Here is a 144179-nt window from a genome sequence, read left to right as displayed (position 1 = left end):
TACTCATACACATAAAACATTATCCGTATTCGGCCACGTAGGGCTTGACAATATCCGTATTCGGCCACGTAGGGGCTCGACAATATCACATGCACAATATTCGTATTCGGCCACGTAGTGGCTCGACAGTATCCGTATTCGGCCACATAGTGGCTCGACCATATCACATACATCATAACAAGGATCATTTTATCTCATCATCATCGTTGCCATCACATACATCTTATAAGCGTATCGTAACCATTCATTAATGCACACATTTAAATTTAGAGACAATTTATGAAAATCACATCATATTCCTAGAATGGACTTCGTATGAATATCGTAGGATAGACTTCAAAATCTCTAGGTTTAAGCTCAAGATTACCACTATCGTTTATATAGCATATCTCTTACCTTTTGTGTCATATGAAATCCTCTATAAACATAGACTCGCAAGTTTGCGGAACATTGGTCATAATACGTGCATTAAGGCTTATGGACAATCTATAACGATGTCGGGGTGACATAAGGTTGAGAACCCCCGAGTCCATTATGGAGCATTCATAAGCATTATGCCTCACCTTGAAGGAAATAGTATATAAGGTGAGTGGTTACAATAAATGACACCATTAACGTCATAGGAACATCATATCATAAATTCTAGAATCGTTATACTAAACTCTTCATCATCATTAGTGAACTCATACTGTGTCTCATGTGGTTATCCATGAACATGACTATTAATTTTCCGGAATGTAGGAAATTCATGAAGAGGAAGGAAAAGTCATGCTATAAGATTCATGTCATAGAAAGAAAGGACTAACCTCACATACCTTTGTCGCTTAGCTATGTTATCGTTCACTTGCTCTCCCCCAATGTCACGTCGTTATCTTCACGGGAGAATTCGTATTAACATTAGTTAATCGATTATAAGAACGCGTCGTAAATTCTAGAGAAAATTGGGCAGCATTTCCCCTATAAACTTAACAATCCTCGAAATTCCAACTTAGCCAAACATCAATCAAAATACCAACAACAACAATACCAACAATTTCATATCAAACTAGGATTAAATCCATTCTTAAATTACTCCCAAAACAGCCCAACATGCATTCGGATGCCAATGCTTGTATACACTTCTTTATTTCCGTATATCCATAATATAACAACAACAACTACAGCCAATACCCCGATATTCCAGCCCACAAAACAGTCCCCAAAATATCATCGCAAAACAACCACAAATATTATACCAAATAGCTCCAAAATATATTCACAAAATAGCCACGAAAATTACATAAAACAACCCCAAAATATTGTCACAAAACAACCCGGTATACGCTTTGTATACAATATCTTTATACACTTTATTCTCCCAAATTCAAGAACAACAACTTATCAACAACATCAACAACAATATCAACAACCTCATATAGCAATATAAGCACTTAGAAATCTCTCAAAGTTCCAATAAAAAACAACCCTCAAGGCAACCATATCAACCAACTAATCTATGACTTCATAACATAATTCCCTTCACTTTAAACTAGGGAATTCTCCCATGAATAACTTAATTAACAAGAATAGAGTATATTACATGCCTTATTGCCCAGAAAACTCAACTTAAATCCTAGCTCCAAGCTTCAATAATCAGCCACACATCAAGCACCAAATACTATAATCCTTTCCTAACTAGTTTCCAATTTCCTAAGATGAAATCTTGATTTGATTTGGAGGAATTCAACTTGAAATATTTAGAGAGCTTTTAGGAGAGTTTGAGAGGGTTTAGAGAGAGTTTAGAGTGAGAGAGAGGGGTAGAAAATGAAAAAAAAAATAGATTTTTTTCAGTTTTTAGTTTCTGATTTTTACTGTTCACTGGGTACTGTTTATCCGCGTCTACCGTTCACCCGCAGAATTATTTCATGGACTCAATTTTTTTGAAACCGGAACCGGTTAAATCGGTGGATTTTTTTTTTATTTTATAGCCGTTGCGGATTTGGGCCCAACTTAAACATACATACATATATATATGTATTAAGAATATATTAAGAATATACTTATAATATACATGATACATTTATTTAAATTAAAAACTAGAAAGTTATATACTTGAAAAATAACTAAAATATACTAAGAATATACTTATAATATATATTATACATATAACTTATAACTTATATATATATAAGTTATATAACCTAAGTATATTGATATATATAAGTATATTCTTACTATATTTTAAGTATATGTAGTATAACTTAAGCAATATATAATAAATATTATAATATATATATACTATACAAAAAACAAAAACAAAAACAAAAAGAGGTTTTGGACGTTTTGAACCGGACCGGTTCCGGTTTGGGGTTTCAAACCGGTAAATCAAAACCGGTTAAACCAGAACCGGTTTCAGGTTCCAGTTTTAGACCGAAAACCGGTGTCAGGTTCCGGTTTTTGGACCAAAAACTGGCCGGTTTTATAACCGATTGCTGGTCCGGTTCCAGTTCAAACCAATTAACACCCTTAGGTAATAGGATCCCTGAAAAGGTAAGGTGTGTCGTAACAACTTTAGTCAAAGTTCAGGGGGGTAACAGTGCCTTATCCCAGTTATTTATTTAAAAAAAAAATTCAATTGTCTTTAAAAAAATTCTATTTTTTATTTTTTAAACTATTTTTTATTTTTTTAATTATTTTTTCAAATTTTAAAAATTATATTTTTTATTTTATTAAAAAAATTAATTTTTTTCGCTCAAAACTTAAATCGCTCAAAATTTGGTGTATGAAAGTTATATGAAACTGTATGAAATGTGTATGTCTTGCTCGAGGCTTAAACAATTCGGCCAAAATTTTGTGTATGAAAAATGTATGAAATGTGTATATATCTCGATCAAAGCTTAAAAGGTTCGCTCAAAATTTAGTGTGTGAAAACGCTATGAAATTTATATATCTCGTTCAAGGCTTAAAAAATCCGCTCAAAATTTTTGTGTATGAAAACAGTATGAAATTTGTATCCCACTCAAGGCTTAGAATTTCATTCACATTTTAGTGTATAAAGTCCATGTTAGGTTTTTGTAAAATTAATACAACTACAACAATATTGTATACAACTTTCGTACAACATTCAAACAAGACTTGAAATAATCGCTCAAAATTTTGTGTATGAAATGTGTATATCTTGCTCAAGGCTTAAAAAGTTCGCTCTATTTTGTGTGTGAAAAATATATGAAATGTGTATATCTCGATCAAGGCTTAAACATTACGCTCAAAATTTATGTATGAAAATGGTATGAAATGTGTATATCTCGCTCAAGTCTAAAACTTTCACTCACATTTTCGCGTATAAAGTTCATATTTGGTTTCTGAAAAATTAATACAACTACAATAACATTGTATACAACTTTCATACAATATTCAATGCTTCAAAGTTTCGCTCACAACTTTGTGTATGTAAACTATATTAAAAATTTCGCTCACATATACACATTTCATACATTTTTCATACACAAAAAATTGAGTTAATTTTTAAAGCCTTGAGCAACAAAAATTATTTTTTAAAAAAAATTAAATAAAAAAAATATTTTTTAAAAAAACTATAAATTAAAAAAAACGAAAAAAATATGAAAATCCGTCATGTTTCGTAAAATATCGTTATGTTTTGTAAATAAGAAAAACTATCTATATATTTTGTAACAAAGAGTCTTAAGTAGGCACTCTATGTCATTTTCCCTATATTCATTATCTTGGTATAAACACCATCTGGAGTAATTTTTGGGTTACATTCATAACCCAATAATTTTTAGCTTATGTTCTTGTATCTCTTTTTGTGCTGTCACTTTTTCTATTATGTCACTCCTATTTAGAAATAGTTGTATGATTTTTTTTTAGACAAATTTAGCTTCGATGAACTAACAAGGGACATAATTTAAATAATAGCCTCAAGAAGAGTCGTTTGTGCAAATGTCTATTATTTTCATTCTTTAGAGACTTTTAGGGGTCATTTGCACTTTTGTCCCTATTTTGTGCTGGTCTTTAATATCTGCTCTTCGAGACTTGGATTGATGTCCTTTCAGTATCTGTAGGCTAATCTTGTTTTTATTTGTATCAAGTCCTCTTTGAAAAGGACAACCAAATCCCTTTATAACGACTCGGGGGCGAGTCTTCTTCAACTTGACGGGGAGAACTAGAAATAAAAGAAGTTGTTTTGGTGGTAAATTTCTTTAACGAAGGATGAATGAGTTTTTGGCTATAGTTCAACTTATTTCATTGCTACAAAATTTATTTACAGGCTACCTTTTTGTTTTAATTAATCTGTGACTCGTTTAGAAATCTAATAAAGAAAAAAACTTCTGGAACTTATGATTTTATCATTTTTTTCGTGGCACACAACTCTCGTGTTATTGAAATAGTCAATTCGTATTTCTGTAATTTATTTCCTCTTTTGACATTTCGACTTGTACTATTTTGACATTCGATTAGTCGCTACATCCAGCCCCATGGAAACAAACTTCTGAAATGGGCCAAAAGTCTAAATCTACTAAAGATTTGGGCCAAGTTTTCCATGTCAAATTGATAGAAAACTATGTAACACGTAGTGCATGTGATTGGTATCCTTTAAAACATAGTCAACTCTTTATAAACTATTTAAAGTTTAACCACTTTATAACAAATTAAATTCATGAACTTAATACGGAAATCTTCATACCATCGGGTCTTAAGTTAAACTCCGCCAAAAGCAAACTTTAGACCTTCAAATTTGATAGGCTCGATCTGCGAGAGCCAAACTTCAAATCTTAACTTTAAAGTTTCGAGATTGAAGTTGGCTTCTGTTTAGATTATCAGATTTGAAGTTTGACTTTTGCAGTTAAATTTCAAATTCGTCGGTATGAAGTTTGAAGAGGCAGTTCAATTTTTAATTTGCTTTGTAAACTTCAAGTATTCTTTAAATTGTGATGCTAAAGACAACTATTTGTGCATTGCATATAAAGCTTAAAAAAAAAAAATATAAACTCAAAACCCAAATGAAAAATGAAATCAGAGCTAAAACAAAAAGGAGCGACGGTGGTGGTGATGGTGATTATTCAAGAAGAGAAACTCTTTTTTTTTTCTTCTTCTTCTTTTCTGACCAGAAATTGAGCTTCTTCATGGCTAGACTTAGTTTTTTCCTCTCAAAATTGAGAGCGTGTCAAAAATGATTGTTGTGGAGCATGTGTAAACAAAGTGGCATAAATTTAGGGAAAAGAGCCTCAGATCTACAGTGTTTGCACTCTTTTGGCGTTGCTCCATCGTAGCAGTTGAAGCAGCGTCATTAGCATCACCACTGCTCCGCCTCATCTTTTCCGGCAAACTAGGCCTCTTGATTTTATGTTGGTATTATGCTTTTTTTAGTCACAACGTGAAACTCTTTCTTAGTCACCGAACTTGAGGCAAATTGTGGAAGAGGGGCTCAAACTCTTCAGGCGAAAGTCGAGGATCTACCTTTCACCACATTCAAACTACACCCTTGACCATTCTTCAATCCAGTATAACTTCCTAGTCCATACTGGAGCACTTTCACTCTTTTTCAAATCCAAGCGACAATGCGCTTGAGATGTATGGTTCTTATTCATGGATGTGAAAACGCGACACATTCAGAAGTAGGTGTTTGCAAGCCTCTTTTATGTACTCAAAAATTCGAAGTCATCTATCTAAGACAAAAGGCTATTTCCACATAAGGAAATATCTTTTTCTACGGACCGAGTCAAACTACATACGACTTGATTCTCGAGACCGGGGATATGTAGACGAACTTGATGCCAGAGCTCAACCGTAATCCGAACTCCCCCTGATCCAGTTTTGTACTCCTCAGTCTCTCAATAATCCTCCAACTTCATGTCATTTTCAAAGGAGATGAATTGGTGGTCAGATAAAATCGGGTTTGTCAAAGTTCCTTGCTCAGAATTTACTTTCGTCATCCCTGAACAACGAATGAACAATTGTTGACATCTAATTTTGGCCCTCCATATTTTTAATTAACCAGTCAAGCTTCTTGAAGTACAAACAGAGTGAAATATGAATTCATAAAAGTGAAAGATATTTTCTTAACTAGTTTTGACATTATTTTGCCATTTTATTTGGCAAAATATCCTAATATATATTTTTAAATATTAATTATGTTCGAAATAAGTGTTCAATTTAGTATTTATTTAAAATTGTGAAATTAAAGTCATTTACGACTTAATTATAGTGTAATTAATCCGCATTTCTTGCAAGATGGGTATTTTAGTTTGTTAAGTGAAGCAATAATTAGTTCATCTTAATCGGGTTTAATTTGGTGGGGTGTCCCTAGTTTTAAAATCCTAGTCCCTCCCTTCAACTCAGCAACAAAATCCATGCGAACCCAGCTGTGCGCGTCTTCACCCTTGAAGCTTTTATTGAAATAAATTTGTCATCTTCAAACGGTAAACCCTCTTCCTTTTCTTTTCTTTTTTTCTTTCAAAATTCAAGTTGAATTGTTCAAAACTCAGCCATTTAGTTCTAGTAATTTCTCTCTGTTTACTTGTGTCATTTTGTATAGAGTTAAAATGTGTTTGAAATTGAATAATAACAGTTTCTGTTTCTGATTCTGTTTTAGTTTCATATGGATTAGATTTAGATGATCTTGTGCATTTGCTTAAGTTGTGATGGACGGACTCATGAGTTTAGTTATTTTTCAGCTTTTTCTGTCCAGGTGTGACTTAGTTTAGTAGTTTTCTTTTCCTTTTTGTTTCTTCTGCAATTATCTATTGTTCTGCTAAAAACTTGAGTAGTTGCACACAGATTGTTCATTTTAAGTGAACCAACTTGAACTTCTGTCCAACTCTAAGTATGGGTAGTGCATTACATGTTTGTTTCAAGTTTAGATTTGTTCAAACCTCAAGGAGTTAGTTATTCAGTCCCTGTCCCTTTTCAAAATAAAAATCGTTTCTTTTTGTTCCTGTGGGCTGTGGCTATCTGCCAAGGAGTTATTTTAGTGTTACTTCTTGTTCTTGTTTTTTGCCAAGAGTCTCAAACAAGTTAAAGTTAGTTTGGAAACACTTCTCTTAAGTTTATATGATTTTCCAGAAAAAATTTGGCTTCCTTCTTGAGACATTAATGTGAGTATTGTTTAAGCAGTTAGTTCTGGTTGATTAGGTGATCATGGGTAGATCATGTAGAATCACTTCAGTTCTTGCTATTCAGATTCCAGCTTTTAGTTTATTATAAGTACAAACTCAGCTAGATACCATCCTAGCTTGTGGTTCAACTTAGTTTCCTTCTTATTTTGTTAATGAAATACTGTATGTGATTTCCCATCCTCATTTTTGTTTTCATTTCTAAGTGTTTAAGCTCTCTCAAGCAATAGACTTTAATAGGATAACATTAGACTTTAATAGGATAAGCATGATTCATTTGTACACTGCTCTTTTCCTATTCAACAAGCTGATTAATAAACTCGCTTATGATATTTCCTACTTATTTTTGAAAAGGATAAAAGCAGTAGCTAACATGCTCTGTCTCATCACTTTGCATTAAGGGGTAGCTTTTCTTTTAGTGATTGTTAGCTAGTGTTCAGATTCAATCCATTTACAAGTAATGACTGCTGGTTTTTTGTCCAGACTTCAATCCATTAACATGCTCTGTCTCATCACTTTGCACTAGTGTTTATTCAGCTTCATTGCTTAGACAAATTACTTTTCTTTTGTGTCTTCTTTAACAGTTGAGTATTTTGGAAATTTAAAGTAGTGTTGTCAAACGCGCGCTTGAAGAGTGCTTAAGCCCCGAAGCAAGGCTCAAAATATGTTGAGCGCTTCGCCTCGCTTTATGTGCGCTTTGGTGTCATCATCAAGGCTTTAAGACATATTTTTCCTTGCTAATGAGCCTCTTTTGAAGAGATGACATTAGATAATTGATATTTCACTTTATCGTAATATTTTTACAATTTCTTTGTCTATATATTTGTTTTCCATGCTTATTATTATTAGTCAGGGACTAAGCACACACACATACATATATTTGTATTTTTGTACCATTGCGCATTTTTCATTAAAGCTCACGCTTTATTTGTGCTTTGTGCTTAAAGCCCCAGCTAACCTTAGAGTTTTTTTTGCGCTTTTGGCTTTTGATAACACTGATTTAAAGAGCTTCTTTCAAGTTGGTGCTTTTTGTGTAAGTCCTTGCAATATACATAAGGCAGTAACTTTAGCTTAAAGTCCATGTTTTGAGTGTGTTTTTATTAGAAATTATATTTTAAGGTACCATTTGTCTAAGGGCTACTATGTCTTAAGCTAAGACCAATCTTGTTCATTCATTTTGATACGAGTTGTATGAGGTTTTAGGTCATTTAGAGACCATGCTTGCTTATAAGATTTTAAATGCTTCATGTTTTAACTAGTTTCTAGTTTAATCAAAGAACTTTAATAACTGCATAAGTAGTCCATAACTCAGTATTTCTTTTTTACTGAAATCTGGAAATTTAGCTTTGGTATCGCTGGCTCTGAGATTTTGTGATTATTAGTGTAAATATGTGCTAATTGGATAGTTGTGACTTACTTGATAATCTTTATGTGTTAATTAAGGATTTAATTTCTTCGATCTAGCACTAATCCTCATCAATTCCTTGCTATACATGTGAAATCCCAAAATGAGTTCACTGGACTCTTATCTCCATCGTATTCGTTGTTGGGCCAGGCCCAACATAATATTCCTCTGTCAAGTCAATCCCGTAGCCTGGCCCATTGATATCAGCAGCAGCAGACGACGGAAATCAGATAATGGGCTAAGCCCAACTAGCTAATCTTCTCTTACTTTATTTCATTTTTTTTAATGTATTTGCGTTGTAAAAATTGAGTACATTTTACTTTGTTTTTACTTTCTTATCCTAGATGAATCCTACGGTAGAAGTGTGAACTCCCCGTTGCCACTCACTAATTCCAGGAAATTGATTTTCGTAATGAATTGTGGTTTCCACTCATTTGAGACATGTGGTGGTTGATTTTCAGTTCTGCATAAGAAAAGGCTCAAAACCCTTGTCAAAGTCAAAGATCTCTTGGGGTTTAAACTGTCTTAGACTGTAACATTTGGAAAAGCAAAAGACGTTTTTATCAAATGAAATCTCGGCGAAATGGTCTTCTCAGAATTAGTTGGATATTCATATAAAACGTTTTTTTAGAAATGGATCAACGGTCTTAGCATTTATTGTTAAAATAAATTCAAGATTGTTATATCTCTGAGTTCATTAGCAGATTAAGAAGTTGAGTTATAATTATAATTTAAAGTCTTAATAAACCGTATGCAAAGAAGAGATTTGTTCCTTCATAATTAGCCCAATTATAGAGTTAATTCATTAATTGAATTGAAGATATAATTGAAATGCTAAAAGTTATTTTCAATAGTAAAAGTAAAGCTCATTTTCCAAATAAAACATACTTCCTCTTCTAATTAATCAGCCGTGAATGAGCTTCTTTTAAAATTTATACATATAACTCTTTTAAACACATTTTACAAACAAGTTAAACTCTTTTAGTCATAAAAATGTTAGATCCGTAGGTCAACCGCATTGTGCGGATTCTTATACCAAGGTGCCTAACACCTTTCTCGGGGAATCACCTAAACCCTTACCCTTTCTCTGGTACAAAAAGGTTTTCAAAAATCTCTTAAAATAGTTTCCTAATTTCCCTACAATTAATTAGGTGGCGACTCTGTTTATTCAACCAAAATTATGAGAAGCTTTTATGCACGAGTGTAAGAGCGGACCGTAACAGATGTCGACTTCGCTGGGGATTCATCTAAGTGCTAACCATAAGGATTTTTCTAACAATTGTGGCTAACTTTATTTGTATTATTAGTTTAATTTTATTATGTGTTTAAATTCGGAAAAAGGTCCAAAAATGCTGGACTATCCCCAACGATTTAAAAATACCTTCATCCATCTATTGGTCTAAATATACCCTTCATCTATCTATTATGACTCACTTCTACCCTTAAACTTAACAACCGTCTCCTTTTTATTATTTATTATGTTTTTTTACCACATGGCACCTCCTTATTGGTCGAAAATAAAGTCTAACCCCACCAGATCTTTTCCTTCGGCTGGACCCGTGATCCTCGACTAGGCCTGTTCATCGGTCGGATCGGACTGGGTATAGTATATTTTGGATTATAATTTCGGTTTTCGAATTTCGCAACATATAATTGGAATCTGGTCCAAATACCTTAGGATTGGATCGAATTTTTTAAGTTCGGTTTTGGATAAATCGATTTGGATAATTCAGATTTTCGGTTCGGCCTATAAATTGAATTGCTTCTTCTTCTTCTTCTTACAAAATGAACAATCAAATAATATATTCATACCAAATTGCCTTAATATATAGTTTTCGTTGCTATAACAATCATATAAATAAAGTATTCATACGAACAACTTAGTAATATTTTTTAATAGATGGGTTGATGTATAATGAGTAGGGTATATTTGACTTATTAGTTTGGACATATAGGTAGTGCGCTAATATCTAATTGATAGACAGTAAGCGCATTTTTATCTAAGACGGCTTACAAACATGGAGAGTATTTGATTCCATTAGAAGACCAACTTTGTGTAAATGGTCCACGACCTAAAGACGCCGCATCCAACTATGTGTTTAAATTGAAGGATGTCTATGCCAAATTGTATGAACCATTGTCCCTCGGGGTGGGGAATTTTTATTTTCCTTATTTTGTCGAAGGATGATTACCATCCGAAAGGTGTTCAGAGATGCCACAAAGTTCAAGAACAAAGGACCTTCCATTGCTGCCTCGTCTAGGATTATACCCCTTCCCTTATTATGTATCCCCCTTTGATATGTTCATAAAGTTTGTATAGATTATGGGGGCAATGGAATGTTTTACAAACGACATATACATCCTTCAAATGTTAGGCTTACCTTTGGCTTAAAAAGGTCACATGCATGTTAAGATATGCTATATATTTGTTTATGTGCTAAGTGCTACATAAATTGCTTTTTTTCCGTGCTTATTTGAGTTATGTGTTTAAATACCCATGTTTTTCTCTAAACATGATTAGTCTATTATTTTATTTTGAAGGCATTAGAACACCTTTAGGCATATAAAACTCAGAAATTCAAGCTTTCATAAAAAAAGGCTTTTCAAAGTCCACCGTCAAGCCCAGTCCTCAAAACTTTACATCTTCAAAGTTTCCCGCACCCAATTATTGCCGGAATTGCACCTGCCTTGAAATTTTTTAAATATCAACCAATTTAGAATCTATCCTAGTCTTAAAATTACGTTACTTTCAAAGAACTTTTCAAATACACAATTTAATATTTCTCTTAGAAGAACGAATTGTGACAATTCAAATCATATAGTTCACTTTGTTCAAACTCCTTTATCAAAACCTCAAAATTAGTCAGTGGTCAAAACTATGTCCATCCAATTCACACCTTAGATCCCCCTTTATAGTCTGTCATTTTGATCGGATTTTGGACTACTCTATTTTAAGTAGCACAAGTGTTACTTGCTTTATCTATTATTTTTATTTACTATTATGACTGATGAACTAATACTTTTAGCTTTTGAGTTTTTCTTTTCTTAAAGAGGCTGATTTGTGTTGGTAATCAAATTTGCTCCCTTCAACAGATCGAAGAGAAGCAATTTCAAGTACTCGAAAAATGCTGACATGTGCTAGAAAGGGAACTAGCAGAACATTCATATTTTACCCGGTTTCGAGCAAAAAGAGTAGCTACAGACACATCTTTTCCTACTTGGGATATCACAAAGACCAGCTCCAGTATGGACACTAGTTTGATCAACACAGTTTCTTCATCCGAGCCAACTCTCACTTTGATTGACGTAATTGAACGTAGCACCTTGACAGTACCAAAAACACATTAAAAGGTCTTTGCCCGTCTGGAGCAATGTATTGCAAACTAACCCACATAGAGATGCAAAACAGAGCTGCTTCTCAGACCCCACCAAACCTGACCCCATGTAACAACCCGTTTAGTCGTTTTAGACATTTTCACTCCTTTTACCCCTGTTGACTCTTTCCCCAAGCTTCATTAGAGTATATTTGACTTGTGGAGATGGGTAGCGCGTGTTACGCTTCACTTTTACGTAGGTGCATAAAAGCTACTAAAAGGTTGTTGGTGCTCTAATTAGATTTTAGTATCTTTAGAATCGCCACCTAATTAATTAAGGTAAGGATTCTGATGATCCCCTAGGGAAGGTTTTAAGCACCCTAGTATCAATGATCCGGAGAATAAGGTTGACCTACGAGCTTCAATGTGTGATTAATTTAATTTATTTGCTTAAGTGTTTAAATCTCCGCAAAAATGTCATTCATCTTTTTATCATAAAACTCAAAATTTCGGCAAAAAGTCCCCTTATGAAAATGGGGTTTTGGGTTTGAAAATCTGTATAAGTGTTCAACTAGCTTTATTCTAGGACTAAGACACACCCGGGATTTCTCCCAAGTAGAGTCGCTACAATTTTAGTCCTAATAAAATGAGTTTAGTACTTATAGGTCTTATACATATATATGGAAAATATGGAGTATATCTCCTATTTTTGATAACTATATATATAGGAATTAGGAAATTTTCATTAAGTCCATTTTAGCTCATTGAAGCTCAATAAGTCAACTTAATCCACACCAAAGCTGTCTTATCTCAGAAATTGTTCTAAGTATATCTCTTCTTATCTTTATCCCTTTAAGTTAGGCTTTTGGCCCAAAATAATTTTCTTTTCTGAAAATTTTCTTAAGTCCAAGCAGTTTTAAAAATGGATCCAATTTACTTGCCCAAAATCCAAGTTTTATCAATTCTGGATTTATATCTCAAGTCCAATAAATACTGCACTTACATTATTTCTTAGTCCATTTTTTATCAAAAAGAAGTTCCAAGGTTTACCAAGTTTATTATAAAAAATTAGTCCAAAAGCTTAGATTGGGCCTGTGGCCCAAAAACGAACTTGTTATTTTTTTTTCCAGATTTCTTCAAGGGGCAGAAGACCCAAAAAATGTAACTTATATAGCCATTTTTTCAGAATTTGTTTCAACTTGACCAAATCCAAACCAAGCTTTCAAACTTAAAGCAACTTAGAAAAATATTAGACTGGTTTCGTGCATACGTTGGGAAATAGTCAAGTTTGAAAATTGTTCAGGCGACTTTCCTAATAATACCACCGTATTTCCTAAGTTCTAAGCATGTAAAGGGTTTCAATATTTACAAGTGTTGTTTACATATACAACTATATTACAAACAAATACATGAAACATATAAAGAGAGAGTTAGGCTAGTGGGCCTACCTAAGCCCACCAGTTAACTATTTTCACTCATAGTTAGGCCTTCAAGTGCAAATAATAGCTTCCCTTATTTCCATCGAACTCGATCAAGGACGGTGAAGTTGGGCCTCAGGCCCAATAGGTTTAAATGCAGAGGCAGGGACCCAAATGGCCACGAGGTTTCACATGCGAACACACACAAAGAGGAAAAGAAAATTAAGGATTAGAGATCATCTAATTATCTTGTGAGACTTAATACTGAAATTAAAAGACTAAGTACAAAAAAACCTTAAGACAAATATGAATACATGTACGGCCCAGATATATCCCAACAAATAGACCCAACACTTAAAGAAAGCCCAATGTATAGGCAAACGAGATCAAGTCCAATATCAATTAAACTAAACAAGTGCAAGCTTACCACAGGCCCATACGGCATCACTTAAAAGGGGTAGAGATGCCCCAACACTTAACATGAGTAAAGCAGGTCTTAGAGCCCGTTTGGATTGGCTTATAAGTTGCCTATTGATACGCTTAAATTATATCCATTAATGGTATAACGCGAACGTTGTCAATATAGTAACCCAACAAGGTTGGGGTCGAATCCCACAGAGAACAATATATAGGCAATTTAAGCAGATTAGAAATTATCACTAACAATAGCTAGACCGAACGCATCAATGGTGGTTTTTGATAAGGTTTTGATAAAATACGGAAATATAAATTCTAATCTAGAAAGAAAGTAAATTGATCAATGGCCACAAGAATGGAATAAAGGAAACTATATCTCAAGTAACGATCCAATATATTTCACGAATTATAAATAATAGCAAATTTATGTTATTTAACCTCGTATAATGACTCTAAATTAACTTCTCCTGAAGATTAACTAGACTACCCAATTGAAGGTCCCTCAAGAAATTAGGAGCATTAAGAACACTCGAATATAGCTGCAAGTGGTATCGCCTATTCCTAAGTCAATTTCCATTAGATGAGGGTTAACGCCCCAAATTCATGTTAATTATTCTATCCCAACCCCGTTCTTTCTCTTCCGAGTTTCAAACAAAGTAAATGGACAAGTCCTAGGGTTAGCTACTCCCTTGAGAAACGTTGAAGAATAAGAATAATTAAAATAACAAGAACTTACTTGTTTAAAAATAATGTCGATGAATAAATAATCAAAACAAGAGTATCAATCTCAATTGTCACAAAAAAATTTCTATAAACAATGTTCAAATAAAAGAAAGAATATTTACGTAGGAACCCTAGCCTCCAAACTTGAGTTTTATGCCAAAGATGTCTAAGAATTGTGGCTGATGAAATATTTATAGTTATAGAAAAAGTCCAAACAAAATAGCTGAGTCCAAAATAAATTGGAAAAATTTCTGATCTGAAATAATTTATACTCGTCGCACTGTGTAAAAAATCAAAGTTGGACGCTCCAGGAAACGCGTCGCTGCTCTCAATCAAATTATGCATTTTTTCTTGTTTTGCTGGCTTTGACCAAACATCCTTCCTTGCAAATTTTAATACTCCTACGTCCACTCAATCATTACCAAATCAGCAGGTTTACACTTTTACTTATTGAGATGCCACGTAGACAAACTTGTTTTCTATTCCATTTTCATGTCTTCAATGATCACCCTTTTGTTTATTTAAAACCCATTTTTCCTTCTTTTTCAATCTCAACGAGTTTTTTTTTTTTTGCTTCTTTTTTTGCTTTCTTTTTCTTCAGCTCTCTTTTTCTCATTTTTCACTCGTTTTCCACAAATAGGCTCTCGGGGCCTTGTAATACCTGAAACACAATAAAAATCACGTAAAGTCACATAAACTTGCTTAAAAACAAGTAAAACTTATAGCCGAAAAGCATCGATTGTGGCGTAAAATCACGCCACATCAACACCCCCAACTTGAAGTATTTGTTTGTCCTCAAGCAAGCCATACAAAACAGCGACTCAATCTAACACCTAGATATCATAGAATAATAATGTCTACATTGGTTTTGACTCTCAACTACCGGCATGCACGTTTTTCTTCAAAGGACCACTGGAATTTAACTAACTTCTATGTTAGCTTAGTTAATGGTGCTGCTAATGTGGCGTGATTTTACGCCACAATCGATGCTTTTCGACTATAAATTTTATTTGTTTTTAAGCAAATTTATGTGATTTTACGTGATTTTTATTGTGTTTCAGGTATTACAAGGCCCCGAGAGCCTATTTGTGGAAAACGAGTGAAAAATGAGAAAAAGAGAGCTGAAGAAAAAGAAAGGAAAAAAAGAAGCAAAAAAAAAAAAAAAACTCGTTGAGATTGAAAAAGAAGGAAAAATGGGTTTTAAATAAACAAAAGGCTGATCATTGAAGACATGAATATGGAATAGAAAACAAGTTTGTCTACGTGGCATCTCAATAAGTAAAAGTGTGGACGCTGATTTGGTAATGATTGAGTGGACATAGGAGTATTAAAATTTGCAAGGAAGGATGTTTGGTCAAAGCCACCAAAACAAGGAAAAGTGCATAATTTGATTGAGAGCAGCGACGCGTTTCCTGGAGCGTCCAACTTTGATTTTTTACACAGTGCGACGAGTATAAATTATTTCAGACATGAACTTTTTCCAATTTATTTTGGACTCAGTTATTTTGTTTGGACTTTTTCTATATCTATAAATATTTCATCAGCCACAATTTTTAGACATCTTTGGCATAAAATTCAAGTTTGGAGGTTAGGGTTCCTACGTAAATATTCTTTCTTTTATTTGAACATTGTTTATGGAAATTTCTTTGTGACAATTGAGATTGATACTCTTGTTTTGATTATTTATTCATCGACATTATTTTTAAACAAGTAAGTTCTTGTTATTTTAATTATTCTTATTCTTCAACGTTTCTCAAGGGAGTAGCTAACCATAGGACTTGTCCATTTACTTTGTTTGAAACTCGGAAGAGGAAGAACGGGGTTGAGATAGAATAATTAACATGAATTTGGGCGCGTTAACCCTCATCTAATGGAAATTGACCTAGGAATAGGCGATACCACTTGTAACCATATTTGGGTGTTCTTAATGCTCCTAATTGCTTGAGGGATCTTCAATTGGGTAGTCTAGTTAATCTTCGGGAGAAGTTAAATTATAGTCATTATCCGAGGCTAAATAAAATAAACTTGCTATTATTTATAATTCGTGAAATATATTGGATCGTTACTTGAGAAGTAGTTTCCGTGCACTTCTTTAATGTTAACGTGCAGCAGTTAGTAGAAGGGATAATAGGGATTTTTGGGGGTTTCTTTCAAGGAGAAGCATTAGTAGAAAAGATTTCATAAGGCCACGCTACTGCTATAAGAACTATTACAAAGGAATATTTTTTATTTCTCTTGATCAAGAAAGACAAATATTCAGGTACGTTGTTACTGTTTTTAGCATCAAAATATAGAATTGGTATTGCAGAGATATGTAGTGGTGTATAAGATTGGATGATATGAATTATAATAGGACGTAATCATGATCTAATGATTAGGGGGAAACAATTCATTATAGTAATGATGGTGAGTTGTGGGGTAGAGATATAATTGGTTTAAAAGGATGAAATTTGCTATGGATTCTGTCCAAATTTCGTGCACTGCTACAGTGCCTACTTTTGGGTTTTTTTTTTTTCTTTCTTTTCCTTTCTTTCTTTATGCTTTATTAGTATTATTATTAATGCTGTTATCATCATTAGTAGTATTTTGGGATTCTAGGACTAGAAACACGCACATATATACTTAGGTACATATATTTATTATATAATTGTTTCTTAATGGTATTGAGAATTTTCACTTTTTAACAAGAATTATGGAATGAAGGTATAGAATGTTGAGATTTAGTTCTAACCCTAAAATTATAGGATTAGTTTTCATAGGCTAATTTGGATTATTTGTTTATAGTATTGAATAGATTGAGGCTATTGAAGATACTATTTATGTAAATGTAAAGTTTAGAAGTGGTATTGAATGGATGTATGTTCCACTTATCATATCTTCAGAGGGGCATATTTCCACAGGTCCCATTGATGTTCGGTGAGAGATAGATGCTAAGAATTTAAGTAACCCGGGTAAGATGGGGGTAAATAATGTCCTCTTCGGAAAACGGGGTAAGACATAGACAAATACGTACTATGTCCCGTGAGCATACATTCAGAGTCAGTGTATTTCATGTATTGCTCATCCGGGTAAGATGGGGGTAAATAATGCCCTCTCCGAAAAACGGGGTAAGACATAGATAAATACGTACTATGTCTCGTGAGCATAGATTCAGATTTAGAGTATTTCATGTTTTGCTTGGTTGTGCTTCATGATTTTAGCTTTAGCTTCAGTGTTTGTATATATTTAATATACTTGTACTGTGTAATTGCTTTTATGCATTATCAGGGATTTCAAAGACTTGCCCCAGGGGTAAGCTGAGAGTGTCGATGATCTTGTGGGGTCTTTTAGACTCACACTTGTTGTTGTTGTATGTGTGCAGGTGTGGTTAACGATGACCAGGCAGCCGATACTTGATTCATTCCAGCTTTGTTCAGTCCAGTTCAGTAGAGGTGAGCCACCATTAGATCATGGCGGCCTCTTCTTCTTTAGTTGACTTAGTAGTATTCCGAGCTTCGTCTCGTACTTTTCTATTCAGACTAGTAGTTCCATGACTTAGACATTTTATGGGGTTTATGGGCAAGACTCAGTATTTGTAATTCGCTTCCGCACTTTTCGTTATATTATGAGACTTCGCGTATTATTCATTTTATTCGTTAATTTTCGCATGATTTGCTTAGAGGGTTCGCCTTATGGGTAGAAGCTCGTCAGGTGCCCGGTCACGGCCTGAGTGTCAGATTTGGGTCGTGACATTCGGTCTAGCTATTGTTAGTGATAATTCCTAATCTGCTTAAATTGCTTACATATTATTTTCTGTGGGATTCGACCCCAACCTTGTTGGGTTACTATATTGACAACGTTCGCGTTATACCATTAATAGGTATAATTTGAGCGTATCAAATTTTGGCGCCGTTGCCGGGGAACAATTGACATATTTTGGCTAATTTAGGAAATAAGCTAACTTGCTTTAAACCGAACTTGTGAATATTTGTATAGTGGTTCTCTATGTTTTATTTTATTTTGAAAAAAAAATGGCATCTTTCCATGAAAACTTGTTTAGTAGTGATTTTTATTGTGAGCATGACCAAATTGGTGAGTTTAAACTCATGATGGAGTGCTTGCTAGGTGAGGGTTTTATTGTGAGCATGACCAAATTGGTGAGTTCAAACTCATGATGGAGTGCTTGCTAGGTGAGGGTAACGAAAATAAAAAAGCCTTGGAAGAATACTTGGAAACTAGTCTCCAACTTGATTTGATGACAGACGAAGAAAATTCTCCAAGGGCAAATCATTATGAACTCCCTAATGCTCAAGATGAAAGGGTAAATTATGAAGATGAGTTTATTGGGAATGCCAAAGAAAAAAATAAATTGGAGTCAACCATTGTTCTAGAAAATCTAGTTGGTATTGACTCCAATCCGGGGGAAAAAGAGGATGTCGTAATTCAAAAAGTTCAAGAGCCTTGTATTTTGCAATTTGAAAATTCAAGAAGGCAAAACGACATTCCTCACTTGAAAGCCAAGAAGTGTAAGATGAAAAATATTTTACTTGGCGTGGTCATCTATTTACTACCCCCAGCTGCTCGTGGTCACAAACTTAAATCAATGTTGGGTGCCCAGTTTATAAGCTCCAAATGGCGAGAAAAGCGGTAAAAGTTAGTGCTAGCAGGTATGCCTAATCCCTTTTTATGCTTATGTGATACAGTGGGGACACTGCAAATTTTTTGGTTGGGGGTGGGCTATCTAGAAAGTATTATATATATGTGTTTAGGAACCCTCTCGGCTTTTCTTTGCCAAAGTTCTTTTCCTGAGGGGTTTTATTTTTGTTGAAACTAGCATGTTTATGATGTTGCTTAGGTTGAATAGAGTAGTTTTGACTTATTTGGTGTTACTCTGTAACTGATGGCATGTTGTTATGGTTTGTTGGAAATTTTCGACCCCTCGAAAATTTAAAAAATGCATATTTAGAATAGTTATGGGTTGACATGATTGATTCTTTATATGACATTATGATTATTGGGTAATTGTGTGTGATGAATAACTATTTAGGAGGTCACAAGTGTAAAAATAATTGTCCTTATACCAATGTGTGTGTGAGTTGTTAGTTTGGTTCTGTATGCATGTATAATCTAGAACTTGCCCGGTTGGTCTTGTTTGAAATCCGAAAGTTAGTTTGATTGTGAGATGATGTTAGGCTTTCTTTGTGTAAATAGTCACTTTGCCTAAATAAGCCTTATCAAAATTCCACATATCCCTAGTTTCCCTCTGTAAACCTTTTGACCTTTTTTCTTGGCTAGCCAATTATGAAACCTTACCCTTTTGAACAATTAATCCATCTTCGCACCTGTTCCCTCCTTAATGCTACTAGATAGATGAGGCAAAATGCCTAAAGTGGGAGTGAATTAAATGTGGAGTAGATGTTAAAAACATAAGTTGGGGGTGGTGGAGTTTGCTAGTGGGAATTCGATGTGGCAGCTGCATATAAAAAATAAAAAAAAAATCATAAAATTATAACACAAAAAGATTTGCAAGTTGGATAGTAATAAAACCACATCGAGGTCGAAAACTTGAAAGAAAATAAAAGGGGTTGGAAAGAAAATGGGTGAATTAAGGTGAAGAGATGTTGTAGTGTTCAAGGAGGGAGAAGTCACTGATATCCAAAAAGTATCCTACCCGTCCCTAAGCCTACAATACAAGCCGAAACAAGTCCTAATATGATCACAGCCGAACAAGCCTAGGATGAAAACTTAGAAAATAAGGGCAAGCCTATGGTATTTGCATGTGTAGATATGAATTTCTTTGTGAGTGTGAGTGGTTTTTCTTTTCTCTTTCGTCTTCGTCCCATTCTTGTTATATATATCTGTGTTGGGACATTCTTTGGTCTATGTGAGGGCATAAGGATGGAAATTGAGCAAAATAAAGTGACCGCCTAAAGTAGCGTTTTTGTGCATCATAATATGTTCGATAATGTAATGTCATGCATTGAAGCTTCATTGTTAGTCATAGCATTCTTGAGTTATGTATATTGCTTTAAAATAGAAAATTGGGTGGTCCTTTGAAGAAAAACGTGCATGCTGGTAGTTGAGAGTCAAAACTAATGTAGACATTATTACTCTATGATATCTAGGTGTTAGATTGAGTCGTTGTTTTGTATGGCTTGCTTGAGGACAAGCAAATACTTTAAGTTGGGGGTGTCACGCCACATCACCTATAAGTTGTTTTTCAGTTTTTTTGAGTGTTTGGCGGGCCAGCTTAAAGTCATTTTATGCATAAAATAAGCCCAAAAAAATAATTGGGCCCTTTTGACTTAGCTTATCTAAAACAGCTTATAAGCTGAAAACAACTTATAAGCCAAAAAAAATAAGTTAGCCTACCTCAACTTATTTTTTTTGGCTTATAAGCTGTTTCCAGCTTATAAGTTGCTTATTTTAAGCCCATCCAAACAGGCTCTTAGACTTGTCCAGGGGTATACAAAATATAGTATATACAAGTCATGTATACTTTGTATAACCAAATATACAACACAAATGTTAACAACATATAAAGGGAAAAGTACAGGGCTTTCATGAAAATCAACTGAGTAAGGTAAAACACTAAACACATTTCAAACACAAATTTCTGCACTCTTGAAGTACCATGTATACATTATGTTATATATTGTGAAGTGCCATGTATGCATTATCTTATTTATTGTGAAGTACCATGTATACATTATGATATATAATGTGAAGTACCACGTATACATAATAATTATTATACTATTAAACAATGTATATTTATTATGTATAAAAAGGGTAAAAATATCAAACTATGCATTAAACATGCAGAACTATAACCTTCAAGTATACCTTCCGAAATTCAATGTGGAAGAAGAATACTGTGTAAATTAATGTTTTCAAATTATTTATTTGAATACCCCTTAATATCAAACTCTCAACTTTTTAAGTATATAATAATTGGGTACTAACCTAATTAATATAGTATAGCATGATATTAAGGAAGAAGATATTTCTTCCCCTATTTTAGGATACAATATAACGTGAATAAGGAAAAAAGCCCCGTCCCTGATAGTATAACGGGGGGTAAATATGAACCTTTTTCCAAAGTAGAGGGGTAAATCAGACCCTTTTTCCTATAATTGCCGATTCTTCTATTTTTAGATAATGTTGCAGGTTTCCTAACTAGTTCTGATTTACTAAAAGAACAATATACACAGTAATTTTATGCAAAAGTAAGACATTGCTTCATCCAAAAGAAGGTTTTATAATGGACATATTATAACAACAATTTATCCAAAAGAGGGCATTACATTACATTCATCCAAACAAAGGCATTTAAAACAATTTCATGATAATATTTTTCAAGTTACACCAAAAACATAAATACTAGTCTTCCAAAGTTGACACTTTTTCTTGAGAATGACTTATAGCCTCCAATTTGGCTACTTCTTTCCTCAAATTGGATGAATGTAATGTAATGCCCTCGTTTGGATAAATTGTTGTTATAATATGTTCATTGTAAAACCTTCTTTTGGATGAAGCAATGTCTTACTTTTGCATAAAAATATTGTGTATATTGTTCTTTTAGCAAATCAGAACTAGTTAGAAAACCTGCAACGTTATCTAAAAATAGAAGAATCGGCAATTAAAGGGAAAAGGGCCTGATTTACCCCTCTACTTTGGGAAAAGGTTCATATTTACCCCCCGTTATACTATCAGGGATGGGGGGTTAAAAATAGGGGCAAATATTTCAATTATTGTAACGGTAGGGGTATAAATGGGCTGATAGTATAACGGAGGATAAATATGAACTTTTTTCCAAAGTAGAGGGGTAAATCAGGCCCTTTTCCCAATTTATTTTTTACATGATCATGATGGTGAAAATTTGGTTGATTTTCAAATTCAGCCCAAAAACTATGATTATGTACACTAGCATATGTATACAAAATCAACAGATGTATACAAATTCGGTCGATTTCCAAATTCAGCTCAAAACCTATGATTATTTACATATGCTTATGTATACAAAATCAGTATGTGTATACAAATCAGGAGGTGTATACATTACATGTATGCAAAACCGACTAAAAAATCAACTGCATTTTTTTTTAGCAACTAACATTTTTATTAATCACCTATTGAATAATTATTTATCATCCGTATCTAATAATTCCTCCATTGAGAAGCACTTGTCGCTCTTTATAAGAGCTTTTCCCCTACTTTCACCAGGACTTCCATGTTACCGGGGGCGGTTGTTGTCATTGTTCCTATTTGATGTCATGTAGTAGCAATGTATCCCCCAATCTGTGAACAAACCCTAGAACTATTTTTAGCAACTAGACGATACCAATAGAAAAGTATGTTGCTAGGGCTAAATTTTGCAAACATTTACAATTCAAATCAGAGAAATTTTAGGAAAAGAGATGGGGGGGTGGGGGGTGGGGAATATGAGAGAGATTGAAAAAGAATGCATTATGAAGAGAAATTTTAGGAGAAGAGATGTGAGAGGGGACAAAAGCGTATGAGAGAGATTGAAAAAGAACATTATGTAGAGGCTAAAAAATAGGATAAGTTTATGGGCCATGTGATTCAAAAAAATGGCCCAAACCGTTGGTTTTGGCTACTTACTGCCAGCATTTGAAATGATTGTTATTTTATGCCACTTCTATATAGGGCTGATATATCATGCCATTTTCCCCCAAAAAAATTATGACATGGTACGTTTAGAGAAAAAGAAAGACGTGTTAGGTTTACATATTATTTGACCCAGTGTTTTAAAAGGCGGCGGCGTAAGGCGAGGCATTTTACATACGCCTCGATGAGGCGTAAGCCTCGAGGCACGGGATGTAAGCTCCATGGGTATTTAATTTTTAATATTTCTTAAAATAATATAATTACAATAAATATTTTTAAATAGGTAAAATTACATAAAAAAATAAAAGAAAACTGTAAATTATATATGTGTGTGTGAGCGCGCGCACGCTCTTGATCCTCACAAAAAAATGATCAAAGCCCATTATACACCGCTTATAACTTGTAATTATATATAACATAATTTTACAAGTATAAACAATACAATGAAATAAAAGCTATTATGAAATGCAAAACAATTCTAACATTTTAACTTTCAAACACGAAAAAAAAAACACAGTTTCTTAAAACACTATTACTATCATACTATTCATTTTATCTCCCTATAAGCAAATAATCAATAAAATTTATCAATATTACAATTAAAACATAACTTCTTCATGAACAAAAAATAAAATTATATGATAATTTTGATACATAGGACTTATGACCAATGACAAGTGAAAATGTACAATTCCGCTATGTTTTTTTTTTTTTTAAAGTAAGTGATATTCACCCTCACGACGTTCTCAAATAGTAAATATCCAATACTACGACTTGTTATATGAGTTACACCCAATCTTCTATTTCTATAGATGAAAAATTATTAAGTATCATTATTTTGTTAAACAATTATGAGGGTGAAAGATTTTAATTAAGGAATTTAAATTATAATTTGTGTAAGAACTGTTAGGCGAGCCTTGGGCGTTGGGCGTTAGGCGTGTTTCGGGCGTACGGTTGGGCGCTTAGGGCGTAAGCCTCATAGGAACTAAGTGTTATATCCCGCATTTTGTACATTTGGATAATTCAAGACAATTGTAAGAAATAAAGGGCAAGGCTATATTTTGATTTTGTTTAGCACGCAAGTTGTTCATGAAAGTTTTTGAAGTGGAATTATTAAGAAAGGCTAGGGATAAAAAGGGAAACTCACAAGTGGTTGATGGTAGTATTGAGAAAGGCTAAGGGCAAAATTGAAAATTGAAAGAAATAATTTTTCATGAATTACAAGACTAAATACGAAAAAAAGAAGAAGAAGTGGGCTTGAATAGAAAGGGCCATGTTGGCCGTGCACTTGGGTTGGGCTTGGCCCAATTGAATTAATTATCCATGTGTATAGTTAGATGACCAAGTGGTCATATTTGTTTATTTTAAGAAATTTCAAGAAAAAGGGAGAAAACTCATGTGTCCATAACTTTTATTTGAGGGACTTAAATATAAATAAGGATAAATGGTGGAAAAAGAAGGATAAATAAGACATATTTCTCATCTTTCATCCTTAAGAAATTTCAAGAAGTTTGGAGAGAAAGAAATATAAGGCCATATTCGGCCATGACCATGAAAAAGTGAGCTCTCAATTTTGATCACAAAAAAATTATTTCTCCTAGCATTCCTACCAATTAGAAGGTCCTCTTTAACACGGTATAATTGTTGAAGCAAGAATCCCTCTCCTTGTTGCAAGTTCACAACCCTAGCTAAGTGAGGAGTTGAAGGAAAAAAGGTAAGATTTAATCTTCTTTTTATATGTTATGGATGGTTGTGTATGTTGTAGTATGAAGAAATGAATGAAATTCATGAAAATATGGAAGTTGTGTTGTGGCCGTGTGAATGTAGTGTGTGGCCGTGTATGTTTGGTATTGTGTAGGGGTGATGGACTAATTATTTTATCTAGTGTTTTGGTTGTTGTTGTTGTGAATTCTATGTTGATAATGAGAGTTTAATGATTCAAGTTGAAGTTGTAAGTATTGGAGAGTTGTTTTAGAAGTTAATATGATTTGAATATAGTCTTCTTGTATTTATGGAAGATAATGTTGTTAGTGTGAATTGTTGGTGTAATTTATGAAGTTGAAAGAAAGAAATGTGTTGTCATTGTTCTTGTTGAGTTTGGAGGATTTTGGGTAGTATGTTGGTTTGGCCGTTTGAAATGTTGTGCGGGTTGTTGGAGTGCTCATGAATATTGTTGAATAGTTTCGGATTAGTATTTGAATATGTGAACAATTATGAATTGAATATAAAGGAAGTGTTATTGAATTATGTAAAGGAGCTACTAATGTTGGAATGTATTTTGAATAAATTGTTGAAGTTGGAAGATATAATTGTTGGTATTATTATTGATAATTTGGCCGAGTTGCATTCTCGGGTTTGTTGTTGTTAAATTGGACGAGTTAGATTCTCGGGGATGGTGAATTTACAGGGGAAGTGCTGCCGAAATTTCGGTAGAATATAAGTGAATTCATTTGAAAGTCTAAGGCAAGTGAATGACAATGAATCTAATGATTATGTGAATTCTTTTGTATGTAGACTAGCAAGCTTGGATAAATAAGCGTAGCTATTAAGGCGTGGCACAGGTATGTAAGGCTTACCCTTTCTTTCTTTGGCATGTCCTAGAGCCAAGTAAGGTATGATGTCGATATGCACATTGTGGTTACTCTATTCTTTGATTCTGACCTTGTTTATGCTTCGTATGCACTTTTGGTATGTCCTTAAAGAGTTCTGTAAGAATTAGTGTGCTCGACTTTTGAAAACAGTCCGCTATGTTTTGGTACGTATGTATGGTTCCAAAAGACCTATCTGATTTGATCTATAATGAGATTCGAAAAGCTCATGATATGACTATTGTTTTGATTCTCCAAAGAAAGCTTCTGAAGCGTTCAAAGAGTCTCCGTTCCTAAAAGAATTCCGTAAGTATCAATGTCCCTAACTTGGGTATATGGTCTCGGACCGGTTTGATATATGACTATGATCCCTACGGCTCTTTGATGTGCTTATGATGTTTGATATGTTTCCGAATGACATTCGAAAGATAATTAATGTGACTAAAGTTGGATCTTCAAATGCTAGCACGTTCGATTATTCCGTTGCGTCTTTGACATATTTTGATATGTACATATGATTCCAAAAGCTATATTTGCTTTGATCCATAACGATATTCGAGAGGTACCTGATATGATTATTGCTTCGGTTTTCCAAAAACGGCTTCTGAAACACTTGTAGAAGGTTCTGTACTTCAAACGCTCGTAACTTTCTCATACTAAATCGGATTGACCCAAAACTTGTTTCTGAGCCTTCAGTTGTCGGTGAGTATTCGTATCTATCGAGTATGGATATGTGTGCATATGGTTTCTCACTGCTCTGTTCGTGCAAGCCTCAGTATGTTATTCACTGCGCCCAGACCAGGTTCTGTTATGTTATGGTGCATCTTCCTCTGCATTGTTCACCGCGTCCCTCTCCCTTGCGAGTCGGGTTCTGTTATATGTATGTTATGATGATATGGGGCGGCGGCCAGGATGGCATATGATGATTCTGTCACCACGTCCGGCAATAGAGGGCTGGGATCTGTTACATGTATATCTGATATGTGATTCTGTCCACCGCGTCCCTCACTAAAGGGCCGGGATTTGTTGCATGCATATCTGTTATATGATTTTGTTTACCGCGACCCTTACTAGAGGGCCGAGATCTGTTATATGATTCTGTTCACCGCGTCCCTCACGAAAGGGCCGGGATCTGTTATATGCATATATACGATATATAACTATGACATGCATGGTCTGTGTTTGGAAAGTAAGCATTCTGGAATTCTGTACCTTCTGTACTTTTCTGACATATTATATCGGCATACATGATCTGTGTCTGGAAAACAAACATTCTGATATTCTGGATCCGTACTCCTTCTGATATATGACTTCGGCACATATGATCTGTGTTTGGGATACAAACATTCTGATGTTCTGGGTCTGCACTCTTTCTGACATATGACTTCTGCATATACGATTTGTGATTGGAAAATAAGCGCTTTGGTAATCTGGATAATGTACTCGCTCTTGTACTAATTGTTTCGGCTATGGTTCTGTTTTCTGTACTTCATGCTTTACATACTCAGTACATATTCCGTACTGACCCCCTTTCTTCGGGGGCTGCGTTTCATGCCGCGCAGGTACACCCAGATGATGTGAAGTTACTATAGAAGATGTTCCAGCAGAGTTGGCAAGCTCCATTTGCTCCTGGAGTGCTGCCGAGTCAGAGTATATGTGTTATGGTTTCTGATCAGTGCTAGAGACTTTGCAGACAGAGTCGTGGGTATAGTATGTCAGCTTTGTAAGCGGCTCTATCAGCCGATATGTCATTATGTATTATGTGTTAAACTCTATATGATTATAGATTTTGTCTAATTCGAAAACATCGATAAAGGAAAGATTTTGAAAGCTCACTACATATTTTATTTTATTTGGTTTCAGAGTCCGAACAGATTATGTCTGTATTAAGAGTCTGTGAGTTCGCTACGCTCCGGATGTGGGGTCGGGTGCCCATCACACCCTAGGGAGATTAGGGTGTGACAAACTAAGTCCCGCACGTTAGCCCTAGGGCGTTTTGCCACTGCCTTGCCTCGAGGCGAGCCTGAGGCGAGTCCTGACACTGCCTTTTAAAACAATGATTTGACCTATTGCATTAGTATCTTTCCATTTTATTTTATGTAATTTATTTGATTTGGCATAAAATTTAATAAATAAATGGAGAAATTTGACATTTATAATTTGGGAAAATATTATGTATACCCCCTCAAACTAAAATAATTACGCGCCCATATTCCATTACTTTTGTACCCCCAGAAACAATTAAAAATAGTTACTCGAAATGCCCCCAGTTAACCCTAGTTATGATACCAAAATAGTATATAAATATACTCGCAGGGATTTAGTAGCTCAGTTGGTTGACTACCTGAACTCTCACCTTGTTGGTGAGGGTTCGAATCCTCACATTGTAATCTCCTTCCCCTACCCCTATGTAATTAAAAAAAATGGTTAAAAAAAGTATATAAATATACTGAGATGGTATCATGAAAGATGCTTCAGTCCTTCTCTTAGTCCTCCATGATACCATCATAGTATATAAATATACTGAAATGGTATCATGGAAGATGCTTCAGTCCTTCTCTTAGTCCTCCATGATACCATCATGGTAAATAAATATACTGAGACAGTATTATGAATGATCTATGTTCATTTATTAAAAATGACACACTTTTTTCGAAAAAAAACTTGGATAACATCGTCTTATATACATATATCGTGATGGTATCATGAAGGACTGCTTCGTACCTTTAATGAGACACTTCTCAAGACCATGACACCATCATGGTATATAAATATACTGAGATGGTATCATGGAGGAATGTTTCAGTCCTTCTCTTAGTCCTCCATAATACCATCATGGTATATAAATATACCGCGATGGTATCACCGAGAGAAAGGGGTTTGGCGGGTAAATATTTTCAGCCGGTGGGGGTAGAAGCGAAAATAGTTTGTGAGAGGACCTGGGCGGGTAAATATTTTGTATTTTGGGGGTATTTCGTGTAGTTTTCCCTTATAATTTTAGGGGTTGTCCGGGCTCCAGCTGTCAAATAGGTTAATTTTCAACCTATATGCTATATGATGATTAAGCAATATCGGTTTTCATGATTTAGGATATATGAGGAGATTTTTTAACTTGATAAATATTTATTTGCACCCGGTTATTGGTTTTCATGACTTAGCATATATGAGGAGATTTTGGACTCGATAATATCTACTCGAATTTATTATTTATATGGGATGTTTACATTGAATTCACTGTTTACTTTTCTTAGCTGGTATATATCGGTTATACACTAATTATACATAATTATACACATATTATATATTAAATATACATATGTTATACTATATGGGATGACTATTTTTAGTTTAAAGGTAAGGCCTCATCTTTGAAGGAAACCATGGGCGTAACAGCAGCCCCAAAAGTAAGGCATATCTCTCTCTCATATGTTTGCTTTAACACCCCCACACACAGCCACCAAAAGTAAATGAAAAGCAAATTCAAACGAAAAGAAGTACAATTATGTCAAACAATTATCACTTAAAGATGCACTCTATAATTCAGTGATAATGTAAATAGGTTTAGGTATATAGCATGTGATCAATGAAGAAAGCCTACAAGTAAAGTTGGTGCTAATTAACAAAATATATAGGGTCATGTGAGTTAGTGAATTGTAGAATACTAAGCTATAATTGATTACACGGGAAAAGCTTATGTCATTGAACTACCAAAAATGGCTCATTTAAACCACTCGTTAATAATTGGGCTAATTTATATCGTAGCAGTGACCGAAATGGCTCATCCATGCCACTAACCATTAACAACTCAAATAGCTAGTTTTAAAATACCAGATTTTACACGTGGCCTCCAAATAGAGCTCCACGTCACCAACTTAAACCAGCTCAAATTAAATCCCAAATAAAAGTAAAACTCGACCTAGACCCGACCCATCCAGAACCCTTTTAATCCTCCCTACTTAGTTTTCTTCCTTCATTGGCACTCTTATAAATCAACAAAATATTTTCCTAATTTCTCGATTCTTCATATTTTTCCTCTGAGTTTACTTCAACACACTACTAAAAAATACAGTAACTATTTTCTCACTGAAAAAGAGGTTGTCATCTATAGGCCAGTAGTAGTTCCGTGATATTAGAGGAACACAGGGGTCATATTGTAAATAGCCCCGATACATTATCGTCAAGAGTGACGTGTAGGGCTCATCAATTCCGAAATCAAACGAGAATCCTCCAACCCTACTTTGCTTTTAAAAAAGAAACACACCGTTCTTCAATCTCCACCGTCAATTTTACTTCCACGTCATCAATCCCAGTTCTCCAAAACAATGGCTCCAAATCAAACACATTTATTAACCATGACTCGGGTTAGTTAACTCAACCCTGATTACTCTTTTGCTCCCTAATATAGTTTCATTAAAATCGAAAAAAAAACTCCATATTCATTTCAATTAAAACAAAAATTACTTTTTCTACTTTGGCGGAAGAATTGGTTTATTATCAGGATTTGCTTGATACGTACTACAAGGATGTGAAAAAGATGGAAAGTTCTTTAATAATGATGAAAAGATTTGATTGGATTGAATGTCCGGATCCAAGTTCAGAAATCGCATTGTTGACAACATTAAAACAAGAGTATGAAGGTAGAATTTCCACAACATTGAACTTACAACAAAGTTGAAGTTGGAGGTCAAAACAAACCCTACACATGCTTCTCAGAAAGGTAACCCTAATTTGGTTTTCCAAGAAATGTTTTCTTAGAATATAAGAGTGACAAGAAAGTCGCTTTAACAGCATTAATGCAAAACGAGGTGTGAAATATGTTAATTTTATCTTTTCTTTTCTTTTTTGCTTTTTTCGATTTACACACTGGGGTATTTGATTATTTTATCCTTATTTATGTCTAGGTTATAATTAGTATTTTAAAAGGCGAGGCGTAAGCCCCATGGATATTTAATTTTTAGCATTTCATAAAATAACAAGGATGTGAAAAGATGGAAAGTTCTTTAAGAATGATGAAAAGATTTGATTGGACTGGATGTCCAGATCCAAGTTCAGAAATTGCATCGTTGACAAAATTAAAATAAGAGTATGAAGGTAGAATTTCTACAACATTGAACTTAGAACAAAGTTGAAGTTGGAGGGCAAAACATACCCTACGCATGCTTCTCAGAAAGGTAACCCTAATTTGGTTTTCCAAGAAAATGTTTTCTTGGAAAATAAGAGTGGCAAGAAAGTCGCTTGAAGAGCATTAATGCAAAACGAAGTGTGAAATATGTTAATTTTTTCATTTTTTATTTTGCTTTTTTCGATTTACACGCTGGGGTATTTGATTACTTTATCCTTATTTGTGTCTAGGTTATAATTAGTGTTTTAAAAGGCTGGGGCGTAAGGCGAGGAGTTTTACATTTGCCTCGGCGAGGCGTAAGTCACATGGGTATTATATTTTTAGTATTTCATAAAATAATATAATTACAATAAATATTTGTAAATAGGTAAAGAAAAAGAAACAACAACAACAACAACAACAACAACAACAAACCCAGTATAATCCCACCATGTGGGGTCTGGGGAGGGTAGAGTGTACGCAGACCTAACCCCCACCTTGAAAGGTAGGGCGGCTGTTTCCGAAAGACCCTCGGCTCAGGTAAAGAAAAAGAAAACTGTAAATAAATTATATATATATATATTAGTGGTCTAAAGCTAAATTTAAATATGAGTCCTTAAGTATAGACACATATACAAAGTGTTGCCGTTTTTATTTTTCATACTTCTTGTCTTTTACTTCATGTAGTAACATTTGTATTTATATTAGTGAGGATCAATTCAAGTCAATAAGATATTAACCATGTGTTTTAAAGACATTACCTAGGATGTTATTGTAAAAACTTTATTTAATAATATGAATGTTTGAGTAGTTTAGTTCAAAGTTTTAAAATATTGCTCTTAAAACATAGATAGTGTTTTTTCTTTCTTTCGTTATATATAGTTTGTATTTCTTTTTACAAACTTCAATATTATTTAAGACAAACCTAAACCATAAAATTCATCGATAAAATTTTTTGGGCCTCTAAAGTTTGGGGGCCTAAAGCAAAACTTTACTAGACTCACCCTCTAGCCACCCTTGCTTGCAACTTGTCATTATACGTAACATAATTTTACAAGTATAAACAATACAATGAAATAAAAACTATTATGGAATACAAATCAACTCTAACATCTAAATTTTCAAACAACGAAAAGGTCACAATTTCTTAAAACAATATTACTATCATACTGTTCATTTTATATCAATAAACTTTATCAATATTATAATTAAACGTAACTCCTTCATGAATAAAATTAAAATTATTTTTAAATAGCGAAATAATAAAATATGGCAATTTTGATACACAGGACAAAAGACCAACGACAAGTGCAAATGTACAAATCGGCTATGTATTTTTAAAAGAAATATTGAGTGATATTCACCTTCACGATGTTCTCAAATAGTAAATATGCAATACTACGACTTGTTATTTGAGTTACACCCAATCATCTTATTTATATAGATGAAAAACTATTAAGTATAATTCATTTGTTAAAGAATTATGAGGGTCAACTATTTTAATTAAGGAATCTAACATATAATTTGTGTGAAAACTGTTAGGCGAGTCTCGAGCGTTGAGCGTTAGGCGTGTTTAGGGCGTACAGTCCGACGCTTAGGACGTAAGCCTCATAGGAACTAAGACCCTCATGTAAGCCCTGGGGCGTTTTGCCTGTGCCTCGCCCCGGGGCAAGTCTCGAGGCGAGTCTTGAAACTGCCTTTTAAAACACTGGTTATAATCTCTCGCAATTGAATGTTTACTCTATTTGTGTGTCATCTCCATTAATGACAAAATTCTACTAAGAGTAAAATGGGGAAGAAATAATTAATTATGCCTTGAACTTCTAAAACGACAAATAATTTGAGACGACTATTTTTAGTAACCACAACAGCTAATTTAAAACAGAGGAAGTATTTGCTTTCCATGAAATTTACTGTCCCGACTAATACGAATTTGTACTGTAAAAAGCCAACTATGGGATATTTTATTGCTTCTATCGAAGAGGACTCAATGCCTGAATTCGAACCCGAAGCTCTAATTAAAGGTGAATGAGCTTTTATCACTCCACCACATTCTTCAGTGGTGCATTACTTCAGTTTCTACAAGTGAGATTCACTCTGGTGGTAGAGCACCTTCACCACTACAAGGTCTATTTTTAGATTGGGCCGAGCCTTTAGGTTGCTTAAAGGGAAAATTACAGCTCAATACCTTTGGGTGATCTAATTTATAGAATAACCAGTAAATGTATAGATTTTGTATATTAATATACTATACATATAATATATATATCAGTGTATAAGTTTTGTATATTTGAGCTCTTTTCGGTAATTAAATTTGGCCGGCGGTACATTTATATAAGAAGCAATTGTTTAAATAGGTTTGAATTAAGGTCATTATGCCCGTGCCACCTGAGTAGGCTAATGGGCGAGCCCCCCTCCCGTCACGAACTCACAATGGTGTAGGGCGTCAAAGATTGTTAACCGCGGGCCAACTCGAAGGGGCTGAAATTCAACATAGAGCTGTTAAGTTACAGTAGGACCAAGCAATATCTAATAGCTCCAATCCTTCTAATTCGCACTAAAATGGCTTAAGTAACCCTGAATAAATTGAAAGTTAAAATCATGCAAAGAGCAAGCTCGAACACTGTTGATCCTCCTGTGTGGTGCACTAAGAAAATGAGAACCAAACTTTTCTTGTCACAGCCAATTTTAATAAGGCATCTAGTAAGTAATTTTTAAGTTCAACTGATGAATTAGGTCAGGACCACTTTATCTTAAAAGTTTAAGATATTAGAGAAGAGACATAAGTATCTATTTATACATTTCATCTAAAGATTAAACTAGGGAAACTCCTTCTATCTAGCTTCCAATATGAACTATTCAAATTAACAATGAAGACAACTAATTAGTAATTAGTAATTAGTAATTAGTACTCCCTCCGTCCCAAAAAAATTGTCTTGCTTATTAGTTTGTTCCAAAAAGATTGACACATTTTTATATCTAAAAACAATGTATCTTTATTAGATGATTTACATCCACACAAATATTTGAGGCTTGTTTTAGACTACACATTTTAAAAGTCTTTCTTTATTTCTTAAACTACGTGTCAAGTCAAACTAGGACAATCTTTTTGCGACGGAGGGAGTATTAAAATTAACTTTGAATACTTTAAAATGTTACTAAACTGATTGATTTTTCGAATAGTAAAAGGGAGATTATATTTAAGAGAATGCATAGTCGGAATTGAGTTTTGTCAAGGTCTGCTATAACGGGTGAACCTAACTTGTCAATAACACAACCTTTTTTCCAATCACGAAACTTCGACTTTGTTTTTACAGACAACACGCATGGCCAATTCATCACGTGGACAAAATGTGTACATGGCCAAGTTGGCTAAGAAGGCTGAGCGGTATGACGAAATGGTTGAGTTTATGGAGAAGGTTGCAAAGACAGTGTGTTAAAGAACTAGAAGGTTGCAAAGACAGTGTGTTGAAGAACTGTTGAAGAAAGGGATCTTCTTTCTGTGGCTTACAAGAATGTGATTGGTGCAGGAAGGGCTTCATGGAGGATAATCTCTTCAATTGAGCAGAAAGAGGAAAGCCGTGGAAGCAAAGACCATTTTAACAGTATTAAAGAATATAGAGCCAAAATTGAGGCTGAAATCAGCAAGATCTGTGATGGGATTTTGAATCTGCTTGAGTCCCATTTAGTACCATCAGCCTCAACAGCCGAGTCTAAAGTGATTTACTTGACGATGAAAGGTGATTACCGTAGGTATTTGGCTGAGTTTAAAATAGGGGCAGAGAGGAAAGAAGCCACAGAGAACACTCTATTAGCCTACAATTCTGCTCTGGTAGGTGATAAGAGATTTACCTTTTCACTGTATCACCTGGTTAATGTATGTAACAGTGATTCGAGTTGTTTGTGCGGGATATTGCATTGGATGAACTGGCTCCTACTCACCCAATCAGGCTGGGACTTGCCCTTAAATTTTCAGTGTTCTATTATGAAATTCTTAACTCACCTGATCATGCTTGTAACCTTGCAGAGAAGGTCTGTTTGTTTTCAGCTTATCCTCAAGTTTCAAGTGGTCTAAACAGAGTATATAAGATCTTATTTGTATGATAGGAGTTCTGATACCTAGTCAGAGCTTTTCACATAATTGGGATTCTCCTCTCTAAATAAAAGATGTGACTATTTCTAAATAATAGATAAGATTTTATCGTTTAACTTAAAAATATGATAAACAAAACAAAACACAATCATCGGTCACTGTGATAACTGATAATGATTCCTGTTGTTTATCTATGTCAAAAGCTCTCCTCAATCTGTTTTCCCTGTATTCGATGAGCTCTTGGTAGATAATTAAGAGTGTGTTATCTAAAAATGGACTTCTACGACAGGGGCACCGATAAAGTGATCCATATCTCCACAACTTTTATATTGGATTTCCTCTAAAATGCTTATTTGTTGTGGTGTGTCAGGTAGATATAAAAGTGGCTCCTCGATGATAAAGAACGGCCGGGTTGCTGCTACCATGGAGAACCCAAAGCTTGTCGTTGTATATTTTGCGGTGTAGTTCATTTCTGTTTGGCAGTCAAATACAGTAGGTGCAATCTTTCTGACTTGTTCCCTCCAGGATACAACAGCCCGAACACGTCGTATAACTCAACGAACTCTGGACAAGATGTTGAGTCCAAAGCTCCACAAAAAAAACACCTTCCTTCAACTAATAAACTCTTTTATTTTTCACTTTCCTCACTTTTCCTCTCTACACCCACAAGTTAAGGATTGAACTTATTTTTTTCTTAAATGTATAAATTGGTGAATCATAATTCATCCTTTTATAATGGATGAAAATGTGAAAAACATGTTCAACAAAAAATGTGAAAATCATGGTCTAACAAAAAATGTGAAAAACATTGCCACATTTTATACTACAAAACAATGTGAAATTAAGACCAAATATGTTCATATGGTGGCTACCATGGTCTTCACATTTTTTGTGAAAAAAATGTGAAAGATATGATCAACTTTTGTGGCTATCCAAATGAAAATAAAATTGCATGGCAAGGCACAAAACATGTGAGGAATTTGGACAAAATGTGAAAGATATTTGCAATATTAAAATGCTCAAAAACCTAACACTTTTGTGTTTGCACTTTCTTTTTTCTGCAAAGTTGTTTATGGACTTCAAAGCCGAAACTTGCTGCTAGAAGTGACGATTTTAGAATACTTAATGTGATATATGCTTTCAGCAAATAGAAAATAAACGAATTATTGTATAATTCAGGGAAGCATCCAAATTTAATTCAGCAAAGTTTCATAATGAAATCTTGAAATATTTAGAAACTTAGAATCATGGGTTGTGTCACTTTTTCTGAGACAATTGAATCAATTCCAACACACACCAATGGTGATTACCTACCCATTAACTGGAAGACAGTTTCCTCTTTTAACTTCCTTTTTTTTTTCCTACCGTTTAATTGTTGAACAAGTTTTATGAAGAAATCAATAAATAAGCTAATTGATAGAATTTACGTACCGGAAATAGTACTATATGAATACTCGTTAGATGAGTAAAACACTTGAGAGAAACTATCAAATCTTTGAGTTCTATTAGAATTATTAAGCAACAATACGTAATTATTGTTTCCATCTTTTGTAGTTCTTGTGTCTCTATTTTTGCTTTTCCAAATGAGAACCGCACATTTAATCCATTGTCCAATTTTGGATTTAGTGCAATTCCTCCATCATATTCAGCTAGTCATGGTGGACGGCGGTTACGACGGGTTGTGGACGATTACAACCATGGACCGTCATGCAACTACCCCCCTCCCTTTCTTCCCAATTTTATCTGTTCATAATAATCTTTCTAAATTAGCTTACATACAGTGAAAAAATGGAAATGAGATTAAAGGTTGAGAAAAAAAAAATCAATTGGTAGGAAAGATTAGAGTTCGCCGGCACCATTTTTTCTGATGGGGTGATTTTTTATTATCTTAATCTCAACGGGTGTTCGCTGGATTATTTTATTACTGCTTCCACTTGTTTTTCTGTAATAAGGATCTGAAAGTGGTGGAATATGGTGAAGTAAAAAAGTGGGGTTTGGAAAGGGTTTGTTGTTGGGGGAAGGTGAAGGTTGTGGGTTTGATTGGTTGCTGATGATGAAGAAATGCAACGATGGAAGAGTGTACGGAGGCGGAGTCGTGTTAACGGCAATGTGATTCGACGCATGTTTACTGTGTGAGTAAGAGAGGAGAGGGTGACGGCCATGGATTGGTAATAATAATGATTTTATTTTTGTGGTGGCGGCGGGGTGGTGGTGGTTGCTACAAGTAGGGTGAGGATGAGGAGAGAGAAGAAGAAAGAGAAAAGGGAGAAGAAGAAGAAAGAGAAAAAATAATAAAAGAAAAACAAAAAATGATGGGTTGGTAATTTTTGACATGACAACGACGTGGCAATGACGTGACGCGAGTGTAATACACCTCACATTGTGAGAGTGGTATTATTTTTTTAGGGTGGAAAATAATTGAAATGAAAGTTGTTAAGGGGACTATATAAATACAACTTAAGTTTAGTTGCTAAATTGAGTTTTCGTGCCAAGTTCAGGGGTGAAATGATATCTTTTCTCATAGGAGTATATTGATTTATAAACTTGGGAGACTTGGAGTGACATAAAGTTGGCTTTGTGTCCCCCGTAGATCACAAGTTCAAGCCGTGAAATCAATAATTAATGCTTGTATCAGGGTACACTATCTGCATCACACTCCTTTATGGTGCTGTCCTGCCCAACCCTTCGTGAAAGTGGGATCCTTCGTGCACCGAACTACCTTTATCTTCTGAGTGCATTATTTGCCAGCAGAATTAAAATCTCTTTCACCTTCTCAATGCTTTGATCTTGATGAGACTTTCAGTCAATATGGCCTTCTAGCTTTTGCTAGCAAGATGAAGAATTAGAAAATGCTAAAGATCTCAGTGAAAAGAAATAGAAAACCCATCAGAACATCCTTAGTTCAATCCAATAATTTTCCAGCATCATTGTTCCCAATGGCGATACCAGAAATTTCGTCAAGGGTCTTCAAAATTTAATATATATATTTATATTAAAAAAAATTCTACTTGCCAGTAAGCAAATGTCATTTGCCAGCTCTGGTTTTACATCTCTGTTATGTCACACAAACTCCAATTCTGAGATAAAAACAAACAATATACTCCTATGACTACATCGAGTACTACTTTTGTTCCGCTCATTCCTGGGAAGGAACTACTTAATCCGCCGTGCTGGATTGACCATTTTCAGTACTTAACTCGTATTCACAAGCTGCTTACACCATGTAACATTTGAGAGTGATATCAATGGAGACTACGCTTCTTCAGTAGAACTTTGTGCGCGAGAAAGTATTTGAGCTCGAGTATTGGAGCTACTGGATTCCTGGAAATAGTTCTCATTTGGTCCCATTTACTTTGCGATGTGAGGCGACTTACTAACTTCTCCAAGGCCTCTTTCATCCACCCGTTTTTGCAAGTTTTCTTGCTTCGTGCACATTCATATGCAATTGGTTTTTGGACAAGCTACTTGTCAGCAAACGGAAGATGTGGTTATGTTTTAAAATGAAATTTAAAAAGAATGGATTATTGCAGACCCAAGTTCTTTTGTGAATCTCTTTCTCAGGCCAATAGTCTAGATATTCTGTTACAAATAGCGAAAACAAGTGCCTTTATAGGCAGTGTCACCGGTTTTGTTCTCAAAGTGCCATCTTCCCAGTTTGCTATGCAAAAGTAATCCAAACCAGAATAAAACTTGTTAGAGTCACTTATAAGTAATAAAAATATAGATGTTATGACTTTATCAAGATCAATAAGACACCAGAGAGCGATATAATCACACATTCCTAATCCATAACGATCACAACATCATCAATGAATTAGTGCATTCAATCTTGAGCAAAGGGCTTAAAGTTTAACCACTCAATATTTTGCAAGAAATCAAAATGTCATGAGCCATTATCTCTACCACAGCTAGTATGCTGTCATTCATCTGATGTAATAGACAACTTAACACAAAGATTTTGTTGCTTGTTTTTCACTTAATTCATTTAAAAAGTAGTACTCCTACTTTTCCATTTTACATGACGTTCTTTTTTTTTAGTTTGTTCCAAAAAGAATGATACCTTTCTATTTTGAAAACTCTTTAGCTTCAAACTTTCCATTTTACCCATAATGACATGCTCTTATAGTCATAGAAAATGTCAATGCGATGTTTAAACCAACAGTTCTAAAGGGTACATTTGGTACGTGCAGAAAGTCTTTTTTCTTAAACTCCAAATTAAGTAAAGCATGTCATATAAAATGAAACAGAGGGTGTAGTATAAAAAAGAACTGAAAGAGATCATGAGGGAGAACAAACCTTGACATCCCCTCGTACTCCAGCTTCCTCCACTGTCTCACATTGTGCTGCATCTTTGATTGTTTCATCTCTTTCCCAACCACCTTGTCAGAACTAGAGAGATATTTGTATCTAAAAAAGAGACTACCTCTAATATAACAATCAGAAAGAGCTTTCTACTCAAAATGAATATTAAGAAGTTTTAAACCCATGGATCAGTCACTACCTTTTGGAAATATTCATCTTTTCTCCGTGGACTTATTAGACAAACTTCAAAGGCATCTTCATCTACCAATGATAACGCGATGAAATCTATATACATCTGCAGAAAGGGATGATCAAGGGAACATATATAGTTAACAAAGTGATTACAACCTTAACACCAAAAATACATCTTTCCACATGAATCATATAAAAAGGCATAATAAATAAATAGGCCTTTAAACTTGGCCTCAGCTGGCAAGTATACCCTCCAACTTTGGGTGTGCACAAGTAGGCACTTCAACTTGTATAAGGTTGAACAAGTAAACATGAATACTGACGTGGCATTGATGTGGCAATGACGTGGCGCCTCCAAAATTTATGTGCCACATCAGCGCCACATCAGCATTTGTGTTTACTTGTTCAACTTTATACAAGTTGAGGTGTCTACTTATGCACACCCAAAGTTGGAGAGGATACTTACCGGCTGAGGCCAAGTTTGAGGGCATGTTTATGTATTATTCCTATAAACAACAAAGTCAAAAACTGAAACTTAGTATTAAAAAACGCAAAATAGTGCCTTGCAGAGTAAACTTGGTACTGAAAACTCCTATGCGGCTTTTTTATCATCTCAATGCTATAATAAATGACTGTAACCTTCTAGCTTTGCCAGCAAGATGAAGAATTAAAGAATGCTAGATAGCTGATGCAGTTATTTTCCAATATCAATGTTTCTGATAGCTGTGTACGTGTTCATCTCCTTTGATAACTTGAGTTTAATTCTCTATTATGTCACACAACTCCAATTCTGTGATAACAAAAATATACTGTACTTCCCTATGACTACCTCCAGTACTTCTTTTTTAGTTGTTCCTGACCAGTTTCAGTGACCACAGGTTTTGGACAAGCTACTTGTCAGCAAACGGAAGATGTGAATATATTTCAAAATGAAATTTAAAAAAGAATGAAGTATTCCATACCCAAGTTCTTTCACGAATCTCTTTCTCAGGCCAATAGACTAGTTGTTCTGTTGCAAACAAAGGAAATATGTGCCCTTCATAGGCAGTGTCACCATTTCTGTTCTCAAAGTAATCTAAATATAGATGTTATTACTTTATCAATTCAATATCAACAAGACAGTAGACTGCAAGATTTAAAACTTGCATATTCCTAAAATCCAAAAGAAGTGATGAGAACATCAGATTTAATCTTAATTAGTGCAAACAGTCTTGAGAGCAAAGAGCTGCTAAGTAACTTTTTCGCATAACTATCAAGCACTCAATATTTTTGCAAGAAATTTGACAAATGATAAGACCTTAACTCTACCACAGCTAGTAGTCTGTCATTTATCTGATGTAATACACAACTAGAGAGCACAAAGACTTCGTTTCTTATTTTTCACCTTTTTCCTAAAAATTAAAGCATAAAAGGAATTGAAAGATATCACGAGGGAGAATGAACCTTAACATCGCCTCGTACTCTAGCTTCCTCCACTCTCGCAGTGTACTGCATCTTCAATTATTTCATCTTTTGCCTAATCTCCCGGTCCTGACAAGAGAGACATTTGTATTTAAAACAGGGATTTCCCTCTAATATAACAGTCAGAGAGAGCATCAAAATGATATATTAAGAAGTTCTAAACCCATGGATGTTGCTATTTCCTTCTCTCTCTCTCTCTCTCCTCTGCTCTCTCCCAACGGTAAGATTTGCCTACCCGTCACCCCGTCCGGCGACCATACGTCATCACTGTGCAGGTGACACCGGCGACCAGGTAACGCCGGCCACTTTTTCCGGCCAGATTTACTTTTCTTCTCTCTTCCATTTTCTTCTTCTCTTCTCCTTTTTCCCCTCTTTTATCTGCCACTGGCGCTGCCAATACGCCGCTGAGACATCACCGACGACTTTTTCCAGCCAGCCTTCTCTTGCTCTCCTTTTCTCCTTTTTCTTTTCTTGTTATTTTTTTATTCCCCCCCCCCCCCCCCCCCCTCTTCTCTTCTCCCTTTCAGGTATTTGTGAACATTTTTCTGGCATTGAACAGTAACTCGACCGTGAATAGTATTTTTCGGCGGCGACCAGGTTTAGTTCAACTGGAGTTGGTACCTCCGGTTGCCATATCCATTATTTGTCCATACACTTGTAGTTACATTTTGCTCACTTTAGACCTTTGAATAATTTATTAGTTCATACTCATTTTCGTGGCTTTGGTTAGTGATGGTAGACTAGGGTCATGTTCTCGTTCGGGGATGGGGGCGAGGGTTAGGAGGGGTAAGTGGGTTAAAAGAGCGTCTAGGTTGAGAGTAGGTTCTTGGAACATTGGGACGTTAACGGGGAAGTCCATAGAGCTAGTTAAGATTCTTAAGAAGAGGAAGATTAGTATAACTTGTGTCCAAGAGACCAAATGGGTAGGTCCTAAAGCTAAAGAGGTAGACGGGTATAAGTTGTGGTTCTCTGGTAGGTCGAAGTATAGAAATGGGGTGGGCATTTTAGTAGACAGTGAATTAAAGGATCAGGTGGTAGAGGTTAGGAGAGACACTGATAGGATGATGTCGATTAAAGTGGTCGTTGAAGGGCTCACTTTGAACATTATTAATGCATATGCGCCGCAAGCGGGCTTAGGAGAGGAGGAGAAGAGGCGCTTTTGGGAGGATTTGGACGAGTTAATGGGAGGCATACCGCCTACTAAGAAGTTATTTGTGGGAGGTGATTTCAATGGGCACATCGAACCTATTTCGGGAGGTTATGATGATGTGCATGGAGGCTTTGGCTTCGAGGATAGAAATGGAGGAGGAGTCTCACTTTTGGATTTTGCAAGAGCTTTCGGGTTGGTGATAGCCAATTTGAGTTTCACAAAGGAAGAGCACTTGGTAACCTTCCTTAGTTCAGTAGCTAAGACTCAAATCGACTTTTTACTCCTTAGGAAGGACTATAAAGGTCTGTGCAAAGACTGTAAGGTCATTCCAAGCGACTATTTTACAACCCGACATAAGATCTTGGTGATGGATTTAGGGATCAAGACGACGAGGAAGAAGAGGGTCGTGGATGACCGACCTAGGATCAGATGGGGGAGTTTGACCACGACTAGTGTCACGACCCAACCCCATGGGCCGTGACTGGTGCCCTATTTGGACACCCCAAACCCATTCGATTATCAAATCCACAGATCGAAGACTGATTCAAATTTAGCATACGTTACTTTGAACAGAAACTGAAAACAGACATCATCCTAAGCGGTTTCCCGTACAGATACACCATATCCAAACTGATGAGCTAGCGGTATGTACATCGCCCAGACAAACAAACATATACAAGCATATGGGCCATTTTGGCCGAAATAGCAAACGGGACCGCTTAAGGCACAAATCACAACACACCCGAACAAACATGACCCATGACCCACATATATGTCTACAGGCCTCTAACAAACATAACAAAATCATATGACGGGACAGGTCCCCGCCGTACCCCTGAACAGATAAACATATGTACAACGATAGAAGATGTACCCAAATTATGGCTCCGAACAAAAGAGCACTTTAACCGCTGGAGAGATGTCCTATGCTGGCGGAACACCAAAACACATCGTCTGTGTGAATAAAATCATAAACAAAAATAAAGTACAGAACACAGGTACATAACGTAGCACGAAATGCATAGTAACCATACAACTTACCGGAACCATAGACCATGCATGCCAAGAACGGTATCCGGTCCTTTGCGGGACCCGGGGAAAACGTGGCGCCGCCCTGTCCTCGGCGCCACACACATCTAACTCCAGAAATATTGCTCCGAAATCTCCGACACACAAATCATATTATCATATCATAATAACAGATCATATGTGGTTCAGCGAACCCGAACACATCTAACTCCGTAACACATCTAACTTCGGAATTCATATACGGTGCCCGGCCCTCGAGCGAGGAACTCGGGAACCGCGCGCACGATATAAACCGGCTCGGGGCTCGGTGAAGAAAATCATAGCATATGCACGAGCAGAGTAGTGAGAAACCAAATGCACATAATCAAGACTCAATGAAATGATCGAACATATTATCAGAATATTCATAACGAATTTCTCACATAGCGTACTTTTGTCAGAATGCTTATATCGGAATACTCGTATAAAAAATACTCATGTCAAAATATTCATATCAAAATACTTATGTCAAAATATTCATGTCGGAATACTTACATCAGAATGCTCATGTCGGAATACTTACGTCAAACTACGTATGTCAGAATACTCGTAGCGGAATGCTTGTGTTAGAGAAGGCATATGAATCATAACAAACTCGAAATAGTCAAAACAACTATTATTAGTAGTTGGAACGATAACCAAAAGTTTCCTTAACTTATCGTACGGAAATGAGTCAAACAGAACAATAGGGGAGAAGTCGGGAATAGTGGGCCCACCTCAGGTCAAGTCGAGGTGGCGGACATGAATCACGAACATTAGACTCTATGGAGTCATCCATAAAAGTTTCCGAGCGATCAGATTACATTTGTGAAAGTTACGGATGCTTAATCATTTTTTTCCAACTAAACGTACCATTTGTAGTTCAATTGCATTGAATAAATAGTACCAAAAATCAAACTCAGATTTCTAGGAACAGAATTGTCCCCGAGGCTCAAATCTCAACCTAGTATATCTAGGACATGCCAAAAGAAGGAAAGGAATAGCTTTACATACCTTATTTACCTTTTACGCTTGTCCAAACTCAAATCCCGTTTCCTTCAAAATCTACAATTGGTCACAACTACCAAATATTAATTATAAGCCCTTAGGAATTGAATCTTAAGTTAACACTTTTCTACAGAAATTTGGACAGCATCTCCCCTGTTTATATGCCTAGCCCGAATTTTTAATTCAGCAGCCAACAACACAACAACAATACCAACATCAATAATATCCTTTTCCATATCAACATATTCCATAAAACAGCCCACACGCTGTTTTCCAACTTTCCACAACTAATTAACTCAGTATATACAATTATTTAATCGCGTCTTTTTCGTAAATAAACTAGTATTAACACAAATAGGAAGAGATTCATACCTTTATCCTTTTAATATTGCTGTATCTTCACCCTTTCGCTAATTGTTTGGCCACCACACGCCTGCAATATGATTCTGCAGTGAAAACTATACGCTATCCGGACTGAAATTGGGAAATTATACCTGGTTTGGGCTAAAATTTGGTGGTAGAAAGTTGGGGAATTTTCTGGGATTTTTGGGGGGTTTTTCGTGGTTTTCCAACTGAAAATGAGGGGGTTTCCCCCTTTTTACTACGTTTTAGAAGCTGCCAGAAACAACTGGAAAAGTGTTCAGCGCGTTCGCGGTGCCTTCTGGCGCGTTCGCGCTGGCACTGTTTTTCTGCCTGGACCTTCATTCAGTAAAACGGTCATAACTCTTAATCCCGATATCGTGTGAGGGCCCACGACCTATGGTTGGAAAGCTAATTCAATTATCTACAACTTGTATTTCTGGGGTTTTTCCCAAATTCCAAACTTATAATGCCGCTTTTTCCCCTAGAAGTCAGATCATCCGAAAATGTTTCCTTAAATTGTCCTTTTGGAGGGCTTATGCCCATTTTTGGCTTATGGGTCCTTCTTATGACTTGCTCAACTTTCCATATACTACGCGTATGTATCTTCATCTGTCCTTTTTAAAACTCTGACATGTGGGCCCCACTTAGCTTGCAGCCACGAGGGCTTTTCGGCAATTAACATATGAACTAATTTACACCATATGGTCTCCAAATGTCATATATATGCTATTATTACCTTCTTATAACACAACCTTCATTCCGAACTTGATTTTCAAATTTTTGTTCAGCGCGTTCGCGCTGTATTGGCCCTTTGGCCTTCTGCGCGTTCGCGCAGACCATTTTCCTGGCTCTCCCATCCAACTTGTAATGTCCATATCTCCTTACCCCGATGTCCGATTTAGGAGCGGTTTGTTGCATTGGAAACTAGACTTCCCGAACTTCACTTTGAAATTTTGTTTTACTTCAAAATTATTAATATACTATAACATATCATTTCTTCCATTTAGACCAAAATTTTCGTATCAGACCTTGCCTAACTTTCTTCCAAAGCCTCGGAAACTTAACCTCCTTAATCCTGGCGTAACTTTACTCTTCCTTTGGCCCATACTAATCCATCTACAGCTTTGGTAACACAATTTTTCTGGGGTGTAACAACTAGTGCCTTGGAGATGGGAGAGAAATTGAAGGTTATGGGGGCCTGGGATAGTAGTGGGGATGCGACCAGTATGTGAGATATGACGGCTAGTTGCATTAGGGCGGTAGCAAGGAAGTGTTGGGGGTCTCTACAGGTAGTCGTGGTCAGCATCGAGGGGACTGGTGGTGGAATGGAGAAGTTCAAGGGAAAGTGGAAGCAAAGAAGGTGGCGTATGCGAAGTTGATAGAAAGTAAGGATGAGGTGGAGAAGTGGATGAATAGGGAACTTTATAAGATGGCGAGGAAGGAGGCAAAGTTGGCGGTTTCAATGGCAAACCGGCAGCTTTTGAACGCCTTTATGCTGAACTAGAAGAGAAAGGAAGGGATAAAAAATTGTTCAGGCTAGCCAAGGCGAGAGAGAGAAAGGCACGTGGTGTGGATCAAGTGAAGTGCATCAAGGACGAGCATGGAAAAGTATTGGTAGAGGAGACCTCATTAGACGAAAATGGTAGTCATACTTCTCCAAACTCTTGAATGAAGAAGGGGATAGTGACATTGTGTTGGGAGATTTAGAATATACAGGAAGGCGTTACGATTTTGGGTATTGCAAGAGTATTACGGTTGAGGAGGTTAAGGGTGTTGTTTGTAGGATGCGCAGGGGAAAAGCGACCGGACCTGCTAGATTCCTGGGGAATTTTGGAAGAGCGCGGGTCCCGACAGGTTTGGAGTGGCTGACTAGGTTGTTTAATGTCATCTTTAAGACGACAATGATGCCTGAAGAATGGAGGTCGAGTGTAATGATCCCTCTATACAAGAACAAGGGAGATATCCAGAGTTGCAACAACTATAGAGGTATCAAGCTGCTGAGCCATACTGTGAAAGTGTGGGAAAGGGTGGTGGAGATGAGGGTGAGGAAAGGCGTATCTATTTCGGAGAACCAGTTCAGATTCATTCCGGGACGCTCAACTACAGAAGCCATCCATCTTGTGATGAGACTCATAGCGGAGTTAACGCTAAGCTAGAGGGTTGGAGACAAACTCTGGAGTCTAAAGGGTTTAAGCTGAGAAGGACCAAGACAGAGTATTTAGAGTGTAAGTTTAGTGAAGCACCTCAGGAGGCTGGCTTGGAAGTGAGGCTTGGTACCTAGGCCATCCAGAAGAAAAGCAGTTTCAAGTATCTTGGGTATATTATGCAAGGAAGCGGGGAGATTGACGATGATGTCACACATCGTATTGGGGCAGAGTGGATGAAATGGAGGCTTGCTTCCGGAGTGCTGTGTGACAAGAAGGTGCCACCACAACTTAAGGGCAAGTTCTACAAAGTAGTGGTTAGACCGACTATGTTGTATGAGGCAAAGTGTTGGTGTAACACCCCGTACCTTTAATTTAAACTTTGATCATGATCCTAGACTTAGAAAATCAGATAAAGAATGTGAGAGTTAGAATTTCTCTGTTCAGTTGTAAGATGGCAGTTTATGCCCATGAACAGTGACCGTATTTCAGTTTACGCCCATGAACAGTGATCGTAAACTGCAACCAAGAATTTCTGAACATTCTGAAATTTGGCATTTTGGTGTCACATGGTTAAATACGGACCGTATTACTATTTACGGCCCGTATTTCAAAATATATTCCGAATTTGGGAAAACTTCCTTGATAAAAGTTGTAGATCTATGAAATACCTTTCCAACGGCATATTATGGGGGTCAAACGGACATCTGTGCAAAGGGTTATGGCCATTTTACTGAAGAGACGCAGTGCAGTCCGTATTGCAAAATACGGACCGTATTTCAATTTACGACCCGTAAACTGAAATACGGCAAGCACTGTGCTGGACGTAAACTGCAATTTCACAGGACAGTATATATTCGTCCATACCAGTTCAAGTCATTATTTTTCATTCCCTCAAATCCTAGAACGACCTCCTACTCTCCTCCATCATCAAGAACACCAAAGTAAGCCCACTCTAATTATTCCAACTCAATTCTAATACATATCCTTGTATTCTAAAACAGAAATCATTTGTCACGCCCCAAAACCCACCCTAGACGTGACCGGCATCCGACGCCATGAACAATATCGGAAGAACCTAAACGATACAATAATGACACTTGAACCCGCCAGGTTCAACATTCGCCTCCAACAGTTTATAAATTAAATGTAATCAAATCATGAATCAACAACAACAACAACAACAACAACAACCCAGTGAAATCCCACAACGTGGGGTCTGGGGAGGGTAGAGTGTACGCAGACCTTACTCCTACCAAGGTAGGACGACTGTTTCCGAAAGACCCTCGGCTTAATAAAAAAACATAAAAACATAAAAACATAAAAAGAGGCCAGATAAGGCTAAAAGATTCAAAGCGATATGGAAATGAAGTAACGCAAGCGACACAGATAACATAGAATAATCAAAGCACAGGAAATAACAGATAATTGCATAAATCAGAGTACAAGAAATTATGCTACGATAATGTGACTACAAATAGGACAGGATAATGAGACTATCTACTAGCCTTCTACCCTAATGTGGGTCCTCCAAACCCTCCTATCTAAGGTCATGTCCTCGGTAAGCTGTAACTGCGCCATGTCGTGTCTAATTACCTCTCCCCAATATTTCTTTGGCCTACCCCTACCTCGTCTGAAACCATCCATGGCCAACCTCTCACACCTCCGCACTGGGGCATCTGTGTCTCTCCTCTTCACATGCCCAAACCATCTCAATCTCGCTTCTCGCATCTTGTCTTCCACTGAGGCCACTCTCACCTTATCCCGAATATCCTCATTCCTAATCCTGTCACTCCTGGTGTGGCCACACATCCATCTCAACATTCTCATCTCAGCAACTTTCATCTTTTGAACGTGAGAAATCTTAACTGGCCAACACTCCGCCCCATACAACATAGTCGGTCTAACCACCACTTTGTAGAACTTGCCCTTAAGTTGTGGTGGCACCTTTTTGTCACATAGCACTCCAGAAGCAAGCCTCCATTTCATCCACCCTGCCCCAATACGATGTGTGACCTCATCGTCAATCTCCCCGCTGCCTTGTATAATAGACCCAAGATACTTGAAACTACTTTTCTTTTGGATGGCTTGGGTACCAAGCCTCACTTCCAAGCCAGCCTCCTGAGATGTTTCACTAAACTTACACTCTAAGTATTCTGTCTTGGTCCTACTCAGCTTAAACCCTTTAGACTCCAGAGTTTGTCTCCAATCCTCCAGCTTAGATTTAACTCCGCTACGAGTCTCGTCGATCAGGACTATGTCATCCGCGAAAAGCATACACCATGGCACCTCACCTTGAATTTTTCGCGTCAATCCATCCATCACCAAGGCAAATAAAAACGGACTAAGAGCTGATCCTTGATGCAACCCCATCACAACTGGAAAGTGCTTTGAGTCTCCTCCTACTATCCTTACCCTGGTTTTGGCTCCCTCATACATGTCCTTGATCACCCTAATATACGCCACAGGTACACCTTTAGCCTCCAAGCATCTCCATACGATCTCTCTTGGAACTTTGTCGTAAGCCTTTTCTAGGTCGATGAATACCATGTGTAAGTCCCTCTTCCTCTCCCTATACTGCTCCACCAGTCTCCTCACAAGATGGATGGCTTCTGTAGTTGAGCGTCCCGGCATGAATCCGAACTGATTCTCTGAAATAGACACGCCTTTCCTCACCCTCATCTCCACCACCCTTTCCCACACTTTCATAGTATGGCTTAGCAGCTTGATACCTCTATAGTTGTTGCAACTCTGGATATCTCCCTTATTCTTGTATAGAGGGACCATTACACTCGACCTCCATTCTTCAAGCATCATTGTCGTCTTAAAGATGACATTAATCAACCTAGTCAGCCACTCCAAACCTACCGGGCCCGCACTCTTCCAAAATTTCCCAGGAATCTCGTCAGGTCCTGTCGCTCTTCCCCCGCGCATCCTACGAACATCACCCTTAACCTCCTTAACCTTAATACTCCTGCAATACCCAAAATCGTGACGCCTTCCTGTAATCAAATCATGAATGTATGAATTAAATCAGCGGAAGTCTTTATAAGTAAATAGTTATAAATGTGGCAACCACCCAGTAAGTCGTACGAGACTTTGACAATCTACCCACAATTCTGACCACTATCTATGGAGCTTCTAAGAGACCCAACAATCATCTAACTTCGAGACGCAGCCCGAAAATCTAGAATAGTAAATGAAACAGGAAGTGCCCCACGAACAAGGATGTGGGCTCACCAAATCAACAGCAGCAGCAAGCTCTCCTAAGCGTCGATAGTATCACGAACCTGCTCTTCTCTGTTACCTAACATACCATAAAAAACAACAATGGTATACCTGAGTACTTTCGTACTCAGTGAGTGCCTCGGGCACAACAAGTATTATAAAAATAAAATATAACAATACATAAAGAAATCAGTTCTAAAAAGATGGTATAAAAACAGTCATTGCACTTTATGACTCCTAATATCATTTGTTAAACAGTTTACAAAGTCATTAATCAATATAAAAACAGGTATGTGTCTCGATAAGAATTATCAAAACCCATTTATAAGCCTCTTGCAATCTATAACTTTCAATTATGCCTTGAAAATTTATCATGATTTTCAACAACAGTTCCATGAGAGAATAAGAATATCACACATGCCAATACAGGCCCAAGAATCAATCATATCGTGCATAGCGCACCACACCGGAACATATAATTCTCGGTGGCTATCCTTCCTCCCGAATAGCTAGGCATAAATCACACCGGACTATGTAGTACGCGGTGGCTATCCTTCCTCCCGAATAGCTAGGCATATATCACACCCCAGGTAGCGAACCCAGCGGTGGCTATCCTTCCCCCCGAATAGCTAGGCTTGAATCACACCCCGGGTAGCGAACCCGGTAGTGGCCACTCTTCCTCCCGAATGGTTAGGCAATGACACACTAGGATCCATAGTGGCTACCCTTCCTCCCGAGTAGCTAGGCCAAACACAACAATAAAATTCATAGCATAGAAGCCGATTCACAATTTGTCTCAAAATAGTCACACCATCAAATAGCATTAAAGTTCATTATGCCATTACGAAAATCCATAATTTCATAGATAATCTTGAAAACGTTTCCACTTCTTTAATACCAAAAATTAACCATCATCACTGATCATATCCTATAGAAGAAAATAATTCATAATGTCACATACATATATAGGGTTTGTTACAATTTAGGTTTAATGTGGGTTTGTCCCCTCACACACATTAACCATTAATCAAAACATGTAATAAATTTCAAGAGTTTAAACCAATTCATCATATCATTCAAAACATGCTTTTATAAAAAATCAATCTTTCAAGAGAGTTTGCAAAGGAGATATATAAATTACCTTCATATTCAAAAAGGATTTTATTTTTAAAGAGACATACAAATCACAATAAGATTTTTAGAAGGGAGACATACAAACCACAACCAAAAAGTTCGTAAAAATCGATAGAAAGAGTATGTTCAAAAGAGACATACCTTAATTTGTTAAACAAGGTTTAACAAATCACTTTTCTAATGAAGAACACCCAAACCCTAGCTTGAATCACTTTGGGAAGAATTATGTTGCAAACCCTAGGTTTTGGTCACAAAAATCATGTTAAGCATCATGGGTTTGATGTTAGAAAGGGATTAGGAACTTGAATTCAACCTAAAATCATGATAACACTTACCTTATATGGTTCTTGAGGCTTGGTACTTGTTCTTATTGACTTTAGGGTAATTTTTCGTGAATGGGGTGCTGGGGAAATAAACCCCAAACCTTAGATATAACTTAAAACGCATAAACAGACTTTTTTGACCCGAAACCGACCATGTTATGCGATGGTCGTGCGACGCACAGGAAGCGCACGACCATACTCAGATCATTAGTCAGATAAGGGGTTTTTGTGCGATCGGCGTGCGGCGCGGGGCCATCGCACGCGCCCTCATAAGAGGCAGGTGTCGTTTCTACACAGTGTTCGGTAAAATAGGCGTAACTCTTTGTACGAAGCTTTGTTTGGGCTGGGAGACATACCGTTGGAAAGCTATTTCAAAGATATACAACTTTAATCAAGGAAGTTTTTCCAAATTCGCAACACATTTTCATGAAAATCGCCTAAAAGACAGACCTATCAAAACTTAGGCGAATTTAAGAAGCCTTAAGAACTTCACTAGTTGGTTTGACTTCAAAACGACCATCTTCCACCCGAATTCATCAAGAATGGATTTATATAAATATAATATCATCTTAATACTAGATTTTTACACATTCACACCTAGTTCAAGTTTACGAGGTGTTACATCATTCTTCCTAATCTAGGGTTTTTCAAGAAAAACCCATCTCAAGATTCAAGAATCAAGATTTAGGAAATCTTCTCCAAAATTCAAGTCTTTAATTAAAGTTTTGGAGCAATTAAGGTATATAGAACTTCCATCCATATGTGAGAATCTCTACATTCTTCCCCATGCTCTGTTTCTTGATATTCATGAAGTTCAAATCCTAGGGCATTAAACCCAACATATTGGTAGCCCGTATTTATGTATTTATGTACATGAATTTTGTATCTATATTCGTTGTCGTATTCCTAATATTCCATTACGATTATTAGGAACCCTAGCTTAATCCATGAATCATGAATTGTTCGTCATGTGTTCTCATTATGTTTATATGAAACTTTATGATCTTATATAGCAAGTTACAAGCATGTTTTCAAGTCAATTATATACATAATTAGGAACTGTTGTTATTACTCATGAATCAAGAACATGTTTGCAAGACTTTGACAACTTATTTCATGAAACCATGTTTACAAGCTATTTCATGAAACCATGTTTATAAGCTATTTCATGGAACCATGTTACAAGTTATTTCGTGAAATCATGATTACAAGTAATTTCACGAAAATCATGAGCTTCTTAGCCAACTATATCATATTCATGTTTTTGGGAATTGCTTAGTTAACCGACAAGACTCAAATAGCCTGAAACTACGTTCCCACCGTAGGTAAGGGAGCAAGGAGGCAACACCTTCATTATGCAGTTTGGATCCTTACATGCTTATTATTACTTAAATCTCATATCCCTGGCAAGGTGTGAGTGTTCTGATGGTAGGACGCAAGTACCAAATCATGTTGTCGGTATCTGACCTCTTTTTATGCCTTTTTTATTGAGCCGAGGGTCTTTCGGAAACAGCCGTCCTACCTTGATAGAAGTAAATTTTGCATACACTCTACCCTCCCCAGACCCCACGTTGTGGGATTTCACTAGGTTGTTGTTGTTGTTGTTGTTGTTCTAAACCCATGGATCAGTGGCTACCTTTGGAAAATAACAATCCTTTGCCTTTTCTCTGTGGACTTCTAGAAGAACTTATAAGGTATCCTCATCTACCAATGATAACGCGGTGACTCTTTATATCTGTAGGGTATACATCTGCAGAAAGACATGATTAGAGGAACAGGTTTAGTTAATAAATGAACTATAACCTTAACACTTAAATTACATCTTTCCAGATGAATCACACAACAAAGTCAAAATTTGAAACTTGGACCTGAAAAAGCAGATTAATGGCTTGCAGAGTAAATGGATACAGACGGAGCACCAAGATATGATGCAAGTCGCAAGTACTTCTTTTCTTTCCAACCTATTTATCATATAAAAATGTTGTTTTACTACCTATTTATACCAAGTTAAACTTTGAGGTTCAATTGAGGATAGAGGGAGTAAAAGTGTATTGCAAAAGTTAGAACACAATTGTTAGCTTTCGATAAGAATATGTTTGGATGCAGAACTGTTAAACTGAGTCGTCCCACATAAAATTTTTATAAATTATGTAATGTGTAAGTAACTTCTGGTTTTTCCCAAACTAAAATTATTTTGCAAGTGAAATGGTGAAAATCAGTTTCTGTGTCATTCAAGTTTGGTTCTATAAATTAAACCCGGGGTGCTCACTTCCTCAACATCTCCAGTCTCGTGCCTTTGCTTAACCAATTGTTGATCAAACTGTGGAAACTTCCGCATAAACTCCTCAGCATATGCACTGGCCAGAAAAAACAACCAAACTTTTACTTCATGCAGGAAACATGTTCTGTAACTAATGAAACATATAGTTAAACTAAGCACCCACTCTTAAATAGTTCAATCACAACGGGTCTGAACAGATATCTGGAAGTTCTAGTCGTGGTCCGCTTTCTCAGTAGAGCATTATAACCTTGAACAAGATATCTATCGGGTAAGATAATTCTAGCCCATGATGTTAGACAGTAATACACATTTCCAGAGGGTTGCTTTACTTGAGGATCTATTGGAGATACAAATCATAAACTTAGATCTCTTATTTATTTATTTATCATTTTATATTTAACATGCAGAGTGCGAAGTCTTGGATTGAAGCTCTACTTGGGGAATGGATATTACCAACTATAGGGGATTGATGCTCAAATATCACACAGGAAAGCCAAAGAATTTTGGAAATGTGTCCTTATAAAAGACTCCAGTTAACCAAATTGAACCTAAGAAATAACAATAAAAGCATTCATCTTTTCAAAAAAAACATGATACAGCAAAATCAATATGATAATTAATTGTTGAGGAGAAAGCCTAGTCCTTCATTCTCATTGAAAAGGTGAGTAAACTAATAAAATTAACAAAATGCTTAATTCAAAGAACCATTCTAGAGAAAATTAAATTGTAAAAAGAACCACCATAAGTAAACAAGCTGAAAAACAAATTTGAGTACAACAATGAACTTAGAATGCTAACATTTAGTTCCGATGCAATATTATCGATGATAGCAGATTCTCATAAAAGACTCCAGTTAACCAAATTAAACGTAAGAAATAACAAATAAAGTATTCGTCTTTTCAAAAAAGGCCTAGTCCTTCTTCTCATTGAAAAGGTGAGTAAACTAATTAAAGAAACAAAATGCTTAATTCAAAGAACCACTATAAAATGAACAAGCCGAAAAACAAATTTGAGTACAGGATAGAACTTAGAAAGCTAACATTTAGTTCCAATGCAAGACTATCGATGATAGCAGATTCTCATGCGGGTAAAGTTGTCCTGTCTAATTGACATTACTTTTCAGTGAATCAAACATAAGTTACTATAATCATTCATTTCAAGAATTTTCCTTTTTCTGTGATTGTTAGTGTTGCCTGCACTTCTGAAAGCTTTTCAAAATGGCAGAGTAACTTTCTGGCATCCATAACATAAATAGTTGCCATTACTTCATCATATTATCTTTTCAATATAGAGTTTATTGATTTTCAGATTCAAATTCTTGATTTGAATGTACCTTAAGGTAAGAATTGAATTAATATCTCATGATTAAAGGATCTGATTTGAGTATCAAAAATTTAAACTTGTTCACATCCTTTAACTCACCATGGTTAATGATGGCTCAGCATGAACGGGGACAAGATGGAGAATCAATTTGATGAGCTCCTGCATATAAAGGAAAGAAGTAAGTAAAAAAAAAAAGGGGGGGGGGGGGGGGGGGGAAAGGGAAAAAAGAAGGAAGAATGAGAAGAAAAAAATTATTAGTTTTGGAAAGAGACTTTGTAGCTAATAGGAGAGAATTACATAAAAAACAAATTATTACCTATACCTGTGGGAAAGAGGTGCAAAGTTTCTGAAGAGACTGGCGCCTCTACTTGTTGCTGAAGATTCTCAAATATAGAGCTCCCTCTACTTGGCACCTCTAATTGTTGCTGCAATGATCTTAGTTTCTTACTAGACGAGCAACTGGCTTCATTAGAAAAGGCGTCATATTTGCTCCGCCTATCCCAATGCAATGTTCTATTGGATCAGCATTATTTTCCCTCATTTGTAACAAGGCCTCAAGCTCAGGATCATCTTTATACAACAAACGTAATCCATACTCCTTTATTTCTCTAGAGAAAAATAACCTAATAAGCCCATAGTCATTTGGTGTTTTCCCATTTGCCTTAAATGTATCCCATAAGGTTGCAAGAGGTACCAAGAAAAAATGAATAGTAGGTTCTGAAACATATTTTGAATGGTTGGTTAAGGGAAGTTTCTGGGTCATCCACAACACCCCATCATCACATAAGGGAGTCAACTGAGCTGTGGTTTCAATTAAGTTGCTAGAATAACATACAGCAAATCCCAAGAAGTTATCCGATACATACCAATTTTCAGGCAAATTAACTGATACATGTCTATCAATTCCCCGATGGTGGAACCAACTTGGGATGTTCATCCTACTGGTAAATACTCTTAGTGAATCTGAAGCAGAGATGTCGTGCTGCAATGATGAGATGTTCTGAAATAACGAATTACAGATCCAATCATTGCTCCAATCTGCATCTATTGTATCTAATTGTTGTGGAAATTCTGGCAGTTGTGTAAGATTCATGCAATCTGATACGTCCAAGATTTGCAGAGCACCAAGTTGGGCTATACATGGAGGCAAATTCTCAAAATTATTTCTTGAGATACAACTCTTTCAAAGAGGACAAGGATCCAATGTCTTCCGGAAGTCCTCCATCTTTCAGATTGCAGTAACTGAGATACAGTCGTTCCAATGAGTGTAACCCTTCATTCACTTGAGGGAACACCAAGTTCACTCTATCTACGAGGCCTACTTGTGATTTTTGTTTTTCGAAATTCAAGAGTATAAGCTTGTTCAAGCGGACGATGGAAGATGGAGGTCGTGAAATCAGAGTACTATGGGCATCAAGCCTCTCCAAGTTTTCTAAATGTCCTATCTCTTCTGGCAAGAACTCAAGGCTTGAGCAATCCGACACATCTAGCTCCACCAGGATTTTCAGCATGCCAATGCTGCTTGGAAGAGCTACAAGGTGTTTCATAAAGCTAAAGGTGCTTCGTAAGATGAGTTCCGGACTGAAAATAAGATGATGGTAGTTCCCTTATCCCAGAGTCTTTCATTTCAATCTTTAACTCCGGCTTCATTCTTCCCCTGATTTCTGGAAATTTCTCTAAACTAGAGCAATCTCGTAGATTGAGAAATTCAAGAGATTCCACATTAACACATGGAAACCTCTTAAGGCTTTTACAATAATCCAAATGTAACTGAATTAGCTTACTGCAATACCCCAAGGAATCATCAACCTTTTCAAGATTAGAACAATATGAAAGATCCAAATACTTCAAATTTGGCATCCCCGTGAAACCCGACAACTCTTTAAGCCTATTGCAATTTGATAAGAGCAAGGATTGAAGAGTAGCAAGTTGGGCTATTCTTTGAGGCAAATGCTCAAAATCATTACCACTGAGACGCAACTCTTTCAAAAAGGATAAGGATCCAATGCCTTCCGGAAGTCCTCCATCTCTTAGATAGCAGTACCTGAGATCCAACTCTTCCAATGAGCGTAATCCGTCATTCACCTGAGGGAACTCTTTAAGAATAATGCAATGTGATAAGTACAAGAGTCGAAGAGCACCAAGTTGGGCTATGCTTTGAGGCAAATTCTTAAAATAATTTCTATTGAGATACAACTCTTTCAAAGAGGACAAAGATCCAATGTCTTCCGGTAGTCCTCCATCTCTTAGATTGCAGTCACAGAGATTCAACTCTTCCAATGAGCGTAATCCGCCATTCACCTGAGGGAACACAAAGCACACTCCACCTCCTAGTATTTTCGCAAAACTCAAGGATTGAAGCTTGTTCAACCGAACAATGGAAGGCGGAGGTCGTGAAATTAGAGTACGGCTGGCATCAAGCCTCTCCAAGTTCTCTAAATCCCCTATCTCTTCTGGCAAGCTTTTAAGTTTTGAGCAAACAGACACATTTAACTCCACCAAGCTTTTTAACATGCCAATACTACTTGGAAGAGATACAAGGTTTTCCATCTCTTCCAAATCTAGCTTTGTAAGATGTGTTGGGTACGGAATAAATGATGGTAGTTCCCTTACCTTAGAGTAACCCATCCTAATCTGTAACCCCAGCTTACTTCTTCCCTTGATCTTTGGAAATTTCTAGATTCAGACATTCAAGAGATTCCAAGTTAACACATGGAAACCTCTTAAGGCTTGAGCAATCCGACACATCTAGCTCCACCAAGCTTTTCAACATGCCAATGCTGCTTGGAAGAGCTACAAGGTGTTTCATAAAGCTCAAATCTAGCTTGGTAAGATGAGTTTGCTGCTGAAAAAAAGATGATGGTAGTTCCCTTATCCCAGAGTCTTCCGTCCTAATCTGTAACCCCAGCTTACTTCTTCCCTTAGTCTCTGGAAATTTCTCTAAACTAGAGCAACCCCTTAGATTCAGATATTCAAGAGATTCCAAGTTAACACATGGAAACCTCTTAAGGCTTTTGCAATCACTCAAATCACACTGAATGAGATTTCCGCAATACCCCAGGGAATCATCAACCTCTTCAAGATTATCACAACAAAACAGATCCAAATACTCCAAATTTGGCATCTCCCTGAAATCTAGTGTTCGCATCAGATTTCTAGAAAAGGAGAGATCCAGCTTCCGTAGACAAGGAAAATGCTGCAATTAAGAAGAAGAGGAAAGAATGAATTATAGGGAAAAAAAGAAAGGGCAGGTAAAAGAGTGATACTATTAAAAAAATAATTTACTCCCCTCAAACGAAAAATGAGTAACCTCATTTGGACTATTTTGGGGTCAACACAATATTTATTTGCAATTACAAATTAGTTTATATTTTTAATATATCATCTTGCTTTTTACTACACAATGTACATTTTAACCCAAATTTTACATTTTTAAAATTTATTCTTTAGTTGTAATGATTATTTCTTTAAATCTACCTCTCTGTCTCAATTTAAGTGTGTACGAAGTTTAAAAAATAAATAAAAACTTTTAAATTTTGTGATCTTAAATTAAAGATGTGTGTAATTCTTTAAATTTTGTAGTCTTAAACTTGCCAAGTAGGCTGTTTGAAGTGTCAAACTTAATAAATATAGAAAGAACCACTCTTTTAGGCACAAACCAAAAAGGAAAGTAAGACAAATTATATTGGGACGGAGGGAGTATTATATTACCAAAAAAGAAGATAGTTGTTATATGAGAAAAAGGTAATTTTACAAAGAGTCTGCGGTTATAAAGTTGGTTGTTGTTGTTATAGATAAAATGTTGTTAAGTAGAAGTAAAATATAACATAAAAAATTGGTTCCGAAGAAACTTAACTGTTATAAAAAGGTGCTATTATATGTGGATGATGTTATAGAGAGGTTTGACTGTATTGAAAAATAATTTACTCCCTCAAACAAAAAATGAGTAACGTCATTTGGATTACAAGAGTCACCACAATATTTTGTGTGAAATTAGAAATTAGTTTATATGTTTATTTTTTTTCTTCATATGTAATGACTATTTATTCTAATTGTATATTATTTTTTTAAGGCTAAATTTGTAATTAAAAAAAATGACCGGAGTTTCAATTATGTTTATCCAAATAAAAAAAGGAAAAGCTACACAAATACCCATCAAATGCAAAGTATTTACCCTGATGTGCCCCCATACATTTAAATAGCAAAAATACATATTCGGTACTAAAGTTTTACCCAACGTGCCCCCTGTTCCTTTTGCTAGAGCTTGGGCCTTTAGTCATGTGCACATCGCTATTCATTGTAGGACGTCAATTTCTTTTTCTTGTTGAATCACCAGTCTGCCTTTTTTTTTCTTTTTTTTTTTTTTTTTGCAAAATGTGGGTTTGTTTGTTTGCATCATTGCATGTAGATTCTTTTCCATTTATTGTTTGTCTTTTTTATTTTAATTTTTTCCCTTTTATGTTTTTATCTTTTTTCTTTTGAAGGACTAAAAAATAAATATAAAGATAAAAATATTAGCTAATTATTTTTAGACTACTAAAAATATAAAATAAATAATTAGACTACAACAAGAAGTAATAAATAAAAATAGTTAAACCAAAGTTACTAGTTTAGTTATTAAAATCTAAGTTAATAGAAATATATTTTTATAATTCTATTTTATTTGCAACGTAAGCAAATTTATATAAAAAAATATGACACTATTGTTTATATTATTTTCACAAGTAAAATTTACTAAAAATAATATAAACATTAAATTTTCGAACGTGTCCTCTATAATACCATGTCAGTATAATATATATACCAGGTTGATATCACAGAGGACAGAGCTCGTTTTCAAAGGAATCAACCAATCCACTATATGATATATGCCATGTGGGTATCATAGAGTACTAAGGAGTATTTTCCTTTGAAGAAATTAACCAATCATCTATGATACTCTGTCAGTATATAAAATATACCATGTGAGTATCACAGAAGATTGAAAATTGTAACTATGGCATATTGGAATGAAAATAGGTTTGATAGTTACAACCCATTTGGTGAACCATGTCCATATTGTAGAGGACTTCAGTTTTTGCAAGATTGTGAAAATGCTCCCGGGAGAGAAATGTGTGCACCATTTCAATCCTATGATGGGAATATTTGTAATATATGTGGTGATCAAGGTGGACAATGGGGTGATTGTCTTAATTATTTTGCTCCCCCTCCCCGAAGTTGCTCTAACGAAAATGCTAGTTGTGCTTTTGATTTTGATAGGGACAATGACATGGCAAGTGAAGAACAAAGTGCCGGATTTGAAGGCATCATGGCAATGCCCCAAACATACTTAGATCGAGAAGCTAAGATGGAGAAAGAGCGAAAACTCGTCCAACAGTTCATTTTAGAAAATGGAGAAGCTATAAAAAGAATGAATGATTCATTTGAGGATGTCAATTCCCCAATTGTCATGGAAGTGTCGACTCCTCAAAAAGAATTAATTGAAGATGAGATTTCAAATTTATAAGATGAGCCCGAAAATTCTTGTGTCCATGATGAGAGTTGTGAAATTGAAGAAGAAGAAGAAGAGAAAAATCTTGAAGAAGAAATCTCCAATTCTCAAAAAGAAGAAATTGAGGAAATAATAAATAGCATAACGGGGAGGAATGAAAAATGTGGGCAAATTGTGACCAAATGGTGGAAAGACGTTCAATATGGAGATGATGAAACTATCCAAAACGTGGATTTCATCATGGCAGGCAATTTCACATGGCAGGCAATTTAACATAAGGGTATATCTAGATTATAGTATAACGGTAAGGATATAATTAACCTTATATTATAACGAAGGGTATGAATGAATTATTTCCCAAAGTTCAGGGGTAATTTTGGCCTTTTTCCGTTATAATCTATAACACATTAATTTGAGCTTTAGAATTAATACATTTTTGTCCCAATCTAAGTGACGATATTTGACCGATCAACAGGTTTAAGAATGACTTTTGGAACTTGTGGTCTAAAACAAATAAAAAAAATATGAGTGGCGAATCGTGCACACTCATGCCCGACAGTCTTCACGAATGAATTTCAATCGTTGTGGCATGTTAAATGAACCAATGAAGTAATCACACGTGTAATTTTAAAGGAAAAAAATGCTATTCGTTATTGAAGGAAAGAACTACAATAATTTACTTTAGGGAAAAGGTGCAAATATACTCCTCAACTTTGTGATTTAGAATATATATACCTTTGTCTTTACACAAATGGCGCGAATATACCCTTTTCGCTGGCAAGAACTTTTTTAAAAAAACATTTAGCTTGTTTTTTAATTAAAAAAATGCACTTAGGTTTTTTAAAAAAAATAGGTTTAACCATTTTTTAGTAGACTTATATTTTTTTAAAGTCACGTGGTAACTTTTTCCTGATGTGTTGGGTCCAGTTCGTTTAAAAAATGGCTAGACTTATTTTTTTAAAAGCCACGCAGATATTTGTTTAAACGAACTAGATAACCCACTAGACAAATATAGCCACGTGGCCTTATAAAATAAGTCAATTAAAAAGTTGGACAGACTTATTTTTTAAAAGTCACGTGATATTTTTTAATTAAAAATAAGCTAAATAATTCTAATAAAATTCCGTCGAAAAGAATGTATTTGCACAATTTGAGGGGTATCTGCACTTTATTTTATATTTTATTTAAAAAAAAAAAAAAAAAACACCTCTACTGCTCTTATTTCTTCTTCTCTCACCAATCTCTCCCAAAAAAGTAAGAAAATGAAAAGAAAGAAGAGATGAGCAAGAACAAAAAAATCCAAGTGATTGTGAAAGCAGGTTGTTTAAATTCCAATGACAATTCTCAAGCATTTATTTGGCCTCTCTATGTATCTATTTCTCTCTAGAATACCCTCTGAATTCGTGCATTTTGTGTTCCATCATATTACATCTCACACAAATATGACTTTAAACACAAACAAAAAAAATCACCTCCCTATGTTTTCAGCAGTTAGAGCTGGTTAATAAATCACCCAATGCGAAGCAATTGTATGTCATGTGTGACGCCAGGTCAGATTGGGGTGGTCAAAAGACACACTTGTGTCAATAAAAGGTTAATCTATGATCACTAGAATAGTTAAGATGTCTATTTGACAATTATTGTCATCTTTGAGTGTCTATCTATGTATTTGACCAAAATAAAAATAAAAATTGAATTCAGCTATTGTACCTTTATTCCAGTCCATAAATGACGCAATGAGCTCCATCTGAGATCAAGATAAACAAGTCTTTTGGGTCCAAACTTTTCTGGCAATGACTCCCGAGGATAATAATTATTGACAAAGCAACGCAAGTTGTTGGGCAAGTACTCAATGCCAATGGCGTCACCATGGTTGCCGAATATTCTAAGCATTTTCATATTTTTCATGGCTTTTTTGCTCAAGCATAGTTTTTGAATGCGTTGTACCCAGATTGCTTCCGTTGCTTTTTTTCCCTGATAAAAGGATCATTAGTTCACAAAGTATAACTTCAAATGATTGTATAAAATCCGCATGCTAGTATGACTACTTTCTCGCTCCTCGTAATGCCAAATTTCACCATGCTTTGTATAATTTATACGGAAAAGGGCCTAAAATACCCTCGAACTATTGAAAATGGAGCAAAAATACCCTTCATCCACCTTTCAGCCCCCAAATACCCTTATCATCCATCTATTGGGTCTAAAATACCCTTATCACCACCTATTGGGTCTAAAATATCCTTATCACTAACAGAATCTTTTCATTAAACACGTGTCATTTTTCTATGGGAAAAGGGCCTGATTTACCCCTCTACTTTGGGAAAAAGTTCATATTTACCCCTCGTTATACTATCAGGCCATTTATACCCCTACCGTTACAATAGTTGAAATATTTGCCCCTATTTTTAACGGAGGGGTAAATATGAACCTTTTCCAAAGTAGAGGGGTAAATCAGGCCCTAAAAAATAAAACACCCTAAAGTTTCCAAACAAAACTTACTTCGGGTACCTTTTCAACCCCTAAAATGACTATCCGAACGTCTACATATCCTTGATGTATTGAGCCTACATTATTGTACGCAGAAAAAATATCAGGTTCTATATAAAATATTGACGTTTCGGAGTCTTGACACACCACTAATCATTGGTCAAAGTATGAAAAAAAAAACTAAATTTTTTCAACCAAAACTTACTTCGGGTACCTTTTCAACCCATAAAATGACGATCCGAACGTCTACGAATCCTGGCTGTATTGAGCCTACATTATTGTAGGCAGAAAAAAATATCAGGTACTATATAAAATATTAACGTTTCGGAGCCTTGACACACGACTAATTATTAGTCAAAGTATGGAAAATAACACTAAGTGTTGCAAAAAATAAAGTTGGCCAATTTTTGTTTTTTATTCATACTTTGACCAATGATTAGTGGTGTGTCAAGACTCCGAAACGTCAATATTTTATATAGAACCTGATATTTTTTTCTGCGTACAATAATGTAGGCTCAATACATCAAGGATTCGTAGATGTTCGGATCGTCATTTTAGGGGTTGAAAAGGTACCCGAAGTAAGTTTTGGTTAAAAACATTTAGTTTTTTTTTCATACTTTGACCAATGATTAGTGGTGTGTCAAGACTCCGAAACGTCAATATTTTATATAGAACCTGATATTTTTTCTACGTACAATAATGTAGGCTCAATACATCAAGGATATGTAGACGTTCGGATAGTCATTTTAGGGGTTGAAAAGGTACCCGAAGTAAGTTTTGTTTGGAAACTTTAGGGTGTTTTATTTTTTAGGGCCTGATTTACCCCTCTACTTTGGAAAAGGTTCATATTTACCCCTCCGTTAAAAATAGGGGCAAATATTTCAACTATTGTAACGGTAGGGGTATAAATGGCCTGATAGTATAACGAGCGGTAAATATGAACCTTTTCCCAAAGTAGAGGGGTAAATCAAGCCCTTTTCCCTTTTTCTATTGGTTGGATTATAAAATTAATTAAACTAATTAACTTTTGCAATATTGACCAGATAGTGCCCCCACCCCCCGACCCGACCCCCCCCCCCCCCCCGTGAAAAAAAAAGTTGACATTTTTTTTTGCACCCCCCCCCCTGCACCCCACCCCTACCCCCCCCCCCCCCGACGCAAAAAAAATTAATATTTTTGAAAAAAAAAGTTTTGACGTTTGTTTTTGGGATTTTTTAGCTGGGAGGGGAGGGGGGCGTAGGGTGCGGGGTTTGGGGGGAGGGGGAGGGTGCGGGGTGGAAAAAAAAGTCAACTTTTTTTTTCAGCTGGGAGGGGGGGGAGGTGTAGGGGGTGGGGTGGGGTGCAAAAAAAAATGTCAACTTTTTTTTCAAAAAAAAAAAAATCACCGGGGGGGGGGGGGGGGGGTGGGGGCACTTGGGTTATCTGGTCAATTAGTTTAATTAATTTTATAATCCAACCAATAAAAAAATGTCACGTGTTTGACCAGAATATTCTGTTAGCAATAGGGGTATTTTAGACCCAATAGGTGGACGGTAAGGGTATTTGGGGGCTGAAAGGTGGATGGAAGGTATTTTTGCTTTATTTTCAATAGTTCGAGGGTATTTTAGGCCCTTTTCCGTAATTTATAATTGCGTTGAAGTTCTTGATAAGGTAAGCTTTGGTCCTCTTTACTTGAAACAAAACCAATAAATTGTAAGGAGTAATTTTGTTAACAAAATAATCAATGGTAATTAAAATGAATCCCTTATTGAGTTATTAACATATTAAGTATATAATGCCATATAAATTCAAGTTAATCCAAACAATGAAATTGGATTAAATAGATTAAATGGCTACTAGACTAATTCATGGCTTAATAACATAAGAAATCGAATTAGGCAACGTTAACTGAAGTAGCTCCTTGACAAATTAATTAGGCCGCACGAGTTAGGAAATTACTACTCCTTACTTAAGCAGAATCATTTCTACAGAGCAACCATAGAAAGTGAGACCTTCGGTTCTTCTAGAAGCCAGAGAAAGAAGAAGATTAGCAGAAATAAACCTAATCCAATTATCAACAGATTATGACTTCAAATATTAGTCATCACGGAAGGACCTTCTATACGTAAAAGTTCGTTATAATGATATTGAGATTATCCAAGAATTTAATTTGCTATCCGATTTTGCTTGCATGAAAATGTGAGAAACAGATAGATTGGAATTGAACCTATATGTCTTTGGAATATGAAAAATAGAAATTGAATATTATGGCATTGTTTAGCCTACTTACCGTATTGTTGATCATCACTTCTTTGATTTCTTCAACATTCCATAGTCTGCTACGTTCTCCCGGATCCTTTTGCAGGTTCACCACATATTTACCCATCTCTTGTATTAAGTCATGCATTTGAATCGTACCATATTTGGTTAAGAACACAAGAGATTTGTCAATTAGGACATCCAATCCATATTCAGCTCCAAATTCACAGCTCTCAAGGATTTGCATGACTTTCTTTTTACCCATTCCTCGTAAGAAACATGCTATATCTAGAAATATCGTTTTCTCTTCGGGCTCCAACCCATCATAGCTTATCTTGAGTTTTTCAACAATTTTTGAACCAGCGTTTTTCTTTATTTGGTGTACAGTTCTTTCCCACCGAGCTAGGTCTTTCGTATGCAACGAAGAACCCCACAACACGAGGGATAAAGGAAGGCCTTTAGCATGATTTACAACCTCCAACGAGAGCTCCTTAAACTGATCACTTGGAACTCCATTATTTTGTTTGAAAGCATGCTGATAGAACAGTTGCATAGCTTCAGGATCAGGTAATGGAGTCACTTCATATATTTTGGCATTCTTTATCAAATCTTTATTTCTAGTTGTTACAACTACTCTGCTACCATTACCAAACCAACCAACATCACCTACTAAGTACTCCAGATGATCTCTTTCATCTATGTCATCAAGCACTATTAGTACCTTCATAGAATGAAGTTTCCTCTGAATCTTATCCCTCCCGTCATACTTATTATTGACGTTATCATCTTTTTTTCTTAACAATTCAGTTAGAAGGATATTTTGCAGAGAATGCATTCCATGTTTGTTTTCTTTAACATCCGCGAGAAAGGAAGCAGCTTTAAATTGATAAGAATGAGTATTAAAAATGGCTCTTGCTAGTGCCGTTTTACCGACTCCGGGCATTCCCCAGATCCCCACAATCCGAACATCATTGATTTCCATCTGTAGCAGGGATTTTACTTCCTCTAAACGAGTATTTATTCCCACAATATCTTTCAAATAAGATAAAGAAGTCTCGCATAATTTGGACGAAATTTGGTCAACAATATCCTGAATACATTCTGATTCAATCCTACAAAAAGTAAGAAGATTCTTGATATATACAGGTCAAAAAGTCAAGAACGAGAAGTACTTCACACTGTAGATTACTGCATAATTATGATGAAGGGACTAAGCACATAAATCAAAAATCCTAAAGAACCACTCAAAATATTATCTATGTAACAAATGTCATTTTGTAATTAAATTAATAGGAACTATCCCTTGTTACTGATAGAAACATATCTAATAGTATGAAAAGTTTATTTAAAATTCCGTTTGACTCAATTTTTAGGTAAAGATTCTTTGTTGTATAACAGAATATGTGTAGCTAGTCTTCATAAACTATTCCCTCCATTTCAGTTTATTTAACTCACCTGTTACAGGTGACACAACCTTTGAGATTGGCCGCTTTAGTTAAAGCTGTCCTCCATCCTAGCACCTTCTGCATCCCCTTAGCATCATCCTTATACTTTAATTCATGATCGCCAAATGCTTTTGCAAAGCTCCCACTTTGGTTTCGAACTTCTGTTGCATCAACACCATAGAAGACCGGGATGACTGTCTCTCCATTTTCATCCTTCTTGCATTCCATGATTTTTACTAATTCATCCAAGCACCATCTAGATGTAGCATAACTCTTCGAGAAAACGACGAGGACAACTTGAGACTCTTCAATAGCTTTTAAGAGTTCTTCTGGGATCGAATCGCCAAGCTCTAGCCTTTTATCATCTTGAAAAGTGATTATCCCCCTGTCCGTCAAATATTTGTATAAGTGACCCGTAAATGTGTTGCGAGTATCTTCACCTCTAAAACTTAAAAAGACATCGTACTTCCATCGAGGGGAATATTGTGAATTACTCGCAGAAGAAGAAGTTGACGCCATGGATTCAGTTAATTTGTAGAAATTTGAGAAGAAAGAAAAAAACTTGCGTGGATAGATTGTGGTAGTGAGAAGAGATAAATGGATGATATCTGGGACAAATTCATATATAGGACATCAAATATGAAAAACTTCAATGAAGATGCGGTCCACTCCAATTGACTTATTGCTAAAATAGGGTCAAGTCAAGTGGTATATACTGTAGCATTAAATGTGGTATAGTGATTCATAATAGAGAAGTAGTGTAGGAAATTTCTTTCTGTGATAGAAGACCCACTTCACAGTAATATGTACAGCTAAAAGTAAAAGCAGACAAACCTACAAAGAAAAGGGTAAATTTTCAATAATTTCTTTGTCACTGGCTTGTACAGACGGAGAGAGTAATATTTATTGCAATTGAATATAAACAAGAGTGCTACGGTCTTATTTTTCTTTGTACAGGTGGAGAGAGTGAAAACAAAAAAGTGGGTCCGTAACCATAAACGACAAGCATTTGGAACAGAACAATAGACCAAGATGTAACCAAAATTACCTTGTGTGTCCTCTACGAAAATTCCCAATCTTTACTGGGGATTTTACTTCCTTCTGGCTATGCCCATTTTCCGAATTCATAATCCTCATATTCTCAAACCCATTAATTAATTAGACAAAAATTTCCAAAACCCATTTCTATGGGTAAATCCCCAATTCCTGCAATACTCCCTCTCCCTCATTTTACCCGGCTTTTAGCATATTTATTACTCCATTTTCAATTTATGTGACATTTTTAAATATAAAAAAAAAAGTATAATACATAGATACGCAATTTTCGGGACGGAGTCAAACATCGTCACATAGTTAGGACAGAGGGAATAATAAGTAGCTAAGGATCAGTAGCTATCTTTGGGAATAACAACCCTTTGGCTTTTCTTTATGAACTTATGAGAAGAACTTCAAATGTATCTTCATCTACATTTTTTATTTTTATTTTTTTGTTAATTTTTTGTATTACTATTCTTTTATAGTTTTTTTTTTTAAATTAAGTCTATCGTTGTGGTAAAAATTCAATCGTGATGATGTATAGATTGTGGTTGTGATAAGTGATAAATTGATGATATGTGGAACAAAGTTATACTCCCTCTCGGTTTCAATTTATGTGAACCTATTTTTTTTTTAATTCATATTAAAATGAATGACTTCTTTCCTAATTTGGAAACAAATTCACTTTATGAAATAATTTATAACTACACAAATATTTAAGACTTATTTTAAATCATAAATTTTAAAAAAATATTTTTTTTTTTAAATATCGTGTTCAATCAAATAAATTTATATAAATTGCAACTGATACATGGGACATCAAATATGAAAAGTTTCTATAAAGATGGGGTCTACTCCAATTGAATAATTGCTATTGGAGCTGTCAGCTGGCACGTCTTCATTGAATAGAGAAGTACATTTGTGTGATAGAAGACCCACCCCTCCACTCTCTATCCAACAGTAATATGTACACAATGACAGCTCAAAGTTTCAACACTTGGGTGATGGATAAGTCCCAACAGCTATGTCCCTATTCCATCTTCCACCAAAGTAATCAGATGACGTGAGAATTAATTTTCTTCATAGTCACCTAAATTTAAAAAACTTCCTATAAAAATTATTTTTATTTTATTTAGAATAATAAAGTCATTCAACTATTACTATTTATCTAAAAAAAAATACCTCAACATCTCATAAATCATTATCTCATAGTTGACATGTCATGTCATTAAAGTCCCATCTTTTTTAATAATAGGCTTATTTAACTCATCAAAACTCATTTAACACAAATTTACATTTTATATCCAATCAAATATGGCCGGTAAAAAGTGTCAAAGAAATCAAACCATACTTTTTATTAAGCTACGTTTTCAAATCTTAGATTTTTTAAATTCAAATTCAAATAGTTCAATCTTTCTATTCAAATTCAATTTTTTTTTTTTAATATCTTACTATCTGTTTTCACATTAAACAACATATTCTTTTCACATTAAAATAGAATTTTAAATTACAAAACGACTACATTCGTATTAGTTGAACTTTAAAAATCTAATTGAATCGTATAAAAAAAAGTTAGTGTCAATTTGTCCTCTGTATTTTGAGTTATTTATCCTTAAATATGTATGGTGTAATTTTTGAAATTTCTATTTCCATACTATCAAATCTTTTTATATCTCATGCAAAAGGTATAGAATTTTCATTACGATAATATTTATTTTAAGACTATTACAAATTACTCTTATTTTTTATTTTTAAATATTATATTATTATTCTTATATGAAATATAATATATTCTTAATTTATTCATGTTAAGACATAGATATTCCAACTTGACATGTTAATATCTAGCAATATATTAGACTAAAGCTCTAAAATAACTCAAAATCAATTTTTTAATATTTTAATTTTAATTTAAGACTTATCCATAGATTTAAAATTTCATCTTTTAATTCAAATTCATTTAGATTGCACGATAGTTTGTTCCTTTGTCCCTTTTTAATAGGGTCATATTTGATTTGGTATAAAATATAATTTGGTTAAATGAGTTTGATGAGTTAAATATGTCTATTATTAAAAAAGATGGGACTTTAATGACATGACATGCCAACTATGAGATAATGATGCTTTTGAGGTGTTTAAATATTTTTTGAGGAAAGTAGTGATAGTTGAGTGATTTTGTTGTTCTAAATGAAACAAAAGTGATTTTTGTAGGAAATTCTCTAAACTTAGTTGACCATCTAGGGAATTAACTCTAATAACCTCCATGAAATCCTTTGATAGACTAGAAAATACTCGGCCACAATCTTGCTACTAATGGCTCATTACTTAATAATATCTATATCTTCTATTCCTTTCAAGTCCTAGGGCAGAGCTAGACTATAGCTTACAGGTTCGGCTGAATTTAGTAATTTTGGTTCAAATTGTGTACTAGCTCTATTCTATATTGATTGTCAACATTACTAAAAATATTCATCCCATAATACTTGTCAAATTACAAAACTAAGATAGAATTAATTAAGGTTTTCGAATTTTATCCAGTAATACGTGCAGAATGGACAGCTCAAAGTACAAACGGATGAAGCTGCAAAGAAAAAGAAGGGTAATATCCCAGTAATTTCTTTGTCATCGACAACACGCCTTGATTTTTTAAAAACAGTAGTATGGTCCTTATTTTCTTTGTGCAGATGGAGAGAGTGAAACAAAAAGTTAGGACCATAAATGAGTCAATATGGAACAGAAGAATAGACGAAGGTAACAAAAATTAGTGCCTTGTAACAAAAATTACCCGTCTTTTAAGGCTTTAGCACCTTCATTGATGAAATATAATGTGCAACGTATAATTTACTAAATTACTTTTACTTATGTCATTGACTATTAAATGTTACTATTGAAAAATAAGGATTACTATTAATCACTCTCGATACTTATGATTCTCCTCTCACTTCATGAATGTTAGGCTACACCCCTGGATGCTAATGTTTACTCCCAAATATAGGTCCCATTTTTTAATTTGCACCCGAATGTTTATTATTGGGGTAACTCTGTTCATCAAGACTTAGGCATGCTGAAATAAATCACAGAGCAACTTCTTTGTCTCCGCTTAAATTTGAACCAGAGACCTTATGATTCACCTCTTACTTGATTGTGCCTTGGGCTACATCCATGGATGACGCGATTTAGATGGTGTTTGAATTGACTGTTTAAAAGTAGCTTATAAGCTAAAAGCTAATTTTTGTACCTTTTTTCTTTGCTTTTGGCTTTTTTTTTTTTTTTTGACTTAAAAGTAAGTGTTTAAAAGCATTTTTTTTTATATTTCTAAACACTATAAAAAAGTAAAAAAGAGCTGAAAAACTAATAAACACTTAAAATAAATCAATCCAAACACCCTCTTACTCCCTAATCTATTTATTTCTCAACAAAAGGGCAATAGAACAACAACAACAACATACCTGGTATAATCCCACCAGGTGAGGTCTAAATTGTCGCTTGTAATGTTAAATGAGTTGGTTCACTGTGTAAGGTAATTTATTAGAGTCTCTACAATTGCAACAGCTGTATATTCTGAATCTTATTGACCATTACCAATAATAATTAAGAAACTACTAATATACAGTAGACTGTTAGCAAATAAATACCTTGTAATTCTCTTCTGAACGAAAATTGTGTATCATCTCCCTATGAATGTTGGAGCAAAGTTGTTGTGCTCCCTATGAATACTCAGCACAATAATTCCACTGTTAAAACAATTGAATCAATTCCAACACACACCCATGGCAATAAGTTCCAATTCAATGGGTAAGTCCACAGTTCCCGTAATTCTATCACTTTTTGTGTTGCAATTCTATGTTTTTTTTTTTTTTTTTGTCATAAACAATTCCTACCAACACATGGTGGAATTTACTCAAACTCTACATAAATGTATCTAAGCTAAATTCTCAATTCTAGTTCATTAATTTTGATGGACTAATTTAGTAGATATATCGATTATTCTTGTTCTCTGCCCTCCGTAGGAAAATAAGGAAATATTTGGCAAAGATTTTCGAATATTTGACCAAAATCAACCTTATTGTTTCATTACAACTTTTGTTAAATTATTTATATAGCAATTGAAAAAACTTTTCAAAATTTGAGTCGAAAATGTCTAATAGGAAATACAAGTGTTTAATTGGAACAAATTATATTTCGAGCATTGTCTAATAGCCTATTTGGTCAAATTTTTGGGAGGCCAAAAGTACCTTAGTTTTTTTCCTTCAAAAAAATGCTTACTTTTAAAAAGTGAGGGTGAGGTGTTTGGCCAAACTTTTAGGAGAAAATAAGTGTTTTAACATAAGCTGTTTTTCAGAAGCTAAAAAAAATAAATTTCTTTTCCAAAAATACTTTTTTGGAAAGCACATTTAAGAAAAATAAACTTAAAAACACCTTTTATAAGCTTGGTCAAACACATATTGCTACTCAAAAGTGCATTTTAAATTAATTAATCAAACACAAACTGCTTCTCACCCTTTTTTTAAAAGCACTTTTCAAGATAAACTGATTTTAGAAGTTCGGCCAAACAAGCTATAGATAAAGTTTACTATCAAATTTTTAGGTTCTGCCGATGTATTCCCCCTAGGAAAAAACAAAGAGTTGGCAAAGAGTTTTGAATTTTTAACCAAAATAGTCTCTATTTTTTCATCACAACTTTCATTACATCCTTAAATTATTACATTTAACCTGAAACATCCTTTAAGTTTTAAAGCTTAACCAATAAGACCCCCTGTTAACTTTTCTGTCTATTTTTAACTGTACGGTCTTCTCTCATGCACTTTATCTTCTTTTTTAAAAGAAAAAGGGTTAAAAACGCCCCTCAACTATACGAAATAGAGCCAACGATTGTCATAAAGTCCATGAAATCCTTTCAATTGATCTCTAGTGTCACCATTTAAGTTTAATGAAAAAAATTCCGGACTAAAACACTCTAAAGTTGAACGGCAAAAGCGTCGTGATCTTTAGATCCTTATGATTCCAAAGTTATAAACAAAAAAGAGAAAAGAATATGCTTTAGAACTGTGACATACAAGTTAGGATAGAAAGATGTCCTATTGGATTACTCACAAACCCTACGGGATACATTATGACAAATCGGTATGAGTTAATATTATATTCAACCTATTGTATTGCATAACTCACAAACCATACTAGATTGTCATAATTTCAACTTTTCAATCATGGTACCTCATTTAAATAATTACATCCGAAAATTGACTTTTTTATCATCATCTGAATGTGTAATATTCCAGCAAAACTAAAACCTCTTTTACTTTCTGAATGCTATGATAAATGACTATAACCTTCTAGATTTGCCAGCAACATGACGAATTAAAGAATGCTAGAGATTTTTGGTGTTTTTTTTGGGGGGGAGGGGGGGGGGGGGGAATCCAATAATTTGATGCAGTTATTTTCCAATATCAATGATTCTAATAGCTGTGGCATGTTCATCTTGATAACTCACTGATAGAAATTAAGAGTCCACCAAAAACATATAAGGGATCGGGTTTTTTATTTGCTCCCTCAAGTAGAAAACAGAAAGTAAAAATGAGACATAATATTTACGTGGAAAAATCCTTGTCCAAGGGATTAAAAACCAATACCTACACCAGTAGGATTTCCAACTTCACTAACTGAGCAATGTTTTCAAATTACAAGTCTTTTGTAACCAAGGAATTAACCCACTAATCCCTTCCCTTATAATAACTCTATTGGGAGCACTCTCTTGACTAACTTTAGTCTAGCTGAACCTCAACTCATCATAACTAGCTATAATGAGGCGTTTACACAAAAAGCTTAATAAACCAAATACCTACAAAACCCTTCTTGAAAGAAGTGTAGTTTACAATATTCAAACCAAGAAGACACTTGACTAAACAACCTAGGACTTAAAGACATCTTCAGACTTGAGATCTGGTCCTTGGAGTTATTTAGTCTTGATCTTGAAAGCTCTGAGAAAATAGTTGTTACATCCCGTATTTTTGAACGTCGGATTAATTGTAAGTTGAGGTGGGGCCCACACGTCAAGATTTTTTTTGGGACATGTTACAAATTATATGAATCACATATGTGAAGTTAAACACAACTCAAGAAGGACCTTTGGGCCAAATCAAAGTGGAAGTCTTCCAAACGAGTATTTTTAAGAAAACGTTTTCAGGTGACCTGACTTTGGGGGGCAAAAACGGTATTATAAGTTTGGAATTTGGAAAAATACCAAGAAATAGAAGTTGTAGATAATTGAATTAGCTTTCCATCCATAGGTTGTGGGTTCCCATGTGACGTCGGTACAAGGAGATATGAACGTTTTAAGGTCGAAAGGTCAGTGGACTAGGCCAACTCGGGGCCAACCGAATTAGGCCCATGGAAAAATAAAGGGAGAAGAAGAGGCCCAATAGGAGCCATTCGGCCATGGTCCATAAAAAGGATCCAAGCCCATGGAATTAAGTCATGTGGTCAATGAATAAAAGACCACTTAATCATCCAAATTCCATAGAACTTTCAAGAGAAAGAATAGGAGGAAAAACAAGAGAAAAAACAAGAACAAAAAAAAAGAGGGCATTTCGGCTTGGCCATGGGAAAATTCACCCCTCAAAATCTTGTCCCAAAAATTATTTTCTTGTTATATTCTTACTAAATCAAGGTCCCTCTACAACTTGGTGTAGTTGTTTTGGAAGAAGGAGCACTTATTTCTTCAAGTTGACAACTTATTCAAGTGAAGAAGATTGGAGAAAAAGGTAATAATTCATACCTTTTTATCATATTATGAAGGTTTGTTTATGTTGTAGTATGTAGAAATGAGTAGAATTTATGGAAATATGGAAGTTTGCAAAGTGGGTGTGTATATATGTAAGTGGCCATATATGTATATTGTTGTCTAGGTAATATGGGTTGAATTTTATGTTGTATTCTAGTTGTGGTTATGGTGAAATTCATATTGGAAATGGAAGTTGAATGACTTTGGTTGAGGTTGAAAATATGAAATATAGCCATGTGGTGTATGGAAGTAGAATGGAAATGGATTAATTTTGTTTAATGTGTTAGTTGTGTTGTGGTGAACCTTCTGATGTAAATGAAGGTTAAAGAGCTTAAGTTGGCATTGAATTAGAATGTAGAAGATTATGTCACTTTAGAATGATTTTGTGATACTATGGAAATGAAGTTGTTAAGATGTGAATTATGATTATGGTTGATGAAATTGGAAGATGAAAATATGTTATGGATATGTGGGTTGAATATTAGAAGTTTTGGATGAATTATGACTTTGGTGGAAAGTTTGTATATTTTGTATATCTTGTGAATATTTTGTAGAAATGATATGAAATGCTTCCGAATTGTATTGTAATGATCTTGATTAGTAATGAATATGAAAATGTCGATATTGATTTGAAAATACGAAGTTGGAATGAAGGTTACGACATGATGTTGGAAAGATGAATAATTATGTTATATTGTGTTTTGTAGTGATTATTGTTGTTGTTGGTGTTGTTGTTGGGTTGTTGTTGATTGTTTTGGCCGAGTTGAATTCTCAGGGGCGCTATATGTATAGGAGAGATGCTGCCCAAATTTTTATAGACAAGAATTGGTTAAGGTTGAAATTTTAAATCTTATGAATAGTAAATTGGTAAATGTGACCATTTGTAGGTTTTGGACGAAACGAGATTTGAGTTTTGGCAAGCGTAAAGGTCAAGAAAGGTATGTAAAGCTATCCCGATTCTTCTCTTGGCATGTCCTAGATGTACTAGGGTTGGAATTACGCTTCGGGAATATTCTGTTCATCGAAATCCGCGATTGAAATTGTCGCATTTTTGTTCAATAGGATTGAACTCCTTAAGTATCCTTTGTTGGAAAATTATGCAAATTTCCCCAAATTGCCTAGAAAGTTATGGAATGTCCCTAGGACCTCTATAGGTGATTCCATAGGCATAATATACGTAATTCGAGCCCTTCGCTTCGGTTGTCCCGAGGTGGACCACTATTTCCGATTTTACCCTTTTGTATCTATGATTTGTCTTCGAGCGGTTCTAAAGGAAATATTTTAACTACTCTTCTAACTACTAAATAAAAATTGTTTTAAATGCTCCCTTAAGTCTTATAAACTATTTTGGAACATGGAAACGATCGTAGAAAGGTTATTTCTCCGTAATCCATTATGACATCCGAAATACACTCACTATGATTCTGTCCGATTTCATTATTTCGATTTGTCATCCGATAGGTCTTATTGAGTCTCTGGAAATATATGACATTCGTTTGAATTATTTTGATAAGCCCCATAATGTATTTTGAAACATGAAAATGATTACAAAAAGCTTATTTTGACATATGCTATTGGGATATCCGAAATGCATACACTATGATTACTGCTCCGCTTCTGTCATATGGTTTGTCATCTGAATTATGCTACTGAGTCTCCGTAAATGTACTATATTTTATTTTGCATTAGTTTCTCACTACTCCATTCGTGGATGCCTCAACGTTTCCCACACTGAGCCCGGGCCAGGATATGTTCTCAAGCGTCTTCCACTGCATTGTTCGCCGTGCCTCGATGTGAGGGGGCAGGTATACATGTACATGGGTTGTGGAGTATGCTGTGCCATGTACACTATTCTGATATGATATGATATGATCTGATATGGCCATCTGATATGATATGTTATGTTACGGGGTTATTCCCCTTCTCTGATTCCTTATAAGTTGTGGCACCAGTGTCGGGGGGTGACCACGTTCTGTCTGCCGAGTCCCCTGGCAGGGGCCGGATATGATATGGCATATGTTTCTGTACACACTCTTCATGTTTTGAAAATATGCATTTGATACTCTGGACATCTCACTCACATTTCTGTACGTTCTGTTCCGGTTATGATTTTGTTCCGTAATGGGACCAGGTATGACATACGTTTCCTGTAAGTACTATTTATGCTTTATGATCAGCATTTTGCTAATCTGGATATTCCGTTCATTTTCTGTATCTCCTGTTCCGATTATGACTTTGTTTACTACGTTCCATGCTTTACATACTCAGTACATATTTCATACTGACCCCCTTTCTTCGGGGGCTGCGTTTTCATGCCGCGCAGGTACAGACTACAGATTTGCTGACCCACCTGCCTAGGACACCTATTCTGCTATTCTGGAGCGCTCTTTTGTCCAGAGCCTATACTCTGGTACAGTCTGCTGCTGTTGTATATATGTACGCTATTCAGGGGTACGACGGGGCCCTTTCCCGTCTTATGATTATGTTATGTTCTGTAGAGGTCTGTAGACATACATGTGGGTTCTGTATATGTTTTGGGTTGATATGATCTGTGATAGCCTTATCGGCTTCCACGTGCTATATCTGTTCATCTATGATAACTAGTAACGCCAACTGACTTTTATATTGATACATTCTGCTAATATGCTGATTTGGGTTATTGTGTACGTATGGGTGTCCAGCACAGACACTAGTCGCGGCCTACGGGGTTGAGTCGTGACAACAGTGGTGGTTACGCTTTTCAACAATGAGAATAATATGATTTTTAGTGCTCGGTCAAATAAATGTTAACATGTTGTTTATATAGGGAACCAATGAGAGCATGTGAGGATCATGTGACTGGCATGTGATATAGTTATAGACGTTACAATGATCCCTGTCTTTTACCCGACATGCAACTAATGTTCTGTTGTGGCTCTAAGAGTCAGAACAGTGCCACAGCTTTACAGCTGTCACGTTGGTACAGTGCCCAGGAGACCTGATCAAGGACTTAGTCCATGGTGTAATGTCGATCATCAAAACTATGAAATGTCATAACTCATCAACAAATATTAACAACTCAGCTCTATCAAATTAATATAAAATTACACAGAAAAAAAGGTGAAACAACGCACAACTGAAAAACATCGAAAATGTCGTTATTTATGCCCAGTTGTCCTTCGAAAAAGCATTAGGAAAAAGACAAGATTTCCTAATGGGTTAGGGGATGATATTTTTTTCCCGGATAAGGTAGGGGATCGAATTTTCAAATCTGCCATTGTATGTAATTTTTGTGAAAGAGTTTTAAGTTATAGTATATGTTGTTAGTGTAAGAAAAAAAGTTACATTTTCGGATTATATTTATCTATGATAGCAGATAACTTATTTGGGGACCAATTGAGCAAAAGACACTATTTATTGTTATATATAAACGGTTGAATTCCTGTATCATAAGGAAGATTTTAGTTTAGTTGGCAAAGGTTCAAGAGAGCAAATTTTTATCCGCACCGGTATCCACATGATTAAGTGATTTAATGAGGTTAAAATTAATACTAACTAACCATGATTAAATGGAAATAGTGCATGTGCAAAACGTGGCATACATCTATTGATTTAGTGTAAAAAACTGATGTGAATAAGCTTTTACCGTTCAAAAGTTACTAGTGTGACATTCTAGTTTTTTTTTTCTTTTTGTTTTTGAATACCTTACATAAAATTCATAACTCTGCCACGGGAGGTACAATCAAGGGTGGATTTACAGAATGATAAATGAGTCAATAGCTTTTATATAAATTATTAAGATATATACTAAGTAAGTATAGATATTTAATTATAAACTCAGTTATCATTATATATTAATTTGATTATATATACTTCATTGGAAGTTTCACCAGTTGAACAGAATTATTCCTCCACAAATCCAAACGTACACCAATGTCCCTTCCAAAAATTTGTGGTCCTACTACCACTTGATTGAATTCCTACAAAATTTCTTTATGTAGATTACTTTGTAATAACCCCCGTGACATCCCACTTGAAAATTAGAGGTTCCTCCTCTGCTTCCCTTTTCACAACTTACTTCTTTTTAATTTTAGGTCTATTAATTGTTATATTTGGAGTATATAAGTACTACTTTGCTTGGTATAGATAAATACGCATCAATGATGATAACAACAACAACAACTCAGTGAAATCCCACAATGTGGGTCTGGAGAGGATAGAGTGTACGCAGACCTTACTCCTACCAAGGTAGGACGGCTGTTTCCGAGATCAATGATGATAACAATGGAAGGAAAAAAAAAGGGGGCAAAATCAAATGAATACTCTATTTATGTTATTAACCATGATGACTCGACTTGAAACCATAGGTCCATGTATCAATTTAGTTTCTCAACCATCCAATACTATGGACGACCAACATGGTATGATGGGTAAGATCACGCCTAATGTTTACATCAAATCTTGTAAACTTACTATATTTAAATAACGGAAAAGGGCCAAAATTACCCCTGAACTTTGAAAAATAGTTCATTCATACCTTTCATTATACTTTAGGGTCAATTACAACCTTACCGTTATACTATGCGGTCAATTATACCCTTATGTCTAACGACTGCCACGTGGCATCATCTCAGCCCTTCAAAATTATTTTACCCTCAAATAATTTTTTACCCACTAAAATAACCCAACCCGACCTGATTTTTTTCCAGGAAAACTAATACGGATAATTTTTCCAGCAAAAAAATAAAAATAAAAAAATCCATATTAGTTTGGCCGGAAAAAAAATCGGGTCAGGTTGGATTATTTTAGTGGGTAAAAAATTATTTGAGGGTAAAATAATTTTGAAGGGCTGGAATGATGCCACGTGGCAGCCATTAGACATAAGGGTATAATTGATCCCATTGTATAACACTAAGGGTATAATTGACCCTAAAGTATAACGAAGGGTATGAATGAACTATTTTCTAAAGTTTATGGGTAATTTGGCCCTTTCCCGTTTAAATAATTTAATTAGATGAGAATACATGTTAATTAACCATGATTAAATGCTAAAAGTCAATTTATAAACACATGTCAAATATTTATTAGATTGGTGTAAACAAACGGGTGAGGGTAAGTTTTCACCGTGAAGATGCTCTACTAGCTAAGCAAGTCTCGTCCTCTAGCTTTCTTTCCAAGTATATATGAAGAACGTACGTTAATGTGTCTTCTCTTCCCGGATATGTTTGTCACATGTACCACTTGAGCTAATTAATTCGTTGAAATTTGAGAAGATAAAAGAAAAAAAAAGTGTGGATAGATTGTGGTTGTGATAAGAGTTAAATGATGATATTTGAGACAAATTTTCTATGAAGATGGGGTCTACAATTGAATTTTTGGTATTGGACCAGTCAACTATGGTACGTTTTCATTTAGACCACAGCTCGAAAATCTTTCTTTCTTTCTTTCTTAGATATCATCCGGAGTCAAACATCCTCACAACCCTTAGCCTTTTCTTTGTGGACCTATGAGAAGAACTTCACTCTTCAAATGCATCTAATCTACCATTTTTTATTTTTTTGTTAATTTTTTATATTACTGTAATCTCAGAGTTATATTTTTCATTTTCTTCGTTCACTTTTACTTGTCTACTATTTTAAAAATAGATTTTTAATTTTTACTTGAATAGATTTTCAATTTTTACTTGTTCACTTTTGCATATCAAGAGAAAAATAATTTACTTTTTCTATTTTACCCTTAGCATTAATTACTTATTCCAATTCATTTTTCAAATTCATTACGACTATACACCAATTAATATGAGTTTAATGGTAAATTATGTACTTCATTTATTATTTCTTAACGAGTGTGTAAAATTCATATTGGACAAGTAAAGTGAATAGAGGGAATAATTAAGTTGGTTGTTATGATAAAATTCATACAATGGTGATGGTGTATAGATTGTGATTGTAATAAGTGATATTGATGATATTTGGGACAAAAGTTATATGAAAAATTTCTATGAAGATGGGGTCTGCTCCAATTATATTATTGGTTATATATTGGAGCAGTCAAGTGGTACATTTTCATTGAATAGTATTCATTCATAACAGAGAAGGAAATTTCTGTGATAGAAGATCCACCTCTCCACCCTCTATCCACATTAACATGCACACAATGGACAGCTCAAAGTACAAGCAGATGAAGCTACAGGGACAAGAATATACTTTTGGCCAGTTTCAACAGTTGAATAGAATTAGTGATGGACAAGTCCAAAACACCAATGTCCCTATTGACCAATTGATGGAAAGCGATGAGGTGGAGGAAGAAGACTACAAAATTTACTTTATGTAAATTACCTTGTAATAAACTCCCTGAAGTATACTGTAGGTTTTTTGGCCATTGTTCTCAACCTATTTTTTTTAATTTTTGAGTTGGTATCTCAAAACTACTTAAACTATTGTTAGTTTAATATGCTTAAAATGGGTTGTTGTTACCACCCTTGAACTATATTTTTTTTTTAACATCCCTCCAAAAAAAATAGGTCAAAAAGAGTATTTATGTGGCATTTTACGTTCATTTTTTTAAAATTAATTTTTTTCAGAATCGATTTTTTATGTTATATTTTACTTCTTTATAACAACATTTCACCTATAACAGCAACAACCAACTTTATAACGATACGCTCTATGTAAAATTACCCCCATATAACAGTTATCTTCTTGTTTTGGTAATACAGTCAAACCTCTATAATGACAGTGTTTGTTTGAAAATTTTATGACTGTTGTAGTGAGGTGCTGTTATGCATGTATACTGACATTCAATATTTAGATCTCATTTAGCTGTTATAAACAAAGTACGCAAACAATTAACTTTTTGTACTTTTTATGTTATAAACGAAAACAATATACTTGTAAATTTTAAAATCTCAATTGATTTTCATATCTCATAAATTAAAAATTAAAAAGAATAATAAATTACTACTAAATTCATAACTACTTGTACCACACAAATAAATAATTAAAATCTATGGAACATATGCATTTTAAATTAATTGACAATTTAAATATTTCAAGTTTTATGCAAGAACTCTACAATTGTAAGATGTTTCGTAAATTCTAGTCTCTTAGTGATAATATAACGCTTGAACTGATGAAGAATTTTGTCCAAACTTTCAGCAAAATGAAATTCAATGCCTTTCTCTTGAAGACTGTCTAAGTGCTTTACAGTTGACTCTTCTATCTCCAAGTAGCAGTAGGTTGAGGCTCTTCATCGACACTTTTGTTGTCACATATTTCTTACAAAATATTATTACACGCTATTTGAGTATGACTGTTATAGAGAGGTAATTTTATAAAGAGTATACCGCTATAATGGATATCATTGCTGTTATAGGCAGAATACTGTTGTAGAGAAGTAAAATATAGCATGAAAAATCGGTTCCGAAGAAAATCAGGTCGTTATAGTGAAATGCCATTATAACGAATGACAATTATAGAGAGGTTTAACCGTATAATAATTAACCATCTTTATAAAAATAGAATATCTATGATTACCAATAATAAGTGTAGAGATTTTGACCAAATATTTGATCATTTAACACATTATTACAATAAAAAAAATATTATATATATATATATTCATCATTAAACGATTTTCCTTCGTTATACAAAATGCAATTAAGCTTAGAATTTGACAATTAAAAATGAAAATTAGATTTGATGTATCTTTTTTGCCTATAACAGCGAAATACTATTTAAATGTGAATGTTATTATAGATGTATAACAGTCATCCAACATCTTTGTTACGAAGAGGTTTGACTGTACTGTAAATGGGATATGCTTCTTTGAATGACTGTACTGTAAATGGGATACGTTTCTTTGAATAACTATTATTCATTCATAATGGAGAAGTAAGTAGTAGGAAATTTCTGTGAATTGTAATAGAAGACCCACCTCTCACCCTCTATCCATAGAAATATGTACACAATAGAAAGCTCAAAGTACAAGTAGATGAAGCTACAAAGAAAAAGAAGGTTAAAGACCTATCAGTAACAGTACTAATTTATGGATGGAAAGTGAAAACAAGAAGGTGGGTCCATAGACGAGTCAATTTGGAATAGAAGAATAGAGGAAGAAGAAATATAACAAAAATTACCTTGGGATAAAAAATAGTTGAAATGTCTAGTCATGAAAAAAGCCTTTGAAGATCCATCTCTATCATCCCCAATCTTGGCTGGTTAAAGGCTTGCAATCTGTCTTCTTCTTCTAGCTATGCCCATTAATTAATTAATTGGACAACCATTTCCAAAATCCCATTTCTATGGGTAAATCCCCCAATTCCCATAATACTCCCTCATTTTACTTCTCTTGTAGGCTTTTAGCATGTTTATTAGTACGAAAATATGTTTAAATTTGTTTGCCCCAGTTTAACTAGGAATAGAGTTTAAGAAAATAAAATAAAATTTAAATTTTCTGATCTTAAATTAAAGATATGTACATTATGTACCAAAATGTTTTTTAATTTTGTGGCCTTGAACATGCCACGTGAATTGTTGGAATTATAGAGTTATTAAATTAGAAAAGATACATTCTTTTTTAAACAAACAAAAAAGAACACTAAGACAAGCAATTTGAAACTAAGGGAGTATGTGCAATCTATTTTTACTAATTTATTTTTATTTACTTTTTTAGCTATTTAATGCTATTATTGAAAAATAAGTATGATTAATCGATTTTCCGACATCTTTAATAGCAAGGGTAAAAATGGAGAAAAATAGTTTTGTCTTGATTTTTTAAAGGAACGGATAATTTGAATTTTTTGGGATAAAATAATAATTAAAATGGGATGGAGTGATAAGAACATCTTTATCAACATTTTTTTTAATCGAACACACCAACTGCACTTCTATCCAATGTTTCAAACACATAACTGCTTGTTTATAATATCAATTTCAGCAATTACAAAGAATTCAATACAATTAGATAATCCAAACATGCTATTAGATTTTCTTTGTTGTTATTCCGTAGTAGCCAGAAAGAAAGGAAATATGGAAATAAACAAATGAAGCTTGTTAAACAAAGTTTGGGAGCAATGTGTTTTTATATTTTCTCCGTACTATTTGATTCAAATTCTAACATCAATGCAGGAATTTATTCTTTGTATGTGCTGCGTGAGTTTTGTGTTGGAGCATCTATTCTTGTAAAGACAGGGGTCTAAATTTCTCCATCAACTTTAACAATAAGGGGGGGGGGGGGGGGGGGGGGAATAGTTTGTTTTAGGATCAAAAGTGTTCATCTTTTAACAACATTAAGGACCGTATATGTTAAGTAATATTTATAAGAGAGAATGATCAAAAAAACACCACAAGTATCACCTTTTGTGAGTTTTCTACCTGAACTATCGGATATTCACATTTCCTATCTAAACTAGCACTAACTGTTTATCAAAACACAACTCGACTAGTATCTGATAGAGTGGTGTACATTTTTTTTGTTTATTTAAAAATGGTGTCAAATGGGATAATTAAAGGGAATAATTGAAAACTTAAAAATTAAAAGATAATGGTCAAACACATCTTAAGTATTTTTTTTTTTTTTGAGTTTCCAGCACCATCATATATTAGTTGAGGTGTATTTTGATAAATAGCTGGTGATAGTTTAAGTAGAAAATGCAAACACTTGATAGTTCAGGTGTGTTTTGATATATAATTGGTAATAATTTAGGTAGAAGACGTAATCACCTGATAGTTCAAGTGGAAAATTCACAAAAAAGTGATACTTAAGGTATATTTTTTTACCATTATCTCTATATATAAAGGATCAAAATAAAACCAACCTTTATATGCTAAGGACCATTTTCAACATTTTCTGGGATTTTTTCTGTTAGTATTTAATGTTTTGTTTAGCCAAGGACCAAAAATGTCAAATTTCTCAAACATAAAGAATATTTAATGGTTTATATATAAAAGACTAAAATATTCCAACCCCCATAATGAATATGAGTTTTTTTCCTCTTAGAAAATATGACACGCCAAATAATTCATTTCAACTACTGCGTAAGTGACTTTATTTCACTTAAAAAGATACTCCTAATATACTTGTCTAATGATTGTGTCACTCTACATCCCCAGTGTAGGGTGTTTATGGTTCGGTTTAGGGACTTTTGTTTTTCCTTAAAATGAAACCAAATCAATTGAGTCAATTTTTTAAATATTAGAACTAAATTAAATCAAATCAATTAAATCGTTTTCTCATATGTTCCTCTTTTATTAATTTTATCGGTTTTTTTTACATTTTTTAAATAAATATATGACATACATTGCCAAATACATATTACAACTATTCCTACCAACATTTGGCAACTAATAGGAACTGCGTTTCTTCAGTAGAACTTGGTAGAGGCAAAGAAAGAATAGTTGCTCTACAACATTTTCGATTTATGTGACACTTTTGAATATAAATAAAAAGGTATAATATATAGATAGATAACTTAATGTGGCTTCCTCAACTCGTCCCACTTTGTCTCGTGATTTTCAATTTATTTGACACTTTTGAATATATATATATATAAAGGCTTAATATATAGATAGACAAATTAATGTGGCATAAGAAATTTTCAAATTTTATTATCTTAAACTAAAGATATGTATATTATGTACCAAAATGTCTTTTAATTTTGTGGCCTTGAACATTCCACGCGGATTGTTTGGAATTGTAGAGTTATCAAATTAGGAAAGAAACATTCTTCTTTAAACAGACCAAAAAGAACACTAATAAGACAAACAAATTGAAACTGAGGGAGCATGTGCCATCTATTTTTACTAAATTATTTTCGTCTACTTTTTTAACTATTTAATACTATTATTGGAAAATAAGTATTATTAATCAATCACTTTCGATAATCTCCTCAATAAAAGACCCATTGCCTTGAAAAGATTTTTCTAGTTTAATTTTCCGCAAAAATCGGACAAGTCTTCATCCAGCAAAATGTTTCAGTCTTCAACACACTATTAATAAAAATAATCTAAATAAAATAGATAAAAACTGAAACTTTACTCAACAAATTGTGAGCCTTGTTTGTTTGAAACAATAAAATATGTTAAATGTGTAAAAATAAGATAATATCCCAGCAAGCAATTCTAAATCATCAATCACTTGACTTCATTATAATTAAAGATAACAATAAAGTAAAAGCACTAATTATCCTATTTTTCTTTGTACAGAAGGAAAGAATGTTACATTTTCAAAAGCAAAATAGTTAGTGCTAATAATTCTCTACAGAATATTTGGAGCAAAGTGCTTCTACAACTCACATCCATTCATGTTCTCGTAATCCAATTCTCTCTCACCCATGATAATTAATTAATTAAATCCCCCAATTCCCATAATACTCCCTCTCCTTAATTTACCTGTCTTTTGGCTTTTAGCATGTTTATTAGTATTTCCCGTCTTAAATTATTTATCGTAGTTATTAAAAATAGTTTTCTCAAATTATTTGTCATTTTAGAAGTTTAAAACACAATTAATTATTTTTCCTCATTTTGCCCTTAGTAGAATTTTGTCATTAATGGAGATGACAAAAATAGAGTAAACATTAATGGAGAGAGATTATAATCTAGATATAAATAAATGTAACGCTAGTCAAATACAAGGTAAAACTAGTCAAACACCCCTTCTAATTAATATTTCTTAAGGGACGCGTAAAATAAAAAAATGACAGTTAATTTGAGACGGATGAAGTAAGAAAATATGTATAAATTTTTTTGTCGTGGTTTAACTAGCATGGAATTTAAGAAAATAAAGAAACTTTTAAATTTTGCAGTCTTACACTAAAAATATGTATATAATTTCTCAAAATGTCTTTTAATTTAATTTTATGGTCTTGACACGCACGTGGATTATTGGAATTATAGAGTTATCGAATTAGGAAGAAACATTCTTTTTTAGACAAACCAAAAAGAACATTAAGGCAAATAAATTGAAATTGAGAGAGTATGTGCAATCTATAACTTACTAAATTATTTTTAGTTACTTTCTTAACTATTTAGTGCTATTATTGGAAAACAAGTATTATTAATTAAATTACTTCCGATCACGAAGTTGACGTGACACATAAATTTTGAAGGTGCCTAGATGATCATTTTATAAGTTAAAGTGTTCAATTGACATAATGTACACGAATTGAGGTGTATAGATGTGCATCCTTTAATTTAGAGTGTTTAGTTGCCCGTCGAGGTCAAGTTAAATTGTATATCTATGTAAAGAAAACGTTGTTATATGAATAGCAACACAAATAATTCCAGCGAAATAGAAACGAAATGAAAGATATATTTCCGTGAATTAAGGAGCTCCTTGTGAATAGAATTATTATTGTTATTAGGATTTTCTTCGAACTTTAAAAGAAGGAAGTAGGAAATTACTTCAGCGACCAACCACCCTCCATGCACACAAACTCCACTGTAATACGTACATAATGGAAAGCTAAAAGTACAAGCCCATGAAGAAAAAAATTGGAGAGAAAAAAAAGGAGCTTTCTGAGAAAGAAAAAGTGAATCACTTGGCTCTCTCCTTAATCATTACTGGCTAACTTATTCATGAAAAAGTTGAGTTTGTATTTTTGGAAAATTGTAAAATATGTTAGTGGCTTTCTTCCTCACCGAAAGCCCTATGAGTCCTACTTTTCTTTGTGCAGATGAAAAGTGAAAACAGATGTGCTAATTCTTTCTTTTTAGGAAAAAAGAATAAATAAAAATGAATTAAAAAGAGAGAATAGAGGAGGATCGGAGAAGGAAGAAAATAAAAGTCTCAATTTTTTAATTACCAGTTTAGGCGTGTTTATCTATGTACTCCCTCCGTGACAAATTACTAGTCCACTTTTCTCTTTACATGTCCTTTAAGAACTCATAAATAAAAGTGTATTTTTATTACATTGCCTCCTCTTCAATTAATTGCACTCTAATTAATATTGATTACTTTAGAAAACAATAAAGGTTAAGGGCAAAATAGAAAAAACTTAATTACTTCTATCTTGATTTTTGATTTTGTAATTGGACAAATATTTTGGGACGAATATTTATAATAATGCAGACAACTAATATGAGACGAAGGGAGTATTAGGCCTAAAGAAAATGTTGTAATATGAAAAGCAACGCAGATAATTAAAGGAAAATAGAAGCAAAATGAAAGATAAATGTTTCTGTGATTAAGGAGCTCATTGTTATTAGGATTTTCTTCGAACATTAATAGAAGTATGTTGGAAATTACTTCAAAGACCACCCACCCTCCCTGCACCAAAAGTCCACTGTAATATGTACACAATGGAAAGCTAAAAGTACAAGCTCATGAAGTTACAAATTAGAGAGGAGGAAATTTCTTAGAAAGAAAAAGTGTATTACGTGGCCCTCTCCGTAATCATTACTAACTAATTTATTCATGAAAAAAATGAATCTGTATTTTTGGAACATTGTAAAATATGTTAATGACTTTTTTCGTCACCGAAAGCAGACGACTTGACTTCAAAAACAAAAGTGAAAACAAAAGTCTCATATTTTTTGGGAAAAGAAGAATCAGTAACAACTTTAATTAATTATATTATAAAGAAAGAATAGAAGAGGAAGAAGATGTTAACAAATATTACGAGAACCTTGTAATTCTATTCCAAATAGAAAATTCCAAGTGGATCTCTTCCCCTTTCTCTAACTTAACATCTTCTTCTCCTTCTTTATTTTTATTTTTTTTGGGGGGAAGGGGCGGTAATTTTAAAGGAATAAATGAATTCTATTAATGATTTTGCAAAGAAAAAAATAAATAGATTAAGGGGTAAATAGTAGTAGTAATTATAAATGGATAGAATGCAAAACAAAAAAAAAAATGGAAAAGGTTCAAAACTACGCATAATACATAGATAGACACCTCAACTACTGGCAACTAAACACTCCGACTTTGAGAATGTACATTTAGATACCTCAACTCATGTTCACGGTGTCAGTTGAACACTCCAATTTACAAAATGATTATCTAGATATCTCTAAATTGTACATGTTCACTATTGTCTAGTGCTGTCCAATGGACAATGGTTGGTCTTGAGGCTCAATTGCTTGAACGTTCACCTTGCTCTTTAAGTACCAAATAAAGAAAACAAAAACAAATTATCCTCTAAAGATTTAAAATGTCAGTTTTCTAGTTTTTATATTTATTTTTACGATTCTTTCTGTTACATGACGCAAGGAGAAAGTTGATATTGAAAATCGAACCAACATTTATGATCCTCTTAATGCTTTGATCTTGATGGGAATTCTACTTTAATACTCGCTTCGTTCACTTTTACTTGTCCACTTTTGACTTTGCACTTAATTTAACAATTAATAAATAAAATATGTATTTTACTATAATATTCATATTAATTGGTGTATAATTGTGTTGGAGTTGGGGAAGTGACTTGGAATGAGTAATAAATGCTAAGGGTAAAACAGGAAAAATAAATTATTTTTCTCTTGATATGCGAAAGTGGACAAGTGAAAGTGAAAATTTATTTTTGAAATAGTGGACAAGTAAAAGTGAACGGAGGAAGTATGACGTTTCCTTCTTTGCAAAATGAAAGATGAATGTTTCTTGAATTAAGCAGCTGCTTAATGCTTTACTCCACTTGTGATTAGAATTATTATTGTTATTAGGATTTTCTTTGAACTTTAATAGAAGGAAGTAGGAAATTACTTCAAAGACCACCCACCCTCCCTGTACCAAAATTCCGTTGTAATATGTACACAATGGACAGCTAAAAGTACAAGCTCGTGAAGCTACAAATTAGAAAGGAAAAAAAAAAGAGGAACTTTAACGTGCCTATCTTTTTTTGGAAAAAGAAAGAAAAAGTGAATCATATCGCCCTCTTCTCAATGAAAGACTCATTGCCTTGAATTGCTTGTTCTATTTTAATTTTTCACGAAAGTCGAAAAAGGCTTCATCCAGCAAAATATTTCAGCCTTCAACACACTATTAGCTTATTCGTATTCAATGCTAGCCGACTCAGCCTCAATAAAAATAAAAAACTGAAAATTTACTCAACAAATTGTGAGCCTTGTTTATTTGAAATGAGTAAAAGTAAGATAATGTCCAACCAATTTCTTTATCATCGACGACTTGACTTCACTTTAGTTAAAGATAAAAACCAAGTAAAAGCACTAATTATCCTATTTTTCTTTGTGCCCATGGAAAGAATGTTACTTTTCCAATAGCAAGATTGTTAGTGCTTAATAAAGCAGCACCAGGGTTTCTTTATGTAAATTACCTTCTAATTCTCTTTTGTGCATCATCTCCTACGAATATTTTGGAGCAAAATGCTTTTACAACTCGCATCCATTCCGACAAAAAATCCTTTGGTAGACTTTAGCTTGATTACATGAAAAATTGAGGCTTGTATACTCTAAACTTATCCCTTAATCCACCGCGTCAGGTCAAAGTCAAACTAGCTTATAAGCCTTTTTGACTGATGTATTGGTGAATACCTAATTAATATTTATAAATAAAATCAGTCAAAAATAATAAGTTGGTCAACCTAAGTTATGAGATTATAAGCATGTTTGGATTGTTCAAATTTTATACTTATTTCATTCTTAATATTTTTTTAATTCTCAAAATACATTTTCCAGGACAACATTATTATTAACTCGGGTGTGCTCCGGGAAATGTTTTCTAATTTTTTCATGTTCGTTTGGTAAAAAATTTTAAAAAAACATTTTCTATTGGAAAATAAGTTCCTTAAAAATGAGTAAATGACTTCCTTAATGAAAGTCGGGTTGTGGTTGGTTGGGGGGAGGGGGGGGGGGGGGGGAGGGGTAAAAGGGGCAGTGTGGGCTAAGAAAAAATTTCCCATTTTTTGTAGAAGTTTTATTAAAGTAAAGTAAAATTTATGAAACAGAAAATTTGGGAAGGGGATGGGTGGGGGTTGGGGTGGGTGGTGTTGTGGGGTAGGGGTGGTGAAAATGAAGTGCGTTCGAGGCTGGTGGTTGGGTGGGGGTGGATGGAGTGGGTGGTGGGTTATGGAGAGTGGGTGTGGTGGGGTGGTGGGTGGGGGTGGTGGTGGGGTTTGGGTGGGATTTTCCGCAAAAATATTTTCTATTAACCAACCTAACATGAGAAAATAAGCAAAAAATCCACTTAATTTTTACTAACTAACCGAACATGAGAAAATAAGTAAAAATTCACGTATTTTCTAAAAACACGTTTTCCAGGAAAATATTTCCTCCATACCGAACACACCCTTCATCTTCGTTCCATATCTATGATTCCTCTTCTTTTTTTCTCCACAAAGAAACTGTTGAATTTATATAAAAAAAAAAATTGTAAATATTTTAAAGGTATTTTAATCATTCTAAAAAAGAACATCTTTATCAACATTTCCTTTATCAAACACAGTGACTGCTTATTATATGTTTCGGCACTTCTATTTGAAGTTTCAAACACATAACTGCTTATTTATAATCTTAATTCCAGGAATTAAAATAAAATTCAATACATTTGGATAAGCCAAACATGTTATTAGATTTTCTTTGTTGCTATTCCGTAGCATAGCCAGACAGAAAGGAAATATGAAAATAAACAAATGAAGCTTGTTAAACAAAGTTTGGGAGTGGAGTGTTTTTATATTTTCTCCGTACTGTTTGGTTCAAATTCTAACATTAATTCAGGAATTTATTCTTTGTATGTGCTGCATGAGTTTTGTGTTGGAGCATTTTTTCTTGTAAAGTCAAGGGTCTAAATTTCTCCATTAACTTTAACAGCAAGGGGGAATAGTTTGTCTTAGGATTTAGGATCAAAAGTGTCATCTTTCAAAAACATTAAGGACCGTATATGCTAAGTTATATATCCAAAGGGGCACGTTGCAGTGGTATTCAATATCAAGCAAGGGAAAGGGGAGCATTGTAGATGGTGGTAGAAAGGGAGCAGGGCGAAATTACAATTTTGCCCTTGGTTTCTTATATAAAAAACTAGATGAGTGATTTAGCACGGGCCCAACATTGTACAAGCCGAAACTTATTTTCATTAGTTTGTTTTAAGAGGAAAGGACATATATGGCCGCTTGGCCATAAATAATCCCATCCTCTAGCCCAATTTTTCTTAAAACTAAAATGTAGCAATTAAACAATCTCATCCATTAGTCAAAATTTAAATAAGATAATTTCCAAATAAAAACCCAAACACAAAAATATTTGAGGTGATTTTTATATATAATATCTGTCATTTGTATATAAAATATGTATCAGTACCTATCTGTAATGTATAAAAACTGTATAAAATATGAATCACTAAGGTATGTATCATTTGTGTATATAATATGTATCAGCACAATGCAATTGTCCTGTATAGAATAGAAAATTGTATCATTTTTGTATAGAAAGTGTATGTATAATTCCAGCATGTGTATATAAACTGTATCAGACTTGTGTAAAAGTGTACCACACATACAAGAAATGTATTATAGAAATCGTATCATTGTGGTATAGTATATGTGAAAAAAATATCATTTCATTATTGTATAATGTGTATAATAAATGTATAATAAATGCATGATTAATTCTAGCATATGTATATAAACTGTATCATTCTTGTATATAAAATATATATATAATTCCAACATATGTATATATGCTGTAGTAGCTCTTTAGTGGCGACTTAGTCGCCACAAAAACTTTTTTTTTTTAAGCGCCTGGACTGTTGGGCCAGCCCGTCTTGGCATTATTTTAAGCCGATCGGCCATTTTTTTGCATTATTTTGGGCCGAGCGGACTCCTGAGTGTATTAGGCCCAAATGTTGTATTACTTTGGGCCATTAGATACACAGTGGCCTTTTCCCTCGTTTTAATATGAATGAAGAGGAGAGAGTGATGCATGTAAGTGCTTCTGAAATCAAATATAGACAACATTACATACTAATTGCTTCATATTGTTTACATACATTTAGAGACAAATGATATCCGCTAATGAATGTAGTACTTGCGACATTTTTCATTCTTTACATTTATGGGAGAATCATGCTATTGGATGCATTTAAGAAAAAAGGTATTCAAGTTGTAGAAGTAAACACAATATCCGCTCTTAAAATCCAAGTGATTGCAAAGTGGCATACTCTTAACATCCATGCCAGTACTATTTACATACTGACAAAAGGTGATGTATTCTCCTTGTTGTCATTAGTCTTCTTATTAGCTTTCTGTGACAAAAAACATCTGCAGAATTATGAAGTAAAAGTAAATGCCAGGTTAGAATTTTTATCCATACCTTGTCAGAGAAATCTCAGAATTTCAAGCCCGTAAAATTAATTTTAATCAAACGCTAGAAGCACTTTATTATATCTCAAACACACCGAATTATACCAGCTTGCAAACCTGGCACCTCAAATAATATCTCAATTTTTTAACCTTTCAAAAACAAAATGCCCAATATTTGAACCCTAATCTTCAGAGCCCTAAACAACCCTAAAAATGTGCAAGAAATAAAAAGAAGATACAATTAAAATTTAATTTCACATAGTAATCACAACCGTAAGATAGAACTGAAAGTTAATATTCACATAATAGGATAACAAAAAACAAGCTATAGTCATAATTAGTACACGCATCACATTCATTTCCTTTCTAAAACCTGTAGGGAGGTTGCCCCTTTCTTTCCTAGTTGTTCAGGCACTCACATAATCTAATGAAAGTAAGGACATATAATCTATTTAACCAACCAAAACTGATACTCTTTCTAAACATAGGGCACGGCATGCCCTATAATTAATAGCACCAAAAGATGCTGCGAAAAGATACTGTAATTAATTGCACTAAAAGGGGAAGCTACGAACGATGTCAATGTCGTGCTACCCATTATTTACTTCAATGATCACATGCACCAACAAAGCAAAATCAAAAATCAAAATATCTCTATTAACAACTTTATAGAGCAAAGAAAATCGAGTTGACACTCAAAAGCCCTCACCAGCCGAAGCTTAGCAAGATTACCGAGAGGCATTATTACAACCATCTATTTCAGGTCAGCAGACAGTAGCCGAAGCCCAAACTCAAATACAATCAACTAATGCTTGTTTCTGCTGATAGCTTTGTAGTTTTCAAGTCACAAATCAGATATATCAGACCTTTTTCCAAATCAATATTTAAATAGTAGGATGGCGATTTTTGAGAAATTTAAATTTTAAGTAGTAGTACAATTAATTAGGAAATAGATGGAGGTTGTTAGCACATCCAGCAATATAGGTAGTAACTTTAAACTCTCCAAAATCTATTTAACATTTGTCGTTAGCAATATTTGGGAACTCGCTGTAAACACCACCAGAAACCATTGAGACACAAGTACAAGATCAGAGGAAACAAAAAGAAACCCATAACTCAACTTCATTAGCCTAGTAATGAAGACAGTTCTTAAAGCCACTCTCTCTTACCAACATTCATGCTTTCCTTTCTATGAGGAATTTCATGAAATAGCTTGGCTGCATCAAAGCCATCTATCTGTGATTACTATCTTTATTCTAGATGCTAAGTACTTCCATATAGGTGCTTAAACAAATAACAACATGAAAGTACACATTTCATAAACTAAACATAACGAAATAGGAACACTCAGATATGTATAAATGAAACATCCAAAATCAAACAAAAAAAAAACTAAAAATAAAATAAAAATGCAAATATACTTCCAGCTGCCAAACGAAGATTCTAAATGAATAATCCCTAAAAGAATAGATCAGATATTTAGATCCTAATCAAGTAAGAATAGAGAAAACTAATTAGACCTCAGGAATTCACATACAAACAGGAAATTTGTAGACATTATCGAAAAAATTATCATAAGCTAAGCAAATGTGAATGTACTTTCAGATATATGACCTATAATGCGAATATACTTTCAGAACATTGGAGAAAGAGGGAATCGTAATGACAACACCACCCATGAAATTGGAAAATCTGGAGAGGATTAGAAAAAATTTTTGGGCAACATTGATATAAAAGCATACCTGACACACAGCTGAGAAGATGGAGACTCTCTAATATATTTTCAAAATCAACTCTTACTCTCTCTGAAATTCTGAATCGCTCTCTCTCTTGCTTCCTATTTTCACAAGCTTCAGGGTTTTCATGGTAGCTTATGCTGAGGTACTATTTCAATTTATTTTAAGGTTAAATTTCGAGTGTTTTTTGTCAGATTTAGTAAGTGGGTTCTTTATGCTAATCGATGGCTAATGGGTATTTGTACTTGGAGATGAAAATTGAACCTTATTGATGTTGGTACAATAATTTGGTTTCCCACAAATCAGATTTCAATTGAGAGCACACAATCAATTGGTTGCTTTCTTTTCTTTTTGCTTTCTGAATTGCATGTGTATAATTAATTTTCTTTTTTGGTTTCTCAATTGCATGTCTATGATGATTTCTTTGCTGCTGAAATTTTGATCCTTCTCAAACTATCATCGTTGCGCCTGTGTAATATTCATGCTTTCGTTGCTTTGTTTTGTTTCATGTGGTTCTTGTCTGGTCCTACATCTGTTTTTTCATCGTTTCGGACTCCGTTAGTGCTGCTCTTGTATTTTCTCTCTTAGCTTTTACCTTAAGAGATAAATGCAACTCTCCTGTAACATCACTGGTTAGAACTCAAGTTTAGAGCTTCAAGTTACTGGTTATTTGAGTTGGTGTCTGGAAATTTGCATTCTGAAGGCCCCTTTCCCATTGGTTTGAAGATTTGCAGGCTTTTTATGATAGTTATGATAGTTTAAATATTCCAACTTCTGCAGCATCACTGCTCTGCGAGTAGTGGCTTAGCTAGTAAGATACAATCAAGATACTGCTGTGGTTTTAGATCCTTACTGATGTCGTTTGTAGAGAATGTGTTGGTTTGGCATCATAGGATGAACATGTCGGTTTTAGATCTGCCCAGGTGAAAGAAATGTTGGACCATTAAGGTTTTCTCGCAAGTAAGCTGTAGCATCGAAGAGCAGGCCCCTTTTTAGTTTTGCTGTGAAATTCAGAACTTATAGGTCCCATGTTAATCTTTTCGGTTGGTCTAGATTAATTTGTGTTTGGCAGTAAAAGCATTCCTACCAGTGGCTTAATATTCTTATTGAAGGATTTCATTTTTGGTTTCTTCTTGTGCAGGTTGATAGTTGGATTGTTGAAAAGATTAGTTTACTGCCAAACCCAAATCTGCAAGAAAGGTAATTCATCACTTTTATTTAAATTTGGACAGAAAAGGGGAAATGAATATGATGTACATTTTTTAGTTTTCTCATATGCTTTTCAACTTTGGCCAAACGTTGTTTGGTCTCTTCCATTGGTATAACATGAGCCGCATCAGGATTTCTTTTTAATCTTCTTGCCCTCTTTAATTACGTTTTAGTAATGAAAGTTTTTTACTTGTATGTGGAAAAAATGACGATTAGTGTGTTATGTAGGTATTGTTATCATTTTAAAATTGAATACCTCTTACCTTCAGATTTGCAAGGGTCGATGGTTGTGAGTAGAGAGAATGGGCCGGGCTAATATTTAGAAATATATGTTGTAGATTTAATGAATTAGTTCTTGAGGTGGTTTCTTGATAAAACCTCCTTCTGATATAAGAGAAAAAGTAGCGATATGCTATGTTGCTCGGACCCTTCACTTTTGCCGCCGTACCCGTGTCCGACACGACACGACACGGGTTTGGGTACGGAATTCGTGTCGGATCCGGTCAATAGAGATCGGATACTTTGACCGAAATTCATGACCAAATTAAAGAAAATTTTTGAGATTATGATTTCTCAAGATAACAAAAAGTATAGATTTGAAGACATGAGATGGCATACCTTCAATATTATGTAGAAAATTTAACTAGTTTCTCGGAGCACGCAGTCTAGCACCTAGTAGAATGGAAGATTGAATCACATGTTTGGTACAAACTACATGTAGGTGCTTCCACAAAAAGCTCTCATAATCTAGGCATATTCTTGTAGCTATATTATTAGAATTTTGAATTATTTTTGCCGAATCCCCGCACCCGTATCCGTACCCGGATCCGTACCCACGAATCTTAAAATTTAGATCATGCCGAGTCTGACCTCTAGATCCATACCCGTATCCGACACCCGCACCCGAGTCCGAGCAACATAGGCGATATGTTAGAATGGAAGCCCGTTAGCTGTCCAGGGCGATGATAAAAAATGTTTCTTTTTGGATAAAGTTGTTTTCGGTTCTTCTAGAAATTACATTGTAAGCTCTACCTTTGATGATGTATTATTGAATTAGCTTGTGATATTTCTTAGTATTTCTGCTTCACTGCAGCTATATGTTCCCATTTTATCCTAATAGCTCCTCCGCTCTTATTTTTTGGTCTTTTGGGTTGCCAAGGGGCTTAGCAGTTTATTAAGATCGACTGAACTTTTCATCAGTTGATTCTAGGAGAAATTTTTATTCTTTCCGTTTGACCTCTTGCTTGATTGATGTTAAAAACAGATGATATTTTATATTAGAAAGAGAAAAGGAGATCAAAATCCACGATAAGTGACTAGGGTGTATTATATGTCAATTACTATCTAGCTAAAGATCATATGAGCGGTATACATACTTACTTCATCTATTGTTTTCCAACACAGCTTCAATCAGACATGAATAAGTCTGAAAAGTAGTTGTATCAAGTAGCTGTTTGATTGAAGATGTGCATATTGATTGTCGTGTGTAGTTGATATCATTGATTGGGAGTATTAAAATCGCTAATGATTTTGCTAGCAGACTTAGCCAACTTTACTCATTTACACTAACAGGGAGACTTTATCTCAAGATTCCAGGAAACAAAATCCGTCTAAAAAGGCAGAAACAATTCATAAGAAACTAATTAATCCACTTCCCTCACCAGAATAAATAAAAATACATGTGTTTTGCTATGGCCTTTCGTTTCAGATCATGTTGCGTAGTCTTTTCAAATATTTTGATGGTTCTTGGTGATAGCTCCATATAGTGCTAGGCATTGTATTACTGCAGATACTTTTCTGAGCTTTGGTACCTGGATGATACACTCATCTTGAAAACCTAAGCTTAGTGTTACTGTTGTATAGCTGTTGCAGGGAACAAGATGTGACACTAATCAGGTTCAACTCTCTGGCTGCAACAAATGGCTCAGAAGACAATGGAATAGAACCTTACTGTTTGTCAGATGTTGGATTCGTTGTTGTGGCTGCTAAGCTTGAAAAGCTGAGCTTAATGTGGTGCTCTACTAAATGCGGGGCTGAGGTCTATAGCTAAAAAATATACGTGATTGAAGTCTTTAGATTTACAGGTAATCCTGTTCTCAGTATTTCTTTGATTAATTAAAACCCTAATCCATTTTCTACTTTCTTATTTTTGCTGCTGAATCAAAACTTGTGAAATCAGTTTCATCGTTTGTGTTTAGTCTCATTAATTCTTTAGGATTTACAGTGTTCAGGTTAGTATTGTTCTCTGCTATTTATTTTTTGTTTGTTCGTCATTTATGTTGCTTTTTGCTCAACAGTTTTCTTCTGCTTGTGTTTTCTCCTCCGTTTCTTCCCCATTACCTGATTTTCTTGACAGAAAATGACTTTTGATCTGGTCTTCTTGCTTTTCGTTTTTCGTTTTTCATCAGAAGTTGTATTCAACTACTGTGTATAATTGAATGTTCTCACTTGGATCTCAAGGTTGTTCCATTCCAGATTCTTTCCGTATGCAAAATTTTACAAGAAATTTTTTAAGTAATTGCTAGCTTCAATTGGACATTTTTTAACGAGAATTTCAATCTTACAGTGGGGGTTTAACTGCTGCTACGTACGACATAGTAGTAGGATTTTGCGTTTCATTACTACAGTTATAATGATACTACTATTTAAATATCAAAAATCGAATCGTTATGGAGTTAAAATTTCCTATTAATTTCAGTGTATATGATCGTGCTGTGATTAAATTTAGAGGATCTACTGCAAATATCAATTTCAATGTCAGTTATTATCACAATGATCTAAAGCAGGTGTGTGGGATAGCTAACCATTGAGCAACCTAAGTCATTTCTTTTTTTTTCACTTCAGATCTTTTTTTTTTTCACTTAGGAAACTGAGTTTCATTCTTTGTTATTGTCTCGTGACATGTCAAACTTTACAAAGGAAGAGTTTGTGCACCTACTTCATGTCAGAGCACTTGTTTCTCTTGAGGAGGTTCGAAATACAGGGTAGTTACGCTCCACCAGTGTGGACGATGGGAGGCTCGGATGGGCAGTTTCGCGGAAAGAAGTGAGTTATCGCTTATCCCACCATTGCTTAGGCACGTTATATTATCAGTGATATAGATAGCTATTTAAAAGCTTTTTTGGTATAGTATCATGTCATTATACTGATTTTATAAACTAGAAGGAATATTACCTCATCGAATATATGCCTGCACGTATATCTATTTTGGACTATTTGATGGTGGGATAGAAGTTGCAGGATCCAATGATCAAAACTTGAGTTTCCCTCCTGTTTACGTTATGTCGTTTACTCTTTCAACATTGTCTGGACTTGGTTTTTGCTCTTGCGCAGGGATTATGTCTAGGCTGCTATAAAATGCTACGGAGGAGAGGCAGTCACCAATTTTGAGCTAAGCACATATGAAGGGGAAGTAAGTACTGATGCTGATAATGGAGGTAGTATGTTTAGGCTTTCCCACATATTAGGACTCCATTATGACTGTTGTCTGTTTTTGGTACGCTTGTAATTATTGTATTGAATTACATATTTTCCCATCCGCATGCAGGTGCGAGCCATAATCCAGATCGGAACTTGGCCCTCTCTATTTAGCTGATGACCAGCATGGCAACACATGCCAAATGGAAAACTGTGAATTTCAGTATGCCTCATATAGTTTGCCTGAATATAGAGGAACCATGGTAATTTCAGGTCAATGATCTTCGTTCAGAATCTTTTGAGTCATCTGCTTATGAACTCTTAAAATGTCTGTTTTTTAAGTAAATGTGGTACGCTTTGATATAGAACTCAGAACTGCCAAAGGTTGGCAAAATGTGTGACCTCCGATGATGAGTTCTGTTTATTGGCTTCGATTAGGTTATGATTTTAGGTGACAACAATGTCATAAATCTGTCATACAATATTGGCTAAAGGACCATGATTATGTAAACACCCACCGATAAAAGGGAAAGAGTTTGCTCTGTTTCTTGGTCTTCAATGGTCTAAAGCTCTCGACTTTATCTTGAAAAAGTCTTTATCTTCATACCCAAGTTTTTGTTTTTTGTGTTTTTAACTGTTCTTTTGGTTCTGTTTTGTCATTATGACTGTTCTGGTGTTGGTCAGGCTCTAACTTAAATGAGAGTAGGAGGATCACTGTAGCAAATTGGTTGCCATTGAAGGCTTATAGGGATAAGGAGGAAAAGAAAAAGGTGTTTTGAATGGGAAAAATATGCTTTAGATACACTAATTTTGCAGCTGAAAGATAAGTTGTCACCAGATTCGGAGACTATTTACGTGGGATGTTTGAAGGCAAATTTAGAATCGAATGAACAAGAGGAAGTGGCACGGTTGTTGTGAAAGAAATTTAGGTGTACCAACTTTCTTGTTATTGGAGATAAACAAGTATTACCATAGCTTTTGATAGCATTTCTTATGGCCTTTGTTTCATTACATGTTTCCTGTGACACAACTCATGGTGTCCGGTTTGATAGGTCTTTGTGGGTGGCTTATGTATCAGCACAAGATCTTTGCTGATAAGGTGTATGAGTTGATTAATTCAGGTGAAAGCTATTTGATTAATCCAAGTGAAACTATGTTTGGATTCAAAATTATCACCTCATGGTGTTGCCTACTATGTTAAGGAAAAAATACAATAGAATAAAAGTTAGTTTTTTTTTTTTTTTAACTCCTTTCCTATCATCTGAAATTTACTTGCAAAGCAACATTTCACAAGTGTTATATTATAGAAGAGCCTTGGTTTCGACCAACGGCAAAACTGTAATTTCGCCCTCCAGACCACTCACTTTCTACGGTCTTCTCCAACGTCCTCCCCTTTCTACCTTATCTTTTTATTCCTCTCTTCCTTCCTCTCTTCCATTTTCTTGCAAAGTTAAGAACTGAGTTTTTTTGTTTGTGGATTTTAGTTCCTAGATTTGATAACTTTTAAGTGCTAGCTAGCCTCCGAAGGGCTTTTAAGTAACAAGCTGACATTCCTCGCTCAAATATGTAATTTTTTTCCCCCAAATAACTAGGTCAACTGCTTAGAAAATGTTGTAGCGTCTTGTGACACATGTATTATGTTGCATGACAGTGATCTAATTTGTCGGTAATGTCTTCAAGTGTGTTGACGTGAATGGCCTTTACTCCTTCACGCCTACAATGCAGAGGCAATAACTCCTGCAAAACCAAACATGTAGTACAAAAGATACAAAGTAAATCTAGGGTAAATGCTTGTTGTTTTGGTGACTTCAATCCCAATAATATTTCATTTGATCTAAATCCGTGCTAAATGTAATATACATGAAACATTTGATTTATTGTTTCCCTTTGATTTGGTTGTGGTTTTATTTGCGTTTTTCTTCTTTTTTTACTTTGAGAAATAAGCAGTAACAAGTGATCATCACTTCACAATTGTACAGGTATTTTTTTTTTGCCAAACGCTACTAAGAGAACGCTACAAACGAGGCAAACGAAACGGAAAATGCACCAGGAGCTTGTGAGAACAATAAGAAAGAAGAGAAATACTGGTGATATGCTGATGTTTTCAATTTGTTATAGCCTGTAAGCATTTCCTTGCCTTGATTTCACCAGATATATAACTTTTGGTATAATAGTTCTTTAGGAAGATAGCTATTTCCTTTTGGTGTAATGCCATTGTGGTTGAATTAGCTTGTCACTTTTTCTACTGGAGTCAGCCTCTTTTAACAAATGTCAACACTGACAAACTTGTGATGCATTTCAGTGAAGTAAATTTGTACCATATGTTTAAATTTGTGGTCCTTTGTTTTAGAAAGAATCAGTATCATATATTAATTACTTACTCTTTGATGATGTTGCACTATTGCATCCAAAAGATGGATATGCCCAGCATGTTTATTGCTGAAACATAGTACTTTTCTACTAATTAGTCATATTTTTGTTTGTTTCTCTTGTTTTCTCTTCTCTTCTACTATTCTATCTTATGCATTCAAAGTAAAATCCTATGATTTCGTTAGTTGTTATCGAATTGCATCGCATGATTTTGTCATAGGAAGTTTTCTTGGACTTCTTATCTATTGTTTCTGGTACTTTTGTTAGTTAAAATTTCTGCAATGGCTTTTAAATCCCCCGTTACATGAGTTTCAAGTACAGAGTCTAATGATCTTTTCAGTGTTTTGGATTAGAGCAGATTTAGATGATTCTTTTTTGTTAGTTTGTTCATTCATTGGTAATTTATACACACTCATTCCCTTCTTTACCAGATTTTTCTTTCTTCACACTTGCAGTTCATGAGTGTTATTGCTTTTTTCCACTTTTCTCTTTTGAAAACATTGCACTTCATAGCTCTAGGTGTTATGGTGAGTGGTGACTGAGAAAGGAAACGTGGTGCTGATGCGAGGTGGTTTCTAAAAGACATGTTGCATAAATAGTTACTAATGCGTGGCAGTTTCTAAAGCCTTCTTTTGATTTTTTTCTCAATGTATATGCCGCATTTATATGCTTTTGATGTCTATCATTTTGTATAAAGTGCTCAATGCCTTAACTGTCATGGAAAATCCAAAAATTTAGTTTGCTCTACTACTTGTATTATCTGAAGTGTTTGCTATTTTTTTCATGCTTTTACTATGACTTGTTTCAAATTACTGGTTAAATTGTCTATATATACATTGATGTGAACTGAGCTTGTTCGATGCGCCTTTAGACATCCTTTTCAAAATTCGAGTCTGCTCTATGATAATGGCTTCCGGCATTCCTGCTTTAAGTTCACCTTCCCGCATTTATACAGCTGGATAGTAGGGTGTTATGATGTGTTTTTGCAAGGATAGTGGTAGAAGCTTGTTAGGACATTCAACATAGTTATCTAAGCTATTTGTTCTTGTAGATGGTGAACTGCTTGTGGATAGAAATTTGGCAAGATTTATAAATTAGTGTTCCATGCATTTTCACCAATCTTTTTGCCTTGCATTTAAATAATTTTGAGTGACGATTACTATTTGTACTTGAAATATTTATCTTTAGATTTCACTTCCTTTTTTAATCTGCAATTTCCTATGAAAATTAATCAAAATGAAACTTCAGACTTTCACGACATGCACGGGCCATTACTATCTAGTATATATATTATTATTATTATTACCACGACATGTACGGGCCATTACTATCTAGTATATATATTATTATTATTATTATATATAATAAAAGGCTTGGTTTCGACCGGGGGCAAAGATGTAATTTCGCCCTCCTTCCATGGCAGTAAAAATCAGGGCCGCATAATCACTTTTTGGGATCTTCTACAACTTTTCTTTTTTGTTCCTCTTATCTGTGCTCTGGGTTTTACTGTATTTTCTCCATCAAAGGCTCATTCCAGGTTCGAGCTTTATTTCTTGACTTAAAAATTTGCTCTCTTCTTGGCACTCCCGGTGTAAGTTACAATCACTTTTTGTCGTGCTATTGTTTTCCCTCTCCGATCTCATTCTTCCCCCTTTTTGCAGCAATTTAGCACGGATTTGAGGATCAAAAATTAAGATCACCCCCAAATAAGGACAATCCTGCAAATTGCCCATTTAAGAGTTGGGGAACATATTAATGGGGCTGTGATGATGATTTGCTTGCTTCTTTCTGAGAAGATCCGACCTGTATCTTGGCGGGGCGACCCGGTACGACATCCATTTTGCAAACCGGTGTCTTGCAGCCATGGCGTCTGTTGGTTTCTCTTTTGCATGTTTGTTGTAACAGCAAAATATGAGCCCTAAAAATTGGCAACTTTATGTAGTATGGAGTTGTGTTTAATTATAGTTTTTGCAAAGAATATTTGGTTGGTTGAACGTACTAAAAGTGAAATCAGTGTTTTGGGCCAAATGCTGATTTTCAAATAAAGTGAAAAAATTTTCCGAAAAAAGTGAAATTTCATGGCCAAACGGGTTAGTAGTCTAGCTCACTAGCTGTGGAATTTTGTTTCTTTTAGCCTCACTTTTAGGATTTTTACTTTCATATTTCATATTCTTGGATCGTTGTTTAAATCTAACAAGTGGGTTTTTCTGGAAACTAAGATTCCTTCTGCATTTGTATGTTTTTGTTTGTCGATTTTAGCTTTTGGGTTTGATAAAAAAAATGGAAACTTTATTAGTCTAGCTATGGAATTCCCCACTTTTTTTTTTTTGATTAGCCACGGGTGTCCGAGTCTCTTTGAGCCCCGACTAATCCCGTGGGTGCACAGGCCCTCGGCAAGGAGTTTCCCGCAAGTGCACCACGGTTAATTCAGGGTTTCCCCAGTCCGATGGCCCTCAGAAATTGTTTGCACCTAGTGGGTTTCGAACTTGAGACCTTGAAAGGGAGCACCCCAAGGCTCAAGTCAATTCCCCACTTTTATTAGAGACTTCTCTTCCATTTTCTTGCAAAGTTAAGAACTGTGTTTTTTTGTTTGTGGATTTTAGTTCCTGGATTTGATAAAAATGGGAACTTAATGTAATTGTTTTCTCTTTGTATGTTTGTAGTAGAACAGCCAAATCTGAGCCATAAGGTAGCTGCTACTTTTTTAAGAGTTCTGAACCTAAATGTTTTATTGATGTTGATTGACCTGAAAAATGGGCTGGGATGATGATTTGCTTTTTTCTGGGCTATAATCTGACTGCACTGCTTGAAGAAATTGCACGAATTGTCCTCCAAAAGGCTGGTCTTTAATTTTTTTTTCTTTGGTGCACGGATTGCCTTCAAATGCACTGTTCTTTATTCTTGGCCCTTGAAATGAGCTGGTCTATAACACTGCTTTGAGAAAATCCGACCCGTATCTTGGCAGGGCAACCCGAAACGGCATCCATTTGCAAATCGGTGTCTTGTAGCCATATCAATGTCGATTTCTCTTTGCATGTTCATACACAGCAAAGTCTGAGCCCTAAAAGTTTTACTATGTTACCCAATTGGATTCATCAATTTTTAGCTCAAAGTTTAGGTAATCAGAGACAAAAGAAGATTTTTCAGGGTGGCTGACTGTCGCGTATGCCTATGATTTCTTTTTTGCTCTAATCAACAGCTCTTTTAGCTGATATGCTCTTCCTGTTTCTGCTTCTACATACCACTACAGCTGATTTTCACAAATAACCACTTTTATATCCCTGTAGATACAAGGTAGAAATGAGACACGACAAGGTAGCTGCTTTTTTAAGAGTTCTGAACCTAAATGAGCTGATTTATTGGAAGAAAAGCTGTGCATTTTAGAAAAGCAGAGCATTCAATGCACGTGGAGCTAGCATTACTCAAAGGTAGTATTGCCGCTAACATTGCTAATTTGGGTTGATAATTTCCTGTTGTGAAGCATTTGTTGATATACTTCTGCCTTTACTTTGCGGGACTTATTTCTTACTTTGATGAGATATATTATTGCCTGCCTCTTTTCATCTCTGGTAGCTCCTTGCTTTTGAGGTAAAGTAGAACAGTCACATTACTTGCTTTCATAATTTTCTTTTACTACTGTTTAGGTATAGTGAAAGGCTTGGAAGAGCTTGTAATGTAGGTTTAAGTTGTTTTCTGTTTGTGTTATATGCAATCAGTTGCATGTTGACTTCCTTGCTTAAGTAAATAAATTGTGCATAATCCTGATAGAAGACATCTGAATTGCAAGTTAATTGTTTATAATGCAAATATATAGCAATTGCTCTGGGTTTCTCAAATTTACCAGCGTAAAATGGTGAAACTCTGCAAACAATACCCAAGGATGACTGTATTCCACCGATTCTGTCGCAACAACAGAATATTAAATGTCTGATTTATATGCTCATGCATTAAGAAAATTGTTAGCTTCGCTAAGTATATGGCCATCTTGATTGTACAATCCAGTTTTCTTATTTAGAAGTTAGATAAGTTGTACAAAAGGAAAGGGACGAACAGGGGCAATTCTGGAATATCAATGTTAATATTAATCTGTACATTATGCACAAACAACCAAAACACATGTCACTTCTGCTGGACACGTGCCCTAAGTTCAACTTATTACCATGTCTCGGTTTTCTTGTTTCATTACTTTCTCCATTTTGATAACTAATCACGACTCAAAGATAGATAAGGATTCCAGAAAACTCTTCTTTCAGATCACACTTTTGATTTTGATGCATAAGATATATAGGCCACTGATGGAGTCAATACGCAAAATGTTCCTTTTTTTTTTTTTTTTTTTTTTTTTTTTCATTTTTTCATTTTGGTTTTCAAAATTTCGCAAATTTGTTCTACAATACCACTGCCCTCTCCGGTGTTGACACATTCCAAGAGTGTGCATTTCGTTCTAGTAAGTTTTTCATTGCAATTTTTATATGTTTGTTGCACCTTCTTTTTTTGGTAATCGCTATCTGCTGGGTATTAGCATTTCCTATTCTTTGGGTGGATATATGTTTTTCTTTTGGTTCTTTCCAGTAGTTTGGTATTGAAATTTCTTCATATATATTAGTAATTTGGTCTAAATTTCCTCATACATGTTTGGTATTTGAACCTTAGTGCATCAGAAAGATTGAAGATTCTTTTCCTAGGTTATAGTTTCAAGTTCTTCACTTTTGTTTTATGCAGGTGATTCGACTCTAATAAGTGAGTGATTTAGAGGAGCTTTATTGTCATGGTGATATCTTGACATATTTAGTAATCCTAACATATTAGACTTGCTGGAATTTAGGAAAACGGATTACGGACACGTACAACACTATAAATTAGTTTGAAAAGAAGACCTTCATCTTAGAGGCAATTCGTGTCCTCAGAATGATAGTCGTTTCAGAAATGAAAAAAGAGTTTGTCCTTCTAACATGATTTACATTTATCAAGAGGAACTTATGATACAATTGCTACTTAATATATCTATCTTGCTACACCAAAAGATGATGATATTGAAGTAAGGAGGGTGAAACACTCAAGCACTCTTGTCGTATGCTAATTGCTTATATCGAGTCTCTCAAAGATCTGTTCACCCCAAGATGGACTTGGTATTGTTGCTATCCCATTTTAATAACTAATGTATGCTAAACACCCATAGATATTCTGAAAAATTAGAAGTTGAGGCCACCGACAAGCATACATTTACTATTTTGTGCAAATCAAGTTCCTATTCCATTTTAATATCTAATGTATGCTAAACACATACAAATATTCTGAAAAAATAGAAGTTGAGGGCACGGACAAGCATACATTTAGTAATTTATGCAAGTCAAAGCTATATTCTTGATCTATGTTAATGTTTATCGAATGTATTTATATACACTGCCATTATTCATCTTTTAGATGATGTAGCATTTACAATTATGCATTCCCCTGTTATTCAGTTCCTTGTAATGTACATGGTACTCTGTCATTTCAGTTGTAAACTGTGTGAAGATGACTGAGTAAGTGATCTATACTGAACGTTTCCTTTGTATAATTTAATTTCTTCTTTCTAGAAGAAGCGAAGCCTTTCTACCCATGAAAAGGAGCTTGAAAAACTCTGAACTACAATCGAGGATATGGACTTTTAGATGATGTAGCATTTACAATTATGCATTCCCCTGTTATTCAGTTCCTTGTGATGTACATGTACTCTGTCATTTCAGTTGTAAATTGTATGAAGATGACTGAGTAAGTGATCTATACTGAACGTTTCCTCTGTATAATTTAATTTCTTCTTTCTAGAAGAAGCGAAGCCTTTCTACCCATGAAAAGGAGCGTGAAAAACTCCGAACTACGATCGAGGATATGGAGAAGGCAAACTTGGAAGAGAAGACCTGGACTATGCAAGGAGAAGTAAGATATTTCTTTCATATAAGATATTTCTTTCATAGTTCCCTTATTTGTTTTAAATATTTTCTTCGAAGAAACACCCATTCATGAATACACAAGCCCAGACTCAAGATGAAAACTGAAACTCGGTTATCCTATAGTCTCGTGCTAATTTCACAATATTGTTTTCTCTCATTGTTGATGCTACATTACGATCTTCATAAGGCTTTTCCTTTCTAATTGTTCCCTCTTCCTTTATAATTCCCTATGACTCTTTCATCAACCTGTACTGGCTATATGTACCACATATCCCGTGTTCTGTCTGTATGTTTGAACAATCTCAATTGGCTGGTAACTGGTGCAAGAAGGCCAAAAATAGTGCACTAGAAGTTGATCTGGATTTCGAGCACAATGTGAGAGCTGCCTCTGTAATCACTGAAGAGGTTGCTGCAACACTTGAAGATCTAATTCAGAAACATATCATTGAGGTGACTATTCTTCTTTTGTCTCTATGCTGCTAATATCTAAGTCTCTTTTTTCTTTAGACCGTGGAGATGTTAAATATTAAGTTTTTCATCAAAAAATGTCAAATATTAAGTTAGTACATTGCTACTGAATTTGGGGCATTCCACATGTGGAATGGAAGTATTCTATTTTCTTCTGATGAAGTGGAATGTAATTATTCTTCAGATAAGTGTTTACTATCGACTTTTTGGTGAGTTTGGCTCACATGTAGAGATATGCTCAAATATAATGCAACTCTTTTAAAAAAATGCACTGGAGAAAGATTGTAGTATTTCACCATAAATTGATGCTTTCAAGTTAGCAATAGAAAGTTTTGTTCTTTGAAGATTTTTTTGTCCCTGGGGGTTCTTTGATTATATATAGAAAAGGCTTGAGTTTCGACCTGCTTGTTTTCCGTCATTTAATTCAAATCTAAGGGCACTTTTGTCCTTTGCTGTGAATCCCTTAGGCCTTAGGGGTGTAATGAATAGACACGTCATTTTCTTATCATCTCCTCCCTCTCCGTCTCATCCCTGCCATTTTCCTCCTCTTGGTGTTTCTTTAATTAAACCCTAATCCATTTCTGATTTTCTCCTTGCTTATTTTTGCTGCCGAATTAAATCTTGTGAAATCAGCTTCATCGTTTGTGTAGTCTCAATAATTCGTCGGGATTTATAGTGTTCTGGTTAGTATTGTTTCTCTGCTATTTTTCTTTTGTTTGTTCTGTGTTTGTTTATGTTGCTTTTGCTCTAAATTTTTCTTCTTCTTCTTTTGTTTTCTCCTCCATTTCTTTCCCATTACCTGGTTTTGTTGACAGAAAATGACATTCATTTGATCTTCTTGCTTTTCGTTTTTTGCTTTTCACTAGAAGTAGTGTTCACTACTTTGGGGAGTAAAGACTTTGGTCCAGCAGTTTAACATTTAGCTTAGTTTTCTGGTAGTTTACAGTCTTCTTTATCTCTGCAACAGTCCAGTTACTTATATAGCAGACTGAGTTATAGCCTAGCTACGGTTCTTTATTGTAATTACTTTGGTGATTAATAAAAATCTTAGTTACGGAAAAAAACAAAAAGAATCTAAATTACTGCATTAGGGTTGTGAATTATGACAGGTGATGAATGTTCTCACTTGGATCTCAAGGTCGTCTCATTCCAAATTCTTTCTGCATGCAAAATTTTACAAGATATGTTTTTAAGTAACCACGAGCTTCAATTAGACATTTTTAGTGAGAATTTGAATCTTACGGGGGGTTTAGCTGCTGCTGAGTACAACATAATAGTTAGATTTTGAGTTTCAGTAGTGAAGCTATAACGTTGCTACTATTTAAATAGCACAAATCAGGTTGTTATGGTCTTAAGTTTTCCTATTAATTTCTGGACACATGATTGTGCAGCGATTAAATTTAGAGGACTTGGCCACCTACGTCAGATCTTTTTTCTCACTTACGAAACTGAATTTGGTTCAATGTTATTTTCTTGTGACATGTTAAACTTCACAAAGGAAGAGTTTGTGCACATACAATGTCAAACACTTGTTTCTCTAGACAAGGTTCGAAATACAGAGTAGTCACACCCTGCGATGGGGTAATTTCTCGGGAAAAAGTGAGTTATCGCTTGTCCCACCATTGGTTAGGCATGTCATATTATCAGTGATATAGCTGTTTAAAAGCTTTCTTGGTATATTATCGTGTCATTATAGATATGCCTGCAGGTATATCTATCTTGGAGTGTTTGACAGTGAGATAGAAGGTGCAAGGTCCAATGATGAAACTTTACTTCCCCTCCTTTTTACGCTGTGTCTCATACACCTTCAACATTGACTGGACTTGATCTTTAGCTCTTGCTCAGGGCGTTTGACAAGGCTGCTATAAAATGCAACAGAAGGGAGGCATTCACGAATTTTGAGCTAAGCACATATGAAGGGAAATTAAGTACTGATGCTGATAATGGAGGTAGTATGTTTAGGCTTTTCCGCAAATTAGGACTCCATTAGTCTTGCATTGATCGTATCGGATGGTATATTTTCCTATCCACATGCAGGTGCAACCCAATAGCCATAATCTAGGTTTGAATTTGGGAATAGCCCCCTTTGTATTAGCTGATGACTAGCATGGTAACACAGGACAAATAGGAAACTCTGAATTCCAGTGTGATTCATATGGTTTGCCTGAATATAGAAATTATGAGTCAATGATCTTCATTCAGATTTTTTTAAGTCATCTACTTATGAACTCTTAAAATGTTTGGTCTTCTCAGTAAATCGGGTATATACTTCCATACAGACCTCAGAACTGCTGACGTTCGGCAAAAGGTGTGACCTCTGATGACGAGATCTGTTTATTAGCTATGATTAGGTGATGAGTTCAGGTGACAGCAATTTCATAAGCTTATCATACAATATTAGCTAAAGGTGATAGCAATATCCTAACTTTGAGTTGTTTCTTGATCTTATATGGTACAAAGCTCTCAACATTATCTTTAAATAGTCTTTATTTTTCATACCTAAGTTTTTCTTTTTTTGCGTCTTTTCCTGTTCTTTTGGTTCTGTTTTGTCATTATGTTGTCAAGATCTTGTTTCAATCCGCTGAATCTTGATGACGGTTTTGGTGTTGATTGGACTACTCTAATTATAATGAAAGTAGGATGATCATTGTAGCAAATTAGTGTCAAGTGAAGGCTTAGGGATAAGGAGGAAAAAAGTGGTGTTTTGAATGGGACAAATATGCTTTAGATACACTAATTTTGCAGCTGAAAGACTAGATTTGGAGATTGTTTATGTGGGGCGTTTGAAGGCATCAGATTTAGAATTAAATAAACAAGAGGAAGTAGCAAAATTCTTATGAAAGAAATTTAGGTATGTACCAACTATCTTGTCGTTGAATTTAATAAACAAGTATTATCATGACTTTTTGCAAGTATTTCTTATGGCCTTTGTTTCATTACATGCTGCTTGTGACACCAACTCATGATTTCTGGTCTGATAGGTCTTTGTGGGTGGCTTATGTATCAGCACAAGATCCTTGCTAATTAGGATTGTGACGTGATCAATCCAGGTGAAAACTATGTTTGGATTCAAAATTATCATCTCATGATTTTTGCCTACTTTAAGCAGAATACAATAGAATAAAAGTTGATTTTTTTTCCTTTATAGTCCTTTGTCATCATCTGAATATACTTGTAATATAAAGCAAAATCTCACGAATGATGTGAAGTTGTTTTCTTACTTAGTTTTTTACTAAAGTGCTAGCTAGCCTTTGAAGGGCTTTCAAGTAACAAGCTGCCATTCCTCACTCAAATATGTAATTTGCTTTCTCCCGGATTGTTTAGAAAGTTAAAGTTCAAGCCTACAATACAGAGGCAATAACTCCTGCAGGACACAAGATATAGCACCCGGAAGTACAAAGTAAATCTAAGGTAAATGATTGTCGGTTTGATGACTTCAATCCTAATAATATTTCATTTGATCTACGTCTGTGCTGGATCTCATTTGGTTGTGATTTTTGTTTGCGTTTGACCGTCGTCTGTGTGGACTGTCTATGGTGTTCCTTCTCTTTTCCTTTTAAAAATAAGCACTAATAAGTTAACATCACTTCAGAATTGTACAAGTATATTTTTGTCATACGCTGCTAAGAAGAACGCTGCAAAGGAGGCAAAATGTGGGACGGAAAACATACCACCGTTTTCAAAATGTAAACAACATAGCCTGTAAATAGTTTTTCATATGTGATATGAATTATGCAGCCATGGATGTAAACAATATTAACACGTGCCTAGTGCCAACTATATAACTTCGTGAATCAATACTCTTATCCCAGAGTTGTGTAAATAATATCTACCAATTAGTTAACAAGCAATTTTGTGCAGCTCATTAGATGCTAGCTGAATCTATTAGCTAATAAGCAATATTCTCTAATGCATTACCAGCACGGGCCAACACTGCCTAGTATATATATAAAGGATAAAAATAAATCCATCCTTTATATATTAAGGACCTTTTTCATCATTTTCTCGGTTTTTTGTGTTACTAGTATCTAAGGTTTTGCTTTGTCAAGGACCAAATATTCTTGCATTTATTGCTACTGCGCTGTTTATTCTAGTTCCTACCGCTTTTCTACTTATAATTTACGAAAAACGCTTTCAAGGGAGGGGTCAGGATTTCTAGTTCTGTTCTGGAATCAAAACAAAAAATATAACTAAATAGGCATGATTTTATTTTACTTAAAACAGATACTCCTAATATACTTGTCTAATAATTGTGTCATTCTATACCCTAGTGTAGGGTGTTTATGATTCGGTTTAGGGACGATTTTTCCTTAATTAAAATGAAATCAAATCAATTGGGTCGATTTATTGCATACTAAAATCAAAATAATTAAATTGATTTTTCATTGGTTCTCCTTTTATCAAATTTGTCGGTTCTTGATGATTTTTTAAATAAATATATCACGCACATTGCCAAGTGCATATTCCAACTATTCCTACCAACATTTGACTACTAAAATAGCTTTTGTATTAGAGACATTCAAATGGGACATCGCATTTTTCAAAGACTGTTTCTAAGCCAAAACAAAAAGGTGGGTCCCGTAAATGAGTCAATTTGGAATTGAAGAAGAAATTTAACAATAGAAAACAAAGGCATGCAGTCCGTTTACTAGCCAATTTTCCGAATTCCTAATATATCCTCACGTTCTCGTAATCCAATTCTCTCACACCCATTAATAAATCAATTAAGTGGACAACAATTTTTAAAACCCTGTCTCAAATTATTTGTTGTGGTTATTAAAAATAGTTGTCTCAAATTATTTGTCATTTTAAAAGTTCAAAACACAATCAATTATTTTTTCTCCATTTTATCCTTAGTAGAATTTCGTCACTAATGTAGATCACAAATAAATAGAATAAATATTTAATGGAGAGAGATTATAACATAGATAGAAATAAAGGTAAAACTAGTCAAATTCCCCTTCTTATTAATATTTCTTAAGGGACGTGTAAAATTAAAAAAGGATAGATAATTTGAGATGGAGGGAGTAAGAAAATATGTTTAAATTTGTTTGTCATGGTTTAACTAGCATGCAATTTAAGAAAATAAAGAGACTTTTAAATTTTGTAGTGTTAAACTAAAGCTATGTATATAATTTCTCAAAATGTCTTTTAATTTAATATGGTCTTAAACATGCATGTGGATTGTTGGAATTATAGAGTTATCAAATTAGGAAGGTTATCAAATTACGAAGAAACATTCTTTTTTGAACTGACCAAAAGATCATAAGGCAAATAAATCGAAATTGAAAGAGTATGTGCAATCTAAAATTTAGTAAATTATTTTTATTTACTTTTTAAATTATTTAATGCTATTATTGGGAAAAAAAGTGTTGTTAATTAAATTACTTTCGACCAAAGAAAAAATAAATTTGTCTTGATTTTTTTAAAGCAACAAATAATTTGAATGTTTTTGGGGATAAAACAGTAATTATAATGGGATGGAGAGAAGATCAATAATATTCCCACTTAAGTCTCATATAACTCGAATCACTGACGTCCTACCCGTTGAAGGTAAAGATACTTTACCAACTAAGTAACCATCTACTCTTCCTCTATAGCTTGCTTAGTATGAAAAATGTAGATAAATTTAATTCTCTTGTCAAATTGATGCATGGTATTAGTCAAATTGTACATTTTTCAGTCTTTACTAATGCCATAAAGAACGAAAAAGGGTCATATTTAATTGGTCAGATTAGATGGTTACATATTCTTTTACTCCCTCTGTTCACTTTTACCCATAGCATTGTTTACTCATTTCAAATAATTTTTCAAATTCATTAAATATATGCATCAATATAAGCATCATGGTAAATTATGTACTACTTTGAGTTTGTGTGACATAATAGAGATTTAGAACCAGAGCTGGCACATGACATGTGCACTCTGGCAAGTAGAATTATTTTTTTATAATATATAACAGACAATATACTCCTACAATGACCTCTAGTACGTCTTTAACTCCTATTCACAAGCTGCTTCCACCATGTAACATTTGATAGTGATATCAATGGAGATACGCTTCTTTAGTAGAACTTGGTAGTGGGGGAGAAAGTACTTCAGCTCGAGCATTGGAGCTACACAGGATTCCTAAAAATGGTTCCCCTTTGGTTCGTTTACTTTGTGATGTGAGGCGACTTACTAATTGCTCAAAGCTCTCTTTCATCCACCCGTTTTTGGCAAAATTTTCTTGCTTCTCGCACATTCATCTGCAATTGGTTTTCGGACCAGCTACTTGTCAGCAAACGGAAGATGTGATTATATTTTAAAATGAAATTTAAAAAGAATGGATTATACCATACCCAAGTTCTTTCATGAATCTCTTTCTCAGACCAAGAGTCTAGTTGTTCTGTTACAAACAGAGGAAACATGTGCCCTTCATAGGCAGTGTTACCAGTTCTGTTCTCAAAGTACCATCCTCCCAGTTTGCTACGCAAAAGTAATCCACACCAGAATAAAACTTGTTAGAGTCACTTATAGGTGATAAAAATATAGATGTTATGACTTTATCAAGATCATTGTTAAAGAAATCGCAGACAACAAAACAATCGCATATTCCTAATTCAAAACGATCAGAACATCGAATCATGAATTATGCATTTAGTCTTGAGGAAAGGGCTCAAAAATCAAGCCTCAATATTTTGCAAGAAATTGAGATGTCATGAGCCCTTATCTCTTCCACAGCTAGTATGTTGTCATTCATCTGATGTAATAGACAACTTAACACAGAGACTTTATTGCTTGTTTTTCACCTTTTTCCCCTTTTTTTTTTAGAAGGTAACATGTTTTTCACCTTTTTCCTTTAAAAGAAGTACTCCCACCATTCCATTTTATATGGTGTTCTTTCTTTTTAGTTTGTTTAAAAAAGAATGACACCTTTTTATTTTGAAAACTCTTTTTAACTTCAAACTTTTCATTTTACCCTTAATGACATGCTCTTAGAGTCATAGAAAATGTCAATGCCATGTTTAAACCAACAGTTCTAAAGGGTACCTTTGGTACGTGCAAAAAGTACAACAACATGCCTAGTGAAATCCAACAAGTGGGGTCTGGGTACGTGCAAAAGGTCTTTTTCTTAAATTCCACGCTAGTCAAACCTGTCATATAAAATGAAATGAGGACGTAGTATAAAAAAGAACTGAAAGATATCATGAGGGAGAACAAACCTTAACATCCCCTCGTACTCCAGCTTCCTCCACTATCTCACATTGTGCTGCATCTTTGCTTGTTTCATCTTTTTCCCGACCTCCCTGTTAGAACTAGAGAGATAATTGTATTTAAATAAGAGATTACCTCTAATATAACAATTAGAGAGAGCGTCAAAATAATATATTAAGAAGTTTTAAACCCATGGATTAGTCACTACCTCTGGGAACAGGTATAATTAATAAACTTCAAAGGCATCTTCATCTACCAATGATAACGCGGTGAAATCTTTATATTGTCAGGGTATACATCTGCAGAAAGACATGACCATGGGAACAGATATAGTTAATAAAGTGACTACAACCTTTAACACCAAAAATACATCTTTCCACATGAACCATATAAACAACAAAGTCAATCTGACACTTGGTACTAAAAAATCCTTTGTGAAAGTTTTATCATCTGAATGCGCAATATTCCAGCAAAATTAAAATCTTTTGACCTTCTGAATGTTGTGATAAATGACTGTAACCTTCTAGCTTTGCCAGCAATATGAAGAATTAAAGAATGCTAGATTCAGGGGAAAAAAGAAATAGAAAATCAAATAATTCGATGCAGTTATTTTCCAACATCAATGTTTCTGATAGCCATGTACATGTTCATCTCCTTTGATAGCTCTGATTCTAATTCTCAAATATGTCACACAACTACAATTCTGATTTCTGAGATAACAAAAATCATACTTCCAGTACTTTTTTCGGTGGTTCCTTTAACAACGGAGTTGCTCTGAACTACTTAAAACCACCGACTAGATTGACCAGTTTCAGTAATTAGTTCCTCCGGTAACTTTTTCTACCACATGTAGATTTGACAATGGATTGGTATCAATAAACTCTACACTTCTACAGTAGAACCTGGTAGTGGAAGAGAAAGTATTTGAGCTCGACGACCTAAAGGAGGAATAGTTGCTCGAACACTGGAGCTTCATTCGATTCCTGGAAATAGTTCCCCTTTGGTCTGTTTGCTTTGTGATGTCAGGCGACTTACTGATAATTCTGCAGCCCCATTTAGACAAAATTTTCTTGCTTCGCGCACATTCTTCTGTAATTGGTTCTCGGACAAGCTACTTGTCAGCAAACGAAAGTGTTCTTTTGCGAATCTCGTTCTCAGACCAATAGTCTAGTTGTTCTATTACAAACAGAGGAAACATGTGCCCTTCATAGGCAGTGTCACCCACTTTGTTCTCAAAGTACCATCTTCCCTATTTACACTGCAAAAGTGATCCAAAACCAAAAAGAGTGAAACTTGTTAGAACCATTTACAAGTAATCAAAATATAGATTCAAGAAGAATGGCCTATTGCATACCCGAGTTCTTTCGCAAATCTCTTTCTCGGGCCAAGAGTCTAGTTGTTCTGTTACTAACAAAGGAAACATGTGCCCTTCACAAGCAATGTCACCGGTTTTGTTCTCAACATACCATCTTCCTCTGCCAGTTTGCACTGCAAAAGTAATCCAGAACCAGAGTAAAACTTGTTAGAACCACTTATAAGTAATCCAAATATAGATGTTGCTTTATTAATCCAATGCAAGACAGTAGACCGTAAGATTTTAAAAAATCGTGTATTCCTAATCCAAAAGGAGAGATCACAACATCACATTTAATCATCAATTAGTGCAAAAAGTCTAGAGAGAAAAAAGCTGCTAATTAACTTTTTCGCTTAAGTATCAAGCACCAACTGTTTTTGCTAGAAATTTTATAGATGATAATCCCTTAACTCTACCACAGCTAGTATACTGTCATTTATCTGATGCAATAGATAAATAGATAACATAGACTTTGTTTCTTATTTTTCACCTTTTCCCTAAAAATTAAAGCATAAAAGGAACTGAAAGAAATGAGGGAGAACGAACCTCAACTTAACCTTGTACTCCAGCATCCTCCACTGTCTCACACTCTGCTGCATCTTTTCTCGACCTCCCTACCATAACAAGAGACATATTTATATTAAAACAGAGATTTCCCAAATATAACAATCAAAGAGAGCATCAAAATGAAATACATGATCAAGGGAACAGATAGATATTGTTAGTGATTCAGCTACAACCTTAACACAAAATACATCTTTCCACATGAATCAATATACAACAATATACAACAAAGTCAAAATCTGAAACTTGGTACTAAAAAAGCAGAATAATGGCTTGCAGAGTAAATGAATACAGACGGGGTTACCAACAAATGATGCAATTCGCAAATTGTGAGGCGACTTACTAACATTTCCAAGGCTTCTTCTTCTTCTTCTTTTTTTTTTTTTTTTGGATGATGTAAGTGCTTTATAATCACAAAGGCATCAAGGGGATGCACAGTTACAAAAGAGGAGGAAATATAAGCTCATACAAAGATAACAAAAAAACTATCATAAGTCTAGAGAGCTGACAAATCCAAGAATCTATCATAATACTAAGGAGCTAATAAAATATAAAAAAGAGTCTAGGTTATATGCAGGGGTAAGATTAATCCAGCTAAAAAGAGTAGTCAGGCATCTAGCCTTGAGATTGGAGCTAGCGGTTACAATACCATGAAAACATCTTTGGTTCCTTTCAACCATAAGCACCACAAAATGCAAGCAGGAACCATAGACCAGATTCATCCACCCATTTTGGCAAAGTTATCTTTCCATTCATCTGCAATTTATTTTTTGGACAAGCACTTGTCAGCAAATGGAAAATGTGATTATATTTCAAAACGAAATTTAAAAAAAATGAATTACTGCATACCCAAGTTCTTTAGCGAGTCCCTTTCTCAGGAAAATAGTCTAGTTGTTCCTTTTATAGGCAGCGTAACTGGTTTTGCTCAAATTACCATGTCCCCAGTTTGCTATGCAAAAGTGATAAAGATCTAGATGTTATTACTTTATCAATGTCAATAAAATAGCAGAGAGCAAGCTAATCGCATATTCCTAATACGAAACAATCACAACATCGAATTATGAATTAGCTCATTCAGACTTAAGCAAAGGGCATAAAAATTTAGCACTCAATATCTTGCAAGAAATCGAACTGTCATGAGCCATTATCTCTACCACAGCTAGTATGTTGTCATTCATCTCATGTAATAGACAAGTTAACACACAAGACGTTGTTGCTTATTTTTTCACCTTTTTCCTTTAAAAGAAGTACTCCCACTGTTCCATTTTATATGATGTTCTCTCTTTTTTAGTTTGTCCCAAAAAGAATGACAACTTTTTATTTTGAGAACGCTTTAACTTCAAACTTCCCATTTTGCCCTTAATGACATGCTCTTATAGCATAGAAAATGTCAATGCCATGTTTACCTACAGTTCTAAAGGGTACTTTTGGTACGTGCAAAAAGTCTTTTTTCTTAAACTCCACGTAAGTCAAACATGTATAAAATGAAGCGGAGGCGTAGTATAAAAAAGAACTGAAAGAGATCATGAGGGAGAACAAACCTTAACATCACTGTCTCACGCTGTGCTGCATCTTTGATTGTTTCATTCTTTTCCCAACCTCCCTACCATGGATCAGTCACTACCCTTGGGAAATAACAACCCTTTGCCTTTTCTCTGGGGACTTATTAGACAAACTTCAAAGGCATCTTCATCTACCAATGATAACATGGTGAAATCTTTATATTGGTAGGGTATACATCTGCAGAAAGACGTGATCAGGGGAACGGGTATAGTTAATAAAGTGACTATAACACCAAAAATAGATCTTTCCACATGAATCATATAAACAACAAAGTCAAAAACTGAAACGTGGTACAAAAAAATGCAAAATAATGGCTTGCAGAGTAAACTTGGTACTAAACAATCCTATGCAACTCTTTTATCATCTGAATGCGTAATATTCCAGCAAAATTAAAACCTATTTGACCTTCTGAATGCAATGATAAATGACTCTAACCTTCTAGCTTTGCCAGCAACATGAAGAATTAAAGAATGTTGCAGATCAGGGGAAAAAGAATTAGAAAATCAACAGAAAATCCAATAATTTGATGCAGTTAGTTTCCAACATCAATGTTTCTGATAGCTATGTACATGTTCATCTCCTTTGATAGCTCTGATTCTAATTCTCTGTTATGTTACACAACTCCAATTCTGAGATAACAAATATTATATTTCCAGTACTTTTATTTTGTTGTTCCCTTAACACTGGAGTTGCTCTGAACTACTTAATCCACCTGCTAGATTGACCAGTTTCAGTGATTAGTTCCTATCTACTAACTGTTTCTACCGCATCTAGATTTGACAGTGGATCAGTATCAATAAACTCTGCACTTCTTCAGTAGAACTTAGTAGTGGCAGAGAAAGTATTTGAGCTCTACATCCCGAAGGAAGAATAGCTGATCGAGCATTGGAGCTACATTGGATTCCTAGAAATTGTTCCCCTTTGGTCTGTTTGCTTTGTGATGTGAGGCGACTTACTAATAGTTCTGCGGCCCCCTTTGGGCAAATTTGTCTTGCTTCGCGCACATTCATCTGTAATTGGTTTTGGACAGCTACTAGTCAGCAAACGAAATTGTGAATATATATATATATATATATATATATATAAAATGACATTTAAAAAGAATGAATTATTCCATACTCAAGTTCTTTCGCAGATGTCTTTCACAGGCCAATAGTCTAGTTGTTCTGTTACAAACAGAGGAAACATGTGCCCTTCATAGGCAGTGTCACCGGCTTTGTTCTCAAAGTACCATCTTCCATATTTACAGTGCAAAAGTGATCCAAAACCAAAAGAGTGAAACTTGTTAAAACCAATCAAAATATAGATTCAAGATGAATGGCTTATTGCATACCTAAGTTCTTTCACGAATCTCTTTTTCGGGCCAAGAGTCTAGTCGTTCTGTTACTAACAAAAGAAACATGTGCCCTTCACAGGCAATGTCACCGATTTTGTTCTCAACATACCATCTTCCTCTCCCAGTTTGCACTGCAAAAGTAATCCAAAACCAGAGTAAAAAACTTGTTAGAATCACTTATAAGTAATTCAAATATAGATGTTATTACCTTATCAATTCAATGTCAACAAGACAGTAGACTAAGATATAAAAAATCGCGTATTCCTAATCAAAGAAGTAACAAGAACATCAAATTTAATCATTAATCAGTGCACAGTCTTGAGAGCAAAGAGCTGCTAAAGTAACCTTTCCGCTCAACTATCAAGCATTCAATGTTTTTGCAAGAAATTTGGCAGATGATAAGCCCTTAACACTACCGCAACAAGCATTTTGTCATTTATCTAATGTAATACACAACTAGATAGCACAAAGACTTTGTTTCTTATTTTTCACCCTTTTCCCTAAAAATTAAAGCATAAAAGGAACTAAAAGAGATCACGAGGGAGAATGAACCTCAACTTTACCTCGTACTCTAGCTTCCTCCACTGTCTCACGCTGTGCTGCGTCTTTAATCGTTTCATCTTATTCACAACCTCCCTGCCATAACAAGAAAGATATTTGTATTTAAAACAGAGATTCCTCTAATAAAACAATCACAGAGAGCATCAAAATGATATATTAGCTATGTTACTCAGACTCTTAAAAAATACTAACAGTTGCATGTTGGATCCTTCAAAGGTAGTGCATTTTTAGAGGATCCGACATAAGTGTGGAGGCATATTTGGAGAAACCGAGCAGCGTAGAATATTCATAAGTTTTAAGTCCATGTATCAGCGGCTACCTTTGGGAATAACAAACCTTTACCTTTACTTTATGGACTTATGAGAATAACTTAAAATGCATCTTCATATATACCCATGATAGCTCAGTGGAATCTTTATTATACATCTGCAGAAGGACATGATAAGGGGAACATGTATAGTTAATAAATGTACTAGAACCTTAATATCATATATACTTGAACTATATATGATAAGAAATTCAAATACTTGTATTGCAACCTAAACACCAAAAATACATCTTTCCACATGAATCATATTTACAACAAAGTCAAAATCTGAAACTTGTATTACAATCCTTACTGTATCTTTGCAGCTCGATGAGTCCCTTTCCCGTTGACAACATCCACGACTCCAACGTATCTCAAGACCTTCAAATACATCGATTTTGTCAGATAAAAATTGCAGAAACACAAGAGAAAACATATAACAAAAGCTTGGAACTACTCAATCTTGTGACAAAGAAAATATCCTATCATGCAAGAGCTGGTGCTGAACTAGATTGAATCAGACAACGATGATTCGTGTGACCTAATCCTATGTTACATACTTGAGAAATTAGTAACTTGAAAATCTGCAGACAAATTCCGGACAGACTTCTTTCCCATTCTCACTCAAAGAGAAAGGAAGACAAAATTTTGGTTGCAGAAGTGTTAAACTGAGTCGGCCAACATAAAGTTGTTGAAGTTATATAATGTGTAATTTGTAAAGACTTCTGTTTTTTCCAAAATGAAAATTATTTTGAAAGAGGAACGATGAACATCAATTTCTCTGATGGAGAGCATATGACAGTAGGTTCTTTTGCATAGATGGCGATCACAATAGTAAGCATCTGAGACATTCACCTCCTCAACATCTTTAGTCTCTTGCCTCTGCTTTGCCAACTGTTGATCAAATAGTGGCAACGTAACTACCGCATAAACTCCTCAGCATATGCACTGGCCTGAAAATTAATTATTGAGAAGAAAGCCCAATCCTTAATTCTCATTGAAAAGGTGAGTAAACTAATTAAAGAAACTAAATACTTATATAAATGAACATTAGAACCAACACAGTTGTTAAAAGAACAACCATAAATGAACAAGTCCAAAAAAAATTTGAGTATAGCATAGAACTTAGAAAGCTAACATTTGTTTCCAATGGAAGACTTATCATTGATAGCAGATTCTCATGCAGGTATAGCTGTCCTGTCTAATTGACATTACTTTTCAGTGAATCAAACCTAGACTTCTGAAATCTTCCTTTTTCTGTGACTGTTAGTGTTGCCTGCACTTCTGAAATCTTGGCATCCATAACATAAATAGTTGCTATTACATCATCGTATTATCTTTTCATTTTAGAGTTTATTAATTTCAAATTCAAATTCTTGAATTGCAAGTACCTTAAGGTAAAAGTTGAATTAACATCTCACGATTCAAGGATCTGATTTGAGTATCAAAAATTTAAACTTGTTCACATCCTTTGGTTAATGATGGCTCAACACAACCGGAGACAATCAATTTGGTGAGCTCCTGCCAATAAAGGAAAGAAGGGGGAAAAAAAAGGAAAACAGAAAAAGAATGAGAAGAAAAAATTTATTAGTTTTGGAAGAAGACTTTGTAGCTAATAGGAGAGAATTAGATAAAAAGACAAATCATGAGGTATATTACCTATATTTAGGCTAAATTCCTGGGCTTGTGGGCAAAAGCTGCAAAGTTTCTGAACAGACCGACACCTCTACTTGTTGCTGCAGATTCTCAAAGACAAGAGTTCCCACAAGTATCAGAATGTGACCTTTGCTTCACTATCGTCATATCTGCTCTTCCTTGTCACTATCGTCATATCTGCTCTTCCTTTGTCACTAGCTTCACTAGGTTCATCTTTATACAGCAAACGAAGTCCAAAGTCATCTGTTTCTCCAGAGAAAGATAGCCTAATACGTCGATAGTCATCTGGTGTTTTCCCATTTGCCTTAGATGTATCCCATAAGCTAGAAAGAGGTACCAAGAAAAATTTAATAGGGAAGTCAATATCACATTCTGAATGATCGGATAAGGCAAGTTTCTGGGTCATACTCGACATCCCATCATCACATAAGGGAATCAATTGAGTTGTGGTTTCATCTAAGATGCCAGTGCAACATACAACAAATCCCAAGAAGTTATTAGGTACATACCAATTCTCAGGCAAATTGGCAGATACACTTGTATCCATTCCTTGGTGGCGGAACCAACTTGGGATATCCTCCTCCCAACTGGTGAACACTCTTAGTGACAAGGAATCTGAAGCAGAGATGTGTTGCAATGATGAGATGTTCTGAAACAACGAATTACAGATCCAATCATTGCTCCAATCTGCATATATTGTATCTAATTGTTGTGGAAATCCTGGCAGTTATGTAAGCCTCGCGCAATTTGATACGCCAAAGATTCGAAGAGCACCAAGTTGGGCTATGCTTAGAGGCAAATGCTCAAAATTATTTCCATTGAGATACAACTTTTTCAAAGAGGATAAGCATCCAATGTCTTCTGGAAGTCCTCCATCTATTAAATTGCAGAAACTGAGATCCAAAACTTCCAATGAGCGTAATCCGCCATTCACCTGAGGGAACACAAAGTACACTCCATCTTGGAGGCCTACTTCTGATTCTTCTTTTTCAAAATTCAAGAATTTAAGCTTGTTCAAACGGGTAATGGAAGACGGAGGTCGTGAAATCAGAGTATAGCTGGCATCAAGCCTCTCCAAGTTTTCTAAATCCCCTATCACTTCTGGCAAGCTTTCAAATTTTGAGCAAAAAGACACATCTAGATCCACCAAGCTTTTCAACATGCCAATGCTGCTTGGAAGAGATACAAGGTTTTCCATATAACTCAAATCTAGATACGTAAGATGAGTAGTTCTTCTTCCCTTAAGGCTGTCACAATAGCTCAAATTTAAGTGAATGAGCTTATCGCAATACCTCAGGGAATCATCAACCTCTTCAAGACTCTTACAACATGTCAGAGTCAAATATTCCAAATTTGGCATCTCCCTGAAATCTGGTGTTCGCATCAGGCTTTCAGAATAGGAGAGAATCAGCTTCCGTAGACAAGGACAATGCTGCAATTAAGAAGAAGACGGAAAGAATGAATTATAGGAAAAAGAAGAAAGGACATGTAAAAGAGTGATACTATGGTTTAGAAAGGGCAGGTATTAGAGTGATACCGTTCCTATTTCCTTTTTATTCTTTTCAAATTCTGTATATTTGAGATTTGAGGGCATCAAAGAACCTTTATGTTACTATTAAAATATAATTTACTCCCTCAAATAAAAAATGAGTCAACACAGTATTTTATGTGAAATTAGTTTATATTTTTAATATTTCTTCTTGCTTTTTACTATACAATGTACATTTTAACCCAAATTTTACATTTTTAAATTTATTCTTTGGCTGTAATGGTTATTTGTTTTTATTTACTTCTCCGTCTCAAATTAAGTGTGCACGGAGTTTAAGAAATAAAGAGAAACTTTTAAATTTTGTGATCTTAAATTAAAAATGTGTGTAATCCTTTAAATTTTGTGGTCTTAAACTTGCCAGGTAGGTTATTTGAATTGTCAAACTTAGTAAATATAGAAAGAGTCACGCTTTTTGGGACAAACCAAAAAGGAAAGTAAGACAAATTATATTGGGACGGAGGGAGTATTATATTACCAAAAAAAGAAGATAGTTGTTATATGGGAAAAAAGTAATTTTACAAAGAGTCTGTTGTTATAGAGTTGGTTGTTGTTGTTGTTATAGGTAAAATGTTATTAAATAAAAGTAAAATATAACCAAAAAAATTAGTTTCGAAAAAACTTAACTGTTATAAAAAGGTGCTATTATATGTGAATGATGTTATAGAGAGGTCTGATTGTATTGAAAAACAATTTACTCCCTCAAACGAAAAATAGGTAAAGTCATTTGGATTACGAGAGTCACCACAATATTTTGTGTGAAATTAGAAATTAGCTTATATTTTTATTATTTCTTTTTTTAGATGTAATGACTATTTATTCTAATTGTGTATTTTCTTTTTTCAGGCTAAATATGTAATAGAAAAAATGACTGGAGTTTCAATTATGTTTATCCAAATAAAAAAGGAAAAGCTACACAAATACCCATCAAACATAGTATTTACGCTGATGTGCCCCTTACATTTAAATAGCAAAAATACCTATTCGGTACTAAAATTTTACCCGATGCGCCCCTGTTCCTTTTGCTAAAGCTTGAGCCTTTAAGTCATGTGCACACCGCTATTCATTGTAGAACGTCAATTTCTTTTTCATTTTGAATCATCAGTCTGCCCTTTGTTTTCTTTCAAAATGTGAGTTTGTGTGTTTGCATCATTGCATGTAGATACTTTTCCATTTATTGTTTGTCTTTTTTTATTTTAATTATTTCCCTTTTATGTTTTTGTCTTTTTTTTTCTTTTGAAGGACTAAAAGATAAATATAAAGATAAAAATATTAGCTAATTAATTTTAGATTAATAAAAATATAAAATAAATAATTAGACTACAACAAGAAGTAATAAAAAATAGTTAAACTAAAGTTACTAGTTTATTTATTAAAATCTAAGTTAATAGGAACATATTTTTACAATTATTTTTTATTTGCAACGTAAACAAATTTACATAAAAAATATGACTCTATTGTTTGCATTATTTTCGCAATTAAAATTTACTAAAAATAATATAAACATTAAATTTTCAAAATGAACTTGTCCTCTATCATACCATGTCAGTATAACATATACCAGGTTAGTATCAGAGAGGACTGAGCTCGTTTTCAAAGGAATACCGGTCCATTATATGACATACCATGTGGGTGTCATAGAGGACTAACGAGTATTTTCCTCTGAAGAAATTAAGCAGTCATCTATGATACCCTGTCAGCAAATGAAATATACCATGTATCGCAGAGGACTGAGAATTGTTTTCTTTTGAATTCTCAATCCTTTGTGATACCATGTAAGTATATGATATATACCATGTATGTATCGTAGATGATAGAATTGTACTTTTCTTGAAAGAATGGACCATTCCTCTAGATACCCTGTCAGTATATAGTATATACTCCCTTCATTTCAATTTATGTGAACTCATTTGACTGAGCACGACATTTAAGAAAGAGTGAAGACTTTTGAAACTTGTGGTTCAAAATAAGTCTTGAATATTTATGTGGCTGTAAATCACTTCATAAAGGGAATTTATTTCCGAATTAGGAAGTAGGTCATTCATTTTGGCACGGACTAAAACGGAAATAGGTTCACATAAATTGAAATAGTGGGAGTAATATATACCAAATCAGTATATTTTTATACCATGATGGTATCATGAAGGACTGTTGAAGAGTGTTTGAAGGACTGCAGCAGTCTTGCATGATACAATGTCAGTATATTTTTATAGCATGATGGCATCATGAAGGACTATTGAAGAGTGTTTGAAGGACTGCAGTAGTCCTGCATGATAACATCTCAGTATATTTTTATACCATGATGGTATCATAGAGAATAGTTGAAGAATGTTTCATTGAAGGACTACAGCAGTCCTGCATGATAACATCTCAGGATATTTTTATACCATGACGGTGTCATGGAGAATTGGAGACTGTTTCATTCAAGGACTACAGTAGTCCTTCATGATACCATCATGGTATATATCATGCGCGTCATTCATTCATGATACCTTGTTAGTATGTGATATATACCATGTGGATATCATAGATGATTGAATTGTGTTTTTATTGAAAGAATGAACCAATCCTCTATGATACTCTCTCAGTATATGATACACCATGTGGGTATTATAAAGGACTGATTAATATTTTTTTGAAGGAATGAATCATTCTCCTATGATACCATGTCAGTATATGATATATACCATGTAGGTATTATAGATGATTAAATTGTGTTTTTATTGAAGGGATGAATCAGTCCTCTATGATACTTTGTCCTTATATGATATATATCTGGTTGGTATCATAGAAGACTGAGTGTTTTTCTTAAATGAATGAACCACAAGGCATGTATGATACCCTCTCAATATTATATACTATGTGGGTATCATAATATACTGTAACAGTATAATTCAACTGCTACTGGTTTGATATATTATGTGCTAGAATAAATTATTTTTTGAGAATAAAAAAATAGAAAAGATAATATATCAATTATCCTTTTTATTGAAAAGGATAAAGGAGCCAAAAGGTTTGTAGAATTAGATTATGAAAAAAATAAAAAATAAAAAAAGAAATTCGAAAAGAAGAAAAAAAAAGAAAATACCTGAAATTAAAAAAGAAATACAAATAAAAATAGCAAAAAGGTGAATGAAATTAGATTATGAAGATAAAAAAGAAAATAAAAAGAAATAGATAAAATTAAAAAAGGAACAAGAAATAAAAAAATATAAAAAAAAAACGGAATTAGTTTATGGTGAAAAAGAAAATAAACATAGTAGAAAAATCTAGAAGAACAAAAAAGGAGAAAAAAGAAAAAAACGAGAAAAAATAAAAGAAAGAAAACAGGATAAGAAGTAGAGAAATAAAAAGAAAAAAGAGATAATTATCTACAAAAGCTATAATATGTATAATGGGTAAATAATTTTGGGGGTATGAAAGTAAGGGGGACATGAAAGACTAATTATTTTGTGTTTAGTGGGTATGGATGTTCTTTCCCTAATAAAAAAATGATTTAGTCAAGGTAGTAGAGTTTTAATTGTGTGTTTCTTTTTATTTCCTCTTTCAATGTCATCAGGGGCGGAGCTAGGTTAGACCAATGGGGTTCATCCTTTCGGCAAAAAAATTGCACTATATATACAACATTAAAATTATTTTTTATATATATAGTAACTGTTGAACTCCCTTAGTTTTTTTTTGTGTTTACTTTTTTATATTTTTAAATCCCCTACTTAAATATCATGGCTCCGCCACTGAATGTCATGAATATTTATTTTAACATTATATTTTTTTATTTTTCAGGCAAAGCTTGTAGATAAAATTAGTTGAAACTTCATTACTTTTAGTAAAATAATTTTTTTAGATGTAATGGAGCTCCAGCAGGTTTATTGCAAAATTTGGTCCTAAACTTAAAACACTTAAAAAGATATTTTATTTCAAAAAAATACCACGTGGCAGCGTGGATCTCAACCTGAGACTCGCCAAGAGGATAAATGATAGCAAGTAGATTAATGAAGACAATACAAGTTTAGGTCTGCATCAAATAAACATACCAAATTTAAAAGAGTTTTAGTATTCTGCCTAAAACAAAAAACAATGTTAAATTTATTTAGAAATAACAAAAGAAAATTGTAGCCAAATAGAAAAATATTTGTCTCATTAGAGAAGTGTAATATAGCATGGAAAAAATAAAGTGATAAAATTCGAAAAATAATGTAGGAAAGCTTATATATCATTCTAGAAAATAGTTGTATAGAATGAACTCCTTATGTTAACAAGTATTCCTTATGTCCCGCTACATACAGGCTTTTGGATGAGATTCAAATCTTGCTAGAGAAATATGGAATGAGTTAGCTTCTTAGTTAAAATTATAATAGGAAAATTTGGGAGATAAAATGACAGAAAGATCTTATAGTAGTAGTAAATATGAGAACAACCCAAAATATAATATAACGTACATTAATTTGAGTTTAAGAAACATATAACTTTTTTTTTAAATTCTAGAAAATGGTTGCAGAAAATGAATTCAATTTGTTTTAATTAAGTATATTGATTCCACTATTCTCTTACTCTTTCTCTATTCTCTAATATAAGAAGCTACAGTTAACAGCTTGAGGACTCTATTTCATCAACATGCTTGCTTGGCAATTTGGAGGGTAGTTATGGTATTTTTGAAAAATTTGTGCTTTTTAGTTGTGCTTTTTAGTGTTGCACATAGTTGAATAGAAATTTGTACTACTCTCACAATTGACTCTAAACCCATATGCGTTTCTATTTTATTTCAAATGCGTCCCTAGCAGTAAAATTGTGTGTCCCTTTTTTATAGCTACATTTTGCCCTTGATTGTTGAATTTCTTTCAGTATTTGTCTGTTAATATTTTAGTAAATAAGGACAAGTTTGAGTGCTTTTCAAGTTCCTAGAAAAGGTCATCTGCTCAAGCTCACGTGCTAGGAAATCAATCAATGGCGATATGGGGAGATATGGGACCCATAGTATTATACTTATTCCATTTTTTTTCTGTGTTCTTCCAAGTTTAATACTCTCCCTATTTGCTTTAAACATTTCAAACCCATAATGCATTTACTTTATATTTTGAAAACTACAAAAATATAAATGTTGTTTTCGACATTTTTTCTGGAATCAAAATTTAACAAGATGATATCAAATTTGGAATTAAGGGTGCAACGTCAAAATCATAACTCAAGTTGACATTATTATAGAACAACAATGAAAAAAAAAGGAGAATAAGAGGTAGAGCATCATAATATCATGTTGAGTTATAGCAATAAATTAACTATTTTTCTATAGTTGTAGTTATTGGCATCTCGTAACTACTCAATTGTCTCAAGTGAATAACCAAGAATCGAAATAACTAATTGGTTCACTTGAAAAGCAAATTTGCTTTATTGTCTCTTCATCATCAAATTACTATAAGATCAAACTTATCAAGTCATATACGGTTGATACCACAACTAATGTAAGAACATAAAATGCAAAAAACACCACAACTAATGTAAGAACATAAAATGCAAAAAACAATAATATTTTGTTGGGCTTGTGCTACGCACGGGCTTTTCATATCTAGTCTACAACATAAGATGTGGTTCATACTAGAAATTTTTTACATAGATAGCCCCTTAAACTTGGTACATTTTGTAAGTTAGACACTTAAATTTAGATAATAATCGGATAGACACTTGAACTTGACAAATGTGTATCTTGTAGATTACCTCACCCTAGCATGGGAAGTCACGTATGTTTCACACTTACTTTTGTTTCTCTTTCTTTCTTTTTAGAATTTTTTTATGGACCCATTACCTTAACCATTTTAATAATACAGAAAAAGCAACTAGCAGTTTTCTGGAAAATATTCAATAATAAATGATTAATTTGTTAAAGTAAACAAAAGCTTATATTTGGAGATGAATTTTTGGATTGAAAAAGAAACTGGAACCAAAAAGATGAAAGCTATAGCAGATTGTGGCCACCTTCAAATTGTCGGAAACTATGGCAAATTGCGTGTTCTTCGGCCATCTCGGAAACCATGACAGATTGCCTGAGGAATTAATTGTTTCTTCAGAGCTGAAGATTTAAGGTGGACATCATGATTAAGTTGATTTTACCTCCACTGATTTCTAATAGAACCTAGAATAAACGTGAATATGAATAATTACATGCGGATGAAGAAAGAAAAAGACAAGGGACTGTGGGTTTGGGAGATTGGTGGGAACGTTTTTCCTTTTTATTCTTTTTCTTTTTTATTTTATATTGTCTATTTTTCTTTTTTTAGATATAAGTTATTTTTTCTTTAAATTACAAGTGTCAATACCTGATTGGTTCAATTGATATTTGAGATGCAGTTGCTTTCACGCGTCTGGTCTCATAGACATGGGTATTTAAAAGATACACTTCTATCAAGTTTAAGTATCTATCTGGTCACTATGTAAGTTTAAGTATTTATCTTACAAAAGATGTCAAGTTTAAGGAGCTATCTAGGTATTTAGCCTAATCCGTATTTAAAATTGAGCTTTTGAGTTAAGATGTTGATAGGAAGATTTGGAAAAAGACTTAAAGATCTTATAATAATCTGAGAACAATTTAAAATAATATATAACACATTAATTTGAGCTTTGGAATTAATACATTTTCCGTTCCAATTTATGTGACGGTATTTGACCCATCAAAAACTTTAAGAAATTTTTTTTAAACTTGTGATCTAAAACAAATCATAAAATTTGAGTGGCTATAAATCATCTCATTAAGGATTTGTTAAATATAAAAAGTTTTCAATCTTTTGGGACAACTAAAAAAGAAAGTATGTCACATTAAATAAAACAAACGGAATAACATTTTTTCATTTAAGCATGCATCATAATTCTAGAACAAGCTAAAAACAAAAGAATCTCAAATAAAACGGGACAAAAATAATAATCTTTGCTCAATATCACTAAATCAAAGGACAACAACAGTTAGAGAGCAAAAGAAATTGCAAAATACACAAATAGGCATTTAAAGTTGGTACTAACTACTGCCAGATGGATATTTTAACTCTCCAAATGACCATACAGACATTTCTCACGGTCATGAGTGTGAATCGTGCACACTCACGCGTGAATTTCAATCGCTATGCCATTCTAAATGAATCAAAGGTTCAAAAATACACCTCAACTCCTCAAGTATCACTTTTTTTTTTCAGTTTTCTATTTGAACTATCAAGTGTGAGAGTTTCCTACCTAAACTATTACCGACTAGTTAGCAAAATATACCTCCATTATTCACTTTTTCTACCTGAAAGCTGAGGTAGGAAAAGTAAACAACTGATAGTTGATGTGTGTCTTTCTAACTAGTTGATGATAGTTTAGGTAGGAAACTCTCACACATGATAATCCAAGTAGGAAGCTAAAAAAAAAAGTGATACTTGAGGTGTATTTTTGACTCTTAACTCTAAAGGCTACTTGTTAACGAAGGAAAGAACTGCAATTTCTTTAATTAAAAAAAAAAACTACCACTCTTATTTCTTCGTCTCGCAAATCAGAAACCACCCCTCTCTCACCAATCTCTCCCTATTTGAAGTTGATTAATACATCACCCAGCGTGAAGCAATTGTATGTCACGCGTGTTGCCAGGTCAGATTGGGGTATTCAAAAGACACTTATATTAATAAAAGGTGTATATATGGTCTAGTTAAGATGTCTATCGGACAGTTGTTAACTTTGAGTATCTATATATGTATTTGATCAAAAGAAAAATTAAATTAAATTCAGTTATTGTACCTTTCTTCCAGCCCATAAATGACGCAGCGAGCTTTGCGAGAGATTAAGATGAACAAGTCTTTTGGGTTCAAAATTTTCTGGCAATGATTTCCAAGGATACTCATGACAGTCAAACCAACGCAATCTGTTGGGCAGGTACTCAATGGAGTCACTGTGTGATTTAACACCATGGATGTGTAATATTCTAAGCCTTCTCATATTTTCCATGGCTTTTTTCTTAAAGCATAGGTCGCGAATATCTTCTACCCAGATTGCTTCCATTGCTTTTGTCCCCTGATAAAAGGATCATTAGTCCACAAAATATTTTAAAAATCTATATAGAATCCGCATGCCAATATGACTACTTTCTCACTCCTCGCAATGCCAAATTTCATCATGTTTTGTATTATTTAGGCTAAATACCCAGATGGACCCTTAAACTTGACATGTTTTGTAAGATAGTCATATAAACTTACAAGGTGACCAGATAGACACTTAAACTTACTCAAAGTGTATTTTTCAAGTTTTCCAGTTATTTTGAAAACAAAAACTATATTTTTCAAACACTCACAATTTTCATGGCCAAACAAGCCCTAAATATATCACAAAATATTTTTTTTTAAATGCAAAAATAAGGCAAACGCATATACATGAGACTATAAATGTGCACTTAAACCAATAAATACTCGCTAATCGCATTTTTGCAGCTTTCAATTAACTCAGTTTTTTTTTTACACTTGAATAATTAAAAAACAATAACTTTAACCAATAAAAATTCTTAAAAAAAGAAATTTCAAATTAAGAAATTTCTTTTTTTAAGGATTTTCTTCTCGGCTTTACAGTTTTCTTAATTTGAAATTTCTTTTTTTAAGGATTTTTATTGGTTAAAGTTATTGTTTTTTAATTATTCAAGTGTAAAAAAAAACTGAGTTAATTGAAAGCTGCAAAATTGCGATTAGCGAGTATTTATTGGTTTAAGTGCACATTTATAGTCTCATGTATATGCGTTTGCCTTATTTTTGCATTTAAAAAAAAAATTGTGATATATTTAGGGCTTGTTTGGCCATGAAAATTGTGAGTGTTTGAAAAATATAGTTTTTGTTTTCAAAATAACTGGAAAACTTGAAAAATACACTTTGAGTAAGTTTAAGTGTCAATCTGGTCACCTTGTAAGTTTATATGCCTATCTTACAAAGCATGCCAAATTTAAGGGTTCATCTAGGTATTAAGCCTATTATTTATTATTGCACTTCAAGTAATTGAAAAGCACCGTTAAATTATTTAGAGAAAAGTATTTGTTAGGTCCTCATTAAGAAATATGTTGCTTAAAAGTAATACTTTGTGCAATTAATTCTATAAGACTATTTTCTAATAATACATTTTTTAAGAAGTTCTTTTGAGTCAAATTGAAAATATTCACGCTGTGATAGAACAAACGTGTAATTGAAACAATACCAATAATTGAAATCTTTCTAGTAAAAAATAATCAAGTGAATTCTGTATGGAGGATTGGTAAGGTAAGTTTTGACCTTCCTTGCTTGTGTTTTTCGATTTGAGGAATTTTATTAATAAAAAGTTATTCACTGTAAATATCTCGGTGATATTAGCTGTAAAAAAATACCGATTGAGATATTATGTATAAGATGTCGTACAAACTTCCAAGTTAATCCAAAGAATGAAATAAACAGATTGAGCGGCTGCTAGATCAATTCATGGCTGAATAACATAAGATAAATGAATTACGCAGCGCTAATTAAAGTGGCTACTTGATGAATTAGGCAGCGTTAGGTAATTAATGTTACTTTTGCTTCTCCTATGAAAGTAACAACTAAAGTGGTGTATCGACAAGAATATGAAGCAAGAGAAACTAAAAACTCTGTCGTCGGAATATGAGGAATAGAAATTGAAAATTATTGCATTGTTTAGCCTACTAACCGTATTGTCGACCATCACTTCTTCAAAATCTTCAGCAAGTCACAGTCTGCTACGTTCGCCCGGATCCTTTTGCAGTTCCACTATGTATTTACCCATATCTTGTATTACGTCGTGCATTTGAATCCTATAAGAGTCATCGATGAACACGAGAGATTTGTCAATTAGGACCCTCAATCCGATATCTGCTCCAGGATGACAGCTCTCAAGAATTTGCATGATGTAACTTTTTCCTTGCCCTCGTAAGAAGCATGCTATATCTAGAAATATATCTTGTTGTGTGGTCCCAAGTCCATCATAGCTAATTTTGAGCTTTTCATGGATTTCTTTTTCAGAGTTAATTCTCATGTCCTCTATAGCACTTCTCCACTCATTTATGTCCCTATTACGTAAGAAAGAACCCCACACTTTCAGGGCTAAAGGAAGGCCTTTAGCATGACTTACCACCCTGCAACGTCAGCTCGACAAAACACTCATCCAGAACTTCTCCCTCGAAAGCATATTGATTGAACAATTGAATAGCTTGACGTTCAACTAATGTAGTCACTTCATATAATATATCCTTATTCCCCATCAAATGCTTGTCTCTAGTGGTTGCAATAATCCTACTACCCTTGCCAAACCAATCAAGATCCCCTGCTAGGTAATCCAATTGGTCTCTGTCATCTATGTCATCAAGAACAACTAAAACCTTCTTCAACCGAAGCCTACGAGCCATCAGGTGCTTCCCTTCCTCCTTATTATCCACACAATTTTCTTTTTCCCCTGCCAGTTTAGAGAGAAGGATATTTTGCAGAGAGTGTATATTTTTGTTTTCTTTAATGTCCTCAAGGAAACAAACATCTTTAAATTTGGACGAGAGTGTATTATAAAAAATAGTCTTTGCTATTGTCGTTTTCCCGACTCCCCCCATACCCCAGATCCACAGAATCCGAACATCATCAATTTCCATCTCTAGTAGGGATTCGACTTTCTTTAATTGACCATCTACTCCCACAACTTTGTGCAAATAAGATACTGAAGTCTTGCATATGGACGAAATTTTAGCAATAATATCCTTAATACAGTCTAATTCAACCCTACAAATATATACAGACAAAAACATCAAGAATAAGAAGTATCACATTGTAGAGTCCATAATTATGATAAAAAGGACTTTGCACGTAAACCAAACTCTAGAAGAACCAATCAAAATATTATTTACCTAACAATGTCATTGAGTAATAAATTTGATAGGAGCCATGCCTTCTTACAGATAGAAACATATATAATCAACCATCATTCTATTTTCAGAAAATACGAATAAGTTATTTAAGATTCTGTCTGACTCATTTTTGATAGTAGAATATAATTATGTGTAGCTAGTCTTCATAAATTATTCCCTCCGTTTCAGTTTATGTGTGTTTGACTCACCCGCCATGGAATACTACAGATCCTACTAGATTTGCGGCATCAGTTAGGGCAGTCCTCCATCCTCGCACCTTCTGCATCCCCTCAGCATCATCCTTATACTTTTTTTCATGTTCGGCAAATGCTACTGCAAAGCTCTCACTTTGGTTTCGAACTTCTGTTGCATCCACATCATAGAAGATTGGTATGACTCTTTGTCCATTTTTGTCCTTGCATTCCATGATCTTCACTAGTTCATTCAAGCACCATCTTGATGTAGCATAATTCTTCGAGAAAACGACGAGGGAAACTTGAGACTCTTCAATAGCTTTCAAGAGCTCTTGTGGGATCGAATCGCCATACTCTAGCCTTTTATCATCTTGAAAGGTGATTATTCCCCTGTTTTTCAAACCCTCGTACAAGTGACCCGTAATTGTTTTACGAGTATCTTCACCTCTAAAACTTAGAAAGACATCATACTTCCATCGAGGAGAGTATTTTGAACTACTATCCAAAGAAGAAGATGACGCCATGGATTCAATTGTACGTCTGAAAAAGAAAACACCAACTGTGTGAATAGATTGTAGCTGTGGTAATAAGATGAAGAAATAGAAACAAAATGAAAGATGAATGCACCAACAAAATAGAGCAGCTTCTTAATGCTCTACTCGACTTATTAATAGAATTATTATTGTGATTAGGATTTTCTTTGAACTTTAATAGAAGGAAGTAGGAAATTACTTCAAAGATCACCCACCCTTCTGCACCAAAATTTCATTATAATATGTACACAATGGACAGCTAAAAGTACAAGCGCATGAAGCCACAAATTAGAAAAAAAAAAAAAAAGAGGAACATTAACGTGCCTATCTTGTGAATCACTATTAGAAATAGAAAAAGTGAATCACTATCAATAAATATAATCTAAATAAAACAGATAAAAACTGAAACTTTTTCTTTGTACAGAAGCAAAGAATGTTACTTTTCCAAAAGCAAAATAGTTAATGCTTAATAAAGCAGCATCAGGGTTTCTTTATGTAAATTACCTTGTAATAATTCTCTACATTCGGTCTTGAACAGATGCAAAGGGAAAACAAAAAAAGTGGGTCCATAAATGAGTCAATTTGGAATTGATGAAGAAATTCAACAATAGAAAACAAAGGGGAAAATGAGGAAACTTCAACTGAAATACAAATCTATTACTTGATCTTCACATTTATATCATACAATTTGAAAGAAATATGACAAAAGGAAGAGAAAATGGAAGAGACATAACCTTTAGAAGAGTGAAAAAGAGAGAGAATTGCAACGCTAAAACCCTGGCCCCTCAGATAAGAACATTAATACAAGTATGTTGGAAATTACTTCGAAGACCACCTACCCTCCCTGCACCAAAAGTCCACTGTAATATGTACACAATATAAAGCTAAAAGTACAAGCCCATGAACCTGTAAATTAGAGAGAGAAAAAAGAGGAACTTTCTGAGAAAGAAAAATGAATCACTTGCCCTCTCCTTAATCATTACTGACTAATTTATTCATGAAATTGTAAAATATGTTAATGACTTTTTTGATCACCAAAAGCAGACGACTTTGACTTCAAAAACACTATGGGTCCTACTTTTCTTTGTACATATGGAAGTGAAAACAAAAGTCTTATTCTTTCTTTCTGGGAAAAGAAGAATCAACAAAAATGAATTAAAAAAAAAAAGAGAATAGAGGAGGAAGAAAATATTAACAAAAATTGGGATACCTTGTAATTCTGTTCCAATAAAAAATTCCAGTTGGATCTCTTTCCCTTTCTCGAACTTAACATCTTCTTCTCCTTTATTTCTAATTTTTGGGGGGAAGGGAGCGGTAATTTTAAAAGGATAAAATGAATTATGTTAATGATTTTGCAAAGAAAAAGAAAAATATGAATAGATTAAGGAGTAAATAGTAGTAGTAATTTTAAATGGATAGAATGTAAAACAAAAAAATGAAAAAGGTCCGAAACTAGGCATAATACATAGATAGATACTTCAACTGGCAGCTAAATACTCCGATTTTAAGAATGTACATCTAGACAACTCAATTTATGTTCACTTATCAGTTGAATACTCCAACTTATAAAATGAACATCTCGAAACCTTCAAAATTTATTCACGAAAGTTGAAAAGGTCTTTGCACCAGTAAAATATTTCTCAGTCTTCAACACACTGAATTACTAATAAAAAAAAGTATAAACAAAACAGATTAAATGAAACTTTTGCTCAGCAATTTGTGGTTGAAATTGAAAAATACAACTGCATGTTAATGGTTAGAGGTGGCAATTTGAGCTCATATTTAAAAAATTAGCTCATTTTACCCACATGTTAGTGAGTTGGGTTACTCATATTCCAGTGTGGTAAATATGGGCTACAAGTCTCTCTTTAACTCATAAAAATATGGGCAAATATGAGTAAAATATGGGTATACATATGAGAACACACTAGACTCAATAACAACTCATTTTGAAAATGAGAAATTTCTTTCTTACTTCCTACCCCAACCCTTATCCCACCACCCACTCCGCCATTCCCCCCCCCCCCCCCCCACATTTTTTTTATTTCATATATTTTATTTTTCTTTTATAAAAAGCTTATAAAAAAGGAGAAATTTTTTTCTTACCTCCCACTCCGATCTCTACCTCCACCCCCACTATACCCCCCCCCCCCCCACAAAATTCAATTTCATATATTTTACTTTTATAAAATTTTATAAAAAATGGAAAAAAAAATCTTACCCCCACCCCACGCCTCCACACCACCCACCCCACAAATTTCAATTTTAAATATTTTACTTTTATAAAAAAAATTATAAAAAATGGAAAAAAATTCTTACCCCCGCCCCCACCTCTCTCAGACCCCCCCCCCCCCCCCCCCCGCAAAAAAAACAATTTCAAATATTTTACTTTTATAAAAAATTTATAAAAAATGGAAGAAAAAAATTCTTATCCCCGCCCCACCCCCTCCACGACCGCCTCCCCCCCCCCCAACCAAATTTCAATTTTCATATATATTACTTCTATAAAAAATGTATAAATAATGGAAAAGAATTTCTGGTCCCTCTCACCTACCTCCACCCCCCACCTCCCCAACCCCCCCCCCCCCCCAAAAAAAATCAATTTCATATATTTTACTTTTATAAAAAAAATATAAAAAATGAAAAAAAATTCATACCCCCACCCCCACCCCTCACCCCTCACCCCTCACCCCTGAAATTTATATGAAAAAATTAATTTAACTTGACAAAAGAAAAAAATTATAAACATACACTTGAAATAATAGTACACTTGTATAATATGGGTTACCCATAACTAACCCAGCCGGTTATGACCCAACCCATATTTACCCACATAAAATATGGGCGGTTTGAAACCCAACCCATTTTTGTTCAAACCATTTTCAACCAAACCAAATATAACCAAATCCACCCATTTGCCACTCCTAGTAATGGGTAAAAAGTAAGGTAATATCCAAGCAATTTCTATGGGCACTACTATTTTGATTTCTATTGTAATTGGAGATGAAACAAGCAATCAAAAGCAATCTATTTTGTGCAGATGGAAAGTGAAAACAAAAAAGGTGGGTCCCATAAATGAGTCAAATTGGAATTGAAGAACTGGAAAAAAAAATTAACAAAAATTACCTTGTAATTCAAGTCTGATAGAAAATAGTGCTGCAAAATGTATAGTCATGAAATCCTTTGAAAATTCAATTTTGAAGGCTTGCAGTCCGTCTCCTTCGTCTAGGTATATTCCCATTTTCCTAATTAATAATATATCCTTATGTTCTCATAATCCAATTAATTAATTGGACAACAATTTCCAAAACCCCATTTCAATGGGTTAAATATCCAATTCCCAAAATACTGCCTCATTTTACCTCTCTTTTAGGCTTTTGCCATGTTTATTACTCCCTCCCTCCCAATTTATGTTACACTTTTAGTTTATCAAAATTCAAACTATAAGAAATTTGACCTTTTTCATTATTGTATTATTTCATGCATATATGAGAAAGAATTGTAATCCCCGTCTCAATTTATGTGATATAGTTTGATCGGATACAAAATTTAAGAAATAAAGGAAGACTTTTGAAACATGTGGTCCAAAATAAGCCAAAAACATTTGCGTAGTTATAAATCATCTCGTCAAACGTGAAATGTATAGTTTAAAGTTAACTTGTTTCCAAATAAGGAAATGTATCATTATTTTTTGGACAGACTAAAAAGAAAAGCACACACATAAATTGGGATAGAGGTAGTATTGTATAGTACTTTTCTATAATTTTTAAATATCTAAATTTTAATTTTAAAATTTTGAGCTGATTTAATCTAATTTGTCTTAAAAAATTAGTCAAATTGACTCTCGATGAGCAAAAAGTGTTACATAAATTGTGATAGGGGAGTAGTAAGAAAATACATTTAAATTGTTTGTCTTAGTTTAACTGAGATCACAAGTAAGAAAATAAAGAAGAGTTTTAAATCTTATAATTTTACACTAAAGACACGTTTAATGTACTCAAATACCCTTCGTTTGTTGTCTTAAACAATGCTATGTGGATGTTGCAGTCTGTCTTCTTCTTCTAGCTATGCCCATTAATTAATTAATTGGACAACAATTTCCAAAACCCCATTTCTATGGGTAATTCCCCAATTCCCATATACCCCCTCTCCCTCTCATTTTGGTTATTTATTATTCTTTCTGTTCACTTTTACTTGTCCATCATACTAAAAATAGATTTTCATTTTAACTTATTCACTAGACAAACTATTTTTTCTTGTTTTATCCTTAACATTAATTATTCATTTTCAAATTATTTTTCAAGTCTATTGAGACCATACACCAATTAATACGTTATTCAGGTAATATATATACTTCATTTATTAATTCTTAAATGCGTGCAAAGTCAAAAATGGATAAGTAAAAGTGAACGGAGAGAGTAGTAAGAAAATATGTTTAATTTAGTTTGTCTTAGTTTAACTCCGCACGAAGTTTAAGAAAATAAAGAAGAGTTTTAAATCTTGTGGTCTTAAACTAAATATAAGTATAATGTACCAAAATACCTTTTGATTTGTGATCTTAAACATGTTATGTAGAATGCTGAAATTATAAAGTTGCCAAATCAGGAAATAAACATTCATTTTTAAACAGACAAAAAAGAAAAGTAAGACAAACAAATTGAAACCAAGGAAGTATGTGCAATCTATAATTCACTAAATTGTTTTTATTTACTTTTAAATTACTTAATGCTATTATTGGAAAACAAATATTATAAATTAGTTACTTTCGACATCTTTAATAGCAAGCGTAAAATTGGAAAAAAAAATTGGCTTAATTTTTTTAAAGCAACAAATCATTTGAATTTTTGTGGGGATAAAACAATAATTAAAATGGGAATCAATAATATTCCCACTTAAATCTCATATTACTCAAGCCTCTGAAGTCTTACCAGTTGAAGGCAAAGATACTCTGTTGACACCCAATTTTGTCCCGTTTCTCCTCCGAAATACCCATTTGCGCTTCTAATATTTTTTGGAAAATAAAAAATATATACTTATTAGTCTTTTATCAATACCGCCATTGTATCATTCTATCAATTATTATTATTTACCGCATTTTATTATTATTATTATTATTTATTAATATTATTATAATTCACAATTTTTATCATTTTCGGCATTTTACGAGCTTACGCATTTATCTTTGCATAATTAAATAATAGTATTTATTTAGTGCGGATTTTCAAAGAAAAAATAATATATATTATTACACGGCTATTATAACACCATATGATTTTATTACCCGAGTCTAATAATCACACATTTTTGGTATTAAGCAATATTTTGTCACCCTCGGTATATCATTAATTAAAATGGGTCTTTTTATCCAAATTTAGAAGCCAAACTATTTTTTGCACTCAGTCCGTATTTTGATTATTCGGATTTCAAATCAAAGTCCAATCAACTCATAAATATTTTTTGACCAGCCTATATTTTTTTACCCTAATTTTTAGACCAGTCTGTGTTTTAATTTGCTAGCCCATTCTTTTAATACCCGGTTTAAAAATTGACCCGGTCCATAAATGGACCGGGTCTGACCCATCTCGTTCAAAAAAAGAGGGAGCCCTTAGGGTTTCCCCTCATTTCCCATCTTCCGCCGCACCTCCCACTCCCCTTCTCTCTTCTCCTCACATCTCCGCCTTCTCCCTCCTCTCTTCAGCCCCATCGCCACCTCACTACTTCATCTCCTCCCCTATTCCCCCCATTTCCGCCACATCTTCTCTCCATTCTCCTCCTCTCTGACACCTCCACTACCCCATCACTATCCACTCACCTTGCCTCCCCCCACGCGCCTGTTTCCTCCCACGTTACCACTGCCACTCCACCACGCCCTGTCTCCCCCATGCTTCTGCCACTCCCACCATACCTTGTCTCCACCCACGCTCGCTGTCAACCCCACTCAACCTTGTCTCCCTGCTCCTCTAAATAAAAAATTAGTTCGCCCCATAAGGAGGGGCGGGACAAGCGAAAGCCCCCAAGAATTGAAACTATAAAATCAAGAAAATTCCTTGAGGAGAGGGAGAAAAAAAAGGAAAAAGTTTTCTTTTTTTAATCGGCGAAAACCCTCCCCTGAACCTGGAGGATTGTTTTGGATTCGTGAAATCCCCAAGAACAAGTTGTATTAATGGCAGAAATTCCCCTATAGACAAGATTAGTTCTTGAGTAGTATCGTTTTGATATCGAGCCAAAATCCACACTATTTTTGTTCTGTTTTTCCCTTGTCATCTGTTTGGATTCGAGGATATATAAATTCGGGATTCGCAGCATTTCGAAGTAGATTTGTGGTGTTCGAGTGGATATCGAAAACCCTCGCCTCACTTCGCTGCACCCGAAGAAGGTTCGTGATTACTCCTTCTCTGTTTTCGTTTTTTTTTTGGTCCTGTATAATTGATTATATGATAGTTCAATATAGTTTATTAGCATGCTTTATTTGTTAGTTATGTGCTTGTTTTAGTCATTTGTCAATCATTGTTAGTTTAGTTGGATGTGCTTATCCGTGTGTCATTGCCCGGCTGTAGTTTAACAGGTAGTCATTAAGTATAATATTAGTAATTAATTGCTTTGTTTAGTTTAATTAAGCAGGATGTTAATGCGGCCATAATGTTGATAATAGATGCATGATGAATTATTAGTACGGTTAAATCATGTCTCATTACTTGCCTGTAAACCATGATTGGAAGAGTGTTAAATATATTGTGTGCTAGTTTCAGTATGCTCTTAATCAAGGTCTATAATGCTCAGATGTTAGTTAACACAAATATTGTCTACTACTATGAGAAAAATCAGGTGTGGTTGTAGCTCTCTGTGCTTGAACTAAACTTGTTTAAATCTTTGAATGCTTTTTTTTTAAACCTTAAATGTAGTACTGTTTTTATGGCTAGATTTCACTTATCTAAAAATTTTAAAAGTAAATATTGAGGCTCAGAGATCAGTGTGCAGGGTTTAGATAAGTAGATGCCTGTTTTAAATCATGTTCAGTTTGTGTGGGTTAACTACTGATCTGGAAATCCTGCTTAGTTACTTTTGTTGGTGACTCAGTCTCTGTTGTGTTTGTTGTGATTATCTGAAGATATTCTTGGTATTCAAAAATGTTGAATGAGGTTCAAAAAAAAAAAATGCAACTTATACTTTCAATACTGTCTTATGCTGTTTGGTAAAAAATAGAACAAAATACATGACTATGTTTTTTTAGTTAGCCTCAATCTTGATGTTTATTCATGTTTGCATTATCTGAATATTATCTTAGTATGAATCTACATATGTGTATTGGTTTGTCTAATCAAATAGTATAATCAATATTCCTTAACTAACATACAGTAATCTCTATCTTAAAACTGTAACAAATACGTCCCAGGTTGTTTCATAAGTCAGAAATGGTGAGTTTGGTGTCAACCTAAGTTGTTTGATTTATCTAGTCCTAAACATAACAAAAAATAATGATTTCTCTGTGATAGTTTTCTTAAGTCAAGCATTATTCTTAAAACGTGTTGTTGTTTGGTTTGCTGTACAGCATTATAAATACGAGGCCTTGCCTTTTGATTTGTTGTTATGGTATTACAAGTCTCAGAATGACTCTTCTAGAGATTAAAAGGATTTTCGACTTAATCTCAGCATTTGTGAACACAAAAGTTTTGAGTCGTCGTATTTTTATCTGATCTTTATCATATCCAAACTGTGTGAGATGCTGCCATATCCCTCTGTTCATGAAAACTCCATTCATTTTTTTTTTGTGTTCCCAAAAATAGTTTCGGCATAATCCTATTTTAAGTTATTACATCCTTTTTGTCTTCTCTGCTGAATCTGTCGAAATTCTGAGACTTGATGTTCCAAGTGTTTATCGACGCTTTGTATTTCAGTCGTTTGCTTAGAATCGTAAGCTTTGGATTATGGCTGTTGGTAAGTGTTTAGCCTCGGTTTTCTTCATTGTGTTGTAGACTAATCCTTATTCTTTTTTGTGCATGACTATCGCATACGAGTTTGAAAGACTCGTTCTTCTTCCGCATTCGGTATTGGGCCAAGGCCCAACAAAAGTCATTCCTCTCTGTTCAGCCTCGTGTCCACCCCACAGCAGTCCTGAAAGTTGGTTATTGGGCCGAAGCCCAACAGCAGCCTCTTTGAACGCAGCATTAAAATGTGGGCTGAGCCCACTCCTACTAGCAGCATAATCAGTGGTCCGAAAGTGGGCTGAACCCATTGTGATATTATTCCCCCCCTTATTTCATTTCCTATGCATTTGATTTGTATTTGTGTAACTAACATTTTATTTGTTTGTTTCCTTAGCTAAATGAACCCTAGTAGAATTAGTATAGAATTCAGTTTTAGTAACGGGTAGGTAGTTTAAGGAAGACTATCCATCAACCCCATAAATCATGTTATTTTTTTTTTTTTTTTACATTAAAACTATTTATAACGTTTAATAGCTATATTTTTTATTCGGAATGATTGATTCACAAAATGGCACGATTAAATATTTTTGTCGTATCAAGATGTCATTAATATGTCACTACAAACTCAAATATATTTTATAGGAAATTTATTCCAGTTGAAACGTTTTCATGCGTATTTTTAAGCATATTTAATATAATATATTTTGAATTCTATTTATAAATCTAGATTTTTCTATATCGCTACATTCCCATAATATAATTTATTCAAAATTTAAAATTGCCAAATCCTTTTTCCCAAAAACTATTATTTCTAAGCAAAGTATTCTAATTTCATACAAGCCTTATCTTGAATAGCATTTATTATATTTTCATATAAAGTCTTGATAATACTTAAGTTTTATTTCAAATAGCATTTAAAGTCCTCTTTTTACGCAAGCTATTATACTTTTACAAGTATTATTTTAAATAACATTATTTATTGCTTTCATTTAAAATCTAAGCG

General features: G+C 34.4%; 1 protein-coding gene, 1 long non-coding RNA gene and 2 pseudogenes across 39 annotated transcripts; 2 read left to right on the top strand and 2 right to left on the bottom strand.

Annotated features, from left to right (window-relative positions):
• The first annotated feature begins 34014 nt into the window (after nucleotides 1-34014).
• Nucleotides 34015-35468, top strand: LOC132615298 (14-3-3-like protein E). Its single transcript, XM_060329860.1, has 2 exons — nucleotides 34015-34119; nucleotides 34161-35468. The coding sequence occupies exons 1-2, from the start codon at nucleotides 34015-34017 to the stop codon at nucleotides 34761-34763; spliced, it is 708 nt and encodes a 235-aa protein (XP_060185843.1). The 3' UTR covers nucleotides 34764-35468.
• A 2196-nt stretch (nucleotides 35469-37664) lies between these two features.
• On the bottom strand, nucleotides 37665-67070 carry LOC132613518 (TMV resistance protein N-like; annotated as a pseudogene).
• Nucleotides 67071-93881: 26811 nt separating this feature from the next.
• Nucleotides 93882-111396, top strand: LOC132613519 (uncharacterized). Of its 38 annotated transcripts, none has more exons than XR_009571990.1 (15): nucleotides 93889-94318; nucleotides 95315-95373; nucleotides 97246-98168; nucleotides 98302-98427; nucleotides 98716-98822; nucleotides 98930-99062; nucleotides 100779-100920; nucleotides 102831-102995; nucleotides 104457-104597; nucleotides 106978-107552; nucleotides 109069-109169; nucleotides 109279-109323; nucleotides 109416-110620; nucleotides 110895-110981; nucleotides 111163-111396. It is a non-coding gene; the product is annotated as an uncharacterized LOC132613519 (long non-coding RNA). The 38 variants fall into 38 exon arrangements; XR_009571989.1 differs by having other exon boundaries at nucleotides 109405-110620; XR_009571991.1 differs by having other exon boundaries at nucleotides 109267-109323.
• A 1977-nt stretch (nucleotides 111397-113373) lies between these two features.
• On the bottom strand, nucleotides 113374-135958 carry LOC132613517 (TMV resistance protein N-like; annotated as a pseudogene).
• Nucleotides 135959-144179: the final 8221 nt, after the last annotated feature.

The sequence above is a fragment of the Lycium barbarum genome, chromosome 10, assembly GCF_019175385.1.
Source record: "Lycium barbarum isolate Lr01 chromosome 10, ASM1917538v2, whole genome shotgun sequence".
NCBI classification, from domain to species: Eukaryota; Viridiplantae; Streptophyta; class Magnoliopsida; order Solanales; family Solanaceae; genus Lycium; species Lycium barbarum.
This window is presented reverse-complemented; position numbering and strand designations above follow the sequence as displayed.

Coding starts and splice junctions, on each gene's coding strand:
- LOC132615298 (XM_060329860.1), top strand. CDS start 34,015: ATGGCCAATTCATCACGTGGACAAAATGTGTACATGGCCAAGTTGGCT. Junction 34,120..34,160: donor TGGAGAAGGTTGCAAAGACA/GTGTGTTAAAGA, acceptor ACAGTGTGTTGA/AGAACTGTTGAAGAAAGGGA.